At 42.0% G+C, this 144,179-nt stretch overlaps 1 protein-coding gene and 1 long non-coding RNA gene across 3 annotated transcripts; one reads left to right on the top strand and one right to left on the bottom strand.

The window, feature by feature from the left end:
• Window positions 1-74,144: 74,144 nt before the first annotated feature.
• On the bottom strand, window positions 74,145-91,651 carry LOC110518407 (sal-like protein 3). Its single transcript, XM_021596015.2, has 4 exons — window positions 90,189-91,651; window positions 76,553-79,717; window positions 76,016-76,359; window positions 74,145-75,856 (listed from the first exon to the last, which is right to left on the bottom strand). The coding sequence occupies exons 1-4, from the start codon at window positions 90,268-90,270 to the stop codon at window positions 75,416-75,418; spliced, it is 4,032 nt and encodes a 1,343-aa protein (XP_021451690.2). The 5' UTR covers window positions 90,271-91,651; the 3' UTR covers window positions 74,145-75,415.
• Window positions 91,652-94,330: 2,679 nt separating this feature from the next.
• Window positions 94,331-138,644, top strand: LOC110518398. 2 transcript variants are annotated; one of them, XR_005043233.1, is made up of 4 exons: window positions 94,331-94,443; window positions 94,545-94,611; window positions 134,892-135,073; window positions 136,901-138,644. It is a non-coding gene; the product is annotated as an uncharacterized LOC110518398 (long non-coding RNA). The 2 variants fall into 2 exon arrangements; XR_005043227.1 differs by lacking the exons at window positions 134,892-135,073; window positions 136,901-138,644 and adding an exon at window positions 124,208-124,330.
• Window positions 138,645-144,179: the final 5,535 nt, after the last annotated feature.

Below are 144,179 nucleotides of genomic sequence, written 5' to 3'. Positions count from 1 at the left end.
ACTCTCTTTACGATCCCTCATTACATTAGGGGTCAGCCCCAGCCTCCATCCCTCTATCCCTCCATCCCTCCATCCCTCCTTCCCTCCATCCCTCCATCCCTCTGTTAAAGGGAATACGAATCCAACAAATACTCATATTCATTTCCGCAAAAACATGGTCAACACAATGACAAAAGAGGTGGGACAAAGAGAGAGAGAGTGAAAGGATGACTTGCAAGAAGAGACAGCGGAGGTGAGATGAGAATGGACAGAAGAAAGAGACAAGGAGGCAGAGGAGTGGGTGAAAGTATGGAGTATGGCAAGATGGAGAGAAGGTTTCCTGACTGTCAGACAGTGCAGACGGATTCCTCTCCCCACTCCCTCTCCCAAGAAAATTACATATTGATCAATCTCACAAGCCCACAAACAATGCGGGAGATAAAGGCGAGTATTAGAAGGGAAATAAATAAATATACACTTACACCACCTGTCCAAAGCTGGAGAGCTGGAGGGCTGGAGAGGGGGGAAAGGAATGCCAATTTCAGAGCTTGTGAAAAGCAGGACAATCCATCAGCCACACCCTCATCGTGGGAAAAGTGGTGTGATAGTGTGTGCGTGCTCCTTAGCCCAGGCAGTGGTTTTAACACGTTTTAGCAGTGAGCAAACAGACCCTCATCTCCAATTCGCTCTATTGGTTCAACTCTGAGCTCTCGCCAGCCTTTTTAATAATTAACAAGGCGTACATTTCTATAGGCCTCTCCTGACGCAGGATATGTATCTCCTGTCCCATCAGTGTCTCCTCCACACGCCCATAGGGACAAGTCCTACACATCAGACTTATAACGATGCAGCTTAAATCAAATAAATGGTAAGTCAGTGGACAGAGCATTATTACTTCTGACTGGAGATCCCATTAGAGCTACTGTGAATCTATATACAGTGAAAGCGCCTGTTTCTAAGTAAATGCTGTAATTTAAATATTCACCATTAGCCATTGGACATGGTGTCTTTATTCAAATCAAGGTTCTTAGTCAAATACAGACAGTTCACAAGTTCTGTCTTAACATTAGTTATGTAAATATGCCCGCACCATGGTAAACACGTAAAAGAAGAAGAATTCAAATGTGTGGAAGTATGTATACGTATATATATATATATATATATATATATATATATATATATATATATATATATATATATATATACTGTATATATACTTTTGCCTCTGGGGGTGCTCTTGAGCAAAGAGGGGTCCCCAAAATGGACAGAAATAAGGCCTAGAAATGACCTCACTGGACGGAAAGACACATCAATGTGCAAAAGCTTATATTGTTTGCCTAAAACCAATGATGTGTGTGGTTTCATGAGATAAGAAATGCATTTAATGTATATACTGTATATGCATAGGAATCATACAGATAACACTCAAATCAAAATATGAGTTAAACATTCAGCAACTAAACATCCAAATTGCATCATTAGAAATAACATAATATGCCTGTCATCAGAATGGTATCACTCCCGGTGAGAAAGTGAAGTGGCTTAAACGCAGAGTTATTTTTATACTGGGAGATGTGGCAATGGCTGTCGGACTCTGAACCATAGCATATCTCACTGAATAATTAAGTGTTTGCATTACTTTCTCCACTGGCCATCAACCATCCCCACCAAAACAGCTATTGAATATTGCTCCTTAAACAAATTATGACAGGGACCTTCCTCACCGACTGACCTCTACTGACCCCTTATATCTTGGATATTTATTGCTCTCCTTCCCGGGTTTCTCCCGATAACGCTGTGCTTACATTAAGCAGGCGGGAAGGCCGTAAATCCTGGTGTGGAGCAGCCGGGCGACCGGTCATAAACACCAGAGCTATAGGATTTCTACACAAAGAAAGCTATGCAACAGCCTCCCTCCCTCCCTCCCTCCCTCCCTCCCTCCCTCCCTCCCTCCCTCCCTCCCTCCCTCCCTCCCTCCCTCCCTCCCTCCCTCCCTCTACTGCCATCCCCATCTCCTCCCCTCTCCTCCCCCTCCCCATAGCCATGATCCGAAGAGATGCTATCTCTCCACTTAAGAAAGGAACAAACAAGATTATACTGTAAGTTATCCTCGATTACCGCTACAGATCTGGGGGGTGAAAGATGATAAAGTAAACCAGCCTGCTCTCTGTTCCTTTTCTTACCTCGCCGTTTTACCCTCCACGGCACAGATTTACCAGATAAAGAAGAGGAGCCTTTCATATACAGTATCTTTAAACAACAGTCAGGTCGGCTGGAGAGAAATGTGACAACAGCTGGTGGTTTTTGTGCGACTCATTTTGTGTGTGTGTGTGTTTTTGAATGTGTGTGTCTGTCGGCGTGTGTCTGTCTGTGTGTCTCTGTGTGTGTATGTGTGTGTGTCTGTCTGTCTGTGTGTCTGTGTGTGTGTGTGAGTGCACGCGCGTGCGTCTGTGTGTGTGAGCGCAGGCGCGCGTGTCTGTGTATTCCTGCAGGCGTGTCTGTATGTGTGCATGTGTGTGTGTGTGTGTGTGTGTGTGTGTGCGCCTGCACTGCATAAACCCCTCTTCAGCATAGTTAACATTGTGGATACACTTTATAAACACGTGTATTCTGACTGACAAAAAAATAATCATTTCAAATCAACTTCACAGCTCTGAGCAACCTCTATAGGAACTCCTTCCGTTTCAGCCTCACTCTATTCCCACGTCTCTTCCACAGCACTCTCTACATCTGGGCTGCCTCGACTCTGACTGCGATTCATCACAAAACGACAGAGCAGAACCAAATGCGACACCTAGAAGTCTATTCATGTCATACAGTAGAGCGAGGGGGATTTCCCCCCCTTCTCCTCTCTCGCAACAACCATCAATTTAGCTCTGTGGTGGCCAGTCAGCGCCACTCTGTCCCAGCTGTGTTTGACACAATTTATCTGCTCTAGTGAAGCAGATCATTTTTGATTATTAACCTCCCAACCAAAAAAGAAAAGCTCCTCCAAAGGTTAAGATGCAAAATGACAACCTTGTGCGATTCCCCACCCGGACAATCAAACACTTGACTGTTACAGCTGCAGAGCTACTCCATCAAGCCTTCCCTCTCTCCGAGCGCCACACGACACACTCTCACGAGCCCTCCCTCCCTCCCTCCCTCCCACCCTCCCTCCCTCCTTCTTCAATACCTATTCACAAGGCACCTTTTCATCCTTATCCTATTCCTCTGTCTCTATCCATCTCTATCTCTTTCTCACTGTCTCCCAATTTAATATTTTTGTTTTCCACGTTCGCTGTCTCCTTAGCTCCCTCTCGCTCTAGCTCTCGCAGTCTGTGTGTGTGTGTGTGTGTGTATAGTCTGCCCATTAAATTATAGTCCTTTCAAATAAAAGGTTGAACTTTCTTTGCCCACTCATGTGGATGAAGAATCTGCTAGTTTCCTGCTGCTCCAAATCCCTCCCTTAGAATTTTGAGCACATACGCACATGCACTCACGCACGGCGCCTTCCCTTCAAGTTGCCTGCTATTCCATATTCATGCTTGCAGGACATTCATGTTGCACATATAAACACACATGCACACGTGGTGGATGATGTATCTACCAGCCCGCTGTTCTGAACCCCTCTCCCTGACATCTTCATTCTACACACACCGGTGCCATTACGCCTGCCCATCCAATAAATTAAGCCCATTTACTCTTCTGAATTATGTTATGTTTATTGATGCTCGTATAATTTAATTTCACACAAATTCCATTAAAGATTATGCTCTCTGTCACAGAGCGGCGCTTCCAGGAGAAGGGAAATCTAATCGGGTTATAATGGATCTGAGCGCTGTATTACAGTGGGGACCCTGGCAGACTATTGTCATCTTAATAACGCGAGGGACACGCAAAAAGCAAGCACACAGATCGATGGGCCCCGTGACGATGCCGTGAAACTGCACTAAGTGACAGGTGGCTTTCATAGCCTGGATTACTTAGCGGAATAGGCAGAGGGCCTGTAACACTGTACACAGCATCACCTCTTGGGTAATACAATGACACTGATCCATCCATTTCACATTAAATTAAACAACAGAAGTAATGCTATGGATGTCTACAGTGCCGAATTCAGCAAATCACAATATGATTAAGTAACAATCAACAATGACTAATCATTTTGTTCACTGTACTCAATTCATGTAGTTGGATTGGCAGTTAACTTCTGTACATATCAACTTCCGCTAGTGACTCAAGGATGGTGCTTTGACATGGGCTGTAGCACAACGTGTGTTTAGGTATCCTTTACCAGACACTGCTGACCGTCCTGTTCCCATCATGCAACAGTTGAAGCAGAGTAATAACTGGAATTAGGCGCTCACTGGTGATTCTGACACGCTTGTGCTAAATGTCAGCCAATCCTGACTCATCTCTCCGAACTATAATCTTCCACAACACTTTTTAGTGCGCTTCTCTCCGTCACGGCAATAAACATTAATTTTGTCATTGTCATGCTGATAGGAGGGAAACAGAGGGACTAAAGAAAATGCCTAGTAAACGTGTGTATTGTACACTTATTGTGTATTGTGTGTGAGTGAAGCCAAAAGTGCTTTGAATTCTCAAAAATGTTCTGAAGTGGTAGACGTGGTAGAGATGTATTTTATATGTAGATACTGTAAACTTGTTGTTTCAATATTTTTACCAAGCTGTGCTTCATAAGAAATATATAGTATTATACATAACTTCATACTGATGTGACAGGTAAGCTTTTTCCTGTATTTAGGCCACACTACAAACTGTTTGTGACATCCAAAACATGATCAGACCAACAAATAATCCCTGTCCAGACACATCAAGGATATTCTAAAGAGGCTATACATTTTTTTTGCCACTAGTTAGCCAAAAAAGGTCCCCTAAATGCGCAGAAATATTGTCTAGAAATTACCTCATTGGACAGAAAGGGACACCCCTCCCTTAACTTAAGCCACCATTTCTCCCGCTCAGTTCTTTGGTAAAGTGACAGGCTTATTGTGAATAACTTTCTCCCATGCTTCCCAATAAGCCATTTATAAAGCTTAGGCTGGAGTTTATCAAGTCCCTGTAATAAGAAGCATGTACCCTCAGTCCACAGTGACTTTGTCTTCATTTACCTGCTGCTGTAACATGTGTTGGATAGGATGAATTAGCTGTTTTCATGTATTAGAAATAGCCTGAGAGTTTCCAGTGGCGTGCTCCCCAAGGTAGATGACTTTAAAAGGAGCTTTTTCTTCATTCCAGCACTTAGGTTTATTACTCCCAGACTCCCAGACTGTCCAATTTTAAAGAAATATGCCTCTAAAATGAGAAGTTAATTGTTTTACCTTTTGGGTGGGGAAATACCAGCAATACCAGCCATATCGAATCCAAGATGGCCTCTATAGAAAGGATCCTACTGGTTGCCCAGTAACAACAACAAAAAAGGATAAACGGGCAGAAAGAGAATGGGGATAGGCTTAAACATTTTCCTTGTCTCCAAACTAAAAAAAATAAGCTTTTTTTTAAAAAGCTTTTTCAGCCAATGAAGGGGGAACTGTCACTTTCAGCTGGCTTGTCTCATCGATGGTGACTAGGGAGATGGTGAGTGCTTCACTGAGGCCAAATTACACATCACAATCAACTGGCCTCATACAACCTCAAGTGAGTGTAAACCACAGCTAGCATCACAAATTCTCCTCTCTGTTTAGGCCAATCATTTTGCTGATGAAATATTGTTATCGTTATTATTGTTTGTCATTACGGCTGCAATAACAGACGAGAGGACGCCTGAACAAGCAGTAAACTAAACAGTCGCTTATCTGTGTACATCTGGGACAAAAAAAGTTTACACAAATACAAAACAAAAAACCAAAGTCCATAAACTGGACATCATGGCACATCAAACTAGACAGAAGATAGCACTTTATGTGAGTCTCTTCCTGTTGTCTCGTGTTAAGGTCTGTGTTTATCAGAGACAGACGCAGACACTAAGGAACTTATTTGATATCCGAACTAAACAAAATGTTTAAAGGGGACAGGCCATGACTTACTTGACATAATCCTCTTGAGTCCCTTGGGAGCAATGGGATGTCCACATACAGTGCATTCGGAAAGTATTCAGACGCCTTCACTTTTTCCACATTTTGATACGTTGCAGCCTTATTCTGAAACGGATAAAACATTTCTAATTCTCATCAATCTACACACAACACCCCGTAATGAAATGTTAGCCCATATCTGAAAAATAAAAAAACGGAAATATTACATTTACATAAGTACTGTATTCAGACCCTTTGCGACCCAGCGATTATAGCCTCTAGTCTTCTGGGTAAGACGCTATAAACATGGCACACCTTTGGGGAGTTTCTCCCATTCTTCTCTGCAGATCCTCTCAAGCTCTGTCAGGTTGGATAGGGATTGTCACTGCACAGCTATTTTCAGGGCTCTTCCGGAGATGTTTGATCTGGCGTAACTCCGGGCCCTGGCTGGGCCACTCAACATTCAGAGACTTGTCTCGGAGCCACTCCTGAGTTGTCTTGGATGTGTGCTTGGGGTCGTTGTCCTGCTGGAAGGTGAACCTTCACTCCCAGTCTGAGGTCCTAAGCCCTCTGCAGCAGGTTTTCATCAAAGATCTCTCTCTACTTTGCTCCGTTCATCTTTCCCTATTTCCTGACTAGTCTCCTTGTCCCTGCCGCTGAAAAACATCCCCACAGCATGATGCTGCCACCACCATGCTTCACCGTAGGGATGGTCCCAGGTTTCCTCCAGATGTGACACTTGGCAATCAGGCCAAAGAGCTCAATCTTGGTTTCATCAGACCAGAGAATCTTGTTTCTCATAGTCTGAGAGTCCTTTAGGTGCCTTTTGGCAAACTCCAAGTGGGCTGTCATTTGCCTTTTACTGTTGGTCTTTAAGGGATATTTCACCTTCAAATCTGGTCATTTCCAACTCAATGGCTGTGTGACAGTCACATGTAGCCGCACAGCTAAATATCCCTATCCTTCACACTGTAACATTTATTTGCACCAAACTTTCGTGGCCAATCAAGTCAAATCAAATGTCACATACGCACAATTAGCAGATGTTGCAAAATGCTTATGTTCCTAGCTCCAACAGTGCAGCAGTATCTAACAATTCATAATACACGTACATCTGAAAGTAAAAGAATGGAATTAAGAAATATATAAATATTAGATTGAGCAACGTATGAGTGGCGTTGACTAAAATACAGTAGAATAGAACACAGTATAGACATATGAGATGAGTAAAGCAGTATGTAAACATTATTTAAACATGATTAAAGTGACTAGTGTTCCATTATTAAAGTGAGTGATTCCAAGTCTATGTATATAGGGCAGCAGCCTTCTAAGGTGCAGGGTTGAGTAACCGGGTCGTAGCCCGCTAGTGATGGCTATTTAACAGTCTGACAGCCTTGAGATTGAAGCTGGTTTTCAGTCTCAGTCTCGGTCCCAGCTTTGATACACCTGTACTGACCTCGGCTTCTGGATGATAGCGGGGTGAACAGGCCGTGGCTCGGGCGGTTGATGTGCTTGATAATCTTTCTGGCCTTCCTGTAACATCGGATGCTGTAGGTCAGATAGTTTGTCCCAAGTGATGCGTTGGGCAGACTGCACCACCCCATGGAGAGCCCTGCTGTTACGGGTGGTGCAGTTGCCGTACCAGGCGGTGACACAGCCCAACAGGATGCTCTCAATTGGCCATCTGTAAAAGTTTGTGAAGGTTTTAGGGGCCGAGCCAAATTTCTTGAGGTTGAAGAGGCGCTGTTGCGCGTTCTTCACCACACTGTCTGTGTGAGTGGACCATGTCACATCGTCAGTGATGTGTACGCCGAGGAACTTGCAGCTTTCCACCTTCTCATCTGCGGTTTCGTCTAATAAACGCAGGCTGTATATTTCAAGTATCAAAGTCACACCTTTATTGAATTGTTGCATATATTCGTTCTAAACTGCACACTGCACACTCTCCTGCTGTGTTCCGGTCGAATTGGACCGATTTACACGTTTTTTCTCTGAAAAATGTCGTTCATTTAATCTGATTGTTATAAGGTTTCATGACTTTGTCCACACAGGGCATCTGAACACACAAAATACATTTTGATGATTTCCATTACATTTTGGGTGTTTATTTAACTTTTGTACACCTGTGGTGTTCCCGGCCAAAAAGGACCGGTCATTAGAAATTAATGGGTGAGACTACAACTAGTGTGTAAAATTTAGTTCAGCCACATGCCCATTCATCAGATGGACACACTTCCTCTCCCAGATGAAGCAGCTCATTTCTGGTGCCTTGTGCGTGATGCCAATTGGCATGTCCTATTGTCCTGAAATGGAGGGGCGTGTTGGGTGATATACCTCCATCCAGCAGATTTCCCAGGTTGAAATGTTACACGAGAATGTTCTATTTAAAATGCATATATTTAAAACGTATCATGCTAATTTGCTAAACATTTTAAGAATCGATCCTTGATCATATGCGTGTATCTTTGTAACCTAGCGACCTCAGATATTTGGAACTGGCCTTTATATTCTGTATGCTAACATTATGGCTTGAGCTAACTTCTGGAGTGGTGCCTGTTATGCTATGTAGACCGCAGTAATGCATGCATCAATGCTTGAGGAGTTTTACTTCAACAGTTTTACTTTAATTAATTTACAGACCTTTATGTACTATTTTTGTGCACTATGTTTTTTTGTTGTTGTTGATTTCTCTTACTTTGTACACAACTTCAAGTTTGGGAAAAGAGAACACTTGAGTTGTCACTCGTTGCCTGCTTGGCCATCCCCTGCAAGTCGCTAAAACACAGATTGAAATTAGCTTCCTGCGTTGTCTGTGTTCCAGCGAGTTCTCGCGGGAATACAACCAGGTCTCGTGCTAACGCTTATAAAAGGAATTTTAATAGTACAAAAGGTGCTGTTCCCAGCCATTGTTCTCAACTGTACCGGAGAAATGGAATGTAAAATCGCAGAAAATAGATGTTGTGGTGGGCAGCTGCAGAGAAGTACTCGGGTGTATGAGATTTGACAGCAGAAACGTTACCAGGTGTGTTGCTTACCGTTTGGATGGATAGTCCGGAATAAAGGCAGTGGTACATGGACACAGCTCGACATTAGTACCCTCTCAAGGCATGAAAACGACTGACAGAATTTGATTAGCCCTTTAAGTATGTTAAGAGACCACTGTCACGCCCTCTCTCCATGATGTTACATACTCTCTTGTGGTCTATAAATATGGACCATATAGTTCATTAATGCAGTTCCCTATCCACTACTCCGCACAGCCAAGGTGATTTTAGCGGCCTATGTTGGCGCTGCTTGCTGACACATACACTAGCTGTTTAGAGCACACCAGTGATTACCTAGTTGAGGTAAGTGCCCTAGTGGCCTACAGGGTCAAACTCGGCCAACCTGAGCCTCTACCTCTTTACTTCAACGGCAGATTAACAACAAATGATGTGAGGAGTCATTTAAGCGCCATTAGTTTCGTCTATCACATCGGGTCAGTGTCGATACACTCGGCTAACAGATGTCTTCTGTTGTCTAAAGCCCGCCCCGCTTTATGTTTCACGCACCAGTGGTCACAGATGCACGTCGCTATGGTAACATCGTTCATCTCCAGATCGCACAGGAAACACGCTCCCCAATCAAACTTAATTATACCATATTGCTTTTCTTGTCCAACAATAAAGGAGGTTGCTGGGGGTGGAAGGGGGGGGGGGGGGGGGGGGTGAGATTTAATGAAATTATTGGGACACTTCGTTTTCTGTTCAGCGCGGCGAGAGTGAGATGCACGCCGTGATGGACGCCGCATGTCAAAATGCCTATTGATGAAGCGCAGAAACCCAATTTGTAGTCATAAGGCAACTACCTTCCAATTATGTTAGTGCCAGAGCATTCCTCAAGCCCAGCAACTTCAATCCTTCTCTCGTTTCTGAGTGGCTAGACCATTGCCCTTGGCAGACAGGTACCGAATGGGCTGCTCTCTACATGCTGCCTTTAATGTTTTATTGATTTGCTTAGCATACGCCCCGATTCAGCTCACATACTCCCACATTATTGCCCTTTGCACTCACCGTGTGACCTGCCCCCCCCCCCCCCCCCCCCATGAAAATTACATTATTGAAATATGTTAACCCCCTTTCAGATAAAACCACATCTATTGATCGATCATTCCGAAGGTACAATCCCTCAGCAGCGTATTGTTTTCTACCTCATAAGAGTATCCCATTACTCACCCAATTGGTTGAATGAATCAGGTGACACATTAAAGTGGAAATAATAATCAACACTTCGAATGTACAAACGTACCAATTCAAAATGCCCAGTGGGAAAAAAAAGCTTAAGCTCAGTACACGGCCAATGATGCATGTGGGCTCCAACAGTCCACCATATATACCACATTCCACCATATAAATAGCGATTCTTGGCAAGAGCTCTGTATTCGGATGGTCAAAATTAAGAGAGAGGGTAGGGGAGTGCTGGTTGTCACTACATTCCAGTCCCTTCCTATAGTGTTCTTGAGAAGTGGGTGGTGATGAAGAGAGGCACAATATGCTGTATTCCAGATGAATACATTACTGCTATTGATATTGTATGTACAGTACGGTGGCTCACTTGCCTCAGCTATGGTGCAACAAAAAAAAACATATCTTGACGTTTGTGGAAATACAGTTTGGGAGGGAAATGGAGGGGGGCAGCGAGATGGAGACCCTCATGTTACAGCGACTAGATCTCTTTTGATTAAGGCGTGGTCAATGTTCAAGTCTTGCCTAACGAGGACTCACCATTTTATATTCAGTCAGTGTATAAAGGGCCTTGCAAAAGACCCAATTACCCCCAATCTAAAGAGGCTATCAGTGAATTCAGAATGAATATTGTACCATTATCTATCCAAACCCCATTAAAAGTTAAGAGATTGATCTAGTAGCTCCTCCTTGGATTGGTCTTTTGAACAAACACGACCAAAGGCTTGTGCGCTGAGGGTGATACGTTGTGCTCATGTTGGTGTGCGTGTGCTTGTGTGTGTACTGTATGCATGCACCAATGTCCATGATGAATATGCGCCTGCCGGGTCGTCGGACCCCCTCTGTCTCTGTGCGGCAGGCAGCTGAGGAAAAGAGGGGGGGGTCTCAGGCAGAACACACAACAGGGACAGACACAGCTTATTCCCAGACAATGTCAATAGCTCAAGGGTAAAATCATTTGTCACCTGGGTGAAATGGCTCTGAATGTATACATTTATTATTGTCACTATTTAATTGATGACCGGGGCACCTAAGAGAAATACCAAGGGTCTGTGTTACTATCTCATTTACAAATCACACTCGACAAAGCTTCAAGGGCATCTGGGGTTCCTCTCCGAGAAAAGGAGGAAAAATATCCCTTTTCACTGCTCTCTGTTGTCATGTGACTCATGAATCTGTTTGTCCAATCAAGAATCAAAAGTTTGGCATAACACTCATACTAGTTTTCATAGTCGGAGTGGCAGGTAATATAGAAAACAGTTGAGATAATATGATTTCATGACACATTTAGGTTCAAATAAGCCTCTTCCCCAGATGAACTCTGACTAAAGGTGTTTTACGGAACAAATGGTCTTCACCGATCACACGAGATATCAGAATCCTTGTTTTTCCACAAACAGTAGAGGTCTCAGTATACCGTGCACAGGCAGGTTCTTCCTTATTCTTGTAATTGTATTTTGAGTATGACTGTGTAAAATACCTAATTTAACAAGACCTAGTCCCATAATTGTTTGCAATAAACGTCAAATCTGATTTTGAGACCACGTTTGAGGTCAAACAGTGACCCTGTGACAAATGACCCTATGACATCTCAGTAACTTATCGCTCGAGTGGTTTTGTTGTCACTTTTTACATCACTTGTTCTCCCAGCCATTCAGAGGCCTCCCTGCCCATTAACAGGGCCCCATTGTAAGATGTCCCCATCAATCTATCCAGCATTGGAGGGGTTAACAGCTCTAATTTAATATCATCACTGCCTTTGCTGTTGTTATATCTCTCTGCATATGAAGCTATCAATCATAAACATCACCCCCACCCCCACCACCCCCACCACCCCCTACTAAGCCCCTTCTTCTCCCACAGATGTACACACGCGCACACACACACACTATTCTCAGAGGGACCACCCAGGTACATGGGAGTAATTATTTCAACAACTTGCTCTTACATCAACAAGGCCAGCCCTCCTCGTCCTGCAGTACATCATCTCTACAGCATGGGCTTCTCAAAGCCTGGCTTTCATTTGGTAACCTTCAGCGACAGACGACATCTAGAATTCACATTCGTCCACTAATGCAGCGTAGTATATTACTACAGCATTCTAGTCAATCACTCATCCACTTCACACATCCACCTACATGTAGTTTTCACCTAACAGTCAATTTGTCGCTCTCATTCGTTTCATGGAATGGGTCATCTTGGTTTATACGTTGTAGCTTTTCTTTTTAATTCCAAAGTGTTCTGACATCCTGAACATTGTCCCATTCCAAAGACTTTCCTGACAGCCGCTATACTACAAATCATCTGCCATTTGACACCAGATTGTGGTGTCAGTAGAACACAGTCTGCTTCTGACTGGCGTGTGTGCCTGCGTGCGCACGCGCAGGCTCAAGAGCAATGCAGCTTCCACCCTTTCATATTTACCTTTTATTGTGATCATTTCCAATTGATTCTCTATGAGCCATTACAAAGCTAATGGGCTGTGAGAAGCAGGGAGAACACAGGAGAGGAGGGGACCTATGGGAAAAGGTAGCAGATTGATAGAGTGGTGAGATGAAAAAGTACACAGGGAGATGAAAGGAGAGAACTCAGAACACAACGACCCCAATCTGCAGCAAGCCATCGCCACAGTCCTTAGCCATGATTATCCTCTAAAGTACCAATTACGCTGCGTCAGAAAACTACGACCGAGTTGATACTCTACAATAAAGCAAATAATTTCCAGTTGGAGGGACAGAAAATGTTAATATGAGGGGTGGAAGATGGGGCGAGCATCTCTGTTAAAGGAAGTGGCTAATAAGGTTTAATGATGCGTGTCAGGAAGCCACAGCATGCAGGGGAAACACAGCTGGCTTCATTTTGTAAACTATTCGATATACACATCTATCCAGCTCACAATTATCAGCTTCTCACAAACCACTGGGGACAGTTTAGGAACTACAATCAGGGCATTTTTCCCCGTTCCCCAAATTACAAGGAAAATACATGAATATTATACCGCTGGTCCCAGCGTGCCCCGGCCACTCAACGCACCCGCGCAACAGCACAACAGATGGGGACTCGTGACTGGTGTTATGTTGCCCTAGAGTTCGTAAGACATTAGTGATTATTGGATTTACATAGTAGTACGTATATAATTGCTAAGAGGAAAGACTGTGTTTGCAACCTGCTATTAGATGTCAGGTAATGACAAAGCAGTGGAAGTGTGTTTAGCACCTTTAAGCCTTTTCCCTTCTTTTATCGTAATGCAGAAAAAGTAGTGACGCAGTAATGAAATGAAGAGATTGTAACATTATTAGAGCTCTCCCGGACTAGTCAAATTGTTCACCTCCCCTGCGTGTGAAAAGGATTTCCCCAGACTTAAAAAAAGGGATGTTATCTGACTAGCCACTTCTTTTTCGATGGGCCTATTTAAACTAGTATGTTATTGTGGTTTTCCGATCCCGTTCTAAATATTTGAGGGGAAGCATTTATCACTGAGATACTGTATATGAGGCCAGAGGAGTTTCCTGTGTAAGCAAAGGTCAGTGATTTGGAAGTGTAAACATATGAGTGACTGGGTAACCTTGTGTGCTGCCTGTGACCTGGGACACGATGGTCACCAAGAACATGGAATGTGGTCTACAAAATATTTTAGCATTTTGAGAGACCACAATGTAGGAATTTGACCATTGCATTTTGATCTTTGATAATACATTGTAGAAAGAGGACAAATATAATTATGTGAGACAGTGAGCTAATATCATGAGATTCACCTTGATAAAAAATCCTTAACTCTTAAAAATATTCCACAAACAGTATTCCACAGATAAGCTTGTTCTGCTACTGAAAATTGAAATACATCCTGAGTCAAAAGTTCAAATGGAAGTCCCAAATGCATACTTAAACAAATAGACAAAACTACCACATATCTGAAATTCAATTCAGACAAACACTTATGTATCTTGAGAAAACAGGCACCAAACTTCATCTCAGACTTGACACACTGTCAGGTCTGCTGACTTGAACCTATCTGCCATGGTCGTGGTCAGAGAGGCGCTGTTAGATGCACAGCCTGCTTGGAGATGCTTGGTCCTTTTCACCAGTCAGTCGTGTCTGTGGGTTGCAACATGCGAGGAGGCACATAATTATATAATCACTGTGTGATGGCCTGAGCCTTTCCATTACACCCTGAGAACGCGTTCTCTCTTCCTTTCTCCCTCTATCTCTCCCTTCTCTGTTCTTTCTTTCCCACCAGCACTGGGGCTGTCTTAACAAGCACCGCCACGCGCCCCGGCCCGCTGCTGGTAACTCTGAGTGTTTATCGCACTGCGCAATGTGCAGGTGACACTAATTATGAGCAGATGACAGTGGCAGTCCCCAATGTAGACCAGATGGCGATGCGAGGGTCATACACGTAGCGCCTTGGGGGAGAGGGGGAGGGAGGAGGGAGGGGTTCTCCAAACCGCTATCTCCTCTCCCCCTGTCTCCCCACGTCACAGGGTAAAACCACTAATGACAGGCTCGTTTTCAGACCATGAGAAGTGAAATGAGTGGGACAGCGGGCGACGGCTGAGCCACAGCATGCTTCAGATCAGGCCAACGGCTTGGGAAGGTTTGGGCAACGTAAATTGGCGGCTTCCTGTGCATCCCTCCCGCACGCCCTATTGAGGCCATACTGCCCTGCACGCCAAATTAGTTCTCAAAGGCTGTGCACGGTGTGTTCCAGAGGTAAACGCGTGCACATACACTCACGTACAAACGCATGCAAACAGTTGTAGGTACTGAGGCATGTTTGCATACTTGCTTGTACACACACATACACACACCGTTGGAAATGGCGTCATTGGAGTGTGATGTAAGGAGCATTTAGACAAGAAGCCCTCTTGGAGGAAGGACTCGTGCCTGTTACTGAATTTTCATGAAATTATGCCGGAAAACTGGCAGTGGTGGAAAAAGTACCCAGTTGTCATACTTGAGTAAAAATAAAGACACCGAAATGGAAAATGACTCAAGGGAAAGTGAAAGTTACCGAGCAAAAATCCTACTTGAGTAAGTCTAAAAGTATTTGGTTTTAAATATACTTAAGTATCAAAAGGAAATGTAACTGCTAAAATATACTTAAGTGTCAAAACGAGTACTTTTGGGGGATCAGGGAAAATGTATAGAGTAAAAAGTACATGATTTTCTTTAGGAATGTAGTGAAGTAAAATAATACAAATAGTAAAGTAAAGTACAGATATGTAAAAGTAGTACTTTAAAGTAATTTTAAAGTAATTTTTAAAAAAATATTTTACACCACTGAAAACAGGTAAAAAAACGAGAATAACCACAAAATGTAAACCTCAATAGTTTTCATGTCCATGTCCACCACTAACCCGAAGGAAAACAAGTGTGAATACTTCCACTGGAAACCCTGTAGCTTACATGTGGCGAGTGATTTCCATTTTCATATGGGCCAATCAGGGTTTAAATATCAGTACTATAGACAGTTAACTCTGTTTAATTTTGACTAGGCAGTTACATATAATCATTGTTGATGCTCAGCCTTACTATACGTTTGTATCTATCCTATTCCCACCTAGATTACATGCCACTGTGTTCCTTTACCTTCTGCTCTGCAGGGTGTCTATGATTTGTGACGCATTTCTGTCGTGCTTTTGAACCCTTTATGCCTTATATATAAAGCCTACAGTGTATAAGTTGTACTTTGTTTAAAGTGAGAGCGTGCAGTCGCTAGAATGTCGGATGCTTGCTTTATACTCTGTGTAGCCTAAGCATTGCTGCTTTGTATGCTGTTGGTCTGTGTGGATATCTCACCTGTGTACCAGTCCGGACAGGTGCCCCAGGAGCACCTTCACAAAGCATTCCACACAGCAGGAGGCACTCACGATCTAGATATGATCTTCTTTATCAATGTCACAAAGGAAAACAAAGACACTGAGAGAAGTTCTACCACTAAATATGTTTAACTGAGATAGTGAGAGGCGTACATTAAGAAATCATTATGACAAAGGCGAAACATGTTATTCCAGTATATCACAGTTTTATTACCTGTTTCAAGAAGGGATTGCATCAATCACCATCAGACAGTGTATCATACTGGTATCAGCTCGGCCCATTGTTTCCAGCACATGGAAACGATATAGCAGTCTAAATATATAATGCTCACTGTGCCATGTATGGGCTTAGTGTCTTGGCTAAATGTCAAGCCTAAACCCCTAGTTACTTAATTCCCCTCCAGGTTAATTAACATCTGGAGCTGACCTTTCTCTCTGACAGGTGCAACTTTATCTAGAAAGTCAAGGTTACCAAACTATGTATCCAGACAGATTGATTACTGATTACCGTCTGTGGGGGACGCAGTGGTGTCAAACAGTGGATATTCCCATTGTTTCGGCAATGATGACTTTGTCACTATACCCATTGGATTGCTATGCATCATTAGTAAAGTGTATGGGGTCATTATGTTGAAAAGGTGCTGTAAAAATACTGAATTTATGCTTCAGGCAAAAAGAAAGTGGTGATTCGTACGGAGGTCACGTCCAATCATTGTATAGGAATATTGTATAAGTCTTATGGAGACCTGTGAGTCAGTGGTGTTACTCCATGACAACCACTTCCAATTACTGAACAATGTCTTGATGCACATTCGGTCAAACACTATTCTCTGAGGAGAGGAGAGGAGAGGAGAGGAGAGGAGAGGAGAGGAGAGGAGAGGAGAGGAGAGGAGAGGAGAGGAGAGGAGAGGAGAGGAGAAGATAGACTCTCAAACATCTACTCATACATAGTCCATACATAGACGTATTGTTCTTGTTTAACAGAATATCCTTTAACAGCATAGGCAGGTGACTCAAATTGAGCCTGCACTAGCACCAGGTCAGCTCCAGTATGGTGGTGTTTAACACTGAGGTGAGACCTCACATCACTCACCACTCTGACCTAGATCACCTCACCACAACACGGCCCTGCTGATCACCCCTGAGAATGAGCAGGGATGCAGCCATAGAAATAGAATGACTAGAACTGATAATCCCATTGTATTGTTTTATATTTCTATGGAAGCGGCCTGATACAGTGAGCTCATCAGGCCCGGGTGAAGACCCATTCATTCATTCATTACGTCAAAATCTTGGAAGAGACGTTTCTGGTACGACACCAGATGTCCAAATCAGCCGTGTTATTGCAGCGCTTACCATGCCCCACCTCCGCTGTCCCACCGTTTATTTACGTTGGCGGAGCTTTTGCGGGTTGAAGGTAGTCCTTTTTAATTGTGAGCAGCTGTAATATCATGGGCCCCACATTAAGAGGGCAACGGCTTCGCAGACACATTCATAATCCCCGCCCCGAATGGAATAGTGGCAGCTCTGCGGCAGCTACTGAATTACCAGATTGTTAGCATGGCCTAATTTTTACACATTGTTTATAAAAGCTTAAACCACTCGACATGATTAGCACCCACAACACTGATATTTCTCTCCCCTGGTTTTCTCCAGAGGGGAGACGGTATGGGCTCAAAGTTTGTACTGCGAGAGAGGGATGGATGCTAAAGCCATTAGTGAGTGAGTGAGTGAGTGAGTGAGTGAGTGAGTGAGTGAGTGAGTGAGTGAGTGAGTGAGTGAGCAAGAGAGTGAGAGAGCGAGAGAGACACGAGTGTATGGCACCAAGCCATCCAGGCTCATTCTTACATAGGACATAAAGAATGTGGAATTATAACACCAGAATTCATTGCCCGGTGTGTCAGTTTAGGTGTCGTAAAAACCTTTTGATGCTTTTTGACACTCATAGCATTACGGGCTGTTTTGCAAAAAAAAGCAGAAATATGATTAGTGATTATTTTAGTACTCACCATGCCCCACATACAGTAAATGCCAAACTGAAACCACAATAGCGTACCTGTCATTCGTAAGTAAAGGACTCACTGGACTCTTGTCTGAGCTGTTTTAAACCTGCTCATTTCCTCCTCTGTGTGGCCTTACTCACCGGGGTTGAAGAGAATAAGCTCTGTAAGCAACTGACTTATTGTATGTTCTTAGTGATAAATACGGTGTAGTCAAAGTAAGATCCATTGTCACTCAAGTACTCAGACACAGTAGACCCCCCCCCCCCAAAACACCTATGCCAATGACTCTTTCTCTCTCAGGGAATTTCCTAGGTTTATAAAGTCATCCCCGAAATAGAATGACGAAATATAGACCCCATAAAGTCGCAGTAAACTTCATTTCATTTGTTAATGTTTGTTTATGCGTGCAATAGCAAGGGGAGCTTCGGGTGCCCTTGTTGTCATATCTCCTTGTTGATATTGGAACTTGTCATTGCATGTCAGGGCTCCTAAATGTTTTCGTAACGCGGCTTTATTATAAGCAACACTGGCCAATGTTGAAGAGCGAAGTCAAAAGTCAACAAAGTGGCCACCGTGGCCAGATGGAAGAGGCCAGGACCACACACAGTGTTTTAGTAAGCTTTGCATAATGGAGATATTAAAATACAACACAACTGAAAAGAAAAGACTTGCCTGCCTTCACCACACGTTTTGTGTATGGTTCTATTTTTCTAAACAACACTGTTATAGCATCAGCCTCCTTTTTCCCCCACAATAACTGCTTTGGTATTCTGTCCAGATGATAACAAACTTCAAGACTTGCAGTCTATCAACGCTTCGTATCCTGTATTTCTTAGGTGTGCTCCATGAGTACACTGTGTGTGTGTGTGTGTGTGTGTGTGTGTGTGTGTGTGTGTGTGTGTGCGCATGTGCATGTTCATGTGCGTGTGTGTGTGCGCGCGCGTGTGTGTGTGTGTGCATGTGTGCGCGCGTGTGTGTGTGTGTGTGTGTGTGTGTGTGCGCGCGCGTGTGTGTGTGTGTGCGTGTCGCTGATCTCTCTGACTCGGGATGTACTGCAGCCCTATTTCAGTAGTTTATTTTAAGGTCACACTTAAAGAAATAAAGTGGATCCTGGGAGTTTCGTTCTTCATCGTGACACCTGAACTCATGCATGTTCCATGTGACTCTATGTCAGGTCTTCTACCGCCAGCCATAGTCCTGTATTGTGTTCCGCTGTCATTGGCCATGCACCTCTGTGATATTACGTATGGATGGGGATTGTTTGATCATAGCTGACATGCAACACCAAGCAAGCCATGCTTGGTCATTTCGAGGAAGCCCTCTCCTTTCTCATCAGGCCTTATGCATATGAGCACCAGTATCGCCCGCATCGTTTTAATTCAGACCCCTCGCTATAGAGGCTTTGCTCAGAAGACAGAGCGTCAATATTAGATGAAGATGATGGGAAGAGGTGGAGGTTCCGCTTGAACACATCCCCTTTCACAGATCGTGGTTCACAGTAGGGCCAAGAGTCCCCATGCAACATGAGACGTCATGACTCAACTGAGCCAAGCTGTTCCACGACGACACACCTTTTATGAGTGTTGGTGAATAAGCGGCTTGTGTTAAACATATTTGTCGATAAAGTACAGCGTAGATGCTTTTGAACATACGTGTTGTTGGTGTTAGTATGCCTCTCTGTTCCGCATCAAGATAAAACAGCAAATCTATTGAAGTGTTGATTCATCCAGATTTGGAAGAGAATTTGGAAGTATAGTCTGCACTCAAGACAAGTTACTGGGCAAAAACTGGTTGATGTCATTTCAACCCAAAAATGTCATGTGATGACATTGAATGAATGTGGAATGTCTTTTTTTTCCCACCCAAATGTTTACCTAAATCCAATGACAGGGTGAAATGTTTGGTTGATTTCATGTTGATTTCACGTTAGTTGAAAACTCAACCAAAGATAAATGGGAACTAGATGCTGAACTGATGTCTGTTCCCAGTGGGTCTGAAACAATCTTAGCTAGCTATTCTGTCACAATCCCAACTCAATTCAACAAAGTCCTGGACCTAGGTTATCCGGACTTAGGTCAAGGTCGGGCCAAGAGTGGCAGGGTGTGGTAGGTTGTGTGTGGGGGAGTTCGTAGACGATGAGGGGGACACCTCAGGGCCTTGACATCTCCGGTTGCCTGAGCCGTGACCGCCGGCAGGGTTGCTGGCCGCAGGATCGATCTGCGTGCCGTGGGACTGGATGGCTGAGATAGGGGAGGCGAGGGGAGGCAAGGCTATTGGATGCTCCGTGCTGGGACAGGATGACATAAGCCCAGACGGCTAAGTGTCCCATTAGTGAGACAGTCCGCCTTGTTTCTGGCTTTTCTCCCCAAATGCCACTGTGCATCATATGGAAACGGTCTCAGGTGTTCATCTCAACGATACCTAGGAGAGGGCATCTGGGACGAGAGGAGAGGAGAGGAGAGGAAAGGAGAGTTGCTGACACTGGGCCAACCATTGCATATTTTCAACATAGTAGGCTACAATATGTGGATGTGAAAGATACTGACCAACATGTGCCAAGTAAGATAAACTTCAAGCAGACACTGAGTATAAAGTATTCATACACAAAAAGTGGGATAGATCATAACATCAGTAACATTGTCAATCTCCATTGGGTCACTTACTGTGCTATTTTCATTGGAATTTAGGAGAAATGCAATCTGCACAACCATTTTTTACTTACAACTGTACCAATCATAATCCATTGACATGAATCAAATCAAGAAACTCAAAACTGCAAGCAGTGTATATACGTTTTTGTGCGATGTGCATTTGTGTATGTGCGTGTGTTTACCCCTAAACAGAACAGGGGCATCTTTCGTGGCCTTGTAAATGTGTGTTTTCTTTATGTGCTACTCGCCAGAGGACATGCTGAGGTTAGAGTGTTGCAGATGATTCCTAAACACTTTGAAAAATATGACAAAACAAGGAGGCCCACACACGAAGAGAGAGAGAGAGAGAGAGAGAGAGAGGCTGCTGTGGTGCTGTCACACAGCCTGGGCCCAAATATAGAGAGCCACCCCAGGGATGCATGGGCTGCACGTGTCATCATCATCTCAGCTAATAAAGCACATTCACTCTTGTAGCAGGGCTGTTAGGCAAATGTGACCACACTGTCCATCAAGTCCCCACATTGATCATTACATCCCAGCTCAACCTGGATGCAGGGGTAGACGTAACATAGTAAATGTAAATCTCTAGTATGATATGTACGTTTGGTATTGTATGTATTAATTTGTGGATGTCCATGATACATTTAGTATGATATGTTACCGTACTAATTGCAATCCCTACAAAATGTTACACATTTGAAGCACGTATCATATATTACAAATTCCAATTTCTTGTGGCTAACGTTAGCTAGGTGGCTAACGCTAGCTAGGTGGCTAACGTTAGCTAGGTGGCTAACGCTAACGCTAGCTCGGGTTCTCCTGAACAGAATGAGTCTATGTTTGTTGTATTGTAAAGACGATTTGCTGCGGACTACACATCTGAATGCAGTTGACTCTGTTCTCTGCGCACCACAATTACGACCTGCTTCTCTGAATTGCCTTGTGAAGGCTTGACACTGGAAGATTATATTTTATATTTTAGCTAGTCATGTTGGCAATAGAACAAGCTTTCAAATTATGCCCACCTGACCCACATTGCAATTTATAATGGACTGTTTTCAGATTACACAATTACTGCTATTGTTTGTGCAAAGGCCCGGATGAAGGGCTCTGTTCCAAACAAAACAACTACAAATGCTCTTGCTCTAGTTCCTCGGAGAGCTCAAAAAAGCACCTTATATTTGAAGGCTTTTCTTTGAGTTATAAAAGTGCATTGAAATGACTTGGGAACACTTTGGAGAGGTGTGGCCAATTGGAAACACCAGTTAGACCTCTCACTCAAACTCTTGTCATTTTTTTTGTCTTATGTTACACCTACCCCAAAGAATACTCTAATCATGTTACTGAAAGTATGCGGAGTATCAGCAAATGCGGAGAAAAGCACAATACATGTAAAATGCACATAAAATCCACATTGCAATGTTTGGATTCAGTATTGTGTCAGGTGAACTGTTGTGTCCCCATCTTTAGTCTAATAATTTCCCCGTAATCTCCAAACTGTGCCCTTTAAATTGCTACCATGGTTATGCATATGCTTTCCATATTTCTTCTGTGTGTCCTGATTTACGCTTTACTATGTTTCGTCTAGTCTATGAGACCAGGCTGCCTAGTTGGAAAAACATGCCAGGTGAGGTCTTACTGACATTTTTCATTCATTCATCATTTTCCTGTTGTAAATTGGTTTTCTGGTTGAAAAGACGTCATATAACCTGCATACTGTACATAATAATTATGTAACTGTACACAGTTTTGTCCACTAGGAGAATGGGCTGCTATGTAGCACAAGCGAGACCACCTGCTGGCTCTCAGGGCTACAGTTTATTATGTTTTGCTGTGAGACTCCTGGTGGAGATACAAAAGTGTGCAGATTTAATATATGGCAAAGTGTCAAAATGCTTAACACTTAGGCCCGGATTCAATCCGAGGCGCATTATAGCATAGGTCACCACAGCCGACAACGTCCCCTGACGTTCTCATACATAGATCGCATTCATTGTAGACGCTGTGCATGTCAGCTCAAACGCAAAGGACCTTTAAAGGCTTGTTAAAGTGCCCTGCCCTATAACACGCCTTAGATTGAATCCTGGCCTGGTTTCGGCAAACCAGATGCTGTGAGATCACACAAACTGCAGGCACACATCAAGGCCACCTTTCAATTAGCACAAGGCGCTAACACAGATCCCACTTCATAACTCATAATAGTGGGAAGGGAAGAGGAAATGGAAAGTGAAGACACAACACTGAAAATGTCATTACCTACAGCTACATCTGTAAGTTATCTTCCAATAAGCTAAGGTGAGTAAGTCATAACTAATGGGTCGACACTTAAATGGATCTCATCCTGAACATGCAACATGGGAAGGTCAATGGAAAAACAAGTTTAGCCACAGAAAGATTTAGATTTTCCCCCCCTTTTGTTAATAGAGGCACAAGTTACGCAAACGACAGAAGGGGGAATGAATCAGTACAGGAAATGCTCTCTTGCTAAGCCTTGTGTGTGGCCAAGAATGAAGGCCATAAACAAAGCTTCTCTTTGTGGCTGCTCTCTCTCTCTCTCTCTCTCTCTCTCTCTCTCTCTCTCTCTCTCTCTCTCTCTCTCTCTCTCTCTCTCTCTCTCTCTCTCTCTCTCTCTCTCTCTCTCTCTCTCTCCCAGGTTCTAGTCTCATTCTGGCTGCCTGTTTATCTGACAATAATAAAACCATCACGGAAACATGGTGACCTGATTGGGGATAGACCTGCCATTCTACTCAACCTGGGCAACACACGCACAAACACACGGTCACACAGTCATTGACAAGCTCAAAACCATACAAATGCCTGACAAAGTAAATTATTTCTCATTTCAGTTTTGTTGACGACACATTTGATAAATGTGGTTGTTCTGGGGGCCGTGCATCCGGAAAGAGGGGAAAAGAACAAAGTGAAAATAAACAATCGCAGCATCATTATTATGTAAATAATAAATATAGCATGGAGGAACATGCTGGTCATAATTTCCAAGCCCTGGAGCCACTAAACACTTAAATAGCCCAGAGAGCTTTGATGTTAGGAGCAGATGTTCAGGAAGCCAGCCTTAACCTTTGAGTCCTTTGGAGGTCCACAGATGAGTATGTAGAGGAACGGCTTGGAAGTCTGCCCCGTGTACGCGCCAAGTGCTTGCTGTACAGCAGCAGGCCTGTTTTGGGAGATTCCTTGAAGAACCAGAATAGAATGTGCGTCCTAAATGCCACCCTATTCCCTAAATAGTGACTACTTTTGACCAGGGCCCATAGGGCTCAGGTCAGAAGTAGGGAACAGGGTGCCATTCTGGACACACCCACAGAATCAGGACCGCTACACCTCATTTGGCTGATTTCTGCGTTATCTGTGCTCTTTAGCATCAAAGGGAAACTTATCCCAAAGTGGAGGCAGGAGAGCGGCGCTGTTCTGATACTCTGCCCACAGAGCTTAATGCATTCGCCCTCTTACTCTCTATAATTGCAATGCAATGTCAGCATGACAGCTGAAACTCTGAACGAATGTGAGACAGGCAGCAGTGTTGAATAAGCCGCCGACCGCAGTATCAAGAGCACAAAAACGTATCCGAGACACTCTATGGGGTGTCAATTTAATCATGCTTAAACCAGGTATCACATTCCTCCATGATTCCAGCATTGACAAAGAATCCTGCATACTGCATTGCATTACGCATAGCAAAGGCCTCCTGCTCGGTAGGGCATATCAGAGGTATCTGTGACCGGTACATACACACAAACACACGCAGGAGTGTGTGCAGATGCGCACACACATGCATGCGTACACAGACACACACACACACAAACAGTCTATCCATCACCTGATGAAACGATAGTGAATGAATCACAAGCTTATCACTCCCAAAACGTAACCACTTCCCTACCACCCCCCTAGTACATACCCCCGGGCCTCTGGCCTCCACTCTGATGGACAGTCGACAGGCACACAAGAAATAATTAATATGGCTTCCCACACAGGAGTGGGTGTCCTGTATCGGCCTGTCTGCTCCACTGCCTGTCTATTATCACCTGCAATTGAGGTAATCCACATCAGAATTATACAGCAGCTTATTGTACAGAATAATATAGCTAACTCCTGTCAGAGCTGAATCATACCTCTGGAAAGCTGATACACTCTCCCCCACACACACGCACGCATGTGTACACAAACACACACATAAACTGGTGCGTCCACACACAAGCACATATGTACACACATACACGGGCGCACACGCATACACACACACACACACACACACACACACACACACACACACAGAGAAAAGCCTAGTTATTAATGTGCAATGAACAAAACACCCTCTTTTTTTCGTCCTAAATCAAATCGACAGAGAGTGTTTTTCAGAGCCTAGCAGAGTTGTGGAGAGAGAATTAGAGAGTGAACGAAGAGGAAATGTAAGAGGGACAGAGAAACACAGCCAAAGAGACTGTAGATTGATTCCTCATGAAATTATGACCATGATGTTTGGGTTTTTCACAAAATTCTATCCATAGAAGGGTCCTTTGGAGGAAGGATTGCTGACATATGTTTGACATTTGTATTTAAAAGCATAAATTACATATTTATATATTTATGACATTTTTGGCCTTACAAAAGTCTCCTTTAAGACTCCATGTTTCATCTATAGGTTTTTCAAAGGGCGGCAGGTATCCTAGTGGTTAGAGCATTGCGCCAGTAACCAAAAGGTTGCTGGTTCAAATACCTGAGCGGACAAGGTGAAAAATCTGTTGATGTGCCCTTGAGCAAGGCACTTATCCCTAAATTCGTCAACGGTGCTGTACTGCTATGACTGAGCCTGTAAAACAGAACATTTCACTGCACCTGTCAGGTGTATGTGACAATAAAACATTATTGCATTTTTTGCTACAAAGCAAACGTTGGTGTCATATGAAGCTTTACCGCTTGCTCTGTAATATGGTTAGTATTTTGATTTGAATCATTTTCATACAATTTATGAATATTAAAGAATATATGTGTGAATTTTGAATATGTTCTATGTATTGTTGAGCGTAATACTCTAAGGGCATATCGAAGTTCCAGCGTGGGATCTCTGCTAGATTTAGAGTTTTATACAGAGCAATTGGCATAGTAGGCAATGTAACCAATCACAGCCCTCCTTATGTTTGTGTCATTGCACATCCTGCAAATCACCAGCAGAAGGCGACCATTTTGAATCCATTTTCACATTCATTGTTGGTAATGCTTACAAATTGGATAATAACTCAAAGTAGCCGAGATCCCACTCCAGGACGTTGATATCCCTAATTGTACATTATGTTTAACATTATATTCGACAAATGTGCCAAATAAAAAAGGGCATATTTTCATGTTCATATTTTTCAATATTCATAAATGAAATGTAAGAAAATTGTTATTAAAATAAAAATAGTACTCAAATTACAGAGCAAGCGGTAAAAGCTCCATATGACTCCAATGTTTGCTTTGTAGCATCTACAAATGAAACATTATAGTCTTAAAGGTGGCCAGTGTAAGGCCAAAATGTCATAAATGTGGATTAATTATTTCTCAATTACGCATTTAGATACAAATGTCAAATACATGTCAACATATCCTCCAAAGGACCCTTCTATGGATTACACTTTGTGAAAATCCAAAACATCATGGTCTTGTTTTAGTTTCATGAGGAATAGCCACGTAGAGACTGTAATTTAAACACTTCACAAATGTCCTCAAACAAAAAATACAACAGTTCTCTTGAATATGACACTAATGAAACTTGTGACGCACACACACACACACACACTATCTCATGTGCAGGGAATTGTCAACATTCCCATGATGGGAGGTGGGGTGTGTGGCGTGAGGTTGGAAGGGTTTTGGGGGGTAAAATTGATTGTAAACGCTGAATAATTCAGCCGGGCCCTCCGTCGGTTTGAGTGAGTTTCTTCGGTTACGGTCAGAAGCGCTTTCATAGCAAAACACGAGAAGATTATCTTCCACAGGTCCCAGTGGAGACCTGAACGCCTCTCATTAATGAGACAAAGTATCTTAAGCCCCTGACACACAGATACGGGCACACAGACAAATGCACACTGACACAGAGACAGAGACACACAGACAGATGCACACTGACCCAGACACAGAAACAAAAGCACTGACACAGACGCATAGATACAGACACACAGACAACTTCACACTGACACAGACATACAGTACATGCACAGACACACAGACACAGACACATAGGTCCAGACATGAAGAAACAGAGACATGCATTCATAAAATGCACAGCTTGATGTAACCAATATTATCTGTTTCCAGTTGATCTTACAATACCAGCTCACTTCATCGTTCCTCCTCTCATTATGCTCTCTTTCGCTCCCGTTAACAAACGAGGTTGTTGATATGGACGGAGAGAAAAGAACAATTGCATCTCCTTGATTCCTCACGTTCCTCTCTCCTCCCCTCCTTCTCAAAACCCATCGGATGAGGTCAGAGGGGCTGACCTTATCGTCCAATGGGTTTTGAGAAGGAGGGGAGGAGAGTGGACTCAAAGAATCAAGGAGATGCAATTAAGATTCAACCACAGATATCGAGGTACCGAGATACTAACCAGACATACCTATACAGAAGCTTCTACGCCTCGTAGGAATCTTAGTAGCTAGCATTTATCATCACCATTAGAACCATTGTTAGAACCGTATTCATAGCATCTCCCAAAACTTTTGTAACTGATGTTTTTGCCATTAAGGAGTGTTCCACGCTGCTTGCAAATTAGCAAAGTGCATCTGCAGACTACTATCGAAGTGATACAAGTGTAGAGTGTGAATTATTTGTTTGCGGCCCATTTTCCAGTGTGAAGTGGCTTGGCAGAGCAAAGTTGCTTGATGATGCACTGTGCTGCTTTATGATTGGTCTGAAACACTGATCATCCAATCACTAAAGCACATAACAAGCTCACTCTATTTGATTCATTACGCTAAATGAGAAAATAAAACGACAGTAGGAAGAATTGAAGGAGGGAGGGATGTTTTTTTTCAGGGAACGACGGAGAGGGATGGATGGAGGTGATGATCGGCTAATCCTCTGCCTTAAATCAGCTAAAACATGCTTGAATAATGTCCTTATAATGTCTGTGTTCAGCCCCATGCTTTTCCAACACTCTGTGTCTTACAATTAATAACACAAAGGGGGAGAAAATCAGATATCATCAAACAATTCTGTCAGGTCAAGGGCAACATTCGTTCATCTTATTTAAAGATCATTAAAATATGCCCTCCATCATAACGAGAGCTTCATTACAAATGAAATGAACAGTGGCGCAATAAAATAAATGAAATGTAAATGCTCTAGTTTACTGTGCTACGGACCCTATTAATACAATTCAGCGGCCCCTCCAATTACAGAACATCGCAACGACCTCATGGCCCATAATAAATCGACCTGATCACATTAAACAAAGACGGGATTGGAAGGAGGGAGGGGTGAAGGGAATGGGGCGTTCAGATAGGAACAAAAAGAAAGGAAGGATTGCAATGTGAATGCAGCAGATATGACTTGTAGGAAACCCTAGCTTGGTGTCACCGGTCATGTGGCTCGGGGCTTTCATTAAATGACTCGCTGAAATTTTAATTCTCTGATCACATTAAGTGCATGGGGAAGACAACAAAATCTGAAGCAAAGATCTCGGCGGTGTCATCTCTTCTCTAGGAAAGATAGAAAGGTTCTTCCAGAGGGCCCAGTCGCTAAGGATGCTGCTCCCCCCCCCCCCCCCTCCGGTGTCTCACAGAAGTCTAAGGTTACACTGGTGCATAAGATGATGGGTGTGTGTGACAGATCGTCTCATCACCTGGACTTCCTCACTGTCCCTCAGTCACCTTTCTTATCAGCATCAGGTCAAACAGGTGATGGTTACAGGCAGGTGCAGGGGTTCAGGGAAAGAGCGTAGAACACCAAGAATAACACCGAATAAAGGGGATGAGATACGCCGAAGCACAAAAGCTCAATATTGATGGCAGCTGTATTCACAGCTCAAACAGATTCAATTAAATGTACTTTGCACTACTCCCACAGAACACGGGCACCAAGACACAGGCCAACTTCTTAACGCGTGTCTTTTTTCAAGTGTATACTGTGTACCCAATAATATATTCATAATGGGACATGTACAAAGTGTGTGACTCGATTAGTAGTGCGGGTCATAGACATACGTTCCCCCTTTAACATCCACCATGACCTCATAACAAATAATGCGTGTTTTATTGAGTATTAGGATCGATGAATACTAATGGGATAGTGCCATACATTCTGGAAATTGTTTTGGTTTGTGTTTGAATGGGTACAACATCTGTCAATCTCATTGGGCTGTGACTTTTTGACATTTGGGCTCAAAGAGTATACAGTTTCAATGTTTTCAGTGTTTCATTACAGGGGTACTTAGATGAGCTAAATTACCCCACTATAAAATACGTTTGGTATAATGACATGAATAGGTATAATGACATGAAGAGGTGAAATATGTACTCCATCCAGTCCGTGTATTCGGTTGGTGACACCGGCTGTTTCCGAATGATTGCCAAGCCAATCATCAACAAGGCAAAGCCCTTTCTCTCCTCTGGCAACCCGATGAAAGAAAGACACACAGAGGTCTCGCTTTCGAATACATCATCTGTAGAAACATTTTCCAGCGCCTAATTGATACTAGTTTTGTCCTGTTTAAACTCGGGGAGAAGCTACAAGGTGATGTTTTCATTCGAGCATAATGTAAAATAAGGTTACACAAGGAGAGGATCCCTGCCAGGGCAGCAGCATGGGAAGACTTTGGGGAGTTACTGAAGTCAGAGCTCACACAAGAAGCTAATCACGACACCAGGGTTAAGACGAACATGACGGCAGTTCTATATTTCCCTGTCATGCCCTTTGAGTTCCACTTGATAGTAGACCGTACATTTTATGATTGGCCGCACCCCAATCCCTCGTGGGTTGGTCCCACAGAATATGACGGAAGAGGGCTAAGCCACTCTCCATGGTAATAGCATACAAAAGCCACAGTTTTGTGTCTCAGGGCTTCAAGGTAGGACAATGTTTTTTTGTATTATCTTACACCATGATACAGTGCAGGAATCCATTTGCCTGTGTGGGACTGCAGGAGCTTGTACAGTTCAGTGATACCGTAGGCCAGTGCTGTCTGGTATCAGTGGAGACGCATCACATTGTGATGTTTTTGCAACAAAAAAAACATCACTCCCTGCCACTGATGCAGGGTGGTGGGGTTCCCATGTAGCGATGTGCTTCAGGCAGGTCTTAGTTCAAACTATCCTCTCTCTAACGGGCCATGAGACAGGGAACCTGGTGATGAGGGGAACGGAGTTTATCGTTACACACCTTCCAGCAGTGGCCACTTAAGGTCAGCACTCACGATGCAAAATAAAAAGACAAGGAACTGAAATGGTCACAACCTCAGACTGGAACAGTCATGGATTTGAAGACGTTTTCATTCTGTTAGATACACTCCATCATTAATTTATCTTCCTTTAGATTTAAAAAAATGGACTTAACTCATGTGTATGCCAAAAACATATACAGTAGTATCTTTTGATGCATAACGCATTGTCTTTGTAGGTAGCTTGATGCTCAGGCCGTACCACAGCCTATTCTACTAATAATATATTTCAGAGAGATAGGCTCTTGCATCAAGCTTTCAAGTTTGGGTTTGATTTTTCTTCTTTTTTTTTTTTTTTTTCTTTTTTTGTAAAAGGTGACAGAAATCTGAAGCAAAAGCTTGCAGTGCTTTTGACCTCTCAGTGGTATTATCTGATTACACTGTTGGCAGGCCGACAATAGAGAGCCATAAAGGAGCCAGAACAGGCTAGGAGTTAGCCTCACACACTTTCACAAAGTTAACCTGTTAAATATGTTCCTTCCCATTCAAACACAATACCTCCAACAGAAAAGAGCAGTGAAAAAAAGGGTAAATTAATGAAATGATGCGTAGTATGCACAAATATTTAACACTAAAGACAACAATCTAAAGTACACATTTGTCAGTGACTACTGTATAAATAGTACTGTACAGTACATTGGGTTCTTCTCACCCACTGTACATCTACACAATGCATCAATCAATTTGACGACAAAAATAACCAACAATTTGAAAACATTTCAAACATCTCCATGTCTTTTAGGCACACATTTTTGAATTAAGCAGCAGAACATGGTCATGTACTGTACATTATAACTGTGACTATCTGGTTGAAATGATTTCTTTACATGATAACACCATAACTATAACACTTACTTATTAAAAAGCCTCTGGCTGCATACCCTGGCTGCATACCCTACCCTGGTCTCTTGTCATGTGGGTTCTCTCACACAGGAAATCCTGTCTGCATAGTCAGAAATGCACTGGTACACTGTTCACGGGAACTGCTGAATGTCTTAGGGATACTTAGAGCATGAAACAAAAAGAACCACAAGACCAAATACATGTTTACACGTTTGTCACGAAAAGGGACCATCAATCAAAAAACAACAATGCTTAGTGTACACTCTGAAAAAAAGGTGTTATCTAGTACCTAAAAGGGTTATTCGGCTGACCCTATAGGAAAATTCTTTGAATAACACTTTTTGGTTCCAGGTAAAACCATTTTGGTTCCAGGTAGAACCCCTTTCCACAGAGCGTTCAACATGGAACCAAAAAGGGTTCTATCCTGGAACCAAAAAGGGTTCTCCTACGAAGACAGAGAAGAGGGGGAGGGGGGGGGGGGGGGGGCAGCTCAGTGGCAGGGGAGAACAAACATAAATCTTCTTCAACAATCTATTTTCCATCATACTTATTCACAGGGGACATCTCAAAGTGGTCTTTACCCTTTCTGTCAATGGCTGCCCTCATACATCAATTTCATAGAGAATTATACCACAGATCGATGTAGTTCACGACCGGTAAGCATTTGTCGAGCCCTGGTGTATGCCGCCTCACTGCTTTGCTCTCAGCGTTCTCAGGCTGAGCTTGCTGACCGTCCACCCATGACCGAATAATCCACACCATATAGTGCAAACAATTTAGACATAATGTTAGTGTTTATTAAAAGTTCAAATTCTAGATTATTTCAAGCCGGACGGTAAAAAATGAACAATTATACCTAGATTTATGATAACAGAACTCAAGACTCAAGAAAAGGAAATAAAGCTAATTATAACCAGAAATAAAAAAATGACCCCTTCATGTTGGGATTGAGGTAAATGTTTTGGACACTACACTTATGCATAGTATGCATAGGTCATCGTTATAAGGTTATTCCTTTTTAGTGATAGCTTTTACTAAGGTCAAACTTGATTTGGATAGTCCAGATTTTCCATCTGTAGATGCTCTACAGACGGCCATACTATCATCAAACTATCTGTTGATAAGCAACTGCGTGCTAAGGTTACGGTCAGGATTAAGTTTAGAATAAGGGTTAGGGTAAGGGTTAAATTAGGGTTAGGATTATGTTTAAGGTTAGGGTTAGAGCTAAGGTTAGGGTTAGTAGCTAGTTAGTTGAAGATTATAGTCTGTTGAGCATCTTCAGATGGACTACCCAAATAAAGTGTTACCGACGCTAACAAATATACTTTACAAATAATATACAACACAATAAAAACAGGTAAACTGATATGAAAGACCAATACAATCCGCCAAACATAGCAATATAGCAATACTATATCCACTCACTGTATTGAAATGTATATGTGAATACAATGGAAAGTACAACATGCCTAGGAACAGCCTGAGAGCTGGGTCATCCATACTCCACTTCCACTATCCCTTTGGAATTCAGACTGCCAGGTGGCAGTTCTCACAATGCGACAAAAGAAGGACAATATAAATGACACGTCAACGATGAGGCGAGATCACAAGATTGATGCCGTACATGACAACATCTCTGTTCCTGCATACCGTCTTCGATTATCCTTGTCATTAATCTAGTCAAAGGTAATTATTTCAAAAAAAGAAGTTCAATTTGAAGAAAAGGGCAAGCTAATAATGGGTGTTAAGAGAAGGTCTCATTTGGCCATTATAGACTATTTAGCAATACCATTACACACCCTCTGACAAAGATATTCCGCCTGGATAATAGAGGTATGAAGAGTAGTGGCACAATGCATAATTGCTCCCACTGAAACATTCATGTATGAAATAAGGGGTTGGGCAGGATCACATTCATAAATCAAATTACAGTACCTTTAGCACGCTTAAATGGCCAATCACTCTTTAGATAACTAGCTTTTAATTTGTGGCGACCTCAAGTAAATGAAGTAGGCATAATTATGTCCATCTTCTCGCTCCTCGCATTGTCTCTGATGAATTCTTTACCAAGGCGACCATTTGCTATCAAACTAATGCCAGTTAAGCCTCAGCAAAACTGAATTATTAAATCTGTCAGCCAATATCCCATTACAGGCTACTTATGAATACTTGATTTTATTTTGTATAAACGACAAGGCTTGTCGTGCGGTGAGGTCTTTGATGGCAGGCAGCCGGGGTTTTGAGATTGACCGATGTGTATACATCACAACAGGGCAGGGCACGTCAGGCCAGGTAATGTGGGATAGCTGTCATCACATAGAGGATCACATGGCCTGTCATAAACACGTTATACAGGCGAGTAACATCAGACGACAGGAAGCTAGCCTGTCCTTGACTTAGGGTGGGAGGAGACAGAGCAAACATATTGGTATACATAGCGACGAAAGACGAAGGCCGTTGAGTTTGGAGACATGACAATTGTCATCTTGATGTTTTACTACTTTCGGTAAGAGCGGTGGCACTAGCAACATGGGCATGCGCTAGACAACACGTGCAAGCACACATTCACACACACACACACACACACACACACACACACACACACACACACACACACACACACACACACGTTCGCACACACACACACGTTTGCACACACACTCACACGCTGAAAAACCCAAAAGACCCAAAACAAGGCCTTCATCACGTTCTACAACAATATTCACGTCATCTTACTTATCCACACACACATACACACCAAAACACACAAGCCATTACGACCTTAACCTGGACTGGGCCCGTAAGGCGTATTGGCATTTACATGAGATTGATGAAAATGACTTCCAAAGCATTTGTTTATCCTAATACCACGGAAAGAAGAGTGTGCACTCAGGAGACATTTGATCTGAATTAGGGAAATTGATGAAGCAATTGATTAATTGGAATTCAAGCCATCAGTCACCAGAGCCGTAAGTAGCATCATTTACATTCCAAACAATCAGTCTGATGGTCCAGTAGGACACTGAGTATTAATACGTAAAAGTCAATATGACACCGTCAAGCCACCACCATCCCTTATTGACATGCACAATGACGCTTTTAATCCCTGATTGATTAATTTGCATATATTTTGGGATTTCCACCCTGATTCAATACGTCTTATGATTTTTTTTTTATCTGCAAGGGCAGAGGGTTTAAATGTTAGCGATGTATCTCTCTCTGTCTCTGTCCCGATCGAGCTAAAGGAAGACGGAGAGACAATTGAGAAGAAACATATCAATGATTGCCCTCTTTGAAAATAAATCTACAAGTTTTTGACGTTTTCACGTTGAATGAAGTAGCTAAATCAAGTTTTAATGTGGAGGGGAAATGAGCTACATCATATACAACCATATATGGTATTTCAAGCTTTTGAACTGGCCTGGCTCAACCACAAAAATATGAGCCTGCTTACAGCTCTGTTTCTCTCCTAGAAATATATACACACACCATGCACTAACATGAATTACGGTGCACATTACAGAAACCTATCATTGTGACATCAAGACCTCCTTCTCATCGACAGTGCTGACATTTTCCCTCTAAGGCAAGCCCCCTACTGACAGCAATGTCTCTCTCTCTCTCTCTCTCTCTCTCTCTCTCTCTCCTGTATCTATCCCCCTATCTATATACACTGTATATCTATATCTCTTTTACTGTATCTCTCTCTCTCTCTTTGTCTCTCTCTTTCGCACTACTTCTATTGTTCTTTTTCCATGTCAGATTTCGCTGAAAAAGTTAGATATTGGGAGTAAGAGCGGTGTGTCGAAATGAGATCTGATCTGCTGGCCACATCAATAGTGTTCACCGTTACTAGTGTGCTTCGCTGCTGTGGTGTTTTTCCTGTTCTGCTGTACAACAGCAGAGCATCGCCTTAATGAAGTTTGCCCCTAGATGACATGTGAGGGCGAGCGAGGCAACCGTATGTAATATCGCCCGGCGCGGATCACATAACTGTGACATTTAATAAGCTACTTATCATGTACCTCTTGGGTTAAACATTTATCAGGACTTCATCAGATCGCCCTGATGGATTATTCTCAATAAAGGCACATTCCTGCGGCTGGGGCTGACTTGGTGAAGTACTTTACTTAGGTTTGGTTATTTCCACCAAGTTATAACGTCTCTAATGAACTAGCCCCGGTGGAGCGGAGTGTAACAGCCAACACCACGGCAGGCAGTGCACAGTGCACGACAGCAGGGCAGCAAACCGACTCCTGTGCTCATTTCCAGCAGACGGGTGTCAAAACACTCCCTGCCTGCTTCCCGTCAGCACCCCCCTCCCCCACGAACAGAAATCAGGTGAGGTGAGCTTTCGAAGGGAAAGATTAAAGTTCTCTGGAAGTATTGCTGGCAGCCACGCTTGCATGAAGATAAACTTTATCTGGCTGTATGTGCAAGACTTTGCCTGAGCCATTTTTCATCTTCAAAAGTAATATGTTTCCTCCAAAGCGCCTGGGTTTGTAGACAGGTACATAAGTCTGCCCACCATTACTGTGATCTTAGACTGCTTTATGGCTAAGAGAAAATTCTAAATTCTCAACGGCTCACAATGTTACAGTGATGTGCGTCTGCAAGAAAACACATTTATTATTTGACTGAATTATTAAAAAGAGAAAAAGGGAACCATCGTTGTTAGTTTTTCAGTCTGACCTATTAAAAAAAAAAAAATCTCACATTCTCACACGTTTTAACAGTTCCAACAGAGAGGATATCTCACCTAGTGTACTGTAAGTGTGTGTGTGCCATCATGGTAGACCTTTCTGGCAGTCAAATTGACCAAATCGCCCTCTAGTGGCATCATGGGTGGAATGTTATTAATGTTAATAAACATTTTTCAAACATTTAAACACAGGAAATCCGTTGTTTCTATGTCAAACGGTTTAGTTATATTTCAGTCTTCCGTGATGCTGTAACGAGATTCGTCTTCCTCTGACGAGGAGTATGAAGGATCGGACCAAAACGCAGCGTAATAAGTGTTCATGATATTTAATAGAACAGGACACTTAATGACAAAAACAACAAGAGAACGAAATGAAACCGAAACAGTTCTGTCTGGTGCAGACACAAAACAGAAAACAATCACCCACAACTAAAATGGGGAAAACAGGCTACCTACAGTGCCTTGCGAAAGTATTCGGCCCCCTTGAACTTTGCGACCTTTTGCCACATTTCAGGCTTCAAACATAAAGATATAAAACTGTATTTTTTTGTGAAGAATCAACAACAAGTGGGACACAATCATGAAGTGGAACGACATTTATTGGATATTTCAAACTTTTTTAACAAATCAAAAACTGAAAAATTGGGCGTGCAAAATTATTCAGCCCCCTTAAGTTAATACTTTGTAGCGCCACCTTTTGCTGTGATTACAGCTGTAAGTCGCTTGGGGTATGTCTCTATCAGTTTTGCACATCGAGAGACTGAAATTTTTTCCCATTCCTCCTTGCAAAACAGCTCAAGCTCAGTGAGGTTGGATGGAGAGCATTTGTGAACAGCAGTTTTCAGTTCTTTCCACAGATTCTTGATTGGATTCAGGTCTGGACTTTGACTTGGCCATTCTAACACCTGGATATGTTTATTTTTGAACCATTCCATTGTAGATTTTGCTTTTTCATTGTCTTGTTGGAAGACAAATCTCCGTCCCAGTCTCAGGTCTTTTGCAGACTCCATCAGGTTTTCTTCCAGAATGGTCCTGTATTTGGCTCCATCCATCTTCCCATCAATTTTAACCATCTTCCCTGTCCCTGCTGAAGAAAAGCAGGCCCAAACCATGATGCTGCCACCACCATGTTTGACAGTGGGGATGGTGTGTTCAGCTGTGTTGCTTTTACACCAAACATAACATTTTGCATTGTTGCCAAAAAGTTCAATTTTGGTTTCATCTGACCAGAGCACCTTCTTCCACATGTTTGGTGTGTCTCCCAGGTGGCTTGTGGCAAACTTTAACCAACACTTTTTATGGATATCTTTAAGAAATGGCTTTCTTCTTGCCACTCTTCCATAAAGGCCAGATTTGTGCAATATACGACTGATTGTTGTCCTATGGACAGAGTCTCCCACCTCAGCTGTAGATCTCTGCAGTTCATCCAGAGTGATCATGGGCCTCTTGGCTGCATCTCTGATCAGTCTTCTCCTTGTGTGAGCTGAAAGTTTAGAGGGACGGCCAGGTCTTGGTAGATTTGCAGTGGTCTGATACTCCTTCCATTTCAATATTATCGCTTGCACAGTGCTCCTTGGGATGTTTAAAGCTTGGGAAATCTTTTTGTATCCAAATCCGGCTTTAAACTTCTTCACAACAGTATCTCGGACCTGCCTGGTGTGTTCCTTGTTCTTCATGATGCTCTCTGCGCTTTTAACGGACCTCTGAGACTATCACAGTGCAGGTGCATTTATACGGAGACTTGATTACACACAGGTGGATTGTATTTATCATCATTAGTCATTTAGGTCAACATTGGATCATTCAGAGATCCTCACTGAACTTCTGGAGAGAGTTTGCTGCACTGAAAGTAAAGGGGCTGAATAATTTTGCACGCCCAATTTTTCAGTTTTTGATTTGTTAAAAAAGTTTGAAATATCCAATAAATGTCGTTCCACTTCATGATTGTGTCCCACTTGTTGTTGATTCTTCACAAAAAAATACAGTTTTATATCTTTATGTTCGAAGCCTGAAATGTGGCAAAAGGTCGCAAAGTTCAAGGGGGCCGAATACTTTCGCAAGGCACTGTAAGTATGATTCTCAATCAGAGACAACGAACGACACCTGCCTCTGATTGAGAACCATACGAGGCCAAACACATAAACACAACATATAAAAAAGAACATAGACTACCCACCCCAACTCACACCCTGACCAAACTAACACAAAGACATAATAAAGGAACTAAGGTCAGAACGTGACAGTACCCCCCCCCCCCCCCCCCAAAGGTGCGGACTCCGGCCGCAAAATCTGAACCTATAGGGGAGGGTCTTCGTGGGCGCGGGACGTGGACCCCACTCCACCATAGTCTCGGCCCACTTAAGTGGTGCCTTGGGAGCGGCGACCCTCGCCGCCGACCTCGGACTGGGGACCCTTGCAGCGGGTCCCGAATAGATGGGAGACTCCGGCAGCGCCGGACAAGTGGGAGACTCCGGCAGCGCCGGAGTGAATGGCGACTCTGGCAGCTCCTGACTGACGGGCGGCTCTTGCCGCTCCTGACTGACGGGCGGCTCTGGCAGCTCCTGACTGACGGGCGGCTCTGGCAGCTCAGGACAGACGGCAGCTCAAGACAGACGAGCGGCTCTGGCAGCTCAGGACAGGAGGGAGACTTCATAGTACCTGACTCGATGCCCACTCTAGCCCGGCCGATACGAGGAGCTGCGATGTAGCGCACCGGCCTATGCCTGCAAACTGGGGACACCGTGCGCCTCAGGGCATAACACGGTGCCTGCCCGGTCCACCTCTCTCCACGGTAAGCACGGGGAGTTGGCTCAGGTCTCCTACCTGACTTAGCCACACTCCCCGTGTGCCAACCCTAAATACATTTTTGGGGCTGCCTCTCGTCCCTGTTGCACTGCCGTGCCAACTCTTCATAATGCCGCGGCTCTGCTTTGGCTGCCTCCAGCTCTTCCCTGGGGCGGCGATATTCCTCAGCCTGTGCCCAGGGTCCCTTTCCGTCCAAAATCTCCTCCCATGTCCAGGAGTCCAGAACCCTCTGCTCCTGGTTACCACGCTGCTTGGTCTGGTTGTGGTCGGTGATTGTGTAACGGTTTTCGTGTTCCTCTTCTGACGAGGAGTATGAAGGATCGGACCAAAACGCAGCGTGGTAAGTGTTCTGTTCTATTAAATATCATGAACACTTACCACACTGCGTTTTGGTCCGATCCTTCATACTCCTCGTCTGAAGAGGAGGTTGAAAACCGTTACAGAAGCATATACAGTGCATTCGGAAAGCATTCAGTCCCCTTGACTTTTTTCGCATTTTGTTACGTTACAGCCTTATTCTAAAATGGATTCAATTGTTGTTGTTTCTTCATCAGTCTACACTCAATATCCTTCAATGACAAAGCGAAAAACTGAAAACATCACATTTACATAAGTACTCAGACCCTTTACTCAGTACTTTGTTGAAGCACCTTTGGCTGCGATTACAGCCTTGAGTCTTTTTTGGTATGAAGGTACAAGCTTGGTACACCTGTATTTGGGGAGGTTCTCCCATTCTTCTCTATAGATCCTCTCAAGCTCTGTCAGGTATGATGGGGAGTGTCGCTGCACAGCTATTTTCAGGTCTCTCTGGAGATGTTTGATAGGGTTAAAATCCGGGCTCTGGCTGGACCACTCAAGGACATTCAGAGACTTGTCCCGAAGCCACTCCTGTGTTGTATTGGCTGTGTGCTTAGGGTCGTTGTCCTGTTGAAAGGTGAACCTTTGCCTCAGTCTGAGGTCCTGAGCACTTTGGAGCAGGTTTTCATCAAGGATCTCTCTGTACTTTGCTTCGTTCATCTTTCCCTCGATCCTGACTAGTCTCCCAGTCCTTGCCACTGAAAAACAGCCCCACAGCAGTATGCTGTCACCACCATGCGTCAGGTCAGGTTTCCAGATGTGGAGCTTGGCATTTAGGCCAAAGAGTTGAATCTTGGTTTCATCAGACCAGAGAATCTTGATTGTCATGGTCTGAGAGTCTTTAGGTGCCTTTTGGCAAACTCCAAGTGGGCTGTCATGTGCCTTTTACTTTGGAGTGGCATCTGTCTGGCCATTCTACCATAAAGACTTAATTAGTGGAGTGCTGCAGAGATGGTTGTCCTTCTGGATGGTTCTCCCATCTCCACAGAGGATATATCTGTATATCTGTATATCTGTCAGAGTGACCATCGGGATCTTGGTCACCTCCCTGACCAAGCCCCTTCTCTCCCGATTGCTCAGTTTGGCCTGGGGGCCATCTCTAGGAAGTCTTGGTGGTTCCAAACTTCTTTCATTTAAGAATGATGGAGGCCACTGTGTTCTTGGGGACCTTCAATGCTGTAGAAATGTTTTGGTAGCCCTTCCCCAGATCTGTGCCTCAACACAATTCTGTCTCGGAGCTCTACGGACAATTCCTTCAACCTCAAGGCTTGGTTTTTGCTCTTATGTACAACGGTCAACTGTGGGACCTTATATAGACAGGTGTGTTAATTTACCAGAGGTGGACTGCAGTCAAGTTGTAGAAAAATCTCAAGGATGACCAATGGACACAGGATACACTTGAGCTCAATTTCGAGTCTCAAAATCAAGTCAAATCAAATGTATTTGTCACATGGTTAGCAGATGTTAATGCGAGTGTAGCGAAATGCTTGTGCTTCTAGTTCCGACAATGCAGTAATAACCAACGAGGAATCTAACCTAACAATTCCAAAACTACTACCTTATACACACAAGTATAAAGGGATAAAGAATATGTACATAAATATATATGAATGACTGATGGTACAGAACGGCTTAGGCAAGATGCAGTAGATGGTATCGAGTACAGTATATACATACAGTGCATTGCGAAAGTATTCGGCCCCCTTGAACTTTGCGACCTTTTACCACATTTCAGGCTTCAAACATAAAGATATAAAACTGTATTTTTTTGTGAAGAATCAACAACAAGTGGGACACAATCATGAAGTGGAACGACATTTATTGGATATTTCAAACTTTTTTAACAAATCAAAAACGGAAAAATTGGGCGTGCAAAATTATTCAGCCCCCTTAAGTTAATACTTTGTAGCGCCACCTTTTGCTGCGATTACAGGTGTAAGTCGCTTGGGGTATGTCTCTATCAGTTTTGCACATCGAGAGACTGACATTTTTTCCCATTCCTCCTTGCAAAACAGCTCGAGCTCAGTGAGGTTGGATGGAGAGCATTTGTGAACAGCAGTTTTCAGTTCTTTCCACAGATTCTCGATTGGATTCAGGTCTGGACTTTGACTTGGCCATTCTAACACCTGGATATGTTTATTTTTGAACCATTCCATTGTAGATTTTGCTTTATGTTTTGGATCATTGTCTTGTTGGAAGACAAATCTCCATCCCAGTCTCAGGTCTTTTGCAGACTCCATCAGGTTTTCTTCCAGAATGGTCCTGTATTTGGCTCCATCCATCTTCCCATCAATTTTAACCATCTTCCCTGTCCCTGCTGAAGAAAAGCAGGCCCAAACCATGATGCTGCCACCACCATGTTTGACAGTGGGGATGGTGTGTTCAGGGTGATGAGCTGTGTTGCTTTTACGCCCAACATAACGTCTGCATTGTTGCCAAAAAGTTCAATTTTGGATTCATCTGACCAGAGCACCTTCTTCCACATGTTTGGTGTGTCTCCCAGGTGGCTTGTGGCAAACTTTAAACAACACTTTTTATGGATATCTTTAAGAAATGGCTTTCTTCTTGCCACTCTTCCATAAAGGCCAGATTTGTGCAATATTGTCCTATGGACAGAGTCTCCCACCTCAGCTGTAGATCTCTGCAGTTCATCCAGAGTGATCATGGGCCTCTTGGCTGCATCTCTGATCAGTCTTCTCCTTGTGTGAGCTGAAAGTTTAGAGGGACGGCCAGGTCTTGGTAGATTTGCAGTGGTCTGATACTCCTTCCATTTCAATATTATCGCTTGCACAGTGCTCCTTGGGATGTTTAAAGCTTGGGAAATCTTTTTGTATCCAAATCCGGCTTTAAACTTCTTCACAACAGTATCTCGGACCTGCCTGGTGTGTTCCTTGTTCTTCATGATGCTCTCTGCGCTTTTAACGGACCTCTGAGACTATCACAGTGCAGGTGCATTTATACGGAGACTTGATTACACACAGGTGGATTGTATTTATCATCATTAGTCATTAAGGTCAACATTGGATCATTCAGAGATCCTCACTGAACTTCTGGAGAGAGTTTGCTGCACTGAAAGTAAAGGGGCTGAATAATTTTGCACGCCCAATTTTTCAGTTTTGGATTTGTTAAAAAAGTTTTAAACATCCAATAAATGTCGTTCCACTTCATGATTGTGTCCCACTTGTTGTTGATTCTTCACAAAAAAATACAGTTTTATATCTTTATGTTTGAAGCCTGAAATGTGGCAAAAGGTCGCAAAGTTCAAGGGGGCCGAATACTTTCGCAATGCACTGTATGAGATGTGTAATGTAGGGTATGTAAACAAAGTGGCATAGTTTAAAGTGGCTAGTGATACATGTATTATATAAAGATGCAGTAGATGATGTAGAGTACAGTATGTGCATATACATATGAGATGAGTAATGTAGGGTATGTAAACATTACATTAATTAAAGTGGTTAGTGACATATTTTACATCAATTTCCATAAATTCCCATTATTAAAGTGGCTGGAGTTGAGTCAGTGTGTTGGCAGCAGCCACTCAGTGTTAGTGGTGGCTGTTTAACAGTCTGATGGCCTTGAGATAGAAGCTGTTTTTCAGTCTTTCGGACCCTGCTTTGATGCACCTGTACTGACCTCGCCTTCTGGTTGTTGTCCTTGATGATCTTTATGGCCTTCCTGTGACATCGGGTGGTGTAGGTGTCCTGGAGTGCAGGTAGTTTGCCCCGGTGGTGCGTTGTGCAGACCTCACTACCCTCTGGAGAGCCTTACGGTTGTGGGCGGAGCAGTTGCCGTGACACAGCCTGACAGGATGCTCTCGATTGTGCATCTGTAGAAGTTTGTGAGTGCTTTTAGTGACAAGCCGAATTTCTTCAGCCTCCTGAGGTTGAAGAGGCGCTACTGCGCCTTCTTCACAACGCTGTCTGTGTGGGTGGACCAAATCAGTTTGTCCGTGATGTGTACGCCGAGGAACTTAAAACTTACTACCCTCTCCACTACTGTCCCATCGATGTGGATAGGGGGGATGCTCCCTCTGCTGTTTCCTGAAGTCCACAATCATCTTGTTTGTTTTGTTGACGTTGAGTGTGAGGTTATTTTCCTGACACCACACTCCTCCCTGTAGGCCGTCTCGTCGTTGTTGGTAATCAAGCCTACCACTGTAGTGTCGTCCACAAACTTGATGATTGAGTTGGAGGCGTGCATGACCACGCAGTCGTGGGTGAACAGGGAGTGCAGGAGAGGGCTCAGAACCCACCCTTGTGGGGCCCCAGTGTTGAGGATCAGCGGGGTGGAGAAGTTGTTGCCTACCCTCACCACCTGGGGGCGGCCAGTCAGGAAGTCCAGTACCCAGTTGCACAGGGCGGGGTCGAGACCCAGGGTCTCGAGCTTGATGACGAGTTTTGAGGGTACTATGGTGTTAAATGCTGAGCTGTCGTCGATGAACAGCATTCTCACATAGGTATCCCTCTTGTCCAGATGGGTTAGGGCAGTGTGCAGTGTGGTTGCGATTGCGTCGTCTGTGGACCTATTTGGGCGGTAAGCAAATTGGAGTGGGTCTAGGGTGTCAGGTAGGGTGGAGGTGATGTGGTCCTTGACTAGTCTCTCAAAGCACTTCATGATGATGGAAGTGAGTGCTACGGGGCAGTAGTCGTTTAGCTCAGTTAGCTTAACTTTCTTGGGACCAGGGATAATGGTGGCCCTCTTGAAGCATATGGGAACAGCAGACTGGGATAAGGTTTGATTGAATATGTCCGTAAACACACCAGCCAGCTGGTCTGCGCATGCTCTGAGGACGCGGCTGGTGATGCCGTCTGGGCCTGCAGCCTTGCGAGGGTTAACACTTTTAAATGTTTTACTCACGTGGGCTGCAGTGAAGGAAAGGTTTTGGTTGCGGGCCGTGTCAGTGGCACTGTATTGGCCTCAAAGCGGGCAAAAAAAGGTATTTAGTCTGTCTTGGAGCAAGACATCCTGGTCCGTGACTGGGCTGGTTTTCTTTTTGTAATCCGTGATTGACTGTAGACCCTGCCACATACCACTTGTGTCTTAGCCGTTGAATTGCGACTTTACTTTGTCTCTATATTGATGCTTAGCTTGTTTGATTGCCTTGCGGAGGGAATAGCTACACTGTTTGTATTTGGTCATGTTTCCGGTCACCTTGCCCTGGTTAAAAGCAGTGGTTCGTGCTTTCAGTTTCACGCGAATGCTGCCATCAATCCACGGTTTCTGGTTTTGGAATGTTTTAATCGTTGCTATGGGAACGACATCGTCAATGCACTTTCTAATGAACTCGCTCACCGAATCAGCGTATTCGTCAATGTTGTTGTTGGAAGCAATGCGGAACATATCCCAATCCACGTGATCGAAGCAGTCTTGAAGCGTGGAATCAGATTGGTCGGACCAGCGATGAACAGACCTGAGCGCGGGAGCTTCTTGTTTTAGTTTCTGTCTATAGGCAGGGAGCAACAAAATGGAGTCGTGGTAAGCTTTTCCGAAAGGAGGGCGGGGGAGTGCCTTATATGTGTCGCAGAAGTTAGAATAGCAATGATCCAGGGTTTTACCAGCCCTGGTTGCGCAATCGATATGCTGATACAATTTAGGGAGTCTTGTTTTCAGATTAGCCTTGTTAAAATCCCCAGCTACAATGAATGCAGCCTCAGGATATGTGGTTTCCAGTTTACAAAGAGTCAAATAAAGTTTGTTCAGGGCCATCAATGTGTCTGCTTGGGGGGGGGGGGAATATATACGGCTGTGATTATAATCGAAGAGAATTCCCTTGGTAGATAATGCGGTCGACATTTGATTGTGAGGAATTCTAAGTCAGGTGAACAGAAGGACTTGAGTTCCTGTATGTTGTTATGATCACACCACATCTCCTTAATCATAAGGCATACCCCCCGCCCTTCTTCTTACCAGAAATATGGTTGTTTCTGTCGGCGCAATGCGTGAAGAAACCAGTTGGCTGCACCGACTCCGCTAGCGTCTCTCGAGTGAGCCATGTTTCCATGAAGCAAAGAACGTTACAGTCTCTGATGTCTCCCTGGAATGCTACCCTTGCTCGGATTTCATCAACCTGTCACGATTCTTCAAAATCGAACCCAGAAGCAGACCAGGACAAGGAGAGTAGGAAAAAGGTGAGTATTTATTTACAAGTGAATGGGTAGATATATCCAGGTGGTGTAGCGGGTAGCGGTGATGAGTTGATGGGAGTAAATAGGTGGATCCAATGGGGAAGCGGAATCCTCTGACGACCAGGCGGGAATGGGGTAAATGATCCGGGTGAGTAACTGAAGACAGAACAAACAGAGGTAAGTTCAAGGCAAGCAATACGTAACAAACAACAAAACAAATTCTATCCAACTTGAGGCTGATACTCTAGCACAACATACTGTGCATGGCTAACGATCCGGCAGGGAATGGATGTCAGGTCAGAGCTTTTGAAGGGGAGAGGTGATGATCAGGACAGGTGTGCAGATTACTGATGGGATACAGGTGCGGGTGAACATCGATTCTCCCAACAAGCTAATTCGCCCGGCAACCAGACAGGGTGCGTTCCAGGACATCGGAAACACACTCCAGGACAGAAACACAGGCAAACACAGACTCAGGAAGCGGGATTCGTGACACAACCTTGTTGTCAAGAGACTGGACATTGGCGAGTAGTATGCTAGGGAGTGGTGCGCGATGTGCCTGTCTCCGGGGCCTGACCAGAAGACCGCTTCGTTTGCCTCTTTTACAACGTCGTTGTTTTGGGTCGCCGGCTGGGATCCATTCCGTTGTCCTGGGTGGAAGGCAGAACACAGGATCTGCTTCGCGAAAGTCATATTCCTGGTCGTAATGATGGTGAGTTGACGCTGCTCTTATATTCAGTAGTTCTTCCCGACTGTATGTACCTGGGGTACCAATGTAAGAAATAACACGTAAAGAAACCAAATACTGCATAGTTTCTTAGGAACGCGAAGCGAGGCGCCCATCTATGTTGGCGCCGGAAGTTCCAGCAAAGGGTCTGAATACTCTGTAAATGAGTTATTTCTGTTCTTAAATTTTCTAAATTTACAAAAATGTCTGAAAATCTGTTTTTGCTTTGTTATTATGGGATATTGTGTGCAGATTGACGAGGGAAAAATTGTAGAATAAGGAAGGCTGTAACGTAACAAAATGTGGAAAAACGGAAGTGGTCTGAATGTTTTCCCAATGCACTGTATGTATTCCCAGTTGTGAAATCTATAGATTAGGGCCTAATGAATGTATTTCAATTGACTGATTTCATTAAATGAACTGTGACTTGGTAATATCTTTGAAATTGTTGCATGTTGCGTTTATATTTTTTGTTCAGTATACATATAGAGTTGTCAATATGCTTTATATGTAGAATTCTCTAAATATAGATGGACACTACCCTCATCAGAAACAATTATCAAGTGACTCAGACACGCCGTGTCGGAATAAAACTGTAGAACATGTCAATAAAAACTAGGTGACCCTGATTTAACCCTAAAGGTTCATCTATTTGCAGGCCCTGTCAATTCCCCCTATTCCACCCCATCTAGCCATCCCTTTGCCAGCAGACCATCTGCCCAAAACATGATCATATGCAATATGCCCACCCAGGCTGGCACTGATTCACCAGTGCTAGACTCCAATTACACTACCAACATCATGCCAACAAACCAGCAGAAAATGCAAAAGCATCAAGACAGGGCCCACCTGTGCAGGGGTGGAGCAAATGGGGGGTCGTTCTGTATCCAGATGCCACATGTTTCACATTATAACATACACAGAGTTACACATGTATACATTAACCTACACTACTAGAAAGCCCAGCTCATCCAGCTAGTCCCTGCAGCATGTTGTAACACTGAGGTCAGCTCGCCTCAAATCATCATTCTACATCGTCACACAAATGGATTAGGGTTAGGGCCATGACCCTCACTTGATCAATAAGCAAACACAATCACTGCCCTTTCACTAACATCCATGCACCATTGCACTTATAGAAAAGGGCTAACGAGGAAAACTCTAAGCAGTTGTTAATGCAACCAAATACAGGCCACGCTAGGCCTTCGCAAATTGAAAAGGCCTGTGTCTTCCATAGTGGAATACCTCAAAGTGATTGAGCTGGTAGCAGTTAACACTTTCTCCCGTATCTCACTTTTCTCAAAGATTTATTAACTGAGATTCAAACAACACGGCCAAAAAGAGAAAGAGTTATGTGCATGTTGAATAATCAGAGAGACAAGAGCACATGATGTTTTGGCCCTCATCAGATGTTAAGCCTATCAGCTCTCCTGGCTCAACCCTGATCTATCTCCTGGCCGTGTTCCCTTTCTTCATTTTAATTTCTCCTTCTCCTCACTCATGTTAATTCATCCCCCCTCTCCTGTATGAGCGCTGGTCTGGAGGCCTTGCTAAGGCAGACGAGGTCACTGTCAATTATATCCATTTAATACCCACTTATGTCTGGAACGACATTTTCTTGCCGGGGTCACGGATATCAGTCGGGAGGATTCGCCCTGCACTTTATCCAATAATCTCAGCGAATATGGGCCGGGATATTGCGAAAGATCAATGTCATTAATGAGGCTACGTAGAATGCATTTGATTATGGGAATAATTAAGGTTAAGGCAGGCACGATCAAGGCCTCGTTCCTCTCCGTGCCCAAAGAGCCTAAACCAGATAACTTAAAGAAACTGCTGTGACTTTATGTTAATTCTTCCACAGATGGCCACCACAGTAATAGCTATATACATTTCCTTCCTGTAAGAATTTATGAAAAAGAGAAGACATTTATTTTGATCACATCTGTAAGTCAGACCGATTTCTATGTTTCTGAAAAAAGAGTGCATTTTGACAAAGGGAAAGGCGCATGCATTATTTGAATAGACACCTATCAGCCCGGGCAGTCTACTTACCTGTGGCAAAAATAGCAGGCGATCTCATTGGCTGTAGTGTGCGTCTGAGGCCCTGTGAAACGTGACACCGGGGAGACTGCATTAAGAGAATGAGCTTTTAAGAATTCTAAGACAGGGTCCGGGGAATATCAGACAGGGGTCACTTTACAGCCCAGCCGAAGACCTTGCTAGCTACCCATACTCCCCTGCTGGTCTCATTAAACCCACTGATGACGTTATCTCTGAGCCATCAGATCACTTTTCCCCCCCAATAGAAACTTGTTAAACTTTTCGAATCGCCGGACACTTTAGGAGGGATACTGTCTACCTGTGATCTCTTGCCTAATACATGGTAGGGAGGTCATTTGAACCAAACATCATAGTGGTAATAATAGGATGAGTATTCTGTTTTTACCCAATGACCGCTTTTAAAGAGGCTACGGAACTTTGCCTCTGGGAGTGCTCTTGAGCCAAAAGGGGTCCACTGAACGGACAGAGATATTGCCCGGAAATGCCCTCATTGGACAGAAAGGTGGACACCTCCCCATGCCCATGAGAAAAAGCATATAATAAATTGTTATCTTAAAACTTAGGATCATTCCTAATACCAGCATTTGAGGTCAACAATTAGCAACTAAACTTTCATACAGCCCCTTTGATTGCTCACAGAATTAGTCATTTTGAACCAAACCGTGTTTTTATGGTATGCTGGAGAGGAAGTTTGAGTAAATTATTATATGGTTTCAGGAATATACAGGTAATGCAAACTTCTTCCCTGGGACCAGTGTCCTTGGAAACCTGTTACGAGGGTTGTGACAAGAACAGCCGAAATGACATGACTGAGGAGCATTTCTGTGGCTTGTATTGGATTGCAGTGCCCTGAAACACACGCCGTTTGGTAACAGGGTACAGCCACTTAAGATGGCCGGATAGCCACTATGATGGACAGTTACATTTTTTATATACAGTTTTTGACAATTGCTTACACATGTTTTCTGAACGTATGGCTCCTTTTCTCTACACACAAAACACACACACATAGCATGCAAAACGTCACATATCTCTTACAAAACCAAACACTTAATTCAAAACTAATTTAACTCTTCTCAAAATTGTGTTTTTAACTCTACACACAAACCAAACGATTATCTCTTATACACACACGGATGTGACAAATGTAAAACACTACTATCTTGTGTCTTTTGCATGTTCAGTGTGCAGTGGAGTCCACGGCAGTTTGTCATAACACTCACACGTACATGTATGTGCACAAATATATACAGTATGTATGCATATTCAGTATACAGTGGCATGAAAAAGTATGTAAACCCTTTGGAATTACATGGATTTCTGCATAAATTGGTCATCAAATTTGATCTGATATTGATCTAAGTCACAACAATAGACAATGTGCTTAATCCAATAACACACAAATTGTATTTTTCTTAGCGGCTCAGGTTGCGGCTCAGGTTGGGCTGAACTCTCTGCCCAGCCTCTTTCATACTCAATCCATGGTTGAGCACATGGTCTATCAATGTGGCTCTGATCTCATCTGAGACAACTGTCCTTCCTCGTCCTCGTCCTCCTCTTACTCTCACTCCTTCACCTCTAGCTCTTTCTTCACCATTGACTTCCATTTTCCTCCAAAACAGGAGAGCTCATCTGTGGCCTTTTCTAGTGCTAAAGCTCTGATTTCTAAGTGAACAATTCTAGTGTTTACACCTGTGAGGAGTGGGTGTTACAAATTGGTGTATTGAGCTTGGCATTGTGGTTGGTGTTGCTTTCCAAAGGGACTAAAGAGATTTTAATTTTGAATGTTGTGCCTAATGTAGAGAACTGTGTGTAGTGTTTTGCAAAAAGTGTGAAAAACTGAGTGTAAAGCAGAAATTGTGCTTGCAAATTTGCAGACTTGGTTTAGGGATTTGGTACATGAGTTTCAGTTTTGGTGATTGCGTTTCAAGTTCCAATTTTAGTGTAAACAATTGGGAAAAACTGTAAAAACAATCCTTGAGTGTCAGCTAAAAACGTACAGAAATCTCTGGAACATGCTAACGTCTCTGTTGAAGAGTCTACGCTACGTAAACCACTTAACAAGAATGGTGTTCATGGGAGGACACCATGGAAGAAGCCACTGCTGTCAAAAAAAAAACATTGCTGCACGTCTGAAGTCTGCAAAAGTGCACCTGGATGTCCCAGCGCTACTGGCAAAATATTCTGTGGACAGAGGAAACTATAGTTGTGTTGTTTGGAAGGAACACAGAACAATGTGTGGAGAAAAAAAGTAAATGAATTCCCAAGTTTATCATTTTGCAGGAGAAAGTTAGGCTATCTCTCCTCCAATCGAAGCTCAACAGAACAGGTCAATGGCCCAAAACACAGAAGTAAATCAACAACAGAATGGCTTCAACAGAAGAAAATACACCTTCTGGAGTGGCCCAGTCAGAGTCCTGACCTCAACCCGATTGAGATGCTGTGGCATGACCTCAAGAGAGCAGTTTACACCAGACATCCCAAGAATATTACTGAACTGAAACAGTTTCGTAAAGAGGAATGGTCCAAAATTCCTCTTGACCGTTGTGCAAGTCTGACCCACAACTACAGAAAATGTTTGGTTAAGGTTATTGCTGCCAAAGGAGAGTCAACCAGTTATTAAATCCAAGGGTTCACATACTTTTCCCACCCTGCACTGTGAATGTTTACACGGTGTGTGCAAGAAAGACATGAAAACGTATAATTGTTTGTGTGTTATTACAGTTTTTCCAACTGCTTACACACAACATCTTTTCATGTCACACGATTTTTGAAACCTCTCACTCAAAGTGCAAAACTACACACCAAATATCCAAAACCATAAGCTATTTCTCAGCCTTTGACTCAGTTGTCAAATGCATAAAACACTTTTTTCAAAACACTACACACAATTCTCCACCTAAAACACAAAAATCTAACAGGAAGCGACTTACTTTCCTTTTCCAAACACAACCAATCAAAATGCTACACTTATTCACCAGGTCACAAACACATTCCTCGCATGTACAAACACTAATAGCTTAACTGATCACTAACCAATCACTGCTTTACTGTAGTATAGGCCTATAAATAGGCCAAAGGTCAGATTACCTGTTTTGAAGAATGGATGCCAACAATGGACAGAGAGTAAGAGGAGTAGGAAGGAGAGGAAGAGGAAGAAGAGGACGAGGGCAAAGAAGAGAAGGAAGGAGAGCCTTCTCTGATGAGATTAGGGCAACACTTGTTGATCATGTGATCAACCACGGTTTGACCATGAGAGAGGCTGGACTGAGAGTCCAGCCCAACTTGAGTCGACTTACAGTGGCGTCCATAATTCGAACAGGTATGCAACTATCTAATGACTATTTTCGCATTACAGTAATGTACTGTAAAATACGTATGATTGCATAGTATTGCATAAACATTTGTAACTCTAAGCCATCCATTTACTGCACTGCATTGAATGAATGAGGTTGGTTATCATGCTGTACTACATTTTTTTGTACATTGTTTACCGTTCCTATGCTGAACGCATACTGTGTTTGAATTCTGTACAGAGTGGAAAGGCAAAGACATCATGGAGGACGAGGACGCTTGTTTACAGATGTACAAGAGACTGCAATTATAAATATGGTTTAGGCCAACAATGCAATTAGGATTCGAGAGTTAAGAGAGCATACCTTGAATAATGACACCATATTTAACAACATCAATGCTGTAAGCCTGTCGACCATACAACGCATCCTCCAACGGCACGGAGTGACGATGAAACAACTTTATAAAGTGCCATTTGAGAGAAACTCTGACAGAGTCAAGAATATGCAACATGACTTTGTAGAGCTATGTATGCAACTCTACTTCTAGTACTTCATATTTACTCATCTGTATATCCTTTTGTCTGTTACAGAGAGTATTGGAGCTGGATGTCCATGTAATTCGCCATGAATTTATTTATGTGGATGAGGTTGGCTTCACCAAAACCAGGCGCCGCAGAGGAAATGTAATAGGACAGAGGGCAATTACCAATGTCCCCGGACAGCGTGGGGGTAATATAACTATGTGCTGCCATCACTCAAAACGGGGTCCTCCATCACAATGCCACACTGGGTCCGTACAACACCAGCCATATGCTCACTTTTCTGGATGCAATTTACACAATGCTTGTCCCTGATCCAGATCAGGAGCCTGCTAGATTTGTGGTTTTATGGGACAATGTTAGTTTTCACCGAGCTGTTCTGGTCCAAAACTGGTTTGCCACCCATCCACAATTTGTAGTTTTGTACCTTACCCCCATATTCACCTTTTCTAAATCCCATAGGAATTCTTCTCAGCCTGGCACTGGAAAGTGTATGATCGCCAACCCTATGCCCACATGCCGCTTCTCCAGGCAATGGAGGACGCATGTGGGGACATAGAGGTTGCCTCTGTCCAAGGTTGGATACGCCATGCTAGGAGATACTTCCCTCAATGTTTGGCAAGAGAAAAAGTATCTTGTGATGTGGACGAAGTATTGTGGCCAGACCCAGGCCGGAGAAGAGATGAAGCGTAGCTTAGCACTGGTGACTGGCCCCACCCTACCAATTCCTGGACTGCCCCTCCGGGACCCCACACACACAATTGTGTTCTTTACTGTATTCTAAAGAATATACTTTTGGTTTACATATGTTTATGGTTTTGTTGTATGCTACTGTATACAAGAGTAATGTTTGGCCTAATAAATATTTTCTGTTTCTACATTGCATTGGTGTTTACAGTGTACTTGTTACCCCTCTCAGCAGATTACTTTCACTGTAGAACATTGTATTGAAATGTAGATATAAGCCTATGAAAGACCGAAGAGCTTCAGATTTAGAACAACAGTGTTTACATGGTATATCCAAAAATGTACAATTATGAAAGCAGTGTTTGCCATTTGATGCAAATGCTTCATTCTGACATGTGTTTATGGCATTTTGAACGCAGTGTTACATTTTGAAGGAGATGTGAGGCATTTTGCATTTTGTGTGTGCAGTTTTGGGGAATTGTGTGTAGAGTTTTGAAAAAAGGAGAGTTTTGAAAACGTGTGTAAAGCAGTTGGAAAAAACTGCAGTTTAAGCAGACTGTCTATTGTTGTGACCTAGATGAAGATCAGATATTTTATGATCAATTTATGCAGAAATCCAGGTATTTCCAAAGGGTTCACAAACTTTTTCTTGCCACTGTATATTTACACAATAAACAGAAATGCAAGTGGGAAAAAATTAAAAGTATTTATTTCTCAAAACATTGTATTTTCACCCAGATTTCGGGATGAACAGTAACAGACAAAACAAATACAGTAGAAGATAAACAGACAGGCTTGTTACTATCAAGACAAAAATAGTTAGGGTGCGTCCTGTCTCCTATTTGGGTCTGGCCACAGCACCTCAAAGCAGCGCATGAAGTAGCGTCGGGAGTGGCGTATCCAACCATGGCATGCCTCCTCTTCCTTGTTCTCTCACACCCCTTCCTCTAACTCTCTCTCCAAAATGGGCCTCCATTGTTGTCCAAACCAAGAAAGTCAACCTGAAGCCTATTTATACTGCTCAAGCTTTGATTTCTAAGTGAAGAAATTAGCCATAAGTGCTTTCACGCGTGTGCGTGCACTGGGTGTAGGTAATCGGTAAATGAGTGTGGCATTTTGAATGGCAGTGTTTTCCAAAAGAAACACAAGACCTGTTAGTTTTGAATGATGTGTCTAATGTAGAGAACTGTGTTTAGTGTTTTGCAAAAAAATGTGTTTTACAATTGCAAACTGAGTGTAAAGCAGATAATGGGCTTGCAGTTTTGCAGACTTGGTCTGAACATGAGGTACATGAGTTAATGGTTTCACTGAGTATGCCCAAAGTACCACCTGTGGTGTGTAAGCAATTGTAAAGAACTGTAATATTTGGGTCATACCATTCATCAGGGGGAAAAGGGGAGCTGCAGAGGTCTGAGAACTAGCAATAGAACTTTGTTCTTGAAAAACATTTTGAGACAGAATGAGGAGATCCACTTGATTTGTTCTTACTGAATACATGCCAGGTACTAAGGTAATTAAACATCTCTACAGCGGTACACATGGTTTGGCACAGTCGGTAACAGTGTCAGACATGAGCTCGTGGAACTGATCATTGTTACAAGTTTTGGTTTTCCCATTTCTGTTTTGAGGTTGGACTTTAGCACGTATAGCACGTTAGCATGTTGGGCGCACCGATTGGTGTCACTTCATTAGTCAGTATGTGTTACACCTGTGCTGGCTTGTCCATCTCATATGTCGGAAGATGTTTCACCCGTGCTGGCCCAGGTGATATTTAAGAGTGGCTGGACCAGTGCTCCAGTTATCTTGAGAGAGGTGGAGGATCAACATTTTTAGTTGATTTCTAGAAAAACATTCCTTTATCTGATCTTCCCTGTTTTTGTTTTGCTCCAGTTTTTGGTTTGCTTCCTGGTTCGGGTTTTTCTTTTGTTTGCCTCTTAGTGGGCAAATTTTGCGGGCACTCATGGTGGCTGTCTTTTAGGTTTCAGTTGCTGTTGCTAGTCAACTTTCAGTGGACACCCCCAGGAGCGTCTTTCAGAACCCCTCCTAAAACTCCACCTGTTTTGTTTTGGTTGTTGTCAGCGACTCTTTGTTATTTCCCCCTTCTGTTTGAGAGACAATATTTGGTCTTCTTGCTGGGGAACGTAACATGCCTTGATGTTGCAGTCAGTTGTAACACTAACCAGGTGCACAGATAATGATAGACTCCTGTGTTTGCAAACATTGCCGATGGGCGCAAGTTTTGTGGCAGAACACGGGGGAGTTCTTATAGAACACCAGCAAAAAAAAATATATATATACATGTTGCTTATGTATCACGTTTCAGGTAAGACCCAGATGCAGACGTCAAAAGAACAGTTTATTATTCGAACAGGGGCAGGCAAAAATCAAGTCAGGAGCAGGCAGAGGTCGGTAATCCAGATAGGTGGGGCAAAGGTCCTGGATGGCAGGCAGGCAGGCTCAGGGCAGGCAGAATGGTCAACACCGGGAAAACAGGAACAATCGATAGACAGGAGCAGAGGGGAAAACGCAGGTAGGCTTGACGAAAAGAAAAAAACTGGCAACAGATAAACAGAGAACACAGGTATAAATACACAGGGGATAATGGGGAATATGGGGGACACCTTGAGGGGTGCGGAGACAATCACAAAGACAGGTGAAACAGGTGAAACAGATCAGGGTGTAACATGAGTGCATTTCACACTACTTCTGGATTATAATTGGATTTTAAGGTTCGTATGAATGTCCTACTTAATGTTTTCATCATCATTGCAAGTAAAAAAAAAACACTTCAACCAGTAAAATGTCTCTTTGGCTAGCTTTTCCTACAGCCTATATCAATGAGTGTTAGCATTCTAGCTAACAACTGCTGCATCCAAAATAGTTATTTTGCAAAGATCACAACCAAAACATAGCGACTGTTCAAACAAGAATCAAAACATCATTGTAAGCGTATGAGATCCCCAAAAAGTTATGATGTTTAGAAGTAATAAAAACATAAGTCTAGGCTATGTTGAATGGGCACAGATGGTGATGGCTTTTTTACTGCCGCCACATCTGTGCGTGACGTCTGTGTGTCCTGTACTGGAAAGGGCTCTATAGCCATTACACATTTTGTGTCTAAGAATATATTCTATAGCCATAATACCAAATGTTTCATCCAGGGCCAGCTCTAGCCTTTTGGGTGCTCTAAGCGAGATTTGGTTGGGGAGCCATCCCACCCCACTCTCTTGACAATTCTACACTTTTTGCAATTGGGCGTGGAGAAAATGTTGCAGTTTAAAAGTTGGTTTTCTGCAATTTTACACATTTTGCCATGGGGCGGAAAGAAAACGTAGCGATTTTATAACAAATGTCATGCAATTCTAAAATAAATTCCATGAAGCAGAGATACATTTTTTGCCTTTTCAATTCTGCACATTTTGTAATGACTTATGCCATGTTAATGTGATATCTGAGTGAGAATGAGTACTGCCTGGTCAGTATTCGGCCATGATTACTACAAGTTTAGATAGCTGGCTAGACTAACTACCAATCTAAACATTGTTAGCTGACATTGCTAATTTAGTGACTGTCAGTGACATAACTAGAGAAAAACTGCTGATGTACAACCAAATTTTGAAATTGCACCTCTACTACCTATGTGGTTTGAGGAGTTAGAGGCAACTTTGGTCAACTTTGGTCAACTCTGACCAAAGTGGTTCACCTTTTATTCGGGTAAATTTATATGGTAAATAGTCCTTCAGAACTAACCTGCATCCGGGCAGGCTAACTCAGGAATAACTCCATTTATCCTGAATAAAGTGTCTGAGCCGTGAGTTGAGGGCCAATTAAATCAGATATCCTCCCTCTCGCAAAGATTGCGTTATCACCCCCTTCGTTTGAGGAAGACGACTGAATAATAATTGTATGAATTAAAAGTATTTTTTTTGTGTAATAAAGTTTGTTTAAAATACCTATCACATTACACATTTACACAGAATGCATTTGAAATTTCACTCACAGTAAAACTTGTGTATGACTTAATACAATTATTTTGTAGTGGCGGGATAGAAGTTGCTCGTGCATGATAAGCGCTCCCCAGGCAGCATTAACGATAAGTAATGAAATAAAGATGGCACTTCAACAAGCCTATTTTACACCATAGCCTGCCGAATTTTCTAAGTAACTTTTCTTTCATTTTGTTTTCGGCACAAATTGAAAATGTGGCACTGACTCGCCCATGCATTGATGTTTCAGCATTGCCTCAATGAAGATTTCAACGATCCTCGACGCCACGTGTGACATGTATGCGCAGTTACAAGCCTGCAAAAGTTAGCGGCAGGCGGATGAGAAATATCCACCGTATACCCCTCTCGATAGTAAGTTGAGACCCCGACTAAGTTATTAAAAAAATTAAAAAACATCCGGGGGCCCTAAGCGACCGCTTATGTCGCTAAAGCCTGGAACCGGCTCTGGTTTCATCAAATCCTTTCAAGTAGTCTTTTTTTCTTCAATTGAAGTCCATATGTTCCTTGTAGATTACAGTAATGGAGAAACACACTTGATGGAAAAATGCAGCGAAAAAAAGTGCCTCATAATGTGTAACTGATTTTAGTTTTATTGCAGATTACCAAACCACAGTAAATGAACACGTTAAGACCCATCTCTGTTACCCATCAAGCTGCTGCATAGCCGCTATGTTAAATGTAGGTGGTAAGCTCATATATCTAATTATACAATAGCCAAAGATTTTTTGTTAATGAAATGGAAGGAGTGTAATTGAAAACTTCAACATAATTATTGCTCGGCTGGCGCTGACTTTGGAAAATTGCACGTGTAGGAAGGTTTCCCAGCAGGGTACCAATGACTTATGAATCACAGCATTTAAAAAATGTTAAACTACACACACACACACCAGAGTGGAGACAAACAGAACAGCACATGAGAGAGTAAAGCCTCCTTTTGTTTATGACAGACCTCATAGGCAAAATATATTCCAGTAGGCCACAAAGCCAAGTTTATAGGTGGTATTCTTAAAATAAACCATATTAAAACGTGATCTCAATGTGCTTTCACAACACAATTGCTCGGACTTAATACAATGTTACTTCAGTTATTACTGTGCGGCTACATAGGTTTAAATGTCAATTTAAGCAAAAGCCTATTAAGTTTTATTTATCCTCAAGAAGAATATCAAAACCACGTGGAAAAAGGTTAAGAAATAGTGAGGACATGAAATATAACCTGGGCCATCCTCGAGTCCCTTTATAAAGCAAATAGAGCAGCATAGACATATTATACGCCAGGTCCAGTACACGGCAGCACGGCTAACAGTGTTTGTCACAACTCCGCTGTTTCCAGCCCGAGCCCAAACGAGAGGAAGTCAGAGAAATATGGGATTACCATGAGTTATTTATGACACTGAAACCTAAGAGCTTTCTTTATGAAATCATCTCGGATTGATGGGGTATTATTTTTTTCCCACTGCGGTGCATCTGATATCACTTCAAATGGGTTAACATCAAAGTCCACTGTGTAATGTATTGAGCAGTGTTGCACACGTTCAATCAAAATAGAGATCTGTATCTCGCATCACACTGATTGACATGAGCGGATTGTTGTGTAACAGATACAGAGGCTGTCGTGGTCGTCATGGATTTTTCTGTTTAAAGCAGCAAGATGATTTTTTTTTTTATGACGTCACTGCCAGAGGAAATGTGACGGACTGTGAACGCGTGGGCTCAAATTTAAATGGAAAAAATGGCGCTTGAGACGGAGAACACTTTCACATTACGCTTGAATACTGTAGTTTCTCAAAGCACAGTGCATGGACACAATATCAATACAAAATATCATGTTTGTCAGAGCTTTTGTTTCTAAGGAGGGACGAGAGAGACTCCATGAGAGGGAACGCTGTTAATTACTAGAATTCTTGTCAAGAAAAATAATCTTATGGAAAAATAAGACTCGTACTTTATATTGTTTTATAAAGCAATAAGCACACTTCTCCCCTCCATCCCTTTCCCATTCTAATGCTAGTCTTGGTATTGCAGAAGGTGTACACCCTATAATCAGTGTGGAAAGCCTACACCAAGCACAGAGACATACAGGGGGATGCAATCAATGGCACTCCATAGTTAATGAACTTTCTGACCTTTAGGAAAATGTACACTGCTTAACCAGATTCGGTGTATTTAATAATTCAGTTGGAGGGAGAGAAGCAACACTGGGCTCAATAAAGTGAAGAATATTCGTCTTGCTAAAGGCGTGCATGTTTGACATTTTATTGCTTTAACCAAACCATTTACATTTATTTTTTATCATTACGGACCCATCCGCTTTAGTGCATTTTAATAAAAAAGACAAAGTGGAACTCAGGCACTTGCTTAGCATTAGACTAATGGTAAAAATCTTAGTAGAAAATTAAAACCCAAACGAGGGTCCTGCACATAAGAGAGCATTTCGGATTGTTAGTATGTGGGCCGTGACAAACTCCCAGAATCTCCAAGTGTGAGAATTACTACTATTGCTACACTTAAACAACAGTCAGAAACATACGGCGTTGCACCACGCTCGATCTGCCATTGAGATCTTCGGAAACGGGAGATCATAGAGTGCATTATTGATGAGATTCAGGTTTGAGTTGCATCTCTAGAGGAACTGATAAGGTGTAATGCAATGGCCTGCTGTGATCATGGATGGCCGTGTGCCCGGCTCACACACAGGCTGCCAAGCTGCTATCGTGGCTAACTGTTGCTGCTCATACATTCAGAATGACTTTATTTAGACGGTTGTGGTGAGATCAGTACTCAATTTGCAGGCCTCCACCACTAGCCATGCTCTGGCCAAAGTCTTCTGTCATTTCATTAAGCTCCGCCTATTGCGTGTGGGCAGCAGGTAAACCTACTCTTCAGTTTGTGGTTTCCACGGAAGCAGAGGACGGTTAAAAGGAGGCGTGCTGTTTTCCCCTGGTGGCGCCAATGTCATGTTACTCTAAGATTATGATGGAGAAAAAGAAAAACGCAAAAAATCTTTATCAGGAAGTTAGTCTGTTGTATTACTAAAGCAACTGGGCAAACAGCAAAACACTTTAGACCTATGTCAGATACAGTGTATTTGACTGTACCCTAACAAATTCAATCTTTTGTTTTTCTTCCCCATACAGTACACCCCATTTCCTCAAATTGACAAGAAAATATTTCAGAATTGAAATAGCACATTACGCCATTGGTTTTTTGTTATTACTCAATGCTTACATGTTTCTCGGCTGCACGTAAAATCCAAATCTGGAGGCAATTTTAAGCGTGATCAGTTATTATTGCCTGACAGGGGGCTTCTGCATTGATTCCCTCATCATGTCAATCATTGACAGTGACTCTGAAATTTCCAGACATCAGGAAGTAATGTGCAATCATTCGGCCAGTGCATTTAGAGCAGTGTGGATTTAAACATAGCAGATAAACTATAGGAAATACAATGCCGTGTCAGGTTGGGGCAACATATTGGAGGTAGATGTGGTGTTATCCAAATACACTGAAAAATGCTGTATGACCCAGTGGAAAAACACTCTAAATGCAATTCCTTCTTCATTCAGTCATCTGAAGAAATCAGTCTTATATCAGGTCTTTACAACCTCAGCACAGGTCAATAAGATCCTTCCTCTTAAAAAGAAAGAGAGAAAAAAGGAGAAAAAAAGAAGGAAAAAAGGAAAACATGAAGTGGTGTTTGTATTGGCCTCCCTACGCACTCCCTTCCCATGTGCCAAATGTTGGCTACTTCCTGAGTCATGGGAGAGATTATTTGCACAAATGAAAATATGTTTAAATAATGGAAATTGGGATCAACGAGTCATTCTGCTTGAATGATTTCTTGTTTTTAATCCCTAAAAACTAAGCACACGGAAAGTAGTGGAAAGCATTAAATTGGTTGGCTGTGAAAAATCCAATTTGTTCATTAGAGGCGAAATCAATATGGCGTTTCATGTGGAGATACTACTGTGATAGTCAAATTGTGGTGAGGCTATTATGCCAATATCATAGTCTAAAGCATTCATTATCAAACCAGTGCATAGGAATAACAAAGACGTGTTAAAGGGGAGTTGGATACAAAATATGGAATACATAGCTGGAGTTTGATGATATTACAAAGAACCAGTAGATTTCCAACACATACCGTATGAACTCAAATAGATCAGCAACAAAAAATTAGCTTATAGCCATCAAGACATGCAATTACTGGGAACTCTATAGTCCAATACAAACATAACACGGCTAAACTGGCCGATAAAAACTGAGATGAATCGATATGTATCATTCTCTAACTCGATTGTAAAACTCAATTTTCTCATAATGGCCCCTGCTAATGAGGAAGCTCCAGCAGGTCATGTGACTAGAGTGGGCCCTAATCATTGGAGTGTTACAGTAAGTCATGACAGTTTATTGGCGTACAATTCCATAATGGCACCAATCAATAGCCACCGAGGAGGCTTTCACGCCAGCTCCCGGATTTGACATATTTGAATAACTACCACAGAGGGGAGAATAAAGGACGGTATTGAGGTTCATCGTCTGTGAGAAAAGAGACGATAGCATCTGATGTGATATTCATGCTCTACCTGCCTGTAGATAGGGCAAAAACAGCTTGAAGTTGACAAATTATGGACTGACATGGGTCATGTATCGGTGAAAGACTTGGACTGAAATCACGAAAAAAACAAGAACTGTGACTCCTTTTTAGTGTCAAATATAGGTGACCTCTTGAGCCACCTGTACTTATACACCAAGGAGTTGTCAGTTTCATCATGAGACAAAAAAACTATGAAGGAATGGAGATTTAATTTCTTCATGTACAGTACATCTTTTGCTTTGTGCCGTTTTTCTAAAGTTTTGTCACGCCGTGACCTTAGTTATCTATGTTTTCTGTATTATTTTGGTCAGGTCAGGGTGTGATGAGGGTGGGTATATGTGTTTTTGTCCTGTCTAGGGTTTTTGTATGTTTATGGTTTTTCTAGTCTAGGTGTTTATATGTCTATGGTTGCCTAGATTGGTTCTCAATCAGAGGCAGCTGTTTATTGTTGTCACATATTGGGGACCATATTTAGGTAGCCATATTCATTGGGTATTTTTTGGGGGGTTGTTGTCTATGTGTAGTTGCCTGTCAGTACTTGTGTCTCATAGCGTCACGGTCATTTTGTTGTTTTGTGTAGTTTGTTCAGTGTTTATTCTTCATTGAAAGAAGACTGTATTCTTATCACGCTGCGCCTTGGTCTCATCATTACGGCGAACGTGACAAGTTTGGGATGCCCATATCACCTTGATGCCCAATGGAGATGGACCATAGACCGAAAGGTTGGGAGAATAACTGATACAATCAAGGTCCCTAACCCCCTCCCCGAGAACCACGAGATCTGTGTGTAGGGAATAATGTAGGGCTGGAGGGAGCCGGTGTGGGAGATAAAAGGCCACATCAGAATGATGATCTCTATTGATCGGCAACCTTGGGCCCGCAGAGGAGGTCCAGCATTCGTCACGTCGAAGCTGAACCCAATAGCTGATCCACGCCGCCTCTGATGGATGGAGCCTGCTCTCCAAGTTTGTTTAATTGATGACATGTTTCTTTTGAGGTGGATCACCACTATGTTCTACTCATTCATTGATTTTCCAAAACACTTTTTTTCTCTCTTTTCTCACTTTTTTTTCATGACCCAACTACACAAGATAAACTCCCCACTTTGACAAGCGCCCACACCAAGTGGTGTATCCTTCAAGAGGCCCACGACCAGCCGGTTAGATCCTTGAGCAGCACTGATGAATGTACCTCTTTGTTAGTGTAGAGGCCTGCTCGGTGTTTCGACTTCAAAGTGTTATGAGAACTGATTAAAAAGAAGAAAAAAAATTCCCTCTTCTCATATCGCTATCCCCCAATCATGGATAACTGAGTCACTGATGGTGGGGCACAAGGCTGAGTTGAGATTAATCTGAAGAGTAAACTCACACGCATGCACATGCCACATGTTGCCCTCCCTTATATTTTCCCTTTGGTTTGCAGTGATCTTTAAGATATTGCGTGCCTTATTTGATACTTTTACATGATTTTCTATGTGTTGCTGTGTTTCTCCCTCTTGTATTTCCTAATTGATTTATTGTAGACTCATCTCCCCTGGCTAGTCTCCATGGCCATCTTAACTACCCTGCAGCAGCATGGATTATCTCTGCAACTAAACGTATGGTTGGTGTTAGCCAGACAGTGTTGGGGAGTCGTGAACTACATGTAGTTCAACAGGTAATTTAACTACGTTATGCAGTAGCTTATAGGTAGTTGAACTAAATGAACATCTTGACAGTGTTTTCAGTAGTCAATACATTTAGTGGTGTAGCTTTTGTGGCATCAGACCTGCCTAATTGTCACTTGTTTTTGTGTTTAATAGTTTTAATTGCACATTCTGATTCCAGAGTGATCTGTTAATGCAATTTTAAGTCTGACATTTCAGATTTAGATATGATAATATATCACAAAGTAGTTTGGATGGAGTAACTTTAGTTAGTTTTCTTGAGGGTAGCTTTGGTGTAGCTTTACTTCTTCCAGTGTGAAGTAATTGGTAGCTTGGTAAACAATATTTTCACAGTAGCTTCCCCAACACCGTAACCAGAATTGCTTACAGCTGCACTGTGGTCAGACAGGCTTCCTGTTTAGATAAAGACACAGCGGAGCCGGCACGAGATATGGCTCAGAAAACGTACCTCTATCCAGGGATGAGAAACGCATTTCACCACAAATTGCCCTATTATCCCAACTGCTACACCGAGAAGATTGAACAACTGCTCGCTTTGAAGTAAACCGTGGTTTTCGTCCTCATGCTAGCTAGCAGTACCCACAGCAGCCATTATGGAATGACACTTTACGTTGAACATCAAAGGAGCTGAATGGCTGATACTGCCATTCCAAAAGGGCTGCTGTGGCTTCTGCTATCTAGCCCAAGGACAAAAGTATGTTTCTGAGCCATATCTCACACCGGCTCCGCTGTGTCTTAATCTAAACAGGAAGTCTGTCCGACCCCAGTGCAGCTGTGAGTCAGCGTAGGGTCGGAATCTAGTATTGCTAAGTTGGTGTGAATGTGTGTGTGAATGGTTTCAGCTACCCGGGCGGAAAAAAACCTGGACCATTGTTACTCTAACTTCCGCAACGCATACAAAGCCCTGCCCCGCCCTCCTTTCGTAAAATCTGACCACGACTCCATTTTGTTGCTCCCAGCCTATAGACCGAGACTAAAACAGGAAATGCACATGCTCAGGTTCAATGCTGGGCCGTCCAATCTGATTCCACGCTTCAAGATTGCTTCGATCACGTGGACTGGGATATGTTCCGTATAGCGTCGGACAATAACATTGACGAATACGCTGATTCGGTGAGCGAGTTAATTAGCAAGTGCATCTGTGATGTTGTACCCACAGCAACTTTTAAAACCTTCCCCAACCAGATGGCACCATTCGTGATAAACTGAAAGCGCAATCCACTGCTTTTAATCAGGGCAAGGCGACCGGAAGCATGACCGAAAACAAACAGTGTAGCTATTCCCTCCGCAAGGCAATCAAACAAGCTAAGCGTCAGTATAGAGACAAAGTAGAGTCGCAATTCAACGGCTCAGACACGAGAGGTATGTGGCAGGGTCTACAGTCAATCACGGACTACAAAAAGAGAACCAGCCCCGTCACGGACCACTATGTCCTGCTCCCAGACAGACTAAAAAAAATATTCGCTTTAAGGACAATACAGTGCCAAGAACATGGCACGCTACCAAAACCTGCTGGCTCTCCTTCACCGCAGCCAACGTGTGTAAAGCATTTAAACGTGTTAACACTGCCGGCCCATCCCTAGCCGCGTCTTCAGAGCATGAGCAGACCAGCTGGATGGTGTGTTTACGGACATATTCAATCAATACTTATCCCAGGCTGCTGTTCACACATGCTTCAAGAGGTCCACCATTGTTGCAGTTCCCAAGAAAGCTAAGGTAACTGAGCTAAATGACTATCGCCCTGTAGCACTCACCTCCGTCATCATGAAGTGCTTTGAGAGACTAGTTAAGGATCATATCACCTCCACCCCACCTGACACACTAGACCCACTCCAATTTGATTACCGCCCCAATAGGTCCACAGACGACGCAATCGCAATCACACTGCACACTGCCCTAACCCATCTGGACAAAGGAATACCTATGTAAGAATGCTGTTCTACAGCTCAGCATTTAACACCATAGTACCCACCAAACTCATCATTAAGCTCGAGACCTTGGGTCTCGACCCCGCCCTGTCAAACTGGGTCCTGGACTTCCTGACGTGCCGCCCCCAGGTGGTGAGGGTAGGAAACATCATATCCACCCCGTTGATCCTCAACACTGGGGGCCCACAAGGGTGCGTTCTCAGCCCTCTCCTGTACAAATCAAAATCAAATCAAATCAAAAATTGTTGTCACATACACATGGTTAGCAGATGTTAATGAGAGTGTAGCGAAATGCTTGTGCTTCTAGTTCCGACAATGCAGTAATAACCAACAAGTAATCTAGCTAACAATTCCGAAACTACTACCTTATAGACACAAGTGTAAGGGGATAAAGAATATGTACATAAAAATATATGAATGAGTGATGGTACAGAGCGGCATAGGCAAGATACAGTAGATGGTATTGAGTACAGTATATACATGAGTATGGAGGTTGAAATTTGTTTTGTCACCGAAAACACACAAACTTTTACAGATGCGCAATTGAGTGCATCCTGTCGGGCTGTATCACCGCCTGGTAGGGCAACTGCTCCACCCACAACCATAAGGCTCTCCTGTGGGTAGTGAGGTTTGCACAACGTATCACCAAGGGCAAACTACCTGCTCTCCAGGACACCTACACCACCCGATGTCACAGGAAGGACAAAAAGATCATCAAGGACAACAACCACCCGAGCCACTGCCTGTTCACCCCACTATCATCCAGAAGGCGGTGTCAGTACAGGTGCATCAAAGCTGGGACCGAGAGACTGAATAACAGCTTCTATTTCAAGGCCATCAACATTGAGTGGCTGCTGCCAACATACTGACTCAATCTCTAGCCACTTTAATAGCTAAAAATTGGATGTAATAAATGAATCACTAGCCACTTTAAACTATGCCAATTTATATAATGTTTACATACCCTACACTACTCATCTCATATGTATATACTGTACTCTATACCATCTACTGCATCCTGCCTATGCCGTTTGGCCAACGCTCATCCATGTATATTTTTATGTACATATTCTCATTTATTCTTTTACAGTTGTGTGTATAAGGTAGTTGTTAATATGAAATTGTTAGATTACTTATTAGATATTACTGCATGGTTGGAACTAGAGGCACAAGCATTTCGCTACACTCGCATTAATATCTGCTAACCATGTGTATGTGACAAATACAATTTGATTTGATAATTAAAAACCTTTGAAACCTGTATAACCTTTACTATGTGGTGGCCTGGGATCTCAGAACCAGTTTTTGACACACACACTCACACACACTCACACACATATACACACACATACACAGTCCCTGTGGAGTATCAGTTTCAGGTGGGGAATACCTCAGCGCAGTGATCGGCAAAAACATGAACTGTTATATTTACATAAAAACTCTCTAATTTGTTCCATTTTAATTCCAAGTATATTTTCCTTTTGAAATTAGGTAATTTACGAACGTATATGTGAAAAGTGTCAATTTCACAAGCCTTTGAGGCCTCTTGTCCTCCAGCTAGAGTTGAATACTGTTGATTTGTCCCCCACAATGAAGGTAAAGTAAAGGAGAAGACTTGGTGAAAAAACACCATCACATTATGCTACAGTAAATATGGACATGGTGGACAGAATCTAACCCTTGTGTGATGAAGTAATCCTTACCTGAACACATCGCTGACCACTGTGTGTAGACTATGCTATGTGCTCAAAAACTTAAACATTCAAGTGGGAGCAGGTATTAAACAAAACAGTGAATTGTGTTGTGAAACTCCAGAGCATTTGTCCAACAACTGTTTGGACAGAGAACCCAATATGAGCAGCTAATGTATTGGACCTGTTCAAGAGGCTAAAGTGTAGCCATGCCTAAGAGGTTCTTAACAATCCACACAGGAAAGCATTTGAATTGGTAAACCACACAATCCTATACCAGGGGATCTGGAGTGCGTAACTTTGTCATCTCGAGGGCCGCTGTGAAAACTAACACTTACTGAAGCAGCCAAGCGACCAGTCAAGCGGCAGCCTTTGGCCTTCAGAAAGAAATTCCAGCCTCAGGGGGAGATTCAGAGTTTCCAGAATATTATTCAATGGCATCGTCAGAGAAGGGTAACATTCCCTGGGCAACAATGCCAACCAGAGAGAGAGGGTGGTCTCTGTTTCTGTTGGAACAGGTGATGCAGGCTGATTCAGGCAAATCTGACCATCATTCTATCCTCCTGATTTTCTGTTTACAAGCTAAAACTAAAACAGGAAGTACCAGTGGCTCGCTCAATACGGAAGTGGTCAGATGATGCGGATGCTACGCTACAGGACTATTTCACTGGCACAGACTGGAATATGTTCTGGGATTCATCCAATGGCATTGAGAAGTATACGACCTCAGTCACCGGCTTCATCAATAGGTGCATCGACAACATTGTCCCCACAGTGACCGTATGTACATATCCCAACCAGAAGCCATGGATTACAGGCAACATCTGCACCAAGCTAAAGGCTAGAGCTGCCGCTTTCAAGGAGCGGTGATGTCTTGTGAGGACCTGCCTTACAACAGGCCTACAAGCCCTCAGTCCAGCCTCTCAGCCTATTGCGGACAGTCTGAGCACTGATTGAGGGATTGTGCAGTTGTTGTTGCCATCCTGTATCTGTCCCGCAGGTGTGATGTTTGGCTGTATCGATCCTGTGCAGGTGTTGTTACTGTGAGGACAATCAGCTGTTTGTCCTGTCTCCCTGTAGTGCTGTCTTAGGCGTCTCACAGTATGGATATTGCAATTCATTGCCCTTGCCACATCTGCAGTCCTCATGCCTCCTTGCATCATGCCTAAGGCATGTTTATGCAGATGAGCAGGGACCCTGGGCATCTTCCTTTTGGTGTTTTTCAGAGTCAGTAGAAAGGCCTTTTTATTGTCCTAAGTTTTCATAACTGTGACCTTAATTGCCTACCGTCTGTAAGATGTTAGTGTCTTAACGACCATTCCACAGGTGCATGTTCATTAATTGTTTATGGTTCATTGAACAAGCATGGGAAACAGTGTTTAAACCGTTTACAATGAAGATCTGTGAAGTTATTTGGATTTTTACGAATTATCTTTGAAAGACAGCGTCCTGAAAAAGGGACATTTCTTTTTTTGCTGGGTTTAGTTGTTAAAGCTGTGTAACATGTCCGGTGTTACGAAACCGATTAACTAGCCTACTAATATTGTTGCACTCACAAAGTCTAGGGGTCTTAGGCCTAGATAACTGGTCTGTAACCTGATTTAAAACATGCATCTACGTGAGAAATCAATGTATGTGCCTAGGTGTTGATTATACCTAGGGATACAGCAACCTTACCTTGTTCCAGGGCCAGCTCTGTCTTGACCTCTTGGTCAGCCATCTAAGCTGATTATTATTTGTTCAGATGGAGACGACACATAAATATGTACAAAAAGGAAAATACAGAAGGCATGCCCAAACTAAAGACTCAAAAACATAATGAAATGCCTCTTGGCCCCCAAACAAAACCAGCTATATGGAATTGTTTTAAGAAGGTCATACCAATGATAATTGTTCTATTTGATTTTGAATTTAAAGCCCCCTTGAAGGTTTATCTGCTATTAGCCCATCCAAACACATTGAATAACATTTTCACTACACGGAACAATAGACCGCCCCCCTCAAAAAAAACAAAAAACATTGAAAATAAGTTTGTTTTGAAGTATCTGTCCTATATCTGAGAGACATCAGGATTTTTTTTTTTTTACATGCATTTAACCCCTTATTTGTGTCACTGAACAGTCTCCATAGATACTTCCATATATTTTTTTGATTGGTACCGGGTGACCTTATGACCTTACGAGGCCTGTGGGCGAGTTTTTCTTGAGGAAAAACGATATGTACATGTTCATGAGAGTCTCACCTTTACACAGAGGCGTCATATTAGTGTGTAGCCGAAATTGTTCAGACATGACGGACAAAAGTTGGCAGATTGGCTGTACCGACCTCAGATGAGACGCTTGTCTCATCGTGTTCATGAGAGTCTCGTCTTTCCATAAAGGGGTCATAATAGTTTGTAGGCCAAACCGTTCTGATGCTACAGATGATTTTGTGAGAAGATGTTCTGTCTCGTGTTCTGACCAACATCGACCTTAGGGGGTTAATTGACAGCACCTGATGTGCTTATCAAATAGGCTCAACACCTCGACCAGGTTGCTGCTGCCCCCTGGGGGAATGGAGTGTGGAAGTGTATCCTAGATAATGTGTTTGTCTATGCCCTGACACGAACTTTGCCCCCATATCATAACAGCAGTAAAATCAATTTAAAAAACAGTCATACTACGAGGGCAAATGGGTTCCCGACTAGGTTTTGGCATCAACAACAAAAGGAAGGGAAATTGTGCAAAACAAAACACACACTTTTTTCTCTCAATTTAAAGCACCTATCTAAGATCCAAGGGCCCTGAGAATAGGATTGGATTACTGTCGGGCAGATTTACTCGCTTAGCTCTCAACCACTGCATCATCGTAGGGCCCCCTGCCTCTGGATCAATAGGGATATTTACTGCACCTGTTTCAGGGAGACTTTCACAGTGGGCAGGGCATTAAACAAACACAAGACAGGACTCGTCCCAATGACAGGACGCTCTGTCTGTCTAATTGTCTGTCTGTCTGTCCTTCTGTCTGTCTACACTGTGTCACGCCCAAAATGTCACGCGCATTCACTTAAACGGGTATTAGACCAGCAGGCCGGAGATGGGAGGGCTCTAGGCTATTATTTCAACACGAGACAGTCTGAAAGAAACAGAGAGCGTTTCACTAATAAAGCAGGCGCATTTCACTCATACCCGCGGACTGATAGAGCGATCTGTAGCACGTTTGAGGAGAACCTTATTCTGAAGTGTGATGAACACAGTGACAATAGTGCCATTCTGACACACATTTGCCTAAACAGTTATACAGTAACAATGATCGTTTGTTTGTTAACATCAAGTAGTAGCTGGAAAACATTAGGCACAACCAAGTGAAAATGTCCTCTACACATAATGTCACGTTCAGTAAACAATTTTCACTGCGATGACATAGACTTAGATGCATTACCTTAGTAAATCATGTTATGATATTGGGTTTACGGAAGTATCAAATGTATACCGAATTGCCAATTGTGTGTTATCAACCTCTGCCCTGAATCCCTATGTAACCTCCTGCTCTGCCGGCTGGTGCACCATAATTGAAATCACTTGAGGTAAAACGGCCTTCCTTCACAAAGTGCTTTTTATGAAGGTTAAAGCGGCAATCAGCAGTTCAAACCGTAACTGAGCCACTACCCCATCACTGTTTTGGTAAAAAGCTGAGGGATGGGTCTGGAGAAATATAACCACTCTCAAATTCCTTGACCTCTCTCTCTGGATGTGAGGACTGGCCATCCATGATATCAAAAATATCATTTTAACCATATTTTGAGGCTGTACCGTGTTTGTTTACATGCACCTTGTCTACAGACTTTGTAGTGAAACGAGCTTATATGTTGGCTTCTGTTCTACAGTTCTAAATTATATTCTTGAAGAATCAGTGGGTATATATCATTAATTTACAAGTCCAAAAAAATGCATGTATCAATCGCAGACTGCGTCTTTAAGCTACAGGCTATTGAATTATATTATAAAATGCCACACAACTGCTACTCCCCAAGAGTTGAACAAAAGTCTTTATATTTTTATGTCCTGTCTGGAAAATGTAAGAATTTTCACTTGGTAATTGCCAGCACATGAGCTCAAGGATGTGTGGAATGCTGTACTCAAAAATAAGCACAGCAAAAATGAAATTGTATTAATTTGCCAAGGAATGACTTGAGAAAGCCTCGGTAAGGACACATCTGATTGCAGTGACACAAAATGCAGCTGAGAAATACTTTGTGGCACACATTTCCACATCAGCACCTCAGGGCAAACTCAACTGACAGTCACAAACCGTTGTGTAATACCCCAGTACAACAAATAAGTAAAGTTGAAAAAAAATCCTATTACGTGTAGTAATTATTGTCATGTTAAATGTGGTTAAACTCCTTGTTAACGTGAGGGCTCTGGGTAAGCAGGCTCTCAGCCCCTATACTGTCACTCATCACTAGAGACAAAATATTGCATCCAGTCGCCAAAGGCTGATGTGCTGATTTGTGAACTTGTTTTACAATAGGTAAAAAGAATGTGGGATACCTAGTCAGTTGTACAACGGAATGCATTCAACTGAAATGTGTCTTCCGCATTTAACCCAACCCCTTTGAATCAGAGAGGTGCGGGGGGGGCTACAATAATCGACATCCATGTCTTCGGCGCCAGGGAACAGTGGGTTAACTGCCTTGCTCAGTGGCAGAAAGACAGATTTGACCTTGTCAGCTCAGGGATTTGATCCAGCAACCTTTTGGTTACTGGCCCAACACTCTAGCCACTAGGCTACCTGCCACTGTAGGTGTTCTACTGTGCTCTGTCCTCACATATTACTTTTTATATGATTACATACATTTTTCTGCCCTGAGGCCCTCTGATTGGATCAAGTCATTATCATAGTCTGCAGCACCGTAGTCATAGCCATCAGCTGCTTAGAGAGAGGATGCTGGTAAGGGGGAAGAGACAATTATGGCCAAGACATTAACTTCATTTTCATGGACACTGTGGTGTATACATGAGGGACAATAAAAAAAAAAACTGAAATCAAATAATCATATTTGTCTTTTGGAGCTACTTCAGCCGTTTTATTTTGGTCTCATGCATCATTTCTTTTCATGTTAAATTGAAAGACGTTCTTTAATAAACCGCAATGGAAAATGTGTTTTAAAATAGTGTTAACAATTCACCTAATATTGTATTAAGGAATCAAATATCAAAGGCTACATTATCGTCCATCATATCTGCATGTCCTATTGGCAGAGACAAGGCTATGACAGAGAAACATTTGTTCCTCTTGACATAAGTGCAAATGGAATTTGCTGTTTGCAGGTTTAATTCACTATTTTTTTTATTTTATCTAAATGCTCTGTCTGCAAGTGCATGATAATGTTGGGTTTAATTGTATCTCAAATTAGAAAAACATGATAATAAAGTGTTCATGACTGCGCATAAAGAAGATGACATCCAGCCTTACCTACAACACAGACATAACTGGATAGGAGGGTTATTTAAAATGAGTTAACAACAAAAGTATCTCAACACAGGAGTTTCGATCTCACACCAGCACAGGAAATGTTAATTCTCACCAGATGGCCTTTCTGTGTGAACATCAGCAGTGTGTTTGTGCGTGCATCTCTGTGCGTCCGTGTGTCTGTGCGTGCATGCAGACCATGTGGGAGGTTTTGTGTGACACTCCAGGGGGCGATGCTGGGCGGCCGATCACCAGTGCTCGCTTTCTCTGTCAGACACACACACACACACACACACACACACACACACACACACACACACACACACACACACACCACGGCAATATGAAGGATTGAATCTTGAATGTGATCAAGTAGAGAACTTGTCACTACACTGCTGGTGATAGAGGAACATCATCTTCACATGCAGAATCTTTCCCTCTGGTACAAACAGAGTTTTTTTTTTTTTTTTTTGTATCACATCTGCCATCGATCATGTGACCTGTCATTGCTGTCATTCCACACTAACGAAGGTATATTCTCTGTGACACAGTGTAATATGTCTGTGAGACGAAGCAGACAATATGCTGTCTGCCAACAGAACTTGCTCAACCAAATCAAATCATTTCTAATGGAAATGATTCAACAACAAAAAATACGTACATAATTTGAAACAAGTGTAATATGGAAAATGTATATATTTATTATTATTATTATTATTATTACCATATATGTGTATTACCTTGTGTCATTGGTAAACCAAACAAGGCACCATCTTTACTTATGATAGGCTACCCCATAATCTAAAGCTATACTAAGCGGGTCATGAGCCAATATCATTTCAAAAATGTTTTTGTACATACTACTGGCTGCACTAAAAGCTCTGAAGGACATTTGCCAACACTAGTGTTAGAAATAAAGTGGATCGGATTTGTAAATATTATAACTTTTCTGCTACATATCCTCAGCATGGAACACTGTAGATGTAAACCTGCATTGTATACACATATCCTAACTTCATTTTCCCATTTCCATGCAGTGAGCAGTAGGACAAGCAGTACTTACTATTCCTCAGGTTTGAATTACATCTATCTTCTAATAGTCACACACACACACAGGCACACACACACACACTCTGTGATTTGTGACTAAATCATCGTAGATATGTTGCCCATGTTATCAAGTGATATAAACAAACTTTTACATCACCAATCTATTATGTTAAGATCAGATCATATCTGTGCAGTGTAAGTGTCCTTTTTTTCCCCTTCCAGATACAAGACATCCAAGTCAAGGGAAGCTGGGGGACAGATGCTTGCTAATTATATTCTTTCATTAGATTTTTTATTTTTTTACTCTTCAAGGGAAAAATAAATGTTCCCAAATTGAACATGTTCCCTCTCAGGCTCTGTCAGGATTCATATATGTTTTATTCGCCATCAATGTCTGGGAATCCAGCTCTTAACTGCTGTTCTTCCCCAGAAGGACACTACTATTTATTTTATGTTCCCAAAATAAAGGGGCCATTTCAAAGGGGCCATCAGGAAAATGCTTTTACATAAAACAGAAGTCTTTTTTTTTTTTTTTAACATCACCTCAAAGCAGAAGTTCTGTATTTTTACTGGGCCTATTGATTTCACCACCGATGCCTTGGGGATGACAACCTACATTAGGGGGAGAATACCTTTTGATACTTGTAATGATGTTGGAAAAGCTACATTAACTATTCACTACCCTTACATACCATATTTTACCTATGCTATTACAATTCAATAACGTGTCTTTTGTTTCTCAAAAGTTAATGTCGGCAGTATAAAGGATAGAAATCATAGCTGCTGATGAACATTATTTAAACACAAAACAAATATTACAGGACGTAAATTTGGAAGCATTTCCTACGACGGCTACTGTGGTTGTTTTGATATGTTGATTGGCTGTGAACAAATAGAGATTAAAGATAGGGGTCTGTTGGGTACACTCCTAGGGGGAAAAAGGTGCTATCTAGAACATAAAAGGGTTCGTAGGGTGTCTTGTATGTAGAACCCTTTCCACAGAGGGTTTTACATGGAAAACAAAATAGTTCTACCTGGAACCAAAAAGGGTTCTCCTATGGGGACAGCAGCTTCCCCTATGAGGACAGTAATGCTACATGTTTACTACTTTTAAACTTTTAGAAACTTTTTCTGCATCTTTGGGTTTTATAAAAACATTCAGCACCAAACTGTAAATATAAATTGTTGAACTTGAGGTATTGGGCTTCTCTCGAACACCATGTGACATAAAATGCCCAAACAAGAATTAGGACATTCCTAACTGCCCATTTTGAATGTTATTTCAAATATGTCTTTCTAAGTAAATATACAGTAGAACGAGAAAGAGGTTTAAAAAAAATCACATTTAAAAAAATACCTAGACTATGCACTTAATATTTTACTTCATATAATCTCATCACAACCTTCTAACCCCTTTTGAAAGAAACCAGGAATCCAGCCTGAAATTAAAGAAATAATAACAACAGCAAATGTAGAGAAGGAGACCAGTCAAACACAAGTGACCTGTTCTCTCTTTTTTTTTTATTGGAGAAGGATTTGATTGAGTGGATGAGGTTGTACTCTGATGAGTAGCATAAGATACCGTACCAGAGGGCCAACTCTGCAAATAGTAGGAGTGGTACGCTGAAAACAATCAAAACTACACGTGATAGACAGCTCAGTCAAAGGTTAACGATAAGTCACGGACAAAACGTCTTGTTTAAAAAGTGCATTCACAAACATGACAAATACTCTCAAAGGATGTCTATTTTCATGTGATACAAAATATGCATACCTGTTTTAGAGTTGTCTGTATTTCTATACATATGTATTTCTTTAAAATGACATTTTCCCCCATCTTTAAAAAAAAAGAAAAAAAAAAGGTTAAAATCAGGTTTGTGATAATAGCAGCTTCAGATATCTCAACTTCTTCACTGTGCACCAGACATGTTACACATAGTCTTGGCTAGATATCCAAATAAAACCTTCACAATGTGTCTCTGTCGTACAACTGAAATGACGTGTTGTCTTTATTGAAAGAGATATTTATAAGTGAAGTCTGCAGTTTAGAAAAAAAAGGATCAATAAAATGCTGGGGTCATTAAATATATTTTCGTATACCCGCTTTTTTTTGTTGTCAATATCATAAATACTAAAGACACAGGACAATATTATAAGACAATGCTGGGAGACTTAATGTAAAGATTAAAATAGTTGAAACGTTTTTTCAAGTGTTCTACTTCATGAGAAAAAAATTGTAGGCGAGCACAGTAACACCATAATTCCAATTTACTTCAGTCCATTGCTCTTTATCTAAGAGCAAACATAAACATCAGCCAAACAGCAGCTAGTCAGTCTATGCACATTTAAGAGTTCGCTCAGCTTCATTTTAGTCCTTCCACAATAAGAGGCTTTCCCATCACAATTGAGTCAAGATATTACTTTTCAAAAAATAATCCTTAAAAGCAGTCAAACATACTGATAGAAACCAATAAGTACCATGCAAATCTTGCAAGACGGCATATTCTCAAACAAGAGACAAAGTATTCTTCGTATGAGCGAAATATCAATGAGGAGGGGTGAAAGGGCGAAAGTCAAAGACCTCTAACGAATACTAAATATTATATTTCCAAAAACCAAACCAAAAAAAAAAGTTTTCTGTACATAATATAGTACATAAGAGTTCAAACTGGATTAGCAGTTTCTTTCCTTTTCGTAAGACTCTTGTCTTTCCTCAGTTGTTTCCTTACTAATAATAAAGACATTAATTGATCCCAATCTCTTTATTTTCCTCCATAAATCGAGCGAAGGGGCGTCTAGCCCCAACCTCCAGAACTGTCTTATCCAGCCCAGTCATGGGAGGGCTGCTACTGGCATTCACCCGGTCCATATGGTCCATACCTCCAGACATGGCCCTTAGCGAGGTCATACCTCCTCCACCCAGGCTGACGGGCAACTGGGGGAGGCCTCCATTCTGGATGACGGAGATCTCGTTGTTCTTCATGGCCAGGCCGTTGGTGATGGCGGCAGCATACTGGTTCCAGAAGCCAGGGTCTACGTTCATGGCCCTCGCCGCCAAGTCCTTCTGAAACATCTCGCTAAACTTCATGGCGTCCCCGCCCAGCAAGGCCATGGGGTTTTCCACGGAGAGACGGCGTCCACGACGGGCTGGCGCATTGTTCCACATGTGGGTGCCCATGTGCACCTGCATTCAGTCAACAGGAAACACAAGGAACAGACATTATTATTCAAGAGCCTCTGGTCTTTTTTTCATGTTCTTTATATAACTTTATTTTTGAGGCAGACAAATGTACCCCTTTTCCTATACTTTAAATGCATTTTATTATTATATTCTCTCTCATACCTTCAGGTTGCCTTTAGTGGTGAAGGCTCTTCCACAGATCGAGCAGCCGAATGGTTTCTCTCCTGTGTGTGTGCGCTCATGGATCTGCAGGGCACTAGCCGAGGAGAAGTTCTTCCCACAGTTGTGGCAGTTGTGCTGCTTGGGGGTGCGACGGGGAGTTGGCGGTGCCAGCATGGGGGTGATACTGGGGCTCATGTTGGTCTGGGGTGCAGAAGCGGGCACTTGGATGCCCACAGGCATGTAAGGACCGTCATTCAGGGACATGGGCTTTCTGTGCCTGTGCCCATTCATCTCCATTTTGATCATGTTGGATGCTGTGTTTAGCAAGCTAGAGTTGCTCAGACCTAGAGAGAAAAAAAAGAGGATATGTTTAGTTGGGAGAACGGAGACGTGTGTTATTCAAATGACACGTGGAACACAATGATTTTAGACATTTCAGATATCATTCACGTAAACTGTGATTTGTATTTATTAATTTTCCTAGGAAACAAATTAACAATAAATGAACCATATCAAAACCAGGATCATTGAATATACCTCTATCTCTGCCCAGGAACATCATGTTGAAGTGGTTCTCCTCCTTGATGAAGTGCCTGCTAGGCTGGGTTAGACTAGCAGTCAGGTCCAATGCCACATTACCTTCAGACACAGGTGCCGGGGATGGGGTGTCTGACTTCTCAGACTTCACTGTAGCCATCCCGTTGTTCTCCTGCCCCTCTGCTGCAGTGCTGCTGCTATGGTTGAGTGTGGCTGGGGACTTGGATCGATGACTCTCAGGGTGACTGTGAGCAGGGGAGAGTGGCTGCATGGAGCCTGAGGACTCAGATAGTGCCGGGCTTCCAACACTCTGGCCTTCCAGGTCCCCCGAGGCATACAGCGAGTCATTGTTGAAGAAGTCATTCTCCCCTCCAAACCCGCCACCATTCTGCATGGGCTTCAGCCCGAACGAGCGACTCATATTGACAGAGGAGTCGATCATCTTCATCTGGTTCTCCAGAGCAGCAATGCTGGAGATGACAGAGGTAGGTGGGGAGCGACCAGGGGACATTCCTGAATATGGATGGAGAGGTTTGGATGGGTCCATCATCATCTCTCCTTCTTTCAGCTCTGCTTCGTCCTCCATAGCTGCCTCCATCTCATCCAGTAGCTCGTCATCGTAGTTGCTCATGGCGTCTAAGCTCTTCTCGTCAAAGGAGAGGTCGGTGTCCATCTCCTGAAGACTCTCAGGCAGGGGGGTGTTGGGGATCTGGCCCCCCATGTGCATGCGGATGTGCTGTTGCAGGACTACAGCGTTCGTGAACTTCTTCTGGCAGATGGGGCAGGAGTGTTGGACCCGGAGAGGGGGCTTGGAACGATGGACCCCAAAGTGTGTTTTCAGATTGCCCTTAGTGGTGAATGCTCGGCCGCAGACCTTACATTTGAAAGGCCTTTCCCCTGTGTGAATGCGGTAGTGCATCTTGAGGGCGCTCTGGCAGCTGAGCACACGGTGACAGATGACACACTGGTTGGGGTCGGTCATCTTCTTGTCGATGTTCTCCACCAGCTGCTGCAGCTTTGAGGTCTCAGACGTTTGCATAGAGTCCAGGAGGCCGCCGAACGGAAACTTGGCCTTGAACTGATCAGAGATCATGGGAAGGATTGGATGGGAAACCGAGGAGGGGGCAATGATGGGTTCAGTATAGCTGCTAGTGGATGTGGTCGCGTTGACCGTGGTGGCGAGGACCACTTGAGTAACGGTGGTGGTGGTGGTCGTGTTCTCACCAGGCCTGGAAGTGGGTAGGTTTGGGGGCAGGTGGATGCCCTCTGGTTTAAGAATGGGAGGCATGTCACCCCCTAAGTTGGGCTGTGGAGACTGTGAGGTGGTGATCATGCCTGCTTCAGTGAAGAGGTTAGGTGACCGAGAGGCACACTCACTGGAGGGTGGGGAGGGCCTCTGGGGTGATCTGCTAAGGGGAGTGAGGCTCGGGGAATCACCGTAGCCTCCCATCATGCTGGGGAGAGTTGTGGGGAACTGGAGCCCGACTGAGGTGGGGACTGTGGGGAGAACAGGTTTGCTGTCCAGCCAGGTGGTCACCGGCTTCTCTGGGGGGAAGGACATACCATATGGTATGCCTGAGCTGGTCGGCACGTTATCCAGGTATTCTGGCACGGGATAAGGGTTCATCTGGACGTGCGGGTACTTCTCCTTGTGCCTCTGGAAGTGGACCTTCAGATTTCCCTTGGTGGAGAACCGGTTTCCGCAGATGTTGCACTTGAAGGGCCGTTCGCCGGTGTGAGAGCGCAGGTGGATCTGCAGGGCACTGTCACTGCCAAACACCTTGGCACAGAACCTACACTTATGCTTGAAGAAGGGGTCCTCTGAGCTGGGCTTGGTGTCGAAGACAGACACGTTGGGGGGCTTTCCCTTGCGGTGCCTCATCAGAGCGGAGAGTGGGTCAAGTGCATTGGCCGTGGCAGCTATACTGGCTAGCGGGTTTGGGAAGATGACACTGCTAGATGAACTGTGAGGTATCAGTGGTAGATTGGAGGGACTGGTGCTCAGGAGGCTGCTGTGGCCTAGTGAAAGGGGGCTGCTGGAATTCCTTGGCAGAGCTGTACTGCTGCTGCTCATGCCTCCTCCACCTGTGGATTCAGCTCCGCTGCTGCTGCTGTGTGTGATTGAAGCCATGCAGGGAGGCAGTAGAGACGACAGCACATTACCACTGGATGGAGGGAAAGAGGAGTTTGCTGAGGTGGTGTTGGGCATCGAAACATTTGACTGCTGATTGCTACTCTGCTGGGTATGGGAGAAGAGGGGCCCATCTATAGCAGAGGTGAGGGAGGAGGAGGAGGAGCCCAGGCTGTTTAGCGGTGAGGGCAACCTGATGGGTAGCTGGTGGACAGGGGGAGTGATGAAGTTGTGTAACTGCTGGAGTTGGCTGGGCACGGCAGGGAGGCTGGAGGATGACGGCCCCTGGGAGCCAGCAACTGTGCTGTGGTGGTGGCGGTGATGGTTCTGGGTTGGCTGGGTGACGGAGGGCTGCCTTTGCATCAACGCCACCTGACTGCGGATCTGTTCGATCAGTTGGAGTTGGTGGATCTGTTGCTGCTGCAGCGCCATCAGCTGGTCCAGGATCATGGGGATGGCCAATGGGGAGACCCCGCTACCGGCCACCGCGGCATGGACACTCTGGGAGAACTGAGCCACTGCCACGCTGGTGCTGTGTAGCGTCTCCAGGGTGACGTTGGTGCTCGGCATGCTGTAGCTCTTCCCAGAGGATGGGGCAGGATCGCAAAGCTGAGGTAGAGCACCATCTGGCTGTGGGGAGGTGTCACTCTCTTCGAGGTCCACCGGTTTCTCAAGCGACAGCTCCATGGGCTCGTCCTCCTTGTCCAGGGCACTGCTCCCCTCCAGGGCTATCTCTGCGCCCTCATCGTCCTCACCGGGGCTGTGGCTGCTGCCCTCTCCAGCGTCCTCACTGTCTGCCTGGTCACTACGACAGCTTGGCGAGGGCGATGGCTCTGCAGGATACTCCCGGGAGGGTTCAGTCTCGTTTTCGTTTACTATGAGCACCAGGGGGTTCTTGATGCAGCTCGTCAGGTGTTCACAGAAATCAGACCACTTGAAGAACTCGGCACAACACTTCTCACACACATGGGTCTCCTCACTCCCACTGCGGCTCTCATTCCCACTGTCTGCGTCATCCAGCACTTCTCCTGTGGCTGAGGATAGAAGGGGATGGAAGGGGGAGGGAGAAAGACAGAATGATGGGAGGGAGACAAAAAATAAGAATTAATGAATAAATAATCAATAGAATTTCAACACATATTCTGCAGAGCAGCTCTGCAAAGATTTAACCTTTAATTATTTTTTTTCTTTCTTTTAACGTGACCAAAATCAATATTCTTTTCTTTTTTTTTAGTCTGAACAAATTGCCCTAGTTCACCAATTCTCAAGACCCAGTTTTGCGCATTCGAGCCCTCTCAATAGAGCCAGGCTAATAATTTTCTTTGTGCAATCCATCAAATTATGAGGGCCTATCAATTGTGGATACTGCCGCTTAATGAAATTCCATAGAAGCTATTGATTTCCAATATTTCATGCAATTCACAGCTGCCTCGTCTGTTGGGTACAAATCAGGTCTTTGATGGGCCCATTATGATTCTCCTATGCTATCAAGCCCCGCCATTTCCACCTGAATTTCAAATGCTTGAGCCTCTTCATTTAGCATTGCTAAGGTAATACATAAGCCCTGCATCTAAAGTGAATAAGTGAATAAATAAATTCAACCTTCAGCAACTGTTTGTGACTAGCTGCAATGCAATATGGAGGACCAGTGTATTCTACTTTGAGAGATATTTGGAGAATATGTTTCAAATTAAAATGGTTGAGACTTGTTGTCGCTATTGTTGTTGCTTATTTCTCCCAGAATGTCCTGGGAAATTTGACCCATAATGTAAATGAGGATGTGAGCCCAAAATATATGAATTACTGAAAATTGTGCCCTTATGACAGTACATATTTTGAAATGAGAAACATTCTCTTTTTAAATTAGTAACATGCAGCTTTTGTTACTCAGTTAGGTTTGTTCATCTTTCCTCCTCTCTCTCCCTTTTTGAAATGAGACTCAACAAATTACATGCTAGTGCCATGGCAGCAGTCTCTGATTAGTTACACATGTTTAATCACAGTTGTAAGAAGCCACTTCCTCTTCCGCATACTGCCATCAAGGGCCAAGAAAGCAAGTAGGTTCATCCGAACATGGTCCTAATTCACACCTGATCAAACCATGAATACATGCCCCCTTATCTGTTTATTTTATCTCATGTTCAAGTGGATGCATGGCTGAGTCTTTGTGCGTGTGTGTGTGTGTGTGTGTGTGTGTGCGCGCGTGTGTGGACCGTGTGTTAATTATTCCCATAGTGAGAGCTTGCTACTCTCCTACATGAAAAACTGCATGACTGCTTTACTTCAGAGACCCCAGCCACTATGACTTGACACCCATAGACGCGTTTTCTAGCTCCTCAGAAACATAATTTGCTTGTTTTGAAGTGCTTAACCTGTGTGTAAATAAAAAAATCACAAGGAGAGAAATAGTGGGGGTCGATGTGAAACCTTTGAAAATGGTCAAATGTAAAGACATGGATCACCTTTTAGGTTACTATGGTTCAGTGTTTTTTTTCAGCCTGAAAATGCATTTCAAGACTATTTATTACCAATTAGTATATTATCTCAATCAGTGAATTATGTAATAATTATATATATATGTGTGTGTGTGTGTGTGTGTGTGAAAAGAATAATACAACTATAAATAGTAACATGAATTTGAACTCACTCAAAATAAAAACATATTGAATTGTATGATCATTTGCTAAAGATAATAAATCCAACAGATCCACTACAAATACTTTTTGACCCAGTAACAGAGAGTGAAGATATTAAGTCGTATTTCCACACTAACCCTAGTGCAAGTGTTTTAAAACCTAATTCAAAATGCCATCCCAGGTAGTCATGTTTATATATACATATATATGTGTGTGTGTGTGTGTGTGTGTGTGTGTGTGTGTGTGTGTGTGTGTGTGTGTGTGTGTGTGTGTGTGTGTGTGTGTGTGTGTGTGTGTGTGTGTGTGTGTGTGTGTGTGTGAGAGAGAGATAATAGGGTATTGTAGGTGTTTATGTATGAGCATGTTTGCCTGTGGGGGCAAAGGAACAAACACAGGTGAAACAAAAATCAAAGCAAAACCAGACATGGCACTTCTCCAGGGAACCACTCAGCCACAAGTCAACAAATGGGAGGAACGTACCAGGACACATGCGGTGTTGATGCTTGCAGTTAAGGGTTACATTTAGACTAGTGTGGAGTCTGGTTCGGGTGGCTTTTTGTTGTTGTTGTTCAAATGTACTTTCAAAATGTCAGAACACACATACAACTGTCTTCCACCCCCAATACACCCTCCTTTTTACTATTTAGACAAAAGTGGTGGCAATGGCCAAAATAAATATGCTGTGGTTGAGGGTGTACTATACAGGTGTACTGGAACACACACACACATCAACAACAGGAATACCTTCTCATTACCATAAATTACCCCCCCCTCCCTAAATCAATCCAAACGTTTTACATTTTACAGACTACAGTGGTTCATTCAACACGCAGAAAACAGTGAGGGAACGTACGTTGCTCTATGCTTCAGTTCATTTCGAAGGGCACGACATCGCCGACCTGTATCACAGCCTTTGTGACTCCTACGTGTCAGTTTAATGAGTCATTAGTGAAATAATTCATCACTCTTCTTGTAATTTCTGGCCAAGGGGGCGACGACATTACACCATCAGGGTCCGGTGTCTTTAACTTAATTAATAATAAACCGAAAGGCCTTTTGGAAATGCTATCCGTTCATCCCCTGGAGCACACTGAGGGCAGAGTGACGCCAGTTGCAGGCATTGTTTGATTTCTTCCTGTGTGGTGTGACACAATGGCATACATTTTAAATATACAAAATTAGGTTAACGATATGACAACAAACATGACGCCCAGTGGGAGCCAGGCATGAAAGAATTGCGTACCATTCAAACAGTATTTTTCATATATTGTGTCTTTAGTGGTGTACATGAAGTCATTTTAGTGGTATAGGCCACACAGCTTCCATTTGCACAAATGTACCTACGTATGCTTTGTGTGAAATCAGTTATTGACTTCACACGACACCAATACAAAACTATGAAAAGAGCAAGTTATTGGAAATAGAAATGCCACGTGATTGAAGGCAGAAATCCCCTTAGCCGATCAACTGACACAGGGGCTCATTTCCATAATTCAGGGTGAAAGGTCAATAATCTCAATGAGTAGGCATTGTTATAAACCGATTCGTTATTAGCATTTATTATAGCAGTTATTATTGTCAATCTCTAATTTCATTCATACAATTTGCTTTGTAAGTGAGTGCATTTGTTGGCCTACATTGATCAATTGTGATTTGAGTATTTTAATATCTGTTATCTAGATCTAAGCATTTTGGGGATTTTGCATGTTCAAGATGAATACAAATGAATCTATTGAGAATTCTCACTATAGTGAGATTACTGTAAGTGATTGAATTTGAAGGGCAATTATTTGAGGATGTGTGTATCACATACTGTACATTTCATTGCATTCCAACAGAGTTAAGTTGAGGCCCCAATTCTGGCCATGTCCTACTGTTCAGAACATTTATATGAACAAGAATTTGAAATTGAGGTATCACCGCTTTTCAACAATCCCTTTCTTTGCTAAAATGTGTTGGTCCACATACATGTGTCATAGAAACATATCACCACAATGGTTCATTTATTTCATTGACTTTGTGAACAGATTGAGAACATATGTGAATCATCCATATCCCTATCGCTAAAATAAAAGCAGACGACAGTAGTATAATGCAAATATTCAATATATATATATATATTTATTTTGTTTAGTATGCCTACAATCTGGAAGGTACAGTTTGTTACATAGGAATATCATTTCAGGACTAACATTGGGAAGGTTATCGCTGTCTTATTGAGACAACTAGAGACTTCTTTCTGGGAAGATAAGCATTTGATTACGGGGTTAATTTTCTCATTCTGGTGCAAATCTCTGCAAATAAAACAAATACGTGGTAAATGAAACACATTCTTTTTTTTGAGATGATACAAATTAACTACCTTTTCTAGAGGAAGTATAATACACCAGACAGGTTGTTCTTTAGGTTCTATGCGACTGAGGCTAGATCTTGTTTCGTGTGAATGTGACTTTGTGTGTGTGTGGGGGGGATGGGGGGTTGTATTGATTCTCTTATAGCATGAGAAAGGAAGGCATTGGAAAATCCAATGTGGTTTTCATTTCTTTAAGAGTCTTCCTTTACTCAAATGCAAATATGAAGCTCAACACAATCAATAGGGGGCTTGTAAGACGTTGTATCGTTGTATCCACTATCTTGCTCAGCAATCTTCGGCATGCTAACGGAAACCGCTAATCTCACATGTTACCTCAAAAGAGGTATTCATGCTCTCTACTGATTCTGTGACAGCCACTGAGCAATGTATTTAGCAAATTATTAAGCAATTACAAAGTCTCCATTCTTAAAGGTCCAATGCAGCCATTTTTATCTTAACATTGAAGCATTTCTGGGTAACACTTAAGTACCTCACTGTGATTGTTTTCAATAAGAATGGTAAAATATAAACTAAAATAGATTCTTAGCAAAGAGCTATTTTCCAAGCAAGAATTGTTCTAGGACTGTCTGAGTGGTTTGAGTGGGGAAAACTGAAAACGAGCTGTTATTGGCAGAGAGGTTAGGAACTCTCTTTCTTATTGGACGTAACTAATGTACTGCCTGGTGATGTCACCAGGCAGGCCAAATCTCCATCCCACCAAAACAGCCTGAAATTTCAGGTGGTCTTTTCAAAACAGCTCTTACACTAAAAGGGCATTATCACAGTATTATTCCAACCTCATAGTGTGGGAATATATATACAATCATGTTTCTGACTGCACTGGGCCTTTAACAATTTCCAGATTCACAAACAGCAGGGCAAACACACACACCACCGCTACACCCCAAACACACACACAGAGATGTGTGAGGTACAGTCATACATGCAAACACCCGCACACACACACACACACACACACACACACACACACTTGCAATTCATATAAACTCTATAATCATACAAAATAAATAGAAAGCACCCAAAATGTTAGAAAATAATTATTTTATTACACAAGTTACAAAAGCTTTTTACTCTGGAAAATTACATGATCTAATTTAAAAGCTTCTCTTTTGCCTAAACAAACATTGTTTCTTATGATATCTCATGCTTGATGACATGATAGCATGGCCTGAACCCTCTACCAAGCACTTCCACTTAGGTCCGAGTTCAGCCTCAATCACACATCCCCGGACTCGCCAACTCCTCTTCCCCTTAAAAAAGCATTTTTTTTCCCTCCAGCATTTAGGAGAGCTTAGGATCCTTAAAAGAGAGATGAATCGCTATAGGTCCAGCCCAAGCTGTGAGACAGGGGGGTGAGGAGGAGGGATAATAAGGATGCCTGCAGGGTTCAACAATGTTAGAATTCCTGTACAAATTACTTTTTTCCACTGCATTATTTTTCTCACTATCTCCCCCAATTTCCCTGTGTTGCTTTTACATTTCGACTACCCTTTTGTACGACAACCGTCCCGTCAAGATGGCTAAGGAGCAGAGGACATTCCCAAAATGCCACCTCTCCAACACACACACACACACACACACACAGCGGTGACTATCCCTGCTGCCTCCCTCCAAGACAGAGCCGCTGGTGATATATGTACGCCACGTCTCAAACAGCTCCTCTCTCTCGGATCTCCCCACCAGGACCATCACACACATCCCCATCCGCACCTGCAGAGCAGTCCCCCACCAGGCAGAGCTCTCTATTTCACAGGCCTGGCCCTCACGCATAGTGGTACAGTAATATCCTATCCTCTCTGACAGAGGGGTCTTTGTCACTGCATGCAGATGTGGCCCCAGCCCAAACATTAGCGATGTGTTTGCCTAAGCGTATGCAATACAGCATTCAATGACAGCTTTCTCTCCGGATGATTGTTTGTCACGACGTTGGCGAGTTCCTCTTCATCAAGGGGAATGATAGTTATTGTGTGTTTTTAAGCTCTAGGGGTTGTAATTAAAAGACAGCCATATTGGGGTGCCTTCTTCTTGGAAACATATTTGGCATGGCTGTGTGGGTGGTCCAGAGTCTTCCACTGAAATGATGAGAGAGGATTAAAACAAATGCCAAACAAAGCCTCACTGAATGGCAAGTGGGGATACAGCCCATGTTGTCACTGCTATCAGGACGTTCCCTCACTATATATCATCTCTCTATCTCTTTCTTAATTCCATCCATCCACTTCAATATGTTTTCCCTCTCTTCCTTCGCTCGTTCACTTGCAAATGTTTCCTAAGTGTTAGCAGACACCCTAACACTGTGTCACTTAAAGAGGTTTGCCATTATGAACGGCTGGAGAGGATTCACTTTAAATAGTTGTATTTTCAGGTAGGTGTGTGTGTGTGTGTGTGTTCTCCCTCACCCCTGGGGAAAGAGCTCTAACGGGACCTGATGCAGAGGAAGCAGCAGTGAGATGAAAGCTTGTCGCTGTTAACACTGCCTAGGACACGGGTAAGCCGCGCTGCCAAGGTCAATGGCACAGCTGTTCTAATTGTATTATGAGCTTGACATCTAGCCGCAGCCCCTGGCAGGGCGAGGTGGGCAAAGGTTAAGTCAGCCAGCTCTATCATAGCTTTTCTAACCAGCCAACTTCAGGGCAAGTGGCTGGGAGGCCTGGGGGGTGGGGTTGGGGGGGTGTAAGGGGGGGGGGGGGGGGGGGTCGAGAGTCGCTTGTTGGCACTGCATGCGATTCCACTTTTTCAAGGCCACCACACAATAGGGCCCTAAAGTGCTACATTAGACAACAACGTAAATTCCCCACAAAAGCCCTAAGCACAAAAAAAGGTCAAATCAAGGCGGGATTTAAGTAACTGATAAATCCCAATTAGACGCAGACAGGTGTAACGCAGCCGAGAGCAACAGCATGATATCAGAATTGCAGAACCCGGGACCCCGAAAAGATATGATATAAAAATAGAAGTCTGGATTCATCCAATAACATTTAGAAAAACGTCTACTAGGGTATAGGTATAGCAACTCGTTTCTGTAGGCCTCTGTTCCCTTGCTGTGTCGTGACTGGGATGTTACACACAATCAGCCAGGTCGGCGACTAACAGAATGGACAATAAGTCCTAACAGTGTACTGAAAGAGAATTGGACCCTCTGAATTCCTTCGTACAACATGCGCCATTTTGACTTCAGGCAGAGTAATCAATAGTGTTGTCAGTAGCTGTACTACGGCAGTACGTAAACGGATCACAGTTACATCATACGTTTTGTCTGACATAAAGTGGTATGGTTACTTCAGGTCATATCGGTGGAAATACGGCATTGTAGGGTATCTTATCCAATGGTCTATCACTGTCTTTTGTCCAAGGCGTGTGAAGGCTTCTCTCAGTGAAGCACAGTCTGTTCTGACAACAAGCAAGTCAGTGCATTCTTCCAACATCAGAAAGGATCCTCCGTAGCAATCGACATCAACTTATTAAAATGCTAAGCAGCATGGCGTCGGTAGTTCACACACAGCCATCATGTATGGTGTGTGTGTGTGTGTGTGTGTGTGTGTGTGTGTGCGCGCGCGTCTCTGCATACACATGTCTATGAGTGAGTGTAGCCGTGTGTGCAGACAGGTCACCCGTGACACAAGTCAGTATTGAAATTAGACGTTTGAAAGAACGTCTAACTCTGACGTGAGACTCTGAGAGCTGGTAGCAGCATGATCCACCGACTACGTTCGTCTTCATCTCTTTTCATAAGTCAAGATTTAGAAGACAGAAGGAGAGAGGCATTCCACTCAGATCTATTTGCCATAAAGAGGAAAATATCCAAACCAACAGAACTGAAGAGGGCTTTCTCATTGACACAGCTATTTTGATATGAGAGAAGGAGATGTGACTTTTTCTTGAACAGGCCCATGACAGTAGGCTCTTAAGAATGCGTCACATAGAGCACTTCTTTTCTCATCTTATTGAATTCATTTGGAAAATACGGATCTCCTTCCTCCTCCTACTCACGTAAAACGCCCTTATAGTTAACGAGGATCATCTTTAAATGAATGCTTTCCTTTATAAGGTCATTATTACCCTCTAAAACACAATAGATGGCATTTGTCAATCATAACCACGCTGTTTTCAGCATATATGCCTGTAACTAATAGATAGATGCCATTTCACTATCCATGGTTCTTGATATATACAAGAGAATGTATTTCTAGCCTGTTATACAGATGATACTTTAACCCTGGCTTTACTCTTGCAATTCATGGCTATAATCAACCTACAAGCGAGGCAAGTGTGATGTATTGTCCAATCATCTTAGCTAGCTACATTACATTTTTGGGGGGACACTGACTGCCCTATTCATGTGTTACGTCTGGTATGGTAAGACAACGCGTAAATAAATGAATCACAACCCATGCTCAGCATTGTGACTCGGTCACCCTAAAATGTTCACAAGGAAATAAGACTGTTATTTTTCCCTAGGGATGACATCACACTTTTAATTTTTTTTTTACAGGATCAGTACAAAGGATGTGCAGTATGTGCTGGTCAGCGATGGTTCAAGATAATGACAGTTGTTTTGTCGAGAATACCACGTAAGCTGTATGGATAGTCAATAAGAAATGCTGACTAACACATGACACTCTTTCTCGATCTAATAGGAAGAAGGAAAATAACGTGTTGGTAATTTCAGAATGCTGTTAAAATGACTTGAAAAATCCTTAGGATTGCAATATACATTTTGGAGAGGAAAAACAAAGAGGTATTGTGAAGGTTTTAAATGGTAAAATATCGCACTAAACTTAAATATATTTATATTATTTTTAAGGTATATAGGAACTTTTGCAAGCTGCAGATACTTAAATTGTTTTTACAAATAATTATGTAGCTTGATCACGATTCCTGAAATATATAATAAATAACAAAACAAACAATGTAATTAAAATATTGAACGAATCTTTACTCAATAATGAATCGTGCATAATTACCCATGTATGAGTTTACATGTGCATTAAACTACATTATAGACCAATCACCGGGACCTGATGTAAAACGCTATCGAAGATTTGTATTCGATAAAGGTTTTTCAACATTAATATATGGAGGAATTGATTTAATATTTATTTAAAAAAATGTCCGGATAGGCTATAAAAACAAACTGACATGCATTTTCGTGTCGTGTGCTTTGGGTGAAGATTTCACTTTAGTTTTCAAAAATTAAAAGGTTTTACACTCTTCAGGCGCATGCAGCACATATTTCTAGAAAAGAGTGACCTCTTTCACACGGCTAACCCTGTCAACTGACCGTGTAGACATAGGGAACTACACGAAAACAAACCAAGTGTGATACATTTGTGAGGCAGTAAACAAAAACAGTTCCATGACAAAACATGCTCTGCACTTAATCTATCGCATTATATGCAATCCGCTCCTTTGAATGCCAGCATAGGCATCGACACTGGAAAATAACCTACCGTATGCCGACAGAAATAAATCAAAACGACTATGTATTGTCCTCTTTTAGGAAGAAAATGTTATGCAATGTATTGATGTAAATACTTTCTCAAAGTCCGAAGCCATAAATATGATGTAGAGCGTGGTATGTTCAACATAATTACATTGCTTGGTATTTAAAATGTTTACATCTTGCGTGCTGTGTGCTGTGTGTGTGTGTGTGTGTGTGTGTGTGTGTGTGTGTGTGTGTGTGTGTGTGTGTGTGTGTGTCAGAGAGAGAGAGAGAGAGAGAGAGAGAGAGAGAGAGAGCCACACCAACTGATGAGGTTGCGTTTAAAGAAAAAACATTTTTGATTCATATAATATTTGAACACATATTAAAATAGTTTCAAACTGTTTAGTTTCTTGATACGAAAACTATCGGAGTTTCTTATGGACCATACTCTGAAACAGATAGTTCACTTGCACTCGTATAACGCAGTAGGAGATCTATTTGCATGTAAAAACTAAGACAGGTATGAAATTGTTGTTGGAGTTATCGAATTAAAACTGTTAAATACCGACTTGAGGCCATTGCATTTGCTTGTGTTATGTTGCTTTGTTACCTAAAAGCACAACCAACAACGGTAGGCTATTAAAAGTGACTTCAAAAGTGTTTTTGATAGTACCTTAACGTGCTCTGAATAAAGCTTGAAATGTCACCAAATGACTTTCTTGTAATAAAACAGGTAGGCTAGTTATTGGAGTAGGTAAATAAAGAGTTCCCATCTCATTTGGAGGTTGCGTTGGGTTTCACAACATGATGAAACCGATGGAAGCGACAAGGAGATCTATGCGTAAAACCATAAGCAAAGTTTCGCAGGGACCGCGACATATAGATGTAGAAACACATTCAATTTTAAGTCATATGACCGATATTATAAAGTCACTTCTACATAAAAACATAGCCTTTCCAACACAAATGATGTCCCGGAAAAGCTTGCATTCGGAGAAAACAATACGTTTTGTAGACTTGGACATGCGTTTAAAAAGATTGTCCCAACCGCAGATAGAAGCATAACTTACCATTTTCGGATACCACCCCGGCTATTGTGGAATCCTCGTCCGACTTGAGGTGCTGTGGCTTCGCTTGCTTGCGACGGGACATGCTGCTGATACGCTGCGAGATGTTTCTGCTTTTTGCAGATACATGAGCAGCGACCGAATGAAAAAAAAAAAATCACAAATAGTCTGGTTGCAAAAATTACGGGAATTAGCTAGTGTTGCTGTTGCGTGGATTGCGCATGTCGGTATATAATTATGATAGTGAATAATGCATTACGATTAATGGTACTGTGTGAGAGGGATTGGCTGAAGTCCAGCGGACACACACTGGATATGGTAATGAGGGACAGACTAAGCAATTAGCTGCTTCACTCTCAGACTATCTGTCTCTCTTCTCTTGCTATCCACCTCCTCCAACAACACACAAAATCTCGCTTGTTACGCCCAGCATTCATGGGGGTCTACGTCGCGGAAGGTCAGCTTTTCTCCTTTTCTGTGGAGCTTTCTTTCACTGGTGCTGGAGATTCATTGATGCAATTCTTTTCTTGCGTGTATCCAATACTTCAGCCATGCTTTTAAGTAGTATTTTCCACATGGGTTGTGAACTTCTGATAATTTAGATGACGGAATTCGAACAGTTTGCCTCAATGCTCATACTTTCCGTCCATCTTTTCTTCCATCTCATTTAGGCTAGATAACTTTTGTCCCACGACTGAGTACTTCCTGTGAATGTGGCTGTGTGCATCTGAAAGTGTTTTTAATGTCCCCGAAGTGGTTCAGTCTTTTTTTTAAATCTTCATATAATTGACAGCATCCTCATTCAAATAACCTCCTTGCCGTTGGACATCAGTCGCCGACACCCGCTAGAAGCGGATGGGACGGATAAAGTTTTTGAGGATGGTTGTGAGTTGTTCCCAGTGCGCCTTGATGATGCAATTCCGTTGTAAAGGGGAATTATAAAAGTTCGGTTTGATTGCCAGCGGACAAGCAAGGAACATACTCGTTCGAATTGCCACTCAAAGTTTGTTTTGCGTCTTCTCAGAATCGGCGCGCCTTGTCGGAGTTATGAAGTATGAAATAGTTCCTTGTCTCTATACGCACCTAATCGTTTGTATAATGAGCGTTTATAAAAAGTACAAAAAATACACCCCAACTGGCGCTGGGTGGCTAGATGTGCTCTTCCCCCTCGTGGTGCTTTGCTCCCGGCTGCGCGTTTGTCTCGAGCTGCTCTCCAAAGTCCCCTCTTTTCCGTCAGTTGCTCGCCAAAGACCCCGGTCCTTTCCAAGGAGCTTTAGATTTTTTTCCGGATCGATCTACGTTCTCATATGTCGAACATGAAAATCGTCTTCGACTTCACTTGAGGGTTCGTAACAGGAGCACTGCTTGGGAGGTTTGATGTAGCCGTTGTTGCCCTCGCCTTTAGCTCGGTGTGTGGGGACTGTGCTGTGTGTGAGAGAGTTAAACCTTGGGCTAGGTTCAGCCCATTGCGTTGAGCGACCGCTAGGATGTACCACACCGTTACTGTTTAAGTCACAAGCTTCACACTAGGCTCTGGATTCCACGACGAAGCGTATTTGATACCATATAGACATATATTTCCAAATATCAATCATCGGAATAATCAGTTTGTCTAAAGTGTAGTAAATAAATGTATCTAAAAATGGGTCTGTGACTTTATGTATATCTAATTAGATTACGTTTCTATAGCTTCTAACATTAATTTATTGCGAACGATGTGCTCTATATTTTATCATATAGCCCTAATTTAAATTTTTGTACATAATGTGGAAGAAAAGATTGGAAACAAAAGTGTTGACACAAAGAGTTAATTTGTATTTCATTGTACATTTGACTTTGGTGATGCTGTGCTGGAGGCCTACTTCACCCCCTTTCGATGCAATATTAATTTAAACAAGAGCGTTATTATCCACAAGAGCGTTTATTTGTAGCAGTCTACAATTACATTTTTAGTGTGCAACGTGTTTTAGTTCAGTTTCAGTTCAAGATAGGCTATAACAAACAACCAATAATGTATTTTCATCTGTGAAATAATATGAATGTGTGTTTTTTCTCTTCCTCGGTGTTCTCCTGTGTTAAATAAACATGCCCTGGCTACATTTTCTTGCAAATGGTGATTTACATTGTAGCCTAGTAGCCTAGTTTGCAAGGGTGGGACTTGGGGCGGTTGGGAGGGGTTCATTCGGGGTTGGACTGTATGAGTGACAAACACCTGTGTTGCCATATTTTGTCAATCCCTGCATGGTTTACGTCAAGCATTTTTTTCTTCTGATTTTCAAAAGTCAGATTGTGTTAACCACATAGAAAACGGTAAGTAATAATTAATTTAGTTATTTTTCATATCATAGTAGACTATCAATTTGTTTCTCTTCCCTGATGCAGAAACGAACAGGAATGAGCGTTTCCCCGTCGTGTATGGATACCATTCTAACACTTGAATATTTCCTTACTGTGAAATTCTGTATAGTCCTTTATATATATCCCACCCACACAAAAAATGAAATGTAATCTTTCTCAACAATTACATCAATAAAAGTGCACTTTTCCTATTGTCCCCAAATCAAACAGCAGCTTATCAACCAAATGTAAATGATCTGATAATGTAGGTTAATACCTTAACATATGTCAGTTAACCTAAGAAATACGATTATAAATTACATTCTTAGTTGATGTCGTTTTATTTCCTATAGTGCACCTTGTTAGAGGATCCTCTGCGTTTGCTATCAAGATAGGCCTACAGCTGAGTATTTTTCATTGCATTGGGCTGGGTCTTTTCCCCTGTGTCTTACATGTGGTGAGACACATTTTCATTGACAACAAGGTCATCCAATGAGCAAACTTTTAAAAAATTCCATCATCCCCTTAGAAGTTATGTCCAGAAGGATGTTATTATCTGGTATTAATAGATGCAGCCCTGGGAAGACAAAATCAGCTATTGATAATTGCAAGGAGTATACCGCAGCTACTGTATCGATCGGCGTGTCCTCCATTCCCCTGGTATAGAGAGATAAGAAGACAGACTCTTTAGAGCAATATAATTTCTTTTGACCTATCTGCTTGCTACAGACTTATGATGAATAGCTAGCGTGGCTAAAGTCCTTTATCACGAAAGTTACCCCTTGATATAATATTGATTCTTTATAACTAGCTCGCCACACAAAAATCAAACTGTCCACTTGGCCATCATCATCATCAATATCATCACAAAGGCAGAGAAATGAAGATCCCCTGTGCCTTCTATAGGGAGCTCTCACAATCTCCTCTCTAATCTTTACTTCGCTGATGATGAAAGGAAAAGAAAAGATACAAAATGCCATTTAATCCTCTACACACACACCTTGTGTGAAAGGGAGACACAATTGGATCAGTAGTATTGTCGACTGGAGAGGCTTATGTTGAAATTGTTAATTAATTTGACGTGCTTTTTTTGATTGATGTAGCCTGTGGGCGCACGCGTCTCCATAAACGTCAATCTCCGAAGATAAAAAAAAAAACTTTATTTAGGCAAGTCGGATAAGAACAAAATCATTTTTACAATAACGGCCTACCGAGGAACAGTGGGTTAACTGCCTTGTTCAGGGGCAAAGGACAGATTTTTACCTTGTCAGCTCGGGGATTCGATTCAGCAACCTTTTGGTTACTGTCCCAACACTCTAATCAGTAGGCTACATGCCGCTCCTAAAGATGATAACACTGTTCTAGTTCAAACCTACCGTAACCTTCACCTGCGTGAAACTGGCACTATGGGAGGCACTCATTCATCACGTTAAAATAGTATAATACCCTGTTCCTCCCGCCCACTACTTCACCCAAAACGCCATTCCTGTCACCATTCTTATGATGCAGTTGTGGACAGTTATGGCGTTTTCTTTGGAGTTTGAGTTGTATATTTATTTTAATGGAAAATTAGGATTTGTAAATTAGTAGTTTTGTTGGCATTGGATTAAAAACATCTGGAGATTATAAATAACTCGAATAGCCTACCAAACACATGCATAAAATATACGCATAACTATTTTGTGAACCTGATACGGAAATACAACTCTTCTGCCTTTTAACACTGTTAGCCTAATGATGACTGTATTAGGCTTACAATAAAATGTTTGTTGCATATATGCTATTAACCGTGCACTCTGTCTGTATCCGCTCCTTGAGGGAGAGTGCGCTGGTAAAGGGAGGGAGGGAATGAGGCAAACAAGAAACATGTAATCACCCAAACAACCGTTTTAGTCCTTTCCCCCTGGATTTGTGTCGTAAGGTAAGAACAGGGCACTTCTACTGCTAGTACTGTATTGTTAACATAAAATGTACCGGCTGACTTTTATTCCATACTCTTTCCAAACACCCTGCGATGAACAGATAGCCTACAGTATCTACTTCAAAGGATACACAGGGGGCCGCGAGACTGTTACAATGGGACTTGAAGGTAAAGTGTTGCTTTACAGTCCTATTCGTTGTAAAGGGGATGTAGCCTATTGCATGCACAGGGACGAATAAGCAAATTAAAGTAATCTTCGTCATTTATCCTATGTAGCTGTGTTATAACAGAAACGTGTTTGTGTGGGGTGGTCATTTATATGTTGGAGGTAATACATCATCATTCATCACGGTATTTTGAGGGGAATATCCGCAGTAGTCAATGTTTCGTTATTCATGTCTCAAATTTGCTAAAACAGAGAGAGTTCCCGTTGCTGCGACTTGTGTTATTGTGATTTCTAATCCGATAGGATGCGTTTTACAATCCACCTCCCTCACCAATGCGCATAGTTTTGTCTGGGGCTAAACATTTCATCATAGGCCACAGCTCTGAAGTAAATTGTCTTGCTGGGCTTTGTTGATTAAATATATTACGAAATCCAGTACATAGATTACCCCAGTGGTCTATTTTATGAAATTATTTTGTATTGGTTTGTCATAGCCCAAAGTCAGGACTAAACCAACAGTGGGTCACATCTCAGAGCAGATGTATTATACAACAGACACACACCAGGTCACGTCATGGAACTCGGAATCTATTTGCTTGATATATTTAAATCTGTGGTTATTGTTTCAATTTCAGGACACCACACCACAACCCCAGCTCTCACAGGCACAGCATTAGACATTCATCCCCATGTTTCTCAAAAGTCATATTTCGAAGTGTTTAAGGTTAAGTTCAGGAATTCAATTCTTAAGGTTCGGCATTTAACTCTGAATGGTGAAGGTAAGGGTCAAGGTTTGGGATAGGGCTTCAAACTAAAATATTTAAAACTACTTCCTAATCAGAGGCAGGTGCTTAAACTCACCCACCAACCCCATCCACAAAGCCCTAGCAAAACCAACATTTACTTGACGGTAACAGTGCTCACTGTTGCCCCTAGTGACCGCTTTCCACATCCCCTCCCGAAATGGATGGAAGTCAAATACTTACTTGTATCAAGGGTGACCTGGCTGTGCATGAAAGCGTACACAGACACTGACCCACACATACAGTGCCTTGCGAAAGTATTCGGCCCCTTTGAACTTTGCGACCTTTTGCCACATTTCAGGCTTCAAACATAAAGATATAAAACTGTATTTTTTTGTGAAGAATCAACAACAAGTGGGACACAATCATGAAGTGGAACGACATTTATTGGATATTTCAAACTTTTTTAACAAATCAAAAACTGAAAAATTGGGCGTGCAAAATTATTCAGCCCCCTTAAGTTAATACTTTGTAGCGCCACCTTTTGCTGCGATTACAGCTGTAAGTCGCTTGGGGTATGTCTCTATCAGTTTTGCACATCGAGAGACTGACATTTTTTCCCATTCCTCCTTGCAAAACAGCTCGAGCTCAGTGAGGTTGGATGGAGAGCATTTGTGAACAGCAGTTTTCAGTTCTTTCCACAGATTCTCAATTGGATTCAGGTCTGGACTTTGACTTGGCCATTCTAACACCTGGATATGTTTATTTTTGAACCATTCCATTGTAGATTTTGCTTTATGTTTTGGATCATTGTCTTGTTGGAAGACAAATCTCCGTCCCAGTCTCAGGTCTTTTGCAGACTCCATCAGGTTTTCTTCCAGAATGGTCCTGTATTTGGCTCCATCCATCTTCCCATCAATTTTAACCATCTTCCCTGTCCCTGCTGAAGAAAAGCAGGCCCAAACCATGATGCTGCCACCACCATGTTTGACAGTGGGGATGGTGTGTTCAGCTGTGTTGCTTTTACGCCAAACATAACGTTTTGCATTGTTGCCAAAAAGTTACATTTTGGTTTCATCTGACCAGAGCACCTTCTTCCACATGTTTGGTGTGTCTCCCAGGTGGCTTGTGGCAAACTTTAAACAACACTTTTTATGGATATCTTTAAGAAATGGCTTTCTTCTTGCCACTCTTCCATAAAGGCCAGATTTGTGCAATATATGACTGATTGTTGTCCTATGGACAGAGTCTCCCACCTCAGCTGTAGATCTCTGCAGTTCATCCAGAGTGATCATGGGCCTCTTGGCTGCATCTCTGATCAGTCTTCTCCTTGTATGAGCTGAAAGTTTAGAGGGACGGCCAGGTCTTGGTAGATTTGCAGTGGTCTGATACTCCTTCCATTTCAATATTATCGCTTGCACAGTGCTCCTTGGGATGTTTAAAGCTTGGGAAATCTTTTTGTATCCAAATCCGGCTTTAAACTTCTTCACAACAGTATCTCGGACCTGCCTGGTGTGTTCCTTGTTCTTCATGATGCTCTCTGCGCTTTTGACGGACCTCTGAGACTATCACAGTGCAGGTGCATTTATACGGAGACTTGATTACACACAGGTGGATTGTATTTATCATCATTAGTCATTTAGGTCAACATTGGATCATTCAGAGATCCTTACTGAACTTCTGGAGAGAGTTTGCTGCACTGAAAGTAAAGGGGCTGAATAATTTTGCACGCCCAATTTTTCAGTTTTTGATTTGTTAAAAAAGTTTGAAATATCCAATAAATGTTGTTCCACTTCATGATTGTGTCCCACTTGTTGTTGATTCTTCACAAAAAAATAGAGTTTTATATCTTTATGTTTGAAGCCTGAAATGTGGCAAAAGGTCGCAAAGTTCAAAGGGGCCGAACACTTTCACAAGGCACTGTATATACACTAACCGTCAAAGGTTTTAGAACACCTACTTATTCAAGGGTTTTCTTTATTTTTTACTATTTTCTACATTGTAGAATAATGGTGAAGACATCAAAACTATGAAATAAGCAAAAAAGTATTGGAACAAATCAAAATATATTTTATATTCTTCAAAGTAGCCACCTTTTGCCTTGATGACAGCTTTGCACACTCTTGGCATTCTCTCAACCAGCTTCTTCCATCGTCTTGAAGGAGTTCCCACATATGATGAGCACTTGTTGGCTGCTTTTCCTTCACCCTGTGGTCCAACTCATCCCAAACCATCTCAATTTGATTGAGGTTTGTGGTGATTGTGGAGACCAGGTCATCCATCACTCTCCATCACTCTCCTTGGTAAAATAGCCCTTACATAGCCTGGAGGTGTGATAGGTCAATGTCCTGTTGAAAAACAAATGATAGTCCCACTAAGCCCAAACCAGATGGGACGGCATATCGCTGTGGTAGCCATTCTGGTTAAGTGTGCCTTGAAATATAAATAAATCACAGACAGTGTAGCCAGCAAAGCACCCCCACACCATAACACCTCCTCCTCCATGCTTTACGGTGGGAACTACACATGCAGAGATCATCAGTTCACCCACACCGCGTCTCACAAAGACATGACGGTTGGAACCAAAAATCTCCAATTTGGACTCCAGACCAAAGGACAAATTTCCACCGGTCTAATGTCCATTGCTTGTGTTTCTTGGCCCAAGCAAGTATCTTCTTCTTATTGGAGTACTTTAGTTGTGGTTTCTTTGCAGAAATTTGACCCTGAAGGCCTGATTCACGCAGTCTCCTCTAAACAGTTGATGTTGAGATGTCTGTTACTTGAACTCTGTGAAGCATTTATTTGGGCTGTAATTTCTGAGGCTGGTAAGTCAAATGAACTTATCCTCTGCAGCAGAGGTAACTCTGGTTCTTTCCAGATTGACTGACCTTCATGTCTTAAAGTAATGATGAACTGTAATTTCTCTTTGCTTATTTGAGCTGTTACCATATAGGTCTATCTTCTGTTTCCCACCCCTACTTTGTCACAACACAACTGATTGGCTCAAACGCATTAGAAGGAAAGAAATTCCACACATTTTCTTTTAACAAGGCACACCTGTTAATTGAAATGCATTCCGGGTGACTACCTCAACAAGTTGGTTGAGAGAATGCCAAGAGTGTGCAAAGCTGTCAAAGGCAAAGGGTGGCTAATTTGAAGAATCTAAAACATTTAGTTTAACACTTTTTTGGTTCCTATATGATTCCTTATGTGTTGTTTCATAGCTTTGAAGTCTTCAGTATTATTCTATATTAGTAAAAATAAAGAAAAACCCTGGAATGAGTATGTGTGTCAACTTTTACTGGTACTGTATATATTACACGCACACACACACACACACATGCACACGCACACGCACACACACCTGTTGCCAGATCCTTGCAATAGTGTGCAACTGCAGCACGCAATTTGGAGCATTCCTGTGTCCCCGAGCATCCCATTGGTTCCTGCATGAACCCCCACGAGCAACACATCTGCATGCCTGTGTGACACTTTTGAGTGTGCCCGACAAATGGGGGTGAAGGACATTGTGTACTGGTTGCCCCCGCCTCACTCTAGCACAGCAGGCGGGAAGCTGGTGTGACACTGTGTGCTGGCTAACTAGCTAGCTTGCTAGTTAGCAACACTGTGTGCTAGCTTGCTAGGTATTTGGCTGTATATTTATACTAACAATACTGTCTGATTTACCTATCAGATGTCATAGCATAATCAATATTAAGTGATTTGACACAAAACTGCACGTTGAGTTTATGTTTACACTGTTTCAAATTAGGCAAGATTAACTCAAAATGAAACAAAGGTCTTGTACCGGAGATGAGTCAAATTTGATCTGACTGGCCCAATCAAGCCTTATTACAATGAATTGAGTTGACCAATTTAATCTGCTACTGTAATTAAATTTGTAGCTTGGGTGTAATTGGACTTTGAGTTGGCACGGGAGACGCAGTGAAATGTTCATCGTTTTCAAGAAAGAACAACGTGTCAAATTGGTCGTGATAGGCAGTGTACCAAATGCAACCGGACGCATTGACAGGACCCCTGTGTTACCAGCTCAGCACACAAACAAAACATATTTGGTGGATCTGTCAGTGTCAGACAATATTGTGGCACGTGTGGAGAAACAAGAGATGAAGTGCCCCTGAAGACAGAGATACAGTATGAATGAGTTGGCAAAATATCGTTTTTTTGGGGGGGGGTGAAAAGGTTATACCGGACACTTGCCGTTGTTCTTCCTGTGGCATGTAATGTCAGGTAACGCAATGTGTCAGTTTCATCATAGTGTGATTCTGATCCTTGTCCCAGGGGTCAGGGCTATGGCAGATTATAATCGGACCAGGGTTGGTATCTATTCCATTTAATTTCCAGTCAATTCGGAAGTACACAGAAATTCCAATTCTCTTCAATGCTTTTCAACGAGGAACATTTAGAATTTGGCTTACTTTCTGAATTTACCTGAAATGGAATTGACCCCAATCCTGACTCGGACTATACTCTTGACTGAGAAATGGGAGTCGTCAAAGTTCCCTTAGTTCCCTTGAATTAATCCTCCTGGGAGTAGAATGATGGGCCCTACTAGAATCTCTTAGACCATCTTTACACTCAAAATTCTCTTGGATGAACCAATACAGAGCCTGTACCATACTTTAACCTTTCACACTCCAGAACGTTTTGCCATCCTAGTGAACACTGCTCCCTGCTACTGTAGTCTGGATCACTTAGGCCCTATATCCTGTATATTTTCACCACATTCAGAGTGTCATGTGTTCTTATCTTTTCATAATGTAGTTATTTTTATTGCTAAGTTGTACATGTCAAATTCTGGCATTGCTACAGAAAAAAAGATTTCAGTGACGAGTGACTGAATATAAAATAATGCTGTGAGTTTCGCAGGCATGAAATCAGGAGCATCTCTTTGAAGATAAAGCAGTTTGTGTATGTGAGAGCGTGTGTTGGGGCAGCTATCTGTGCTCGTGATGTGAAGAGATAACTGCATCAACACATGTGTGCACGTGTGTGTGTGCGCGTGTGCATGTGTGCTCATGGACACACACACACACACACACACACACACACACACATCCCCATCGGGAGATTACGTGAATAATGGCCATTAGGGGCAAAAAATATATAAAAACACTCTAGCAAGCCATGCGCATACATTGCTAGGCACTCGTTTTTAGTTTTCTTGTTGTAAAACCTATTCCAAACCAAAGCACTTAACTTACAGGTAACAGGCAAAGGTTTCCCTGTTTTTCCAAACCTTTCTACATACAACAGCTAAATACATCATAAAAATTATCTGCAGTAATATAATTGTCAAGGTAGATGTTGTATCCTTGATATAACACACAAAGAGGGACGGCTACCTGTCAACATGCTCCTTTGGAATTGTCACGGCCGTCTTCCTGGAAGGAATAAGTGGAACAAAGTGCAGCTCACAACGAGCGTACATATTCCTTTTATTTATAGAAATGTAGCCAATAAAACAAGGACACGACCGTGAAGCTTAACTTCGGCTATAATGCCTGTAACAAAGTCAACTACCCACAAAACAACAGGGAAAGAAGGCTGGCTAAGTATGATTCCCAATCAGAGACAACAATAGACAGCTGTCGCTGATTGAGAACCATACTTGGCCAAAACAAAGAAATACAAAAACCTAGAAAATAGAACATAGAATGCCCACCCAAATCACACCCTGACCAAACCAAAATAGAGACATCAAAAAAGGCTCTCTAAGTTCAGGGCGTGACAGGAATGCTTGGAAATGATGGTTCAAAGTTATCGGATTTTAGTGCACAATCTGCTCACCTGCTGGATATTGTACTGTTGATTAAAAAAAATTGAACTCTATTTCACATTGGACCAGCTATTCCAGTCAGGAATTAATCCGGTGCCAGGATATCAAAATAGTTTTCAATTTTCACTAGTGCTGCACTGTGACATTCTTGTCGGTCGGGTTTATGCAAATTCACCAGGGAAGATCAAGATCATGGATGTTCTTGGCTAGCTAAGCCACAGTTGGGATAGCTAAAGTTTATTAGCTAGCTATCCAGCTAGCTAATCTTGGGTCCACAGTACAATTGTCAGAAAGGGACTAGCTAGCTATATATGGTCAAATTTGCTGAATTATTTTCATGTGGTAGTTAGCCATATTTTGATTAGCTACTTAGCTTGCTGGCTGCAGCACCAATGGCTAGATGGTTTACTTAGTGGGAAACAATATTTCTAGCTAGCTAGCTAACATTCATTGTTCACTGAACAAAATATAAAGACAACATGCAACAATTTCAAGGATTTTATTGAGTTACAGTTCAAATATGCAAATCAGTCAATTTAAATAAATTCAGTAGGCCCGAATCTATGGATTTCACATGACTGTTAATACAGATATGCATCTGTTAATCACAGATACCTAAAAAGAAAGGTAGGGGAGTGGATAAAAAAAACTGTCAGTATGTGGTGTGAGCACCATTTGCCTCATGCAGCGCGACACATCTCCATCACATAGAGTTGATCAGGTTGTTGATTGTGGCTTGTGTAATGTTGTCCCACTCCTCTTCAATGGCTGTGCGAAGTTGCTGGATATTTGTGGGAACTGGAACACGCTGTCGTACATGTCGATCCAGAGCATCCCAAACATGCTCTATGGGTGACATGTCTGGTGGGAATGCAGGGCAAGGAATAACTGGGATATTTTCAGCTTCCAGGAATTGTGTACAGATCATTGCGATATGGGGCCGTGCATTATCATGCAGAAACATGAGGTAATGGCGGTGGATGAATGGCACGACAATGGGCCTCAGGATCTTGTCGCGGTATCTCCATGCATTCAAATTGCCATCGATAAAATGCAATTGCTTAAGCCTCAGGATCTCGTCACAGTATCCGTCACAGTATCTATGTGCATTCAAATTGCCATCGATAAAATGCAATTGTGTTCATTGTCCGTAGCTTATGCCTGCCCATACCATAACCCCACCGCCACCATGGGAACTCTGTTCACAACGTTGACATCAGCAACCGCTCGCCCACAAGACATTATACACACTGTCTGCCATTTGTCCGGTCAAGTTGAAACTGGAATTCATCTGTGAAGAGCACATTTCTCCAATGTGCCAGTGATCATCGAAGGTGAGCATTTGCCCACTGAAGTCGGTTACAATGCTGATCTGCAGTCAGGTCAAGACCCTGATGAGGACGATGAGTTCCCTATGACGGTTTTTGACAGTTTGTGCAATAATTATTCTGTTGTGCAAACCCACAGTTTCATCAGCTGCCCGGGTGGCTGGTCTCAGAAGATCCTGCAGGTGAAAAAAACTGGATGTGGAGGTCCTGGGCTGACGTGATTACACGTGGTCTGCGGTTGTGAGGCCATTTGGAAGTACTGCCGAATTCTCTGAAACAATGATGGAGGCAGCTTATGTAAGAGAAATTAACATTCAATGACCTGGCAACAGCTCTGGTTGACATTCCTGCAGTCAGCATGACAATTGCGTGATCCCTCAAAACTTGAGACATCTGTGGCATTGTGTTGTGTGACAAAACTGCACATTTTAGAATGGCCTTTTATTGTCCCCACCACAAGGTGCACCTGTGTAGTGATCATGCTGTTTAATCAGCTTCTTGATAAGCTTTCCTGTCAGGTGGATGGATTACCTTGGCAAAGGAGAAATGTTCAAAAACAGGGATGTAAAGAAATCTGTGCACGGAATTTGAGAGAAACAAGCTTTTTGTGCATATGGAACATTTCTGGGACCATTTATCTCAACTCATGAAACATGCGACCAACACTTTACATATTGCGTTTATATTTTAGTTCAGTGTACATCTGTTGTGTCATACAACGAGTCTTATCAATTAAAATACACTGTCTGGCTATAGCTATCTAGCTTGATCATATCTCATTATTTGCAGATGAGTCATTATTATTGACGTACATGTTTATTTCCCAGATACACAAGTGTCTTCTCACATCATATCAGTATCATTTCTTATCCATAAAATTACTCATAAAAGCCTTGTCTCTAGCTTGTGCTCCTTGCAGTAAGCCATTATTCTTTTATTTTTTGCCCTCATACGATGTAATCCTTGCATTCTATGGCCAGAAAATCTTCACCAAAAAGCAGAAAGTACACCTAAAATGTAGTCAAAGACAAAAATGTTGTTGAGACCTATTTAATGAAGCCTAAATTAGCATTATTATGTAGTGTTGTGTTTTTTTTGTTTGTTGTGGAGACCTTTGCCTGCCTTCCTCTAACCATTCAGAAGTCATGCTTAAACTTAACAGTCAAGTCGTTTCTGTTTCAACCCTATCCCAAACCTTAGCCCTTAACTTAACCAGTCAGATTCTCATGCAGGGAAAAGACACTAGTGCATAACTGAATTTAATAACTTTTTTTCAGCGATTCTCATAATGCATTATCATAATGAGTTTTTGTGTGTGTGTGTGTGCGTGTGTGTGTGTTTGTGCGTGCGTGCAAGTGGGTGCTTGCATGTGTGTGTACACGTCTGTGCGTGTGTGCATGCGTACGTGTGTATGGAGTATATGTGTGTGGTAGAGGTGGCCGTTAGATATATCCAGCGTTGAAGGAACGTAGCCGGTGTGGAGGAGAGATTGTACAGCAATTACTTTGAGGCCTTGGTCTGGTCAGCTGTGGCTCTAATGCCATTTCCAAGAACAATGAGCAGAAAAGGGCTAAAGCCTCAATGATGACACTTAATCGCATTGGAATTCCTTGCCAGGCCTGACCTTGGAAAGATATTAACCACTCAACAAGTGACACCCGGTGCGCGTGTGTGCTTATGTGTGTCTCCCTGCATCTTCGTCTGTGTGTGTCTTTCTGTGCGTGCTTTTGTGTGTGCACATGCATCTAAAATAGTTTGGCGCGTTTCAGTCTATAATATGTAAGTGTGTTTCAGAAAAAAAAATTGGCACAGACATTATAAATCATTTTACGTTTGTTTGTTTAATCGATATTAAGAGACGTGAACTAGCAAAGAGGGACTTGCGGAAAATGACAGTTGATGCTTTATACACCAACATTCCGCATAGTGACAATTCTCTGTTCATAATTGTAACGTAAAGTTCACATACAGTATGTGATGCTAAACGTACCCAATTTAAATCGGAGGCGTCTAGAGCGAGAGAGGCATGTTAGCATAAGACATGCACTTAAAGTGGTCGAAGATCGTGAGACAGAGACTGTCTGTGTTGGACAGGAGGCAGACCATTGGGGGGGGGGGGGATCTGTGGTCTCTAGACCAGTGGTATGTGTGCCACATTGTCTGTTCAATAGAGGCCTTTGAATTTTTAAACAGCATCAGTTACCCCGGACTGTCATTGTTTTGGCACCCTTGGCCTTGGTAAGTGCATATCTGACAGTGTCGGGAGGGACGGATAGTGCTCAGGTGACTTAACTAACCGTGTGTTTTATTAGAAATGAATATCACAACATTAAGGCATTGCTTGTAGAGGGTATGGGCTAACAACGTGTATGTGTGCACACGCTTGCGTGCGTGCGTGCACACGTGGTGTCTGAGAAAGAGTGCGAAAGAGAGAATGAAGGAGAGCGATTGCCCACATAGATTCTTCACGCATGAGTAGTTAGTTCTTGTTGTAATGAATGCACCAATCCGCTAAGGTGGAAAATGTGTGTTTCTGCGAGCTCTCCTCCAATGACTGTTTCCTTTCAATCCACATTACCTTATCCTGCATCAGCCATGTTTAATTGAACTCCCTTGGTCTCTACCACGGAGGTGGGTTTCAATGCGAACAAGTAGGGTCTATTGAAATGCTCGAAAGCTCGGCAGCCCTTGGGTGCCCTAAAAGCAGAAGCAAAAAGTCACTTAAGCTGATACTCCTCAATGTGAACAAATGTGTTGTCTGGAAGTTGTCTGGAAGCCAGTGAATAGAGAGAAAAAAAGGGTGTTGCTCACCAAAGTGAAATGCTAAAGGCCATGGGACTAATCCACATAAATCATTGAACACTGCAATGATCTTAGATGGAGAAAATTGGTTGTTCATTTTTTAATTTTTTTTAATGTAACCTTTATTTAACTAGGCATGTCAGTTAAGAACAAATTCTTATTTACATTGACAGCCTACCAGGGAACAGTGGGTTAACTGCCTTGTTCAGGGGTAGAACAACATATTTTTTACCTTGTCAGCTCAGGAATTTGATCCAGCAACATTTTGGTTTTTGGCTCAACACTCTAACCACTAGGCTACCTGCCGCCCCAAGTTTAACAGAATTAGTTTCTTCAATTTCCTTTTCACTGATTTGCATCTACCTCTCCCCGAGTCAGATCCAACAGAGAAAAATTAAATAGTTGTAGTCAGTACAAGCATGAGACAGCATAATTATCGAGTATAATATAATATAATACAAAAAAAGAAACCGAGCTGGATTCAGAACTCTCACAGAGAGAACAAAACTGTCTCTTTTCAAAAAAGCGCTCCCCCCCCTCTAATATGGACAGTTGTGTGTCTGAAATTCACATGTGCAGCATGCAATAACAAAACAACAACTAAAAAGAGCTGCAGACAGCACTGTGGGTTCTGCATGTGAAAAGGCAGAGTAGAGCATTACCATGATAAAGAGACAGCATCAATTAGAACAACGTGGTGTATATGAATCAAAAGGCTTATTAAAATGATGCCGCTAAAGCCCAGGTCACTGAGGCTACAGCTGGAAACAGCTTTGTGTAAGTAGTCCTTGACTTGTTGAATTCATGTCTGGGTTTGCCAGGTCCCCAGTCTGCTATCTCTCTGTCTCTCTGTCTCTCTGTCTCTCTGTCTCTCTGTCTCTCTGTCTCTCTCTCTGTCTCTCTCTCTCTCTCTCTCTCTCTCTCTCTCTCTCTCTCTCTCTCTCTCTCTCTCTCTCTCTCTCTCTCTCTCTCTCGCTCTCTCTCTCTCCTTACACTTGGCTGTGGAATCCTCGTCTTTCGAATCTATAGTAACGTTAATTCCTCACGGAAGCGTGCAGCGTTTGCCATTTTGTGACACCGGTCTCGTATTTCACAGGGACACTTCACAACGTCATGAGATATTCTGACAAGTTAGAACACTGACATGGAAATGTATCAATCGCATCCGAGGGTGTTTCAGAAACAGGGTTACTCATGCAGTGTATGTGTCGGTGTGTTAATGTTCCATGTTCCTATCTGTCTGCCTTGTGTTTTGGAGGCCTGCCAGATTGAAGAGGAAGAGCACCTATTTTGCTGAGAGGTAATTGCTACACAGAAGCCTCTGATTGCCAGGATCTTTCACTGGGAACAGTCCCCGGCTCCCCTTTCCACCTACACCCACCAACAACCTGATTACAAATCAACTTATTGATTTGATGAGTGCAAGATGTTTGCTAATAACTGCTCTCATACCATCTGTTAATCTTTGTTGTGATTAAAGAGGTAATCCCAATACCCATTATTCCCAATGACAGAGGCCAGGATCTTTCTCTTACGCAAGGGAGAGCAGCTCCAAGGATATCGGTGATCTCCGACTGCGATTGAGAAATCGTCTCCCGCCTCCCACACAACAAACGTGATACAAACAAGAATTACAACCCTCACTAAAAGTCCATTACCTCTTATAATCACACAAAATGATTTTTCTTAAATATGATAATAAATCACAGGGCAGATCAATAGCCCGAGGACCAACTGCTATGCACTGATAACGTATCAATCAATATTTAGTATTTCGATTTTAATTAATACCCGACCAGCGTCTAGAGGCCTGTTAACAGAGACAAAATATTATCTCTAAAACGAGAGACAATAAATAAATAGATGAAAAGAATAGAACCCTGTTAGCATGCTCAAGTTGCTCCTCATATCTGTCATGGATCAGTTAGTGGCTTAGCTGTGATTAAGGTGCTAGAAAATTATTTAAAAGAGTGGTTGTGTGTGTGTGTGTGTGTGTGTGTGTGTGTGTGTGTGTGTGTGTGTGGTGGGAGGGGACAGGCAATGTCAGCATCTACAGAGGGCCATGTCTCCAGAGCATGCTGGGTATTGATGAGGGAAAAGCATCACTAAGCTCCTGCAGCCAGGATACAAAAACATCCCTGAACACACACACACACACACACACACACACACACACACACTCTAAAACATCCTTCTTATTGATAGGATTACTATAATCAAATGTACACATGGAAAACCTGTATTTTTTTATGAACACATTAACTTAAATTAAAGCATCCAGTAAGATCATGGATCACATTGTATTCCAGGTCTTGAGTCTAGTCATTCACATAATTAACATACAACATATATTGCTGAGCCATTCAATTGAGTTCATTATAGTTATACTTAATTTACAGTATACTCCACAGTCTAAATCACACAGACCTAAGGCTTGTCTAAATCACACAGACCTAAGGCTTAGCATTAATTGAAGTTAATTTCCTGAACTGCTTTGCACTGTACAGTAAAACCCACAATTAATTTGCCATTGCATGTCTCTACAGAAACACTTAAGGAAATAGTTTCAGAGGATTTAGTCATTACATCCTGAGCATGTTGCACGCACGCTTTAAAGAAGGGGTGAACGGGGTAATCTTTCCTTAAGGTTTTAACTGGTAAATCACTGCTTAAACATAGGACTGCCAACTGTTTTCAATTGGATTGCCACCACTGACATTTGCAATTGCAATCCTTTTTCTTGATAAAGAGATTCAAATAGATAAATATTGTACAGCATTGAGCATGGTGTAAGGTTGCCACAGGCTGAATATACAGTGGATTCGGAAAGTATTCAGACCCCTTCCCTTTTTCCACATTTTGTTATGTTACAGCCTTAATCTAAAATGGAAAAATATTTTTAAAAATCCTCATCAATCTACACACAACACCCTATGATGACAAATAGAAAAATATTTTTTATACAGAAAAAAACAGAAACCTTATTTACATAAGTATTCAGACCCTTTGTTATGAGACTTGAAAATTAGCTCAGGTGCATCCTGTTTCCAATGATCATCCTTGAGATGTTTCGACAACTTGATTGAAGTCCACATGTGGTAAATTCAATTGATTGGACATGATTTGGAAAGCTACACACCTGTCTATATAAGGTCGTACCGTTGACAGTGCACGTCAGAGAAAAAAAACAAGCCATGAGGTCGAAGGAATTGCTCGTAGAGCGCCGAGACAGGATTGTGTCGAGGCACAGATCTGGGGAAGGGTACCAAAAAATGTCTGCAGCATTGAAGTTTGGAACCACCAAGATTCTTCCTAGAGCTGGTCTCCTGGACAAACTGAGAAATCGTGGTAGAAGGGCCTTTATCAGGGAGGTGACCAAGAACCCTATGGTTACTCTGACAGAGCTCCAGAGTTCCTCTGTGGAGATGGGAGAACCTTCTAGAAGGACAACCATCTCTGCAGCACTCCACCAATCAGGCCTTTATGGTAGAGTGGCCAGACGGAAGCCACTCCTCAGTAAAAGGCACATGACAGCTTGCTTGGAGTTTGCCAAAAGGTACCTAAAGGACTCTGTGTCACGCCCTGACCTTAGAGCTTTTTACGTCTCTATTTTGGTTTGGTCAGGGTGTGATTTGGGTGGGCATTCTATGTTCGTTTTTCTATGTTTTTGTATTTATTTATTTTGGCTGTGTATGGTTCTCAATCAGAGACAGCTGTCTATCATTGTCTCTGATTGGGAAGCATACTTAGGTAGCTTTTTCCCACATGGTTTTTGTGGGGAGTTAATTTCTGTTTAGTGTTTTGCACCTTACTGCACCTGTTTCGGTTATTCTCTTTGTTATTTTTGTTATAGTGTTCAGTTAAAATAAAAAGCATGAACACTTACCACGCTGCGCTTTGGTCCGATGATTCCTTTTCCTCTTCTTCAGACGACGAAAACCGTGACACTCAGACCGTGAGAAACAAGATTCTCTGTTCTGATGAAACCAAGATTGAACTCTTTGTCCTGAACGCTCTGTGTCATGTCTGGAGGAAACCTGGCACCATCCCTACGGTGAAGCCTGTTGAAATGTTTTTTTTAGCGGCAAGGACTGGGAGACTAGTCAGGATTGAGGGAAAGATGAACGGAGCAAAGTACAGAGAGATCCTTGAAGAAAACCTGCTCCAGAGTGGTCAGGACCTCAGACTGGGTCGAAGGTTCACCTTCCAACAGGACAAAAACAGGACCCAAAGCACACAGCGAAGGCAACGCCAAAGTGGATTCGGGACAAGTCTCTGAATGTCCTTAAGTGGCCGACCCAGAGCCAGGACTTGATCCCGATCAAACATCTCTGGAGAGACCTGGAAATAGTTGTGCAGTGACGCTCCCCATCCAACCTTATAGAAGAATGGAAGAAACTCCCAAAATAGAGGTGTGCCAAGCTTGTAGCATCATATCCGAGAAGAATCAAGGCTGTAGTCACTGCAAAGGTGCTTCAACAAAGTACTGAGTAAATGGTATACTTATGTAAATCCAATATTTCCGTTTTAGTTTCTTAATAACATTTCTGAAAAACCTGTTTTTGCTTTGTCATTTCAAGGTATTGTGTTACAAATGATTTAATCAATTTTAGAATAAGGCTGTAACCTAACAAAATGTGGAAAAAGTTAAGGGATCCAAATACTTTCCAAATGCACTGTAAGAGCTATTGAAGGACAACATTTGTCCGAAGCTGTCTATATACAGTACCAGCAAAAGTTTGGACACACCTACTGGTTCCATTCCATTTTTAAAAACTATTTTCTACATTGTAGAAGAATAGTGAAGACATCAAAACTATGAAATAACACATATGGAATCATGTAGTAACCAAAACATTGTTAAACAAATCTTCAAAGTAGCCAACATTTGCCATAAATCTTCTTCAGGATTGGTGTGTCCCCTGCTGGATGGTTGAGGTAATGTAGGCTAATGCGATTAGCGTGAGGTTGTTTCCCAGGACATAGACATATCTGATATTGTCAGAAAGCTTAAATTATTATTAATCTATCTGCACTGTCCAGTTTACAGTAGCTATTACAGTGAAATAATACCATGCTATTGTTTGAGGAGAGTTCACAGTTTTGAACATGAAAATGTATTAATAAACAAATTAGGCACATTTGGGCAGTCTTGATACAAAATCTGGAACAGAAATGCAAAGATTCATTGGATCACACTAACACTTTGCACGTACACATTATTTTAACCTCTCTGGGATAGGGGGCAGTATTTTCACATCCGGAAGAAAAGCATTCCCAAAGTAAACTGCTTGCTACTCAGGCCAAAAAGCTAGTGTATGCATAGTATTAGTAGATTTGGATAGAAAACACTGAAGTTCCTAAAACTGTTTGAATAATGTCTGTGAGTATAACAGAACTGATTTGGCAGGCGAAACTCCGAGCACAATCCATCCAGGTAAATCTGTTTTCGCTCCACTTTGATTTTATCCGCTATTGAACACAGTTTATCCCGTCTTAAATTATATCGATTATTTACATTTTAAAATACCTAAAGTTGGATTAGGAAAGTTGTTTGAAATGTTTGGACCGGATTTGGAACCGGTGTTTTACTGAATCAAATGCGCCAAGTAAATGGACATTTTGTGAATATGAAGACGGAATTAATCAAACAAAAGGACAATTTTTTATGTTTATTGGACATATTGGAGTGCCAACAGAAGAAGATCTTCAAAGGTAAGGCATGAATTATATCGTTATTTCTAACTTTTGTGTCGTGCCTGGCGGATTAAAATATGATTGTCATGTGTTTGTTTTATGGGGTGCTGTCCTCAGATAATAGCATGGTTTGCTTTTGCCGTAAAGCCTTTTTGAAATCTGACATGGTGGCTGTATTAACAAGAAGTTAAGCTTTATTTTGGTGTATTGCACTTGTGATTGTATGAAAGTTAAATATTTCTAATAATTTAATTTGAATTTGGTGCTCTGCCATTCCACCGGATGTTGTCAAATCGATCCCGTTAAAACATCTTGGTGTTAGGGGGCAGTATTTTCATTTTTGGAAAATAAACGTTCCCGTTTTAAACGGGATATTTTGTCAGCAAAAGATGCTAGAATATGCATATAATTGACAGCTTTGGATAGAAAACACTCTAACGTTTCCAAAACTGTAAAGATATTGTCTGTGAGTATAACAGAACTGATGTTGCAGGCGAAAGCCTGTGAAAAATCCAATCCGGAAGTGCCCCAGGTTTTGAAAGCGCTGCGTTCCAATGACTCCCTATTCAGCTGTGAATGTACCATCAACGAGCTTACGCTTTCTACGTATTCCCCAAGGTGTCTACAGCATTGTGACGTAGTTTTACGCATTTCTGTTGAAGAATAGCCGTAGGCGGCCACATTGCGTAAGTGGTCACATGGTGCTCCGAGAGAGATTCTCACATAACATACAGAGGTAGCCATTACTCCAATCAGTCCTAGTGAAAACGAATTGTCCCGACGGATAAATTGTCGAATAGATATTAGAAAAACACCTTGAGGATGGATTCTAAACAATGTTTTCCATGTTTCTGTCGATATTATGGAGCTAATTTGGAATATTTTTCGCAGTTGTGGTGACCGCAATTTCCGGGCGATTTCTCAGCCAAAGTGAAGAACAAACGGAGCTATTTCGCCTACAAAAATAAAAATGAACTTTGGCTGTCTACCTGGGAGTCTCGTGAGTGAAAACATCCGAAGTTCATCAAAGGTGAACGATTTAATTTGATTGCTTTTCTGATTTTCGTGACAAGGTTGCCTGCTGCTAGCAAGGCATAATGCTATGCTAGGCTATGATAAACTTACACAAATGCTTGTCTAGCGTTGGCTGTAAAGCATATTTTGAAAATCTGAGATGAAAGGGTGATTAACAAAAGGCTACGCTGTGTTCCAATATATTTCACTTGTGATTTTCATGAATAGGAATATTTTCTAGGAAGATTTATGTCTGTTGCGTTATGCTAATTAGTGTCAGACGATGACAACGGTCCCGTTCACGGGATGGGGTGTCACTACAGGTTAACGGGATTTGATCCATAAGAAGTTTTTAAGACATGAAGGTCAGTCAATCTGGAAAATGTCAAGAACTTTGAAAGGTTCTTCCAGTGCAGTCACAAAAACCATCAAGCACTATGATTAAACTGGCTCTCAAGAGGACCGACACATGAAGAATCTCAAATACTGTATAACATATTTTTGGATCTGTTTAAAACTTTTTTGGTTATTACATGATGCCATATGTGTTATTTTATGGTTTTCATGTCTTCACTGTTATTATACAATGTAGAAAATAGCAAAAATAAAGAAAAACCCTTGGATGACTAGGTGACTAGGTGTCCAAACTTTTGACTGGTACTGTATGTCTGGGCTTCCTTGGATTTCTTTTGTTTTTTTATGTAGACTTAAAAAAAAAAGTTTTACAGTTCTATTCTGACACAGTTATGACACATGGCATGTCTGAGTAATTTGATAAGTGTTTCTGATGAGGGTAGTGTCAATCTACACTACCGTTCAAATGTTTGGGGTCACTTAGAAATGTCCTTGTTTTTGAAAGAAAAGCTGATTTGTTGTCCATTGAAATAACATAAATTTGATCAGAAATACAGTGTAAACATTGTTAATGTTGCAAGTTACTATTGTAGCTGGAAACGGCAGATTTTTTAAAGACTTTCTTTAAAAATTAGTCAGTCTATTCTTGTTCTTAGAAATGAAGGCTATTCCATGCGAGAAATTGCCAAGAAACTGAAGATTTTGTACAGCGCTGTATACTACTCCCTTCACAGAACAGCGCAAACTGTCTCTAACCAGAACAGAAAGAGGAGTGGGAGGCCCCGGTGCACAACTGACGCCTCCCTGGTCCTCAACTGGCAGCTTCATTAAATAGTACCCACAAAACACCAGTCTCAACATCAACAGTGAAGAGGAAACTCCGGGATGCTGGACTACTAGGCAGAGTTGCAAAGAAAAAGCCATATTTCAGACTGGCCAATAAAAATACAAAATTGACAAAATTATGGACAAAAGAACGCAGACACTGGACAGAGGAACTCTGCCTAGTAGGCCAGCATCCCGGAGTCCCCTCTTCACTGTTGACATTGAGACTGGTGTTTTGTGGGAATTGCCAATTGAGGACCAGTCTGTTTCCATATGGACAATTTCTGGGATGTTTTATTATAGCTCATGAAATGCGGGGCCAACACTTTTTAATATGTTATGTTGACATTTTTGTTCAGTAAATATTACATTTTATTTCTGTATAGCAGCAATTAATATTTGACACTGTAAATTAAATGTAAATCAGTGTGCAAATTATAGGCTAAATATGATTAACTAATTATTCAATTTAAATGATACAAATTCCAACATGCCAGGGCATTAAACAATTGAAATAAAGAAAAACAAACTTTGTTTTTATTTTTTATTAAACACTTTTTTAAACAACATTATAAAGTAAAATAACATATTGTACAGTCACACTTTATTTGGATAGTCTGGATAGTCCGTCTGTGCTCTGTCATAGAATAAGGGTTAGAGTAGGGGTTAAAGATAGGGTTAGGGCTAGGATTAGTGTTAATAGATAGTTCATTTAAATGTTACTGATAGTCTGTAGACTACAGATGGCAAATCCAAAATAAGTGCTATTGTACATATTGAGTAAGGTGAATTGAGAGATCACAGCAGAGTTGTGATTTAGAGGTGTTCAGATGTGGACAGAGGAGCCGGGTTGGTGGCTGGGTGGGTGTGTGGAGACTGGAGCTGGAGGCTGCAGGAGTGGCAGCTTGGCCAGGACATGACCCCTCTCCCTGGGAAGGCAGAGAGGTTGGTCTGGGCTAAGCGGAGAGACTGCAGGGCGTTTGGGGTTACCGCTGGGTTTAAGCGTCTCAAGGCTGTCTGACCTTTTGTAGGTCAGCTGGCTATTAGGCCATAACTAGTGCAGGCTGCACACACACACACGCACGCACCAAAGCACGCAACCACCAAGGCACACACACACATAGACACCCTCTCTCTCTCTCCCCCTACCCCACAGTCCTAACACCCAAGTAGGGGCAGTAAAGGGTCATCTACAAACAGGCCTCCACATCACAGCTCACGATCATCAAAACATAGATGAAGGCGATCAAAAGTACACAACATGTTATGTGGAATCGTATAGCCTGAACATGGTGCCACACATGATGCGCCTACTACTAAAAATGACTTGGAATAATATGGGTTGTTGGTGTTGAGAGACAAAGAAGGAGCACAGCCACTGTGTTTTCTTGTAAAGCTCCATCACCTAGAGACTAGAGCTGATTGGTCAATCCTTATTAATCCCTACTCACTATTCTCAGGACAGAATGCCAAGGGTCGCTGCAAGGGGGTGGCCTCCTTAGCTTTATGAGTCAGCTGTCTACTGCATTACTATAATTGATTAATTGCATTTTGTAAGACAACTCTTGAAAGCCCAGCGCACTATACAGTTATGCTAAAAGAAAATATTGAATTGATTTTAGAATAAGACTGTAACGTAACAAAATGTGGAAAAAGTTAAGGAATCTGAATACTTTCCAAATGCACTTTAATTTAAGAGCTACTGAAGGACACCATTTGTCCAAAGCTGGCAATATACAGTACCAGTCAAAAGTATGGACACACCTACTGGTTCCATTCCATTTTTTAAAATATATTTTCTACATTGTGGAAGAATAGTGAAAACTATGAAATAACACATGGAATCATGTAGTACCCAAAAAATTGTTAAACAAATCAAAATATAGTTCATATTTGAGATTCTTCAAAGTAGCCACATTTTGCCTTAATGACAGCTTTGCACACTATTGGCATTCTCTCAACCAGCTTCATGAGGTAGTCACCCACCTGGAATGCATTTCAATTAGCAGGTGGGCCTGTTAATTGGTGGAATTTCTTTCCTTTTTAATGTGTTTGAGCCAGTCAGTTGTGTTAAGATAGGGGTGGTATACAGAAGATAGCCCTATTTGATAAAAGACCAAGTCAATATTATGGCAAGAACAGCTCAAATAAGCAAAGAGGACGACAGTCCATCATTACTTTAAGACATGAAGGTCAGTCAATCTGGAAAATGTCAAGAACTTTGAAAGTTTCTTCAAGTGTAGTCACAAAAATGATCAAGCGCTATGATGATACTGGCTCTCATGAGGACCGCCACAGGAAAGGAAGACCCAGAGTTATCTCTACAGCAGAGGATAAGTGCATTATAGTTACCAGCCTCAGAAATTGCAGCCCAAGTAATGCTTCAAAGAGGAGACTGCGTGAATCAGGCCTTCATTGTCAAATCAAGTCAAATCAAATTGTATTCGTCACATGCGCCGAATACAACAGGTGTAGGTAGACCTTACAGTGAAATGCTTACTTACAAGCCCTTTTTAAAAAAGTTTTATTTAACCCCTCCACCGCCCCTCTTCGAAGGACAAATATCTTAGTTTTTTTCACAGATTTTTTGCTACATATACAGCACATACATTTGACCTACAGTGAGGGGAAAAAGTATTTGATCCCCTGCTGATTTTGTATGTTTGCCCACTGACAAAGAAATGATAAATCTATAATTTTAATGGTAGGTTTATTTGAACAGTGAGAGACAGAATAACAACAAAAAAATCCAGAAAAATGCATGTCAAAAATGTTATAAATTGATTCTGGGCTTTGACTAGGACCTTCCAAGAGATTTAAATGTTTCCCCTTAAACCACTGGAGTGTTGCTTTAGCAGTATGTTTAGGGTCATTGTCCTGCTGGTAGGTGAAACTCCGTCCCAGTCTCAAATCTCTTGAAGACTTAAACAGGTTTCCCTCAAGAATTTCCCTGTATTTAGCGCCATCCATCAATCCTTCAATTCTGACCAGTTTCCCAGTCCCTGCCTATGAAAAACATACCCACAACATGATGCTGCCACTATCATGCTTCACTGTGGGGATGATGTTCTCGGGGTGATGAGAGGTGTTGAGTTTGCACTAGACATAGAGTTTTCCTTGATGGCCAAAAGCTCAATTTTAGTCTCATCTAACCAGAGTACCTTCTTCCATATGTTTGGGGAGTCTCCAACATGCCTTTTGGCAAACACCAAATGTGTTTGCTTATTTTTTTCCTTTAAGCAATGGCTTTTTTTCTGGCCACTTCTGTAAAGCCCAGCTCTGTGGAGTGTACAGCATAAAGTGGTCCGCTGTGGAGCTTTGCAGGTCCTTCAGGTTTATCTTTGGTCTCTTTGTTGCCTCTATGATTAATGCCCTCCTTGCCTGGTCTGTGAGTTTTGGTGGGCGGCCCACTCTTGGCAGGTTTGTTGTGGTGCCACATTCTTTCTATTATTTAATAATGGATTTAATGGTGCTCCGTGGGATGTTAAAAGTGTCTGATCTTTTTTTATAACCCAACCCTGATCTGTACATCTCCAGAACTTTGTCCCTGACCTGTTTGGAGAACTCCTTGGTCTTCATGGTGCTGCTTGCTTGGTGGTGCCCCTTGCTTAGTGGTTTTGCAGACTCTGGGTCCTTTCAGAACAGGTGTATATATACTGAGATCATGTGACACTTAGATTGTACACAGGTGGACTTCCTGATGGGCTGCCCCCAGGTGGTGAGGGTAGGCAACAACATTTCCACCCCGCTGATCCTCAACTGATCCTCAACACTGGGGCCCCACAAGGGTGCGTTCTGAGCCCTCTCCTGTACTCCCTGTTCACCCACGACTGCGTGGCCACGTACGCCTCCAACTCAATCATGAAGTTTGCGGACGACACAACAGTGGTAGGCTTGATTACCAACAACGACGAGACGGCCTACAGGGAGGAGGTGAGGGCCCTCGGAGTGTGGTGTCAGGAAGATAACCTCACACTCAACGTCAACAAAACTAAGGAGATGATTGTGGACTTCAGGAAACAGCAGAGGGAACACCCCCCTATCCACATTGATGGAACAGTAGTGGAGAGGGTAGGAAGTTTTAAGTTCCTCGGCGTACACATCACAGACAAACTGAATTGGTCCACCCACACAGACAGTATCGTGAAGAAGGCGCAGCAGCGCCTCTTCAACCTCAGGAGGCTGAAGAAATTCGGCTTGTCACCAAAAGCACTCACAAACTTCTACAGATGCACAATCGAGAGCATCCTGTCGGGCTGTATCACCGCCTGGTACGGCAACTGCTCTGCCCACAACCGTAAGGCTCTCCAGAGGGTAGTGAGGTCTGCACAACGCATCACCGGGGGCAAACTACCTGCCCTCCAGGACACCTACACCACCCGATGTCACAGGAAGGCCATAAAGATCATCAAGGACAACAACCACCCGAGCCACTGCCTGTTCACCCTGCTATCATCCAGAAGGCGAGGTCAGTACAGGTGCATCAAAGCTGGGACCGAGAGACTGAAAAACAGCTTCTATCTCAAGGCCATCAGACTGTTAAACAGCCACCACTAACATTGAGTGGCTGCTGCCAACACACTGACTCAACTCCAGCCACTTTAATAATGGTAATTGATGGGAAATGATGTAAAATATATCACTAGCCACTTTAAACAATGCTACCTAATATAATGTTTACATACCCTACATTATTCATCTCATATGTATATGTATATACTGTACTCTATATCATCTACTGCATCTTTATGTAATACATGTATCACAAGCCACTTTAACTATGCCACTTTGTTTACATACTCATCTCATATGTATATACTGCACTCAATACCATCTACTGTATCTTGCCTATGCCGCTCTGTACCATCACTCATTCATATAACTTTATGTACGTATTCTTTATCCCCTTACACTTGTGTCTATAAGGTAGTAGTTTTGGAATTGTTAGCTAGATTACTTGTTGGTTATTACTGCATTGTCGGAACTAGAAGCACAAGCATTTCGCTACACTCACATTAACATCTGCTAACCATGTGTATGTGACAAATAACATTTGATTTGATTTGATTTGTAACTAATTATGTGACTTCTGAAGGTAATTGGTTGCACCAAATCTTATTTAGGGGCTTCATAGCAAAGTGGTGAATACAAATGCATGCACCACTTTTCCGTTTTATTTATTTTTTAATATTTTGAAACAGTTTTCATTTCACTTCACCAATTTGGACTATTTCATGTATGTCCATTACATTAAATCCAAATAAAAATGTATTTAAATTATAGGTTGTAATGCAACAAAATCGGAAAAATGCCAAGGGGGGTGAATACTTTTGCAAGTTACTGTACATTTTACATACAGTACATGGTACTTTTTTACAATACATTACTCTTTAATCCCAACCCTCAGCCACTCTCAACCCATCCCACCTATAACCATAGACCACCCTTGTTTGGTTTCCATGTGCCATATATTTTTCAATTGTGCTGTGATGTTTTACAACATTTTAAAAATCTTTCTAATCATATATTGTCCACAGATTGTGAGCTAAAGATGAAAACCGTTCCCACGAGTATTGTTATTTTATTTATTGACTGGCTATGGCTTTCCAGATCGCCCAACACTGCTAATTGTAAGGTTAATTTTAGGTGCATGTTGTAATTTTTTAACCATTCTTAACCTGTGACCAGAAACAAGCTACAGTTGGAAGTCGGAAGTTTACATACACCTTAGCCAAATACAATTAAACTCAGTTTTTCACAATTCCTGACATTTAATCTACGTAAAAATCCCGGTCTTAGGTCAGTTAGGATAACCACTTTATTTTAAGAATGAGAAATGTCAGAATAATACTAGAGAGAATGATTTATTTCAGCTTTTATTTCTTTCATCACATTCCCAGTGGGTCAGAAGTTTACATACACTCAATTAGTATTTGGTAGTGTTGCCTTTAAATTGTTTAACTTGGGTAAAACTTTTCGGGTAGCTTTCCACAAGCTTCCCACAATAAGTTGGGTGAATTTTGGCCCATTCCTCCTGACAGAGCTGGTGTAACTGAGGCCTCCTTGCTCGCACATGCTTTTTCAGTTCTGCCCACAAATGTTCTATAGGATTGAGGTCAGGGCTTTGTGATGGCCACTCCAATATCTTGACTTTGTTGTCCTTAAGCCAATTTACCATAACTTAGGAAGTTTGCTTTGGGTCATTATCCATTTGGAAGACCTTTTTGTGACCAAGATTTAAATTTCCGACTGATGTCTTGAGATTTGCTTCAATATATCCACATAATTTTCCTGCCTCATGATGCCATCTATTTTGTGAAGTGCACCAGTCCCTCCTGCAGCACAGCACCCCCACAACATGATGCCGCCACCCCTGTGCTTCACGGTTGGGATGATGTTCTTCAGCTTGCAAGCCTCCCTCTTTTTCCTCCAAACATAATGATGGTCATTATGACCAAACAGTTCTATTTTTGTTTCATCAGACCAGAGGGCATTTCTCCAAAATGTACGATCTTTGTCCCCATGTGCAGTTGTAAACAGTAGTCTGGCTTTTTTATGGCGGTTTTGGAGCAGGGGCTTCTTCCTTGCTGAGCGGCCTTTCAGGTTATGTCAATATAGGACTCGTTTTACTGTGGATATAGATACTTTTGTGGATGTTTCCTCCAGCATCTTCACAAGATCCTTTGCTGTTGTTCTGGGATTGAGTTGCATTTTTCGCATCAAAGTACGTTCATCTCCAGGAGACAGAACGCGTCTCCTTCCTGAGCGGTATGACGGCTGCGTGGTCCCATGGTGTTTATACTTGCATACTATTGTTTGTACATATGAACATGGTACCTTCAGGTGTTTTGAAATTGCTCCCAAGGATGAACCCGACTTGTGGAGGTCTACAATTTTTTTGCTTGGCTGATTTCTTTTGATTATCCCATGATGTCCAGCAATGTCAAGCACTGAGTTTGAAGGTAGGCCTTGAAATGCATCCACAGGTACACCTCCAATTGACTCAAATGATGTCAATTAGCCTATCAGAAGATTCTAAAGCCATGACATAATTTTCTGCAATTTTCCAAGCTGTTTAAAGGCACAGTCAACTTGGTGTATGTAAACTTATGTCTGTAAACAATTGTTGAAAAAATGACTTGTGTCATGCACAAAGTAGATATCCTAACCAACTTGCAAAAAGTATAGTTTATTAACAAGAAATTTGTGGAGTGGTTGAAAAATGAGTTTTAATGACGCCAACCTAAAGTGTATGTAAACTTCCGACTTCAACTGTAGGTGTTCCTTTTGTCCAGGTGGGAAAGGGCAGTGTTGATTGCAATAGAGATTGCATCATCTGTGGATCTGTTGTGTCGGTGTGCAAATTGGAGTGGGTCTTGGGTTTCTGACATAATGGTGTTGATATGAGTCATGACAAGCCTTTCAAAGCGCTTGGCGGCTTCAGATGTGAGTGTTACAGGTCTGTAGTCATTTAGGCAGGTTACCTTAGTGTTCTTGGGCACAGGGACTATGGTGGTCTGCTTGAAATATTTTGGTATTACAGACTCAGACAGGGAGAGGTTGAAAATGTCAGTGAAGACACTTGCCAGTTGGTCAGCGCATGCTCAGAGTACACATACTGGTAAGCAGTCTGGCCCCGCGGACTTGTGAATTTCGACCTGTTTAAAGGTCTTGCTCACATCAGCTAAAGAGAGCTTGATCACACAGTCATCTGGAACAGCTGATGCTCTCATGCATGCTTCGGTGTTTCTTGCCTTGAAGTGAGCATAGAAGTAATTTAGCTCGTCTGGTAGGCTCGAGTGGGCAACTCGCGGCTGTACTTCCCTTTTGTAGTCTGTAATAGTTCTCAAGCCCTGCCACATCCGACGAGCCTTGGAGCCGGTGTAGTACAATTCAATCTTAGTCCTATATTGACACTTAGCCTGTTTGATGGTTCATCGGAGGGCATAGCAGGATTTCTTATCAGCGTCCGGGTTAGAGACCCACTCCTTGGACGCAGCAGCTCTACCCTTTAGCTCAGTGCGGATGTTGCCTGTAATCCATGGCTTCTGGTTGGGGTATGTACGTACGGTCACAGTGGGGACATCACCGATGGATGCACTTGTTGATGAAGCCAGTGACTGATATGGTGTACTCCTCAATGACTTCGGAAGAATCCTGGAACATATTCCAGTCTCTACTAGCAAAACAGTCCTGTAGCTTAGCATAAATCGTTTCCCTACATGAAAGTCCATGGCTAGTAGAAGTGCCACCTCTGGATGAGCATTTTCCTGTTTGCTTATAGCCATATACAGCTCATTGAGTGCAGACTTCATGCCAGCATCGGTTTGTGGTGGTAAAAAGACATCTACTAAAAATGTAGATTACAATTCCCTTGGTTAATAATGTGGTCTACATTTTATCATGAAATACTCTACCTCAGGTGAGCAAAACCTTGAGACTTCCTTACTATTAGATTTCGTGCACCAGCTGTGATTTGCAAATATACATAGACCACCACCTCTTGTCTTACCGGAGGCAGCTGTTCTATCTTGCCGATGCAGCATAAAACCCACCAACTTTATTTTATCCATGTCATCGTTCAGCCACGACTCGGTGAAATATAAGATATTACAGTTTTGAATGTCCTTTTGGTAGGATATTCGTGATCGTAGCTTGTCTATTTTGTTATCCTGTCATTGTATGTTGGCTAATAGTACTGATGGTAGAGGCAGATTAACCATTCGCCGTCGGATCCTTACAAGACATCCCGACCTCCTTCCCCGATATCTCTGTCTCTTTCTCCTTCGAATGACTGGGATGTTGGCCTTGTCGGGTGTCTGAAGTATATAGTTTGTGTCCGACTCATTAAAGAAAACATATTCTTCCAGTACGAGGTGGGTCGCTGTCCTGATATCCAGAAGCTCTTTTCAGTTATAAGAGACAGAGGCAGAAACATTATGTACAAAATCAGTTACAAATAACGCAATAAAAACCACACACAATAGCACAATTGGTTAAGAGACCGTAAAACGGCAGCCGGTGCCATTAAAAAAAAAATTCTGCAAAGAAGCCACTACCAAAGGACACCAATAAGAAGAAGACTTACTTGGGCCAAGAAACACGAGCAATGGACATTAGACCGGTGGAAATCTGTCCTTTGGTCTGATGAGTCCAAAGATTTTTGGTTCCAACAGCCGTGTCTTTGTGAGATGCAGAGTAGGGGAACGGATGATCTCTGAATGTGGGGTTCCCACTGTGAAACATGGAGGAGGAGGTGTTATGGTGTGGGGGTGTGCATTGCTCGTGACACTGTCTGTGAAATCATTTTGAATTCAAGGCACACCTAACCAGCATGGCTTCCACAGCATTCTGCAGCGATACGCCATAACATCTCGGTTGCGCTTAGTGGGACTATCATTAGTTTTTCAACAGGACAATGACCCAACACACCTCCAGGCTATGTAAGGGCTATTTGACCAAGAAGGAGAGTGATAGAGTGCTGCATCAGATGATCTGGCCTCCACAATCAGCCGACCTCAACCCAATTGAGATGGTTTGGGATGAGTTGGACTGCAGAGTGAAAGAACAACAGCTAACAAGTGCTCAGCATATGTGGGAACTCCTTCAAGAATGTTGGAAAAGCATTCCTCATGAAACTGTTTGAGAGAATGCCAAGAGTGTGCAAAGCTGTCATCAAGGCAAAGGGTGGCTACTTTGAAGAATCTCAAGTATAAAATATATTTGGATTTGATTAAAACCTATTGGGTTACTACATGATTGCATATGTGTTATTTCATAGTTTGACGTCTTCATTATCATTCTACAATGTAGAAAATAGTACAAATAAAGAACAACCCTTGAATGAGTAGGTGTGGTCAAACGTTTGACTGATACTGTATATGGGTCAGGGTTAGGGTCATGCCTCTGTTTGAGGATTTGACATTTGTTTGTACATACATAACATTTACTTAGTCAGTCACCTGGACCAAAAATAATTTGCTAGGATTGTTATACTTTTGCTTTCACGTCCATATTGGGAGGGGAATGTAGCCATGGTTGCTGAAACAATTTGGGACTATAAATCATTGAAATCTTCAGGAAATGCCAACTTTTTTTCTACAAAATCTATTCATGTGAACCATTACGGTGCATGTTCTTTGTAAGTGTTGTGCTTTCAAAAATAGTTATTCAGATAAGTGCTTTTACAGTGGGTGTGTCATCTTTTCCCAAACACTATGGTGAATCTGTTGTTTTGTGAAGGTCAAATACTATCATATGATCCAAGCCTAGCTCCTCTCTGAGAACATGGCACTGGCGTTGGACACTGTCCATGTCAGGCTACTGTAGGTCAAAGAAATCAAATACATTCATGGAACGGGCCAGGTAACACCTCACTTCCAAACCCACAGCTCTTAAAGGGAAATCACACCCAACCAGCACTCTCATGAAACTAATACCTGTTTGTGGTGTGTGTGTGTGTGTGTGTGTGTGTGTGTGTGTGTGTGTGTGTGTGTGTGTGTGTGTGTGTGTGTGTGTGTGTGTGTGTGTGTGTGCACGTGTGCTTTTGTGTATCTGTGTGTGTGCCTGTGTATGTGTGTGCATTTGTGTATACGTGTGTAAAGGCACCTGCCACCATGAATACTCAGGAGCCAAAAGGCTAAGACACTGCTAAAATTGAAATACAGTAAGGGGTGGAAGGAAAGAGAGAGAGAAAAAAAGGATAGTGAAAGTAAGAAAATACAGAAATAAAGGTGAGGGGGGAGAGAGAAAAGACAGTGGGGAGAGGTTGGGTGACAGGCAGCTGTGGAGACAGGGTTGTTAGTTTATGTAGGCTGCGGGCTGAGTCGACTGGAAAATTTTGATCACTTTAATTTACTATATCCAGCGCAGCCACTCTCCCTGTCCAGTGCTTTTATCAAGCCCGGTGAGCTGCTATTGATTTTTTTATTTTCTGCTCAGGATAAGAAGACAGAGAGTTAGGGAGCTCTAGTGAATGGAGAACTTTCCTCAGATTGCTGCTATTCTCCAGCTTATTGCATCCTGTCGTTTGTAGTTTCAGATGATGTCCAGTACGGCACGGCTGCTCAAGCCAATAAACAAGGTGACTAACAATGGAAGTGGACCAGGAATGAAGAGAGGGAGACATGGTATAACCTCACAATACTCAGCAGGGAGAAGGGGGGGGGGGGGGGGGGGGGTGCAACGTGTATCAAATACAAATGGTTTTATGCATCTGTAGTCTATTTTGGAATGATTAACATGTTGTGTAGTTCTGTGTACATCATTTTGATCTGACCATAAGATGATAGTAGATTGTTTTAAAGAAATATTTAGGGGTCTTAAAAAATGTATTGTTTTCTTTAGATTCTTGGGAATATCAAAGTGACATTCATTTAACAGATATAACAAATTAGTTGATTTTAATATACAAAATGGAAGAGGCAGGATAATGGAAATGATTTATTTCCCAGGAAGAAGTTTCACAAGTCCCATGATAGAATTAAATGATTTTAGGACTGAAGGCAAAAAGACTATTGAACTTTTATGTGTGATGTATATTGGTGTGCCTCTTTGTGTGTCTGTGTGTCTCCTTGAGCAAAATTCATTATCACCTTTGCCCCACAGAAAATGCAATTAATTGTGGAAATAATGATTTTCTCCAAACTGAAATTAGACTTTTATTTCTTTCCCCAATTCATGGCTTATTGAGAACCTTGATATTAAAATTGTTGTACATTTCTATCGAATGCAAATTCTTGAGTGTTTGTGTGCACGTGAGAGAGAGAGAGAGAGAGAGAGAGAGAGAGTGAGAGAGAGAGAGAGAGAGAGAGAGAGAGAGGGAGAGAACAAATCTCAGCTGAAAGAGAGGAGGTTAGTGACAGTCTGATAAAAGATGTCTCCAAAATACTAATTAAAATTGAATACCCCTGCAAATGCAACGCAACATGCAATCTCCAGGTAATTCATTTAGAGCAGCTATCTCAGTGTGAAGCTTTCATTTTTTATCACTGGCTCTTTATTGCAAAAAAAAAAAGTTCCTATAATTTTATTTTACTTTTCACACTTTATCTTCTGCTTCTTCTCCTCTTTTCTTTGCTGCCCTTGATGTCACCCGCAAAGGGAAAATAAAATCAAACCAATTAACCCAAAGTGGGTCCTTTTTCCAAAACACTTCAGAGGCTCGGTTCATAATTTTTTTTAATATATATATATATTTTTAAACACTCCCTAATGTAACTAACTCTAAAGTCACAATCAAGATCCCATTACTGCTGGATCCAGACTGGATGTCTTCAGTGGAAGAATGCCGGTCTTGCTCTATGACTTAACTAGTGTTTACATTGTCAAGGTTTTATATTTTCCAAAGTGGAGGATCATGAAGTAAAAGAGGTTGATTGTACAGTGTGGTGTGCCTTCGTACCCGAGAGCACTTGAATGATTTAGTCACGTACTACTGTAGGAGATGGTCCACTTTAGCCACATGGTAAGGCGATTCTTTGTAAATTCGATCGTGTTTAGAATGCAAGACGTGAAATGAAATAAACGACACACACAAGACAACTGAAAACATCTCATCCTAACGATTGTCTGTTGAAGATTGCTTTCATAAGGTTATTTCCCCTTTGCTAACATTTATATTCATTGTGAGTTTTTTTGGCAAACATTAATGTTGACCTTGGCAGTAACATACATGATACATCTTGTGAACAATACTATTTGCAAAACAGGACAATAATCATATGAATATAATGTGAATCAGTGGAGGCTGCTGAGGGGAGGACGGCTCATAAGAATGGCTGGAACAGAGCAAACAGAACGACATTAAACACATGGAAACCATGTGGTTGATGTATTTGATACCATTCCTCCCATTCCGCTCCAGTCATTACCACCAGCCCGTCCTCCCCAATGAAGGTGCCACCAACCTCCTGTGACGTGAATTCAATATGAACTGTGTAAATAAAGAATTGGTAAGTTGGTGCATAAATATTTGGGATGTTCTAGGTAGAAATAGGCCCAATACATTTCCCTAATTGGTGCCTTAATGATTGGCTGACTCTATCAATGTGTTTACCTCTCTCGTCATGGGAAGCTCTACAATTGGTTTAGATCAGTCCAATCATGTCCTGTGAGGTTGCTAGCCTATCAGTCCAACTCCCGTAGTCTAACCTAAGCATTAGGGGAACTGGAGGAAGGAGTGTTTTGGTGTGAGGATATCCTGACCGCACTCATCTAATTGTGTAATTGTACACTTTTCTTTCTTGAACTTGAAGTGTAAGAGAGAAAATAAGTAAGTATGTGCTGTCTGGTTACACACACACTAAACCAAAATGAGGACTGTAATCGATCACTCTTGCACATAATTACTGCTACTATTTGGATGTTTTTCCCAACCATCTTTAGCCATTACACCTTTTCAAAGTGGATAAACTAAAGAGAGCAGAGTGCAATGTGTCTACAACGGTATCCATTCTATTGCTCAGTATTCTAAATCTATTTTAGTATAGATAAATGAACCGAAAACAGAAAGATTTGTGGGATGAAAGTTGAGAGATGTGTACGAAATATTACAAATAAACAAGCAAATGATGGTTAAAAGTGATGGATAAAAGTGATCTCCTTCACAGACAACTTCTTCACATTTAATAATAGCCAGGTTTCCTTTCACTAGCTTAGTATCCCAGGTTACAACGCATCACTTCCCCTTTTAACTGGGGGTTGGAGGGCACCGGAGGCTGTGTTGTGGCAGCAGTAGCACTTTCACTTCCTGTTGTCTGGGTTAGGAGTACCAGCCATGTGTCCATGTGATCTCACTTCACAGGAATTCACACAGACCTCCGAGACCGGAGTCATAACACCACGCAGCCACCGGCTTCCTTTAATAAAGCACAGACGCTTCACAAGAAATATCATTTTTCCAATATTTTCTTCAAACCATTTCAGCTTGTGTATCTCACTTGAAATGAGGGAGAAGGGACCGCAACCTCTTCACTGTATATGTCTGGTTTCAATTATAGTTTAGTCATGAAGACATGGCCGCTTTCTGTGGATATGCTGTCCATTTGGGTTAAGCCATGCCCCTGACTCATTTTACTGTATGCATTTCTCGGCAACCTTTCCCAGAAAGAAAGACAAATCATATGACTAACAACATAATCACTCTGCAGGGCATACCATTTTGTGCATGTACGGAGGAGCTTTTTCAGAGAATACTTTAGTGACTAATCGACTTAAATGCCTTGTTTATTCTCAGCTCCCCCTGAGGATTTTGATACATTATTAATAGCAATGCCAAATGTTTTCCTGTTATTGTCGCAGTTTCTTGTCGTCATAGTCCCCAGTTACTACTTGATTCACACAGGCATCGTGATGCTAATGATTAGCGCTCCTAGCCCCTCAGGAGATGGAAATAACCACCTCTTCATCCATCCTCCATTGATTATTGTTATCATTAATATGTCTAACAAGGACATACGTTGACAATTTTGCCAAGTCCGTGAGGTGTGACAGTGCCATGTCCTACAAAACATGGTTTCTTCCCTCTGAAATCAATGCGTAGACAGAGGACAATGCCAGTGTGAGTCCGTGTGGATATATAGGTCCTTGGCAGTGTTATTGATGTACTGTATCTCACATGATGAAATATAGGCTTTATGTGTGGTGCCTAAGAGATTGAGGAGTGCTCAAGATCAATGAAGTAGCGTGAGCATTAATACACTACAACTTCATCTCTTGGACACCCCAGGTCATTTCTGCACTTACGCCCAACATAGACACACATGGACGTGCCTCAGTGCGCACTGGGAGAATTAGATTTTTCTGTTGGTGTTACAATCCAATATCTATCATTGAATGGGTTCTTTTCACAGCAATGGCCAAAAGGTCTCCCATTTTAGCATCAGCGAAGGGCCCCATTGGTACTGAAAATCAAATTGTTTGTGTGTTTTTAAACCAGTTAGGTCTATCTGCTTAAAAATGGTACTTTAGTTTGTAACGTTTGTACCTGGGTGACCTTTGTGAACTGCATGTTCTCACTGAAAGCTGCAGTCAGTAATGTGACGTTTACTGTATTTGATGGTGGTCATTTGAGCACAAGCCCTTCATATGGATGAATGTACAGCCTTTTTTTATGTATTAAATCATAATTATTGTGGTATCTAATGTTTATTTATAAACTGAACACAAATATGAACGCAACATGTAAAGTTTTGGTCCCGTGTTTCATGAGCTGGAATAAAAGATCCCAGAAATGTTCCATATGCACAAGAAACGTATTTCTTTCAACTTTTGTGCACACATTTGTTTACATCCCTGTTAGTGAGCATTTATCCTTTGCCAAGATAATCCTTCCACCTGACAGCAGTCGCATTTCAAGAAGCTGATTAAACGGCATGATCATTACACAGGTGCACCTTGTGCTTGGGACAATACAAGGCCACTCTAAAATGTGTGCAATGCAGCAGATGTCTCAAGTTTTAAGGGAGCATGCAATTGAAATGCTGACTGCAGGAATGTCCACCAGAGCTGTTGCCAGAGATTTGAATGTTAATTTCTCTACCATAACCCGTTCCAACGTCGCTTTAGAAAATTTGGCAGGCCTCACAACCACAGACCACGTATATGGCGTAGTGTGGGCGAGCGGTTTGCAGATGTCAAAGTTGTGAACAGAGTGCCCCATGGTGGTGTTGAGGTTATGGTATGGGCAGGCTTAAGCAATTGCATTTTATCATTGGTAATTTGAATGTACAGAGATACCGTGATGAGATCCTGAGGCCCATTGTTGTGCCCTTCATCTGTCACCATCACCTCATGCCTCAGCATGATAATGCATGGTCTCATGTCGCAAGTATCTGTACACAATTCCTGGAAGCTGAACATGTCCCAGTTCTTCCATGGCCTGCATACTCACCAGACATGTCACCAATTTAGCATGTTTGGGATGTTCTGGATCGACGTGTACGACAGCGTGTTCCAGATCCTGCCAATATCCAGCAACTTCGCACAGCCATTGATGAAGAGTGGGTCGCACAAAATATTGACTGGTTTCCTGATCCACGCCGCTTCATTTTTTTTTAAGGTATCTGTGACCAACAGATACATATTTGTGTTCCCAGTCATGTGAAATCCATAGATTAGGGTCTAATTAATTTATTTCAATTGACTGACTCCCTTACGTAAACTGTAACTCAGTAAAATCTTGTAAATTGATGCATGTTGCATTCATATTTTTGTTCAGTGTAGTAAAATCTTCCATCAAACAACAGTTCAAGGACTCAAGACCCTCTTGAATGACTCAGTAAAGTTGTTAGAATAGTATAACTAAATTTGGGATCCTATTTTCAGATTCATATTACAACCATGCATTATCCTCCACTGGCCAGTATGAGTTGTTCATTTGAATAGGTCTGTTAGTGAGAGACAACAGAGGGGTTTTGTCAACCAGCTGACCTTTGAAGTGCACATGAAGGACGAGAATGAAGGGGAGAGAGAGGGGGTGGAAGGAAAACTTGGGCCAAGGTCAAGAAAGCTAATTTGTTTCCTCTGTCCCCTGCAGTCCCTACGAGACAGACCACACGCTGTCCATACAAGTGTGTCTTTATAGTTAGAAAAAATCATGGCATGAGGGTGGCGTCCTTAGCTAGTGAATCTTTAGATCATGCATAGTGAATCATATTTTATCTAATAGAAAAAGTAGAGGACTGATCACTAACATATTGAAGTTGTTGATACTGCATTCAGAGTTGATCAACGTTTTTCCTGACTAGTTATGTTTGTCAATGTACAGATGGATGTCTAGCCAGTCAAAAAACAATGCAAATGCAAACCTCAGTTACAGTAGGTCAAACAGTCCTGATAAAAGATCCAGTAGATCTGAAAATGATTATGCTATTACAGGCCAGTTCCCTTACTTCTGCTGCTCAGCGTCTGACTGACATTCCAGACAGACAGAGAGAGAGAGAGATAGAGAGAGATGTTTGAGAGAGAGAGAGAGAGAGAGAGAGAGAGAGAGAGGGGGAAAGAGAGAGAGAGAGAGGGAGACAGAACTTCCTAAGACATTATTTCCTCCATGACTAATCACATTCCCATAAGACACTGCCTGCTTGAAGGGATGGTATTTAATACCTCATATCTAGGATCATACTGTGTGTGGTAGTGTGAAAAAAATCATTGGCTGCTCAATAAAACCTTTAGGTGCTGACATAGTAACCCACAGTTGGCTACTTCAAACAGTTGAAGACAAAGAGGAAGTTATTCCTTATGGTTGCCACCTCTAGGGCACACATGGCAGCCCAGCACAAGCAGCAAAGCAGTGGCTAAATCACAGCCTGTACATTGCTGTACAGCCTAAAGTGGGGAAAAAGCATTATATAATTAGGAGAGACATTTCAATTGCCAACCCCTCAGGTTTGTCAAAGACCAGACCCTATAACTCACTGTACATTGCATTAGTTGACGGCTCTTCTTTTGGAAATAAAAGGAACCATTTGTGAGCACATTTACCTTGGCAAACACAGCACCAAAACACATCACCAGTCATCAAGCAGGAGAAATGTTTGATATGTGTGCAACTATAGAACCAATTTCTAGACTTGATAATATATTCACTGCATCACACCCCTACTACCAGTGGGGACAAAGGGGTTTTTAACATTAATTTCATTATTTTTTTTTTTAAATAACAAATTACTTCATCCATTTATCTGCCATAAAAAAATACTAATGGCAAGTCATCAGAGTCAGAAAAAGATAAATATAGATAAATAAATAGATGTTATATAAAACTTTTAATTATTATTTTTTTAATTAGCACCTGTGAGCTGCTTCCCATTAACACTGTGCACATTAAAAATCTCCCTGCTTTTCTAATTAAGTAAAGTGGAAACAGATTAGATCGCCTCTTTGAACAAAGGTCAGCTATTGCATCTCGGATCGTTCCTCTGTTTGTTTGTTTGCCTGACACTATAGAGAGTTCCTCGACTTCCTCGACTGAATGTCACTTCAGAATGGGTGTTTGTTTTGGAAAAACCTTTTTCTCCTCTCCATCTTGTCTCCATCGTCTACTTTCTCCCCTCTTTCCTCGAATGTGATCGATAGATAAAGACCTTTGCTTGCCTCTCGGAACAGTTTTGTGGTGATTATTCTAGATTCAGTATAAATATACTGTTTAATGATATACTGTATTTATACACGTTTATGTCAAATAGATTTAGTTCATATGAGTCATAAGACAAGTCAAATGGCAGATTAAAGCTGGACTGATGAAAGATGAGCATCAATCAAAAGGTCCCTGGAGACTCTCAAAGACATGACATGGTTGTCAAGGAGAGAGGGGAAGTGCAGCGACTCACTCCCCTAGCCTTCCATTGATTGGTCTTTCATAACCATTAGTCCTGCTTTCAGAGCCCGTCTAACGAATGGCCAGTCTATCGATGTGATTTAAGACCTGACTCATTTCTCAGAAAGAACTAATTCAAGAGAAACATTGCTATGAATTGTGTAACAGAGAGTTTAAATACGTGAGAAATGCATCCATTTCGATCACGAGAGAATTTAATTTGAATCTCCACTTTCAATCGATCCGCTGTGGCATTAGTCTCAGAATTTGATGAGGAAATATGCGTCTGTCACCTTCTGCTGTTTCCAATAAAACATTGTTTTTACTAACTCAATACTCGACAGCCATTATTTATTGTAGAAAGTTAAATATTGTACATTGATTAAACAGGTAATTTCATACAATGCTATGGCTTTTTTAAACTTTTCTAAACAGCAAATTCAGTGTAAAGTTTGGTCAATGCTTCCACCCTGGACTCTCCTAAATGTTGTTTTCTGAGTGAGATGGTCTAGCTGGCACACAGTGGTATGACCACCAGCATCACATTCTTTTCAGCTTGACCCCCCCCCCCACTCTTCCCTCTAAAAATCTGTGAGTTACGCATGAGAAGCAGCTGACAAAGGGGGCCAGACGGGAAGGAGAGCGACAGAATTTAATAAAGTTCAACAAGGCAGAAAGGATTGCGCAAGCAGTGAAAAGCAACTCTTTTTTTTTTCTTTACAACTTCTGCCTACTTAAACATTTTTACACCCCAAGCTTTTATCTGTGTCTGCATGCATTGACAGAGAAGTAGAGGGATGGATAGAAAGAAGAGAGAGAGAGAGAGACGCTCATTCCGTTTTTATTGGAATGTTGACCGAGGATGGTCACCATCTGTGCAAACGGTCCAATTCCTCGACTCTCTCTGTGGCCTCTTCGCATCTGAAGTCATAAATATTGGAGGAAGCCTCACTTCTGAGATAATCCAGAGAATTTAATTGATATTGTTTCTGTTTTTCCCCACTGAATTCATTTCCCTATAGCTTATTTGTTTCTTTGTCTCTTTTTTTTTCTACTTTGAAAAAAACAAACATTTAGGCCTATTTGCTATTGAACACGTTTTAAAAATAATTGCTTTTTGGGCCTTTTCCCTTTCCAGTATTCACTATGACATCTGGTCCTTTTGTTTTACTTGTTTGGTGTCATAAATCTGACCTCTTTATTCCTCCGGAATGCCTCCCTACGCTCATGTGTTGAGCCTGCTGTAGTGGGTTTCAATCATACGAAAGCTTCCACCTGGTGAATACTGAAAAGAGAGTCAATTGCATTGTTTTTAGTGGTAGAGATGCATTTTTTTTTAAATGACAAAATGATGGAAGAATGTTTATATCAATAACCCCCTCCGGTCCTAGCGTAAGAAATAAGCTAGTGATTCTGTGCCAGTAATAGATTTATGAGTAGAAGTGCCTTCTTCAGCACAGTAGGGATACCCATTACAAGTGAGCATGGGGAAAATAATTGTGATGTGCAGATAGAATACACTTCAGAATGACGATCCTGCTGAGGAATTGTTTAGAGAGCTGTAATTTCCCACTAAAAAGGGACACATGGTCACAGGCTCCCTGGCTCATTCACACAAAGTCAGTTTTTCGTGTGTCCATTTCAAATCATTTTTTTTTTAGTTGTAGTACATCGTTGAATTCGTTAGATCGATAGTTCATCCCAAATCCCTTTTATCCACCCAAATACATACTAAACTTGTTGATATATGGTGTTTTGTTGCTGGCTAGGGTGGTTCATATATCGAAAAATGTACCGTATTTCTTGTAGAAAAGGCGAGCTTTACTAAACGTTAACCAGCTGTTTATATGTTAGTCTAGTAGACCATTATAACCATGGTTCTTGACAAACTACAAACAGGTTTTGTAGAGACAGAAAGAGGGGTAATGTCAGCCTAAAGCAACTCTTAAAATTGCATTAACATGAATATGACCTGTTCACACAGCACCTGTTCTTTCCAGGTACAAATGCAAATGTCCTCCGGAAACGTGATATCTCTCAGTTTACAATTCATGATTTTTGCACAGAGACGCCTGTTCCACATTACTGCCATCTGATAAGAGTGCCACTCCCCTAGAAACACCTTTTAAGGGTCGTAACATTTCATAGATATGTTGCTCGGTGTAGGTGATGCTCCTGTTTTACCCCCTTCAGATTGCGCTTGCGTTTACACACACAGAACATGGAACACGGGATGGAAAGAGGAGTGTAGAACAATCGCCCAAAGACCTCAAATGGCCTTACTGAAACACTTAGGGAAAGACGACGCCTGACAAATATACTGGTATCACGTTGCTCAGTCTCCTCCCTCTATGGACCAATGAATAAGTCCTGTATTTTACTGAATTTTTATACATTTAAGAAGGGAGGAAAAGATATAGACTAAGAGATAGTGAGAGAGCCATGCTTTGGTGTTTTGTCCCAGTAATAAAATGTCTAGACACCAATTAACATCAATTTCCCTCAAGAATTTGTGTCATCAGTGTGAGAGCTTTTCTCGCTACTATGGGCACCAGTTTAAATGTATCCTCTTATCAATCAATGCTTTCTTCCTCTATTTTAATTGAACTTTGTTTTCTTTTGTCAAGACCTTTCTTCTGGAGAACATGTCTCCTTGTCCTCACTGTAAAAAGCCAGACCAGATCAATCAGTCTAACTTTGTTTTCCTCCTTATGTCCTTTCACATCCTGCGGGTTTGACTCACGCTGGAGCCCTTTTCAAAATGCAGTGTCGTCCAGCGGTCCCCCTGTCCCTGTGACATTAGACTGGCCCGTTGGTTATTTCATCATGAGCATTCTTTATTTGATAATGATACAAAACAAACTGTTTTTATTAGGCGTGCACATAAAATAATGTCCAAAGAGAGATCTTTAAACTTACAGGCAGGTTTGTGTGTTGCTTCAACCGGACAGCGCATTCTAAGGATATGGAACCGGCAGGAACATCAAAGTATCTGCGTCACTGTGGTGACTAATTACTCAGGCATTATGCTGAAGTATTCTAATTGGAAACACAAAGGTGCCTATGTCAGAGAAGAAACCTTAAAGCGGGGAAAGAAGCAGTTGGCAGTGTGTTGACAGTGCAATGAGAAGGAGTCTCGTTCTTCACCGAGGAGAAACATCTACTGTACCTGAGGTGATTTGAACCATTTAGCACATGCCAACGAACATGTTCCTCATGTTTATTTGGGTATCTTATGACTGGGGATGGTGGTATGGCCACTTGGCAGTTAAGAAAACATGTTTTTTTTATGTCTGATAAATGTAACTCAGCAGCTTATGTGTGTTCCATCCACCTACTCTGTCTATTTATTTTCAACATTTGATCTTTTTTTTTACATTTCTTGTTTTGTCTTTCTTAGCTTTTGGGAGAATTGGCACCTGAATCGGAGAGAGGTTTGTGCAGAGCGTCCCCATCCACCACGACAACTGTGTTTCCAAGGTGACGTTATTGAGCTTGTAAATAAGAAGAGCCAGACATCATAGAACCTGAAGGATATGGGCCACAGACAGCAAACGTATAATTAGAGCTGTATGGTACGAAGTGAGTTCTTTCCAACCGTAACCTTTCATTGTCTCCTACCACAGCAGTTTGTATTTTCGTCTTCCGTTTTCTTTTACGTATACATAAAAGTAGATTTCGTTGGCTGTTTGCTGAAATCTATGAAAACACAATTTCAAAGAGGTCCACAATTTTATTTTATGTATTAGATTTTTTGTCTTTTTTAAGATGTCTGTCTTAGACCATACCCGATTGCCTTTATTTAATAAGATTGACAGATTGTTCCATTTCCCCTTGAGATAATAGCCGACTGTACCTCCTTTAAAGCCAGTCTATGACCGAGATAATACAACACTGTATAACATGTTGTGCAAAGTGAGATCTTTACGATCTAATATAATATGTTCTTGTCTCAATGTTTGATAGTCACAACAGTATTTGCAGAGAAAAGGGGTTTGCTAGGCGTTGTCCCCACAGTTTCATCAGCACTATTATTGACGTACAGTGTGTCCCCGAATTTGTAGATATTATATATTATAGATAAGATTGAAAAACATGAATGGGATTCAAAGGATGACCGAAAGGACATAAGATCAGTGGGACTATCTTTCTTTATATGCATTTAGTGAAAACATGACCATGTTTATCTCTCAATACCACAAGGATGACACAAGTTAAGTTAATTTGAGTGCTAAAGGTTGGTGATCTTTGAATGCCGCAGGTAATCATTCTTGAAGTCAGTACTTAATCTATTGACTTTATATACTAATTCTGGGGTCAATTTGACTAATGGTTTATGTTAAGATATGTAAAATATTTTCACCATTACTTTCACGATATTTGACATTGCTCATCTGCATAATTTAAATCTAACATTGATTTGCATGAGACAAGGTCCTCTTGATAAATAGTTAATTCTCTAGTATCATATAGTGCCACTGGTGCCAATGCCATTTATAGTGCCACCAATTGGTCTGGTGCAGCCATCTAAGGTTGCAGGGACTTTATATTCACACAGCTTCTAAGGACATACATAAGGTTTACATACCATGACCCCATGTCTATCGGTTCAGTTCTTTTAACCCTGGTGAAATATGATGCCGTCTACAGAATTGGTGCAGTGTGGACGACTTTAAATTCTCAAATTCATTAGAGGCTAATTCATTGAGTCTGTATACCAAATCTGGATTAAATCAGATGTATTGTTCATGAGAAGATTTTTTAAGTATTTTTTAGAATATCTGCTCACGTGGTACAGTGAACATGAACATGTAAAATTAACATGTTTCTTGAATCTTTTGACCAATCCCTTAGCTTTTCTCAAACTAAGTTAAGACATGCACCATGGGCCTACATTCCAAAGTTGGTGTCATTTGGTCCTATGGATTATGAAAATAATGTAAAAAAATATTTGCGCATTTTAGCATATTAGCATATGTGGTAATATGCATCTACTTGTGTAGTGTGGCCATCTTTGAATGCATCAATGTTATATTATCAAACTCTTTAGGGACTATTATGATGAGTCCAAAGACTACATTTGGAGTGAATCTGACTTTTAGTCCATGAGAAGAAGATTTTTTGTAATTATTTTTAGCATTAGTGTTACATAGTCAAAAGCGTGAATTCTTAATAGCTTCCCAAAAAAATGGGTCATTTTAGTAATGTCTTTTATGACCTTAAAAGGTTTCAAGTTGATAGGCCATTGTTAAGTGGATTTACAAAGGATTTAAATGGACAGGTAAAATCAGCCATCTTTTAACCAATCTATTACCCTTCTCATACTAAGTTAAAAGACATACCATGGGCCTACATACAGAGTATGTGTGTTATTTGGACTTGTGATTCACGGGAATACGCTTTTCACAGGTTTTCTAAAATGTCCAAGCTGGAGGATAATCTCTCCCGATGGGACCTTATGGATCCTTGAGGCACATTTATTCAACACGAGGAAAGATACCTACATACAACGTTTCAAGTCTCTAGGTCAAATGGGGTGACAGATATGAGTGTTTAAGTAAGGCTGCTTATTGTACCGCCCCTATAGGCCAATCGGTGCCATTGTTTTTGACCAATTTACTCATGGCCTCTAAATTCTGTGTGGGGGGAGACTGGTGCCCAAAACTGATGACGTATGTCGTGCAGTGAGAGTTGTGAGAGAGTGGGGACGGTTCAGTCTGTCTCCTTATGAGCACTCCCCAGCTAGCTAGTTTATGCTTGTGGCGTGAAACTTCAAAAATAATTTGAAACTTGTCTGCCGAAGTTGGGACCTGGGAAAGTGTTCAGAATTATTATATATTTTCTTACACAAAAATGTTGACGTTAATGGCGTAGTTGTACATTTTCGGTGAAAATTTCCACAATAAATGTGCTGTAGCTGTCATCCTGGCCTGATATGGGTTGCACTATCTAGCTACTTCCCTCTCCTTACTGCAGGACAGAAATGCTCGGCATTATTCGGCAAAGCAGGAACGAAGGAGACACTGTTGTTGTGTTGTCGGCTCGCTGTGCAAACTCTCCTTATTGAGCAATAGACTGCATCAGGGTGACACCCAGATGGTTACTACCAATATTACAAGTTACTATATTACTCGAAGTACAATCAAGTGGAATGGAACAAATTGCCCATGTTAGCTACAGCCAGCGACATGTGATACAGCTGCTGGATAAAGCAACTACTGCCCAGTGGGAAGAATCTCAATGCAACACCATTGCACTGGTTATTCATACCACCGGGTTACGTTGTCTAATTGGCATGTCACGGTGACATCCAGATGGTGACCAATTCTGCAAGTTATTTCTCCCTCGCCCATCGAAATAAACATTGCTTTCTTTTAGTTTGAATGAGAGCCACGCCGCTGTTGCCACTCCACGTCATCATTTTGGGCACCAGGCATGTCCGTATAGCCTCTCCCTTAGTCTGCCAATTTATTTATTTTTTGTTGCCATTGAGGTTTGAGGTTATTTGAGCAAAAAATATTGTTTGATACCAATAGGTTTCACAGCTTCGCTGTGAACACCTAATAAGTTATATTTGCAAAATAAGTTATTTAAAAATGTGCTAGCTAATTGTTATAATTTATAGTTTATAATATTATAGTTTATAATTATCATTGTTACAACATATAAAATATTGTATTAGGATACATTAATAAGGTATTGTTTCTTGATCTCCTTTTCATTACTTAAGAGTGTCCATGTTCAAAATAAATAAATACATTCAAATTTGAAATATCCATTGAAGATTGGAGGATTATTTCATTGTCCAATGTCCATGAATGCAGAGCACAAATGTGCCTTCTGCTTTGCCCCAACCCCTTTTAAAGACACCAAATTCACCAAAAACTCCATTAAAAAAACACTTCAAGGCTCAACACACTGGTCCAGCATCCACTTCAAAAACATGTCTGGTTGTGTGCAGGCTCTTTTTCTAGCCGGTAGCTATGTCCACTAGATCCAGCTGTGGAATGTCATGTGAAAGCATCTGCTCTGTTTCTGAGCTTCCGTTCGCTTGGTCATTATGGACAATTACCGGTTTAAAATTTGATATTGATGTTCACTTTCGGACACTCAGACACTCTGATGCAGTTTGAAAGGATATTTACTTATATATTTTTTTTATTATACTCTTGTTTGTGACATTTACCACAATGAAAATGGTAGGAGGGTGTGACTGTCATGCCGACGTTCAAGGTTATGTGGGGACATAGTGCGGTTCCAACATGGAGACCTTATCAAGCTTACATGATCTAAGTATCATATATCCTCCTCTTATTTATTACTTCTACCTTCACTATATAATTGTATATCCTAACATCATAGTCTTCTTTCACTGGATTCTCCTTTTGCGCTCCATTTGTTTGTGTAGATCGCTCTCAACAAACTATTGTCCCCAAAAAATTGAGAGAGAGAGAGAGAGAGAGAGAGAGAGAGAGAGAGAGAGAGAGAGAGAGAGAGAGAGAGAGAGAGAGAGAGAGGGACGAGAGAGGGACGGAGGTTAAAAGACAGTGAAAACTGTTGGATGTATGCGTTTCAGGCCCAGCGCCAGGAAGTGATGCATTGGTGTGATCTAGACTGTGAGAATGCCACTTTTATGTCACCCCTCACAAGCCTCTCAATGGCAAGGCAAGCTGCCCCGGTTGTCATGGGAATGTGTGATTCAGAAGGCACATTCATCAAGGGGATTTACGTTTCTCTTTTTCTGTTTTCTTCTACATTTTCAAAAGGACACGTCACCCCTTGTAAATTAGAAATCAGGAAAAGAAGCCAATTAATGACGTTCAATATCTCAGTGCGCAGATCATGGGACATGTCTCGTTAAGATAACAGTTTACGAACGAGGAGAAAGAGGAATGCTGTGTTGGTTTGATGTGTATTGTGTACTTATTTGTGTTCGGTAGCAAATTAGACACACCGCCAGTCTGAAGCAGTAAGAGGACAGTAACACAATGGAGTGCATGAATGTCAAAATGTAAATGTTAGAGACATCTCACCAGTTTTGGAGGCAGCGTTATGTTTGCTAGTGAAGAGCAGTGCAGTGGCTAACTGTTTTTGACCCACTGTCAAGTTAGTGAAGTCCTACACTACCCACTAGGCACAGATATCAGTTCAATGTCTAGTTTTGATTTACAGTCAGTTGAGTTAACTAACGTGGATTCAACGTGAAATCAACAAACACATTCACCATGTCGTTGGATTTAGGTTAAAAGTTAAAAAAAATATTTAAAAAAACTTATTTTGATTACTTTTTGCAAATGCAATCAGTTTCCCACAATTGATTCAACGTCATCACATGACATGGTTTTTGTTGACATGACTTGGAAACAATGTTGATTAAACACACCGTTGGGTTATTTTGCTAGGTATTTTAAACACTGTTGTGCCAAAAACAATTACACGGTGTCTCCAATTGTAGGAGGTTGAGAGAAGAGCAGAAGACATGTCCATGACTTGTGGAACAATTTGTTTACCTTGACACACAAATACAGTGATTTAGGTACAGCTTGGTTTTCTGTCTTTTGCGGGCACAGGGACCTCCATCTCTCTCTATGATTTGAATTTAGTTTTATGTTACCATAAGGCGCCAGAACATCCTAGTAGCTCAGCATCCTCTATCTCTTCGGGTTTACAGAGATGTCCAATCCAAGAGCAGCTTCCTTGACCCATCATAAAAATGCCTTGATATAAAATGTTGGACATGTAAAAAAAAAGATGTTATTGAATTTAGATAAGACATTCAGGTCTCTGCATGACTATAAATGAAGGTACTTATGATGAAAAACATTGCGCCCAGGGATCTTTCTGGAAGGGGGCACAAACGGAGTTGTTTGTCTCATGAAAGGGTGAAAATCAATGGAAAATATCTGAGCATTTGGAAAAGTTTAAACTGAGTTATTTATATTAAATATGTAATATTTTTGATCATTCAGAAAGTTGGTCATCAAAAATTATTCAGGGTACTATCCTGACAGAAGGAGAGAGAGGGAAGGAAGGAGAGAGTAGATTGATGAGGGGGTGACAGAGTGACATTGCATTCTGGGAACTGTAACTGTGACCATAAATCTCTGTTGTGATTCTGAACAGCATTACAATGACCCACTGTCTGGCCATCACAGACTAGGAGGTCGTCTACCTAGCATCCTGATTCTCTCTTAATGTACAGTGATTATGCTTTCATTAAAGGGGGAACAATCTATACATGTAAAAAACTAAATGATGCTATAATAATGAAATGTGACAATGAAACAATGATAAACCAAATGAAAAATAAATACAACATTAGACATTTCCCACAATCCTTCAACCATATCCTGCTATGATTCCGTTCGAGGAGATCTGTCAAACCATTGTTTCTGCAGTATTAAAAAACAAATAAAGACTTGGACAAATAAACATTCTAGGTTTCTTTTTTTCGGCCTTGGTGAACCAGCTGTGCTGTGACTGCAACTTAACTCAGCTCTCAGCACCCTCCCGGAGTCCTGGTGTGTATTTGCTTACTTCTCTCTGGTGTGTGTCGATGAGAAACGCCTGGAGCTCTGTGTGTGTGTGTGTGTGTGTGTGTGTGTGTGTGTGTGTGTGTGTGTGTGTGTGTGTGTGTGCGTGTGTGTGTGTCTGTTTCTTTGTGTGAGGTATTCTTCTTTGGGGTGTGTGAGACAGAGTAAGCAGCGTCTTGGTGGATAATCTCACATCAGTTTCATCCCTGGCATTTCATCCAAATTTGCTAAAGATGTTTGTTGACGGCATTACATGATTTGGCGACATAATTCAGCCTGCTCTCGCTCCTCGCCTCATCTGTGGAAAACCTATGACAAGAGTATGCTTTTGTCATACTAATTACAACAGGAACAGTGTGCATGTTTATTCTAATGAGGCGAAGCAGGTTTGTGTAGTATAGTTGAAAGGAGAAGTAAACAAGGTCTACTAGCTCGTTGTATAAAATCTCTCCTCTCCTTAGCAAACGGAGAGGAAACCAGCAGGGACACCTGAACACTAGCTATGGCCTACCTACCGATCACGCCTGTTGGGCTTGTCATCTCCCTTGTGGCAGTTTGGATTCTCAAATTTTCGGTTAATTAATCAAAAATGATTTATTTTCTCATTAGGTATGCAGTTGGTTTGCAATCTGCAAAATCAATGTTTTACAGATGTTTCCCTGGCTTTTGTTTTTCGAGACGGCGCTGATTTTTATTGGGTATGGATTTTAAGAGGGTGCTGAGGGAATCTCGCTGGCGTCTGAGCTAACCCAGAACAAACACACACGCACACACACACTTGCACGCGCACTCGCATGCGCACACACACACACACACACACACACACACACACACACACACACACACACACACTAAGCTTCCAATGACTAGAGTCATGCGTTCATTACGGTAAGGACAGATGTGCTGTCCTTACCGTAACCCTAATCTCTACACTATAAACATTTTCATCTAAACAATGGCTTTGTGTCATGATTATTTATTTATTGTGTCTGTGTCTGATAATAACAGTGTATCGAAATCTTACTAACATACAATAAATTGATCATGTTTTTCTCGAGAACCCTCTTCAAATTGGTGACTTTTACATTAGTTGTACTCGCCAGCTTAGAGTTATGATTATTTGACCAGTATATATTCTGCAATATGCTCTATATGTATCCCACAATACTGTATTTTACCTCTCATACTGCTGGTACTAAGCTGATCTGGTTATTCTATTTCTAGCCAATCACAGCCAAATCTATTGGGGTTGAACCACCACACACACTCTGGGTAGCGCTCTTAAATCACATAACAGCTTCTGGTTCCAGTTCCTGTTGGTTGTAAACAAATGTAATTTTGCATTTCCTGTAGTCTAGACACAAGAACAAAAACTGGCAGTGCCAGAAAGGGGAGCACTTGTGGTTCCCGAGGAGTGGTTGGCACAGCTCAGCAAGAAAAACTCTAGTCCCTAAGAGAGAGAGAGAGAGAGAGAGTTAAACAACAGTTAAACTCAAAACGTTGTCAGATATGTTCTGGTAATTATATGAGCTGGCTAGCCAGCTAGATAATAGTGGAACTGACAGCATTTGAACTACTTTGCAGATATGAAAAGAACAGACAGTCATAATATCAGTCAAAGATATCAAATGAATTCTCAGTTTGTGCTTCAAAACCAACTTTATAAGAGGTTTTAAAAATAGGTTCTATTTGACATGATGTACACTACGGCAAAAGTAGATGGATGCAGTGCAATGCATGATTAATATAATTCACCAATACATTTCTTGGTAGTCCAAATAAAAGTTGCTATCAGGTAGCAAATCGTAGCTGGCCAGGTACATTATTTGCTACCTCCACCAATTTGGGGTGATGCACTGTTTCAGTTTCAACGACTCAATATTTTGAACAAAAACGGATGATTGTAACTCTGGGAAAGTCTGGGAATGGCAATAAAATCAAACTAGCCATGGAAATGATCACAAGTCAGTCATAACATGGGTAATAGGCTAGCGCATGTGTCAAACACAAGGCATGACAGATTTCTATCCAGCCCGCGCAATGATTTGGGTTGTCAAATCGTTTTGGCCCCCTACCATACCACCCACGTTGGGCTGCACTACAAGTCACAGCAAGCACTGCCCGCCAAACGGCAGTGCTTTGCCACACACACAACCCTCCTCCCAGAGCCACACACACGAGCCAGCCAGTGTACTGTATTATATCATCAAATCAAATGACATGTTATTAGTCACATGCGCCGAATACAACAGGTCCTTACAGTGAAATGCTTACTTACAAGCCCTTAACCAACAATGCAGTTTCAAACAATATGGATAAGAATAAGAGATAAAAGTAACAAGTAATTAAAGAGCAGCAGTAAAACAACAATAGCGAGACTATATACTATATAGTGCACCTGTACATAGCCCACCTATAATTTAGCCCAAACAACTACCTCTTTCACCTACTGTATTTTATTTATTTATTTATTTTGCTCCTTTGCACCCCCATTATTTTTATTTCTACTTTGCACATTCTCCCATTTCAAATCTACCATTCCAGTGTTTTACTTGCTATATTGTATCTACTTTGCCACCATGGCCTTTTTGCCTTTACCTCCCTTATCTCACCTCATTTGCTCACATCGTATATAGACTTGTTTATACTGTATTATTGACTGTATTTTTGTTTTACTCCATGTGTAACTCTGTGTCGTTGTATGTGTCGAACTGCTTTGCTTTATCTTGGCCAGGTCGCAATTGTAAATGAGAACTTGTTCTCAACTTGCCTACCTGGTTAAATAAAGGTGAAATAAAAAATAAAATAAAAATAAATTTTTTTTTTTCATATACAGGGGAGTACCGGTACAGAGTCAATGTGCGGGGGCACCGGTTAGTTTAGGTAGTATGTACATGTAGGTAGAGTTATTGAAGTGACTATACATAGATGACAACAACAGAGAGTAGCAGCGGTGTAAAGAGGGGGGTGGGGGGTGGGGGCAAGGCATATAGTCTGGGTAGCCATTTTATATGTTCAGGAGTCTTATGGCTTGGGGGTAGAAGCTGTTTAGAAGCCTCTTGGACCTAGACTTGGTGCTCGACCGCTTCTCGTGCGTTAGAAGGGAGAACAGTCTACAGTCTAGGGTGGCTGGAGTCTTTGACAATTTTTAGGGC

Source organism: Oncorhynchus mykiss, chromosome 3 (genome assembly GCF_013265735.2).
Source record: "Oncorhynchus mykiss isolate Arlee chromosome 3, USDA_OmykA_1.1, whole genome shotgun sequence".
Taxonomy (NCBI): Eukaryota; Metazoa; Chordata; class Actinopteri; order Salmoniformes; family Salmonidae; genus Oncorhynchus; species Oncorhynchus mykiss.
Note: the sequence above shows the minus strand (reverse complement) of the source record. Positions and strands in the feature narration are given on the sequence as shown.

Bases quoted from the DNA above. Each gene is read 5' to 3' on its own strand.
- LOC110518407 (XM_021596015.2), bottom strand. From the start codon at position 90,270: ATGTCCCGTCGCAAGCAAGCGAAGCCACAGCACCTCAAGTCGGACGAG. The intron at 79,718-90,188 runs GTAAGTTATGCT...TTCTATCCTCAG, and splicing joins CGGGGTGGTATCCGAAAATG to CCACAGGAGAAGTGCTGGAT. The intron at 75,857-76,015 runs GTATGAGAGAGA...GACTGAATGCAG, and splicing joins CCACTAAAGGCAACCTGAAG to GTGCACATGGGCACCCACAT.